We start from the raw sequence: 128193 nt of genomic DNA on the forward strand, positions 1-128193 counted from the left end.
GAGATTATCTAGTAGGTAGACGACAACGTGTCAGTATCAACAGAACCGTGTCAGACTGGGCATCAGTGCGCGGTGGCGTGCCACAAGAAAGCGTTCTTGGGCCCATTTTGTTCGTTGCTTTTTTAAACGATCTGCCAAAAGTAGTGTCAAGCGTGTGCTCCATGTATGCCGACGACACAAAAGTTTACAATATAGTGAAGGATGCGTCAAGTAAAGCGAAATTGCACGATGATCTTGACAGTTTAATAAGTGGCAGTTGCGTTTTAATGCTGACAAGTGTGAAATACTTCACCTGGGAAGAACAATGAACAGCAGGGTTTTAGTACGAGAAGACATGGTTGCAACGAGAGAGTAAGGATTGAAAAGTCTAGTGTGGAAAAAGATTTGGGAGTTTATGTCGACAAGTAACTTAAATTTTCTAAGCCTGTTGCAACGCAAGCTAATGAATCCAACAAACGTCTTTGACTGAACAGACGCTCTTACGAGTTCCTAGATAGCAGTTTGGTGCTGTCGTGCGCCCGAACCTAGAGTTTGGAAACGCCGTGTGGTCACCGAGACTCTAAAAGGACAGAAATACAACAGAGTATTCAAAGATGTGCAACAAGGATAATTCCAGGCTTGAAAGGTAAGTTCTATGAAGAAAGATTAATGATTATGAAGCTTTCAAGCCTCCGTTATCGACGTCTGCGTGGGGACCTCAGTGATGTACACAAGTATACTCATGGTTTATACAAGGTCCCAGAAAGATTACTAGAATTTGAAACAAGAACCAACACCAGGGGCCACGACTACAAAAAAAAAAAAAAAAAAATGCGGTGCAACTTATCCACGCGACAACATTTCTTCGCGCTTCGAATCACCGACATGTGGAACAGCCTCCCATATTACAACGTTGACGTTGCGAGTATAAACGCGTTCAAGAACAGACTAGATGAAGCTATGGAAAAATATATGTTCAGACTTGAAATGCCTAGCACCATATCGAACCCGGTGGAAGTCTTGTAGCTATTTCAAACTATCGTCAGTCTTGAAAAATTCCGGTCAAAGGACATTGTAAAACGCTGTTCGTTTTGTTGGGTTTTGGTTTGACGTAAGTCCGCGTTTTTTAGGATAACCACGGTTTCAACAACAATTTTCTTTTTTATTGGATTAAAAAGTTGTATCTGTAAGAACAAACAAATATATTAGCCCTATAAAATTCATTGTATGCTTATAATATTCAAATATAACAAATAATAATCAGAACAATAAACAACTTATATGAAGACATAAATCAACGCACCGAAATATTGTGGGCAGTTTTGACGCGTGCTACGAACTGAGCTAGCATGAAACTATTGATACGTTGTCGGCTATCTACACACTCTAAAGGTCGGATAAACAAGTAAATCATAGGAGCGCATAAAAAATAGACTATTAAAACTAGGCTAACAAAAGGTTCGCTAAAAATATTTACAGACATGCTTTTGGATCTTCTGTGAACAAATCACGACAAGTACAAGAATCGGCGACAGGCCACATCAGGCCTACTCTTCAGCGCCGACATCGCTATGCTATACTGACAACTTCGCTACCGATGTCGCAAAAAAAGACGACTACAGACGTTCTGTAACCGGCAGTAATTCAAGGCAGACTGTCCAGACAATGATTATAAAATAATAAATAACTGTTGAATACCATTCAACTAACTGACAAAGCCCTAGTAATTCTCCGTAAAATTCAACCAGGTCAAAGACTAAGTTATGAATGGAAGAAATCAAGAAACTGCAGCGACCGTCTCGTGGCTTCACTTCGGTTCCATGCACTGATGGAGAGGAAGACAGACAGGCCAAAGCAAGGCCTCAAACGCCTTGGAGAAAACTCCCCGGACTATTACAGTGCGTCTCATGACGTACAATTCTCGTATTCTATTCCAGTAACTTTCGGGTAAATATGGAATTTTGGACTATAAATTAAAAGTTTCATCAGGGGATTGGCTTCAAGGGAGTTGTTTCCCAATGCGTTACTATAGTAGTTGCCGAGTGCGACGCCTAGGTGGTCGAGGATGTTGCTTTCGTAATTCTTGATAACACTCATATGCCCTATTTTTCCATTTAGTTTCATTCATGACATGAAACTGTTAATGTGGAGATAAAGCTTGGGATGACCTGATCGTGCAATTTGTTAGGTGCAGCGAGAGGCAGTTACGCTAATCACCAATTCACCATGCATCTCGATTTTCGAATTATGAACATAACATTGGAGTTGAATGCTCCTACAGCATGCAGGATTTGACCTGTATGACGCTCGAGTATCTGTGATCGTAAATCATATTGATCATAAAATCGGCCGGAAAAGCAGCAGGGTAGCCCGGTGGTTACACTTCAGTCATTCCGTGTCAAGTGTACCAGGAGTCCCCACTCAATCAATTCCTGAAATTTGTTACAAAGTTTGATTCATATTTCAAACAAACTTCTCCAAAATTTTAGCTTTAATTTTTGAAGAACTCGTTAAATTAGGGACAGTCATAGGATTGGTGAAAACGTTCCTGATGGCATGGCGCCAAACATTGAAATTCAGGTCACTATAGAGGCGTGTCATGGTAAATATCACTCATGTTGAGCGGGAAGCTACTACGTTTATACTTTTCAAGGTCTCTTCCAGCGGACCCTACGGTTCGAGGACAATTGAAACGATTAAAGATGAAGTTTAGGCCTATGATTTATTGATTTATTACGAGACTTTCGCAAATTTCCAGAAAACTTGCAAATTACTAGTACCCATGGGAGGTCAATATGACTTAGAACATATACAAAGCACTTTGTTCGGTACAGAAATGGTGAAGATGACATCGCTTCCGACTAGAGTCAGACCACTTTCGAAGACAGTTTGGCTTGTATATTTTTTTCTTCAGTCATCTTTTGAGGAGTGTGGGGCTTGAAACTCAAAACGAGGCCAATATCCGGCCCGTTACAATGTTACGTATATCGTGGTACATATCACACATGTTACATACATCATGATACATATTACAGATGTTGCATACATCATCGGACAGTCCATCATCCACATAGGTTACATTCTTATTACAAAATATTGGCCGACAATTCGTTTTTATTTATAAGTGAAAATTACCATAGAAGCGTCGGAGCAACTCAACAACAATGATAAAGAATGTATTTGCTGCATTTATTGCATTTAATTATTATTCTTAGACAGTTAATTTCACGAAGAGGCTAAAAACAATAACCTACTGCCTGTTAAAAACAGAATTTGCTTTGAAAAATGTCTTGTTATTCCAATATAGGGAATATTTTTCAAACCAAGCTTTATTTCTTCTGACACGAAAACCCATAAAAAAATTGATATGTGTTATAGTACAACATTTCTTTATTCTAATGAATACCGTTTCAACAAAATTGATTTTGGTATAATTTTTATTTTGGTGTTCGAACAATGTTTAAAAATTGGTCGTGAGTTTAAATAGTTTTCACTGAGAAAAAAATTATTGGACAATATTTCGTGTATACAATATAATTTTTGCGGGTGATGAACTGTACCTTAATTAAAATGATCTGTTCCGTACATGACATGTTCCACGATATGCCACAGCAGCGATCTGAAGTTGGAGATCTTGCGCCGCTGAATCGCGGACATTTTTACCACCAACCTCTCTGAGGGTCCACAATTTCAACAGTTCCGTAATTTTAGATGGAATTTTGGTAAAATTGGTTTAAAATATGAACTAAACTATACGAAATATTTCATCAAACTGGTGATGGTCAAGAGGAGTGAATTTCAATATTGGTCCACTCGACATGGAACGGCCCACTAGCATGACACACGTCGGCACTAGCGTGGCACACGTCGGCACTAGCGTTATACACGTCGGCACTAGCGTGGCACACGTCGGCACTAGTGTGGCACACGTCGGCACTAGCGTGGCACACGTCGGCACTAGCGTGGCACACGTCGGCACTAGCGTGGCACACGTCGGCACTAGCGTGGCACACGTTGGCACTAGCGTGACGCACGTCAGCACTAGCATGACACACGTCGGTACTAGCGTGGCACACGTCAGCACTAGCGTGGCACACGTCGGCACTAGCGTGACACACGTTGGTACTAGCATGACACACGTTGGCACTAGCGTGACGCACGTCAGCACTAGCATGACACACGACGGTACTAGCGTGGCACACGTCGGCACTAGCGTGGCACCTGTCGGCACTAGCGTGACACACGTTGGTACTAGCATGACACACGTTTGCACTAGCGTGACGCACGTCAGCACTAGCATGATACACGTTGGCACTAGCGTGACGCACGTCAGCATTAGCGTGACACACGTCACACTAGCGTGACACACGTCACACTAGCGTGACACACGTCACACTAGCCTGACACACGTCACACTAGCGTGACACACGTCACACTAGCGTGACACACGTCACACTAGCCTGACACACGTCACACTAGCGTGACACACGTCACATAGCGGTGTTTGCATTTCACTCGCCTCGCATAATTTCGGCTACTCTGGAGGTCAGACACTGGGGCTAACGGTTGACTTTCAATGTCAGCAAGCTTACGTAAGGCGGGCGGTTATGTGTCCATTGTTCTCCGGTCGGTGAAAAAACCGGGCTGTTGGCCGGGCTTCCGGCTCGAGGGGCTGCACGGCGACTGCAGGTGTTGGGAGCGAATAAGTGCCTTAGACTTAGAGGAAGAACCTTAAAGGAATACCGTTATAGGAGTGGGTTTGGGAGTTCGTTTGGGGAAGGGCTGTAGGGTAAGTGCACTAGGGGAAGTGCACTAGGGGAAGTGCAGTAGGGGAAGTGCACTAGGGGGAGTGCACTAGGAGGAGTGCAGTAGGGGAAATGCACTAGTAGAAGTGCGCTAGGGGAAGTGTAGGGGAAGTGCACGATTCCAAATAGTGACGGGCTCTTATGCTTGACAGAAATTTACACAGGCAAAAATGCATCAATATTAGTGTAACCTGTTACCTGGTGAATCCACAATTTCCTCACAAATAGAGTACAAGTTGTTGCAATAGGAAAGTCAAAATCGGATGAAGCGAGGGTGAGAGGCGGAGTGGAGCAGGGCTAGGTGCTTGGACCGATCCTCTTCCTCATTCACATTGCCGCCATCGATTGCTGCAGCACTTACGACCACCGCAGCACTTACGACCACCGCAGCACTTACGACCACCGCACCACTTACGACCACCGCAGCACTTACGACCACCGGTGGTGAATGCTGGTGGCGTGGTGAATGCTGGTGGCGTCCACTTACGACCACCACAGCACTTACGACCACCGCAGCACTTACGACCACCGCAGCACGAGCGGCGGTGAAAGCGCTAGCGTCACGCGGTGTCGTGTTGGGAAAATTGAAATAAACAAAAAAGTTTCACTGCGCGTGATGAAGCGCAGCGCTGTGCTATGAACTGTACAGTGTACATGCGTAACTTCTGTGCTGTATGCCTTACTGTGCTGTGAAATGTACAATGTACAGTGTATTGCCTTTAAACTGTACGCTGTACTGTACGTACGGTCGACCCCTGAACTGTGCACAGCACCTGAACAGTCACAGCGCATGGCCATATATCACAGTCACGCCAATGAAATATTTGAGGCAAATTAAACTCTTCATCTTATTTATAAATAAAGATAAATAATGATAGAGTCTTATAACCTGATCACATAATGGAATTTTGCGATAAAACTTAGTCGTTGAACTCCCACGAAGTTTTTACGACGATTGAATATGTATAGAGTGACTGCATGTCTTAAGCCATGCGTGGCTAACAGGCTTAAGCCATAACTCTGATTTGAGAACAGAACAAGCTTTCCTTCTTTATATAAGACGGCCATGTTTTTCGTTCTTCTGTAAATTTCAACGCTAAAAATCAATGAGGCAAGATATTACAAATGCATTACGCTCCACATGTGATCTTGAACCCATGCGTAGGTCTAGGATTTTACAGGCTAAATTAATCATATAAATAATGAGCAAAATTCCTCAGTTGACTTCATCTACGTGCATCGCAATGCGAGCACAAAAATTTCAAGTCCTGTTGAGCATAAGGCTCAAAATATTGCTATACTACATAGAAAATAAGCTTTATTGACACATGTATGTGTCTGTGTGACGCGCAAGAGTTTGTCTGATGAAGGGACTAGGAAGGACACACGAGGCGCATGTCAATAAAGATCAAAATCTGGTTATTTTAAACTGAAAATGAACCTTATTGCAGGTAAGCCGCCGATGATGTTACCTACTTTCACTTTCTAGCATCGCGGCTCCCGAACACCTGCACGCGACTTTGACTTCGACTTCGATTTATTTATTCATTGAAATGTATTAGTTCATTATGTAATTTATAAAACATGTTAATAATTGAAATTAATCACCAAGTAACTTTTAAAATATATATGATTCGAAGAAGCAGTTAGTGATTGCTTCAACTGAATCAGAAGTTAGAACGAAGTCGAGGAAAAGAAACAACGTTCGTACACATAACTTCACAGAAATTCTTGCCTTGTACCATAGCAAAAAAATTTTAATGCCTAATTAGAATACTTTGCATAATTAATGAGGACTGAAATATGAAGCACAAAAAAACTGAAATGAAAAACTGAATGAGGAAGAAGTGTGGGAAGTGAAAGTAGATCGTCTTGAAGTGAAGGGTGTATTCAAAGTTTACATAATTTGCGCAAAAATCAACCATTTGCAAAAGTCGTGTTGGTCTAAATTATGAATAGAATATTAATTTGAGTAACTATTCGTATTTATACTAGTCACTTCACATAGTCTAAGTTGTAGTCGCCTGTCACCTTTGTTCTTAATGAATAAGTCGAACCTTTAATTAAAAAAAACGCGTAAGTTCTCCGATTTTGAAAATTTTGTTATTTATTTTATCAAGAATACGTACGGGAAACGACATAACAACACAGATAATTTAAACGAAAATTGATGAATGAGACGACGCGCGGGGACCACAGCGCCTCGTGCGGCTGTACGTGGCCCACACGCTCTGTGTACACGTACACTTACACGTACACGCACACTTATACGCTCACGTACACCTGCACGTACACGCACACTTGTACGCTCACGTACACTTACACGCACACATGAGGGCGCATGGAACTGACGACGTAGCAGCAGCTGATGATGATGATGATGAGTGTAGCAGCAGCTGATGATGATGATGATGAGTGTAGCAGCAGCTGATGATGATGATGAGTGTAGCAGCTGTCTCTTATACACATCTAGATGTGGATGATGATGATGATGAGTGTAGCAGATCCATGATTATCATTCCTCCAATTATGATTGATTATCCAATATATTTCAAAACTGACTCAGATATAATTTTTGTTCAGCAGTTGTCCTGGCTAAATTTCAAACGGCCACCTCATCAAGCCAGGCAGGAACAATGATAAGGAAAATAGTAGTCATTCTGTGTTTCCTTATTCTTCTTTGTAAAACTGCGGGACAAATACCGCACATCAGAACAAATGAAAATGCAAACGAAAGATTTAGATCAAGTACATATATACATGGGTATCGCACAACTCCTGGCTAAACAGATTATCGCACAACTCCTGGCTAAACAGATTATCGCACAACTCCAGGCTAAACAGATTATAGCACAACTCCTGGCTAAACAAATGAGAACGTAGCAACGAATGTGAATTACTAGGAACTTACGTGGATGGCATGTGCCCTAGTCTTCAAATTCAAGAATTGTCAACGGGAATTCAAATTTACTTTACTCTGTCCAAAAGGAAGAAAACGAATTTAGTTCACACTGGAGAAATATACACTAACTACTATAACATGAACAAGGCAATATGACTATTATAGCAAATTGACCTGAAGATTAATTAAGCGGAAGCTTTCAGCTGAAGCTTAACTCCTAGGAACATCAAAACTGTAATGAACGGTAGGTGGCTGCGACCCAGAATACAGCTACGCGCTACGCCGTAAGGCTTACAAACTAAAAGTATATGTCGCACGCGTACTGGACGCGACAATTCACATACATACTTCTCACGAGCCTCACACATTTTTCACTCATTCCAATTTTTCCCAATGTTTGACACAGAATCTCTATCCACATCGTCATACGCTTTTTCTATGTCTAGAAAAGTCAGGTACACTTTCTTTCCATCTCTTTTCATTCTCCCGATCTGTTAATTTCCTTGCACATGATTTCCTTGCCTTGCATGCGGCCCTTGCAGCCTCGTCCGTATATTTCTCAAGTTGATCATTCATTCCTTGGAAGGCAAAACCTCAAAATATTCCTCAAAACCTCAAAAACTAACCTGTGGGAATATTTTGTTAAATATAAAATTGAGATTATCTCAATGCCAGAGCTATCAAAGATAAATTCAGTTGGGAATGCTAGCACATATAAACATATCTTGCCAGCATATCTCGGTGAAATATGAATTTACACAAGGTTCTTAATATAACTACCTAGCGCACGCAAAAGTTAAAATGGGATTATCAAAGTTTATATTTGGTTGCGTCGATTGGCTTGCTAACGACAATCACGTTTCTGTCGCTTTTACGCCAATCAACAAGGGAAACTGTAGATGTCGGACATTCTAGTCGCAGTTGATGCAGCATCGTTGCATCACTCTTGATGCAGGGCGCAGTTGCAGTTGAGCTTGATGCATTGCACAGTTCGTAGTGATGCAGTGCGCAGTGTGCTTACATCATTACCTGACAGTATTAGGTTCATGTACAGCCTAATGCTGTCCGGTAAGATGTGGTCAACACTCGCCGGGTACTTCGAGTAACTCTTGCTTTTGTTAGGATCTTATTTGAGCTCTTATCTTGAGTAGTCGTTCTTACATCATGAGTACTTCATTGCGAGTACATCATAACTACTTTTCATCGTGAGTAACAATTCAGAGATTAAGAGTCCGCGCATGACAGACACGAGAATCATTCTTGTTCTGTACTTTTTAAAGTAAAATGGAAAATAGTTAAACTCAGTATTGTTCTTCCCCAGGCTCGGTCCACAGCCATCTTGATGCTGTTGCTCAGGCGTTGGACATGAAACACCTGCCGAAAGAAATACGTTTAAATTACGTTCAAACCAGATAATACAAAAAAAAAAGATCAATTTGATTTTATTTTATGCTGATTATCCCAATTCATACACATAAAATATTTGTCACATAAAATTACTGTGAGCTGGAATAAGGTGCGGTACAACAGTTTTGTTATTGTCACTTGAGAAAAGAAGTTTGCTGTCGTATAATTTGACTTATTCGCAAAACTTTACGCTCTAATTCAATTGCGGGCAGCAAAACTAATTCGATTTCCAACCCTATCTTTTCACCCTTCACTCTCTGTAATCCTACGCACAAGGTCCATAAATAATGCTTAAAGGATCGATTGTATTTGAATGCTTAACGAGGAGTACCTCGCCATGATTCTCTGAAATCATTAAGTAGGCTTCAATCGTACTCAATAAATCAAAAATAATGTTTTATCATAGCGAACGTTAGTTGAATGTCGATATACTTTTCCGAAAAGATATTATTACAAGAAAACTAAACTTCTAGAGCTCATCAACCAGCCGATTTATTGACAAGTTTCTTGGCCTGCTCTTGTAAAAGATTTGCAAAGATACTTTTCAAATGAAAATTTTCATGAAAAACAAAGAAAACTTAACCTAAAAAAAAACTTAACACCAAAACTCAACGTTTTGGTGGGCCTAACAAGTAGTCCTGCTGCTCAGCCCAGGCTTGGCGGTCTGCGCTGCAGGTTCGTCCTCTGATCGATTGTGAGGAACATCGCGTGCAGGACGAGCGTTGACATCTCATGCCTAGGCTACTGTCCGACTCAGCACACTGTCCGACTCAGCACACAGTCCGACTCAGCACACAGTCCGACTCAGCACACAATCCGACTCAGCACACAGTCCGACTCAGCACACAGTCCGACTCAGCACACAGTCCGACTCAGCACACAGTCCGACTCAGCTCGCGGTGACCCACTCGACCCAATGTCTACCGCACTCAGCCTGCAATCATTCTACTCAGAATTATTTCTATTCAATCATTTCACTCAGTTCTACTCAGACCACAATTAAATTATACTGTGAGCCCGCTTACTTTTTCCTACACTTACTCAATGCTCCAAGCCCACTTAGCTTTCTCAATACTTTACCCACTTTGACACGCTTTTGAAAAGGATACAAATCCTGGTTGAAGTTTCTAGGGTTGTTGATTCTAAGAGTCGTATAATGGAACAGTTATGACAATTTTCTATCAGAAAACATCGACAGCGATTTCGTTGAACTAGTGAATCGTGACTGCATGCATTCAGAAAAATGAATGGGTCATGTTGCCCAAATAGTGATGACACACTTCCTGCACGTATCACTGATACGTCATATTGCCAGGCAAAACTGGATCTGGATGATACAGTGCATCGCATTGCCGGGCAAAACTAATAGACTTGTCCTAACAGCGATGCATTTCTTAGCCCTTGTGTGGGCCATCCCGACCCGTTTCTCCCTGTAAACGTACGTATCAGTGCCACATGCAATAAGTGCGTCACTATTTGGATAATATGATCCTGCTATTTTTCTAGGTACTCTATTTGTGACTGCACACTTGAGGCGGGGCCGTGGAGGGGAAACTCGTCCAAAAGCAGGTCTGTAGGTGCGGCGACCGGAGCGGTCACGTCATGAGATCCATTCTTGACGATGACGTACAGATGAGAGAGGCCCGACGTACAGATGAGTGAGGCCCGATGTACAGATGAGTGAGGCCCGATGTACAGATGAGTGACCGGGCTACATGTCTACTCACTCCGGGCTACATGTCTTGAGTGAGGCCCGATGTATAGATGAGTGAGGCCCGATGTACAGATGAGTGAGGCCCGAACCTTGAAATAAGGCAGGTATAAATCGGTAGGACTAAATGAATAGCAAAGTTACCGTCGCCATTAAACCATTCAAAGAAAAATAAGACAGTATGAATTAACGATGCGAAATGTTTAATTATCTATATACATTAAACTGTAAAGTTAAAAATAAAAATTTTATGTATCTCAAAGACCGCATGAATAACGAAGTTATGAATTATTGGCGCGTGAATTGTGAAGTTAACGTGAAAAAGCGGTTTATTGTTGAAATAAATTGAAGCTGTTAACCGTGGCGAAGAATTTCATGCAGTGGCCAATATTAAAACTCACGATACGAGAGAGTTTTTGAGAAGGCGGTACATGGCTCGCAAAGGTGGGTCATAGGTGGGTCAAAGGTGGGTCAGAGGTGGGTCAGAGCCTGACTCAACCACTCGGCCCTCCCCAAGCTCCTGAAACACAGATTTAATATAAGAACACTTAACTTTATTAATAAAATCAATATTTATATTATACACTTAATACTTACTATTATGTTGGGCGATTGGTCGTAAAATAGAATAATTTAAACGTTTATAATAAGTTAAATAACAATGAAGAGGTAAAGCGAATAAAGCGTTAATTGTACGTTTCGCATCTCATGAGACGTAAAAAATATAACAGAATTAAAGAGAAATAATAATATAATAAAAAATAATTACATAATTTGTATTAACTAATGAAAAATTAAATAATTAGTTTATCAAAAAAAGTTATTCTTAATATCCGGGCGTGAAGAAATAGCCTTAATAAACTATTAAATAAACAGCATTGCTGAACGCTGTTAAAAATGACGTCATTCGTGCAAATTTTACATAAGGAAAGAAAGCGGAAATTATTTCTTCGTAATCACCGGTCTATCATCCCATAAAAAACTTAAAGGGCATTGAACATTAATTATGCTGTATATTATCAAAATAAAATATTGTTAAAATGTACAATAAGGAAGCCCCCCCCCCGGCCACATGTAGTTCGCCTCGTCACCGAGCACTCAGAGAAATAATAGAGACATTGTCCTAAAAGCGATGCTATTTTAGCTCTGAGTGGGTCATCTTGTCCCTGTTCGGTCACGCAAAAAGGCGTATCAGTGATACGCGAAAAAAGTGTTTCAGTATTTGGAATAATTAATTTAACCTCGTTAATTTTTCTGGGTGCGCAAAGGTAAACCAACATTCAGAAAATTGAATGTGTCACATTGCCAATGTGACACATGTGAAAGTGTGTCAATGACACACTTTCTTACCCACAACACGACCAGGGAACAGACCCGGCCACTGGGTCCTGATGACTCAAACCAGGGCAAAAAGTGCATCGCTATTTGGACATTGCTTCACTCATTTGTCTGAGCGATGTTACCTGCTCTACATATAAGAATAACACTGACGACATGTTAATCATCCGTAGATTAACGGTTAAACTTTAGTCAAATTGAGGTAACTCAAGTTACCGCTAGGGTAGAGGTAACTAGATATTACCACTAGAGTAGTGGCAATCAACTTTAAGCAAACTAGAAGTAACTCTAATTACCACTAGGGTAGAGGTAACTAGATATTACCACTAGAGTAGAGGCAATTAACTTTAAGTAAAATAGAAGTAACGTGAACGATAATTACCACTAGGGTAGAGGTAACTATAGATATTACCACTAGAGTAAAGGCCACTAACTAGAAGTAAACTAGAGATGACTAGTTACCAAGCATATAGTACTTCTATCCGACCAAGGCATGATTCATTACATATCTGACTAAATCGTTTGTTAAAAGGAGTGAACGAACAAATTCAAAGCATCTACGTTATCATCAAGACTCCATCTAAGACGCTGACATAAATGATATTGAAGAATGATAGGAATGAATGACTTCAAAGCATCTACGTTATCATCAAGACTCCATTTAAGACCCTGACATAAATGATATTGAAGAATGGTAGGAATGAATGACTGCTAAGCACCTACGTTATCTTCAAGACAGCATGCAGTCCACCACACAAATGATATCACTCTGAGGCAGGTGACTGAGTATCATCTCAAGAGGTTAATTGGGGAGGCGGGGTAGGGGGCAGGAGGAGGGGGCAGGAGGAGAGGAAGCGAAAGCATTGGAGCTACAATGTCTTCATTCAGATCACACCTTGTGACCGGTTTGTCCCTTGCATGGCGATTAGCAACCCCAAGTCTAAAAAAAACTCTAACTTCGGACTTGTTATACACGGTTAAGTCCCCGGTTAAATGCACGGTTAAGTCTACGACAAAGTTCATGCTTAAGTATACGGCTAAATTCACGCTTAAGTATACGGCTAAGTTCAGGATTAAATCCAGGGCTAAATCCGCGGATAAGTGCACGGTTACTCTCGCCAACACGACTACTAAACGTACGTATTTACACGGTTGGAGACGCGGGACAACCTTTCAAAAAAATATGGAATATTTTAATTGCTTGACGGGTAATTTAGCCATTCAGAAAGGGTTCAAATAACCCGTTATTATTTTTATGTGTGTGTGCTTATATATACAAGTTTTGCACAATATAAGGGCATAAAGTTTAAAAAGTTATTGATTGATAAAATGTTCAATATTGTTCAAAGTAGCTGAAGTCCTCGAGCGATATTAGCAGATACCAGACAACCGCCAGATACCGAGACGTAATATGTATATATTTATGTATACATATTTGATGTGTGATCGAAGAGCAGTTATCAGGGCTCATATTTCTTTGGACCTCGAGTCGCTTTGCAAGGTTCTTCTTTGGTAAGATAATCTTTAGTAAGATAATCCAGACGCAGGCGAGAGAGGTGGCACTGTGGGCACCAACACAGAGGCCCTCTCATGGTGGCACAGTGCCGTGGCACCAGCTTGGCGTGTCGCTAGGGAGCCAACATTTTAAACGCACACACACAGTTTACACAATGATAACATGAATCGTGTGCGTTGAAATTGAATCATGAGCGTTGAAACTACTCGTATGAATCGTGTTATGCGACAAGGACAGATATACTCAATAATTTATTGTGAACAAAGTTTGTGGCTGCACGAATGGTTTCCTCAAGACATCAACTCACTTTGACTAAATAAACTATTATGTTCTCAGGTTCAAATTTTAAGAGATCAAGCCAAGGCTAAGAATATAAATAGAATATAAGTAATGGAGAAGACTAATGAATGTATTCAGGATGAAATGGTTTGAGTTTGCAAGTCATTCGGACACACGCTACACACGACGATACGAAACTGCTTCAGAAAACTTGATTATTTTCAAAGAATCGATTAGGTTTAAATAGATGTATTCGGTTGAATTCTAAAACTTATAATACAAGAACAGTGACACGTGTCAAAACGTAACAGCTCTGGGGAAGTACTATCAAATAATGTTACTAGTTCGCAATTCTTTCAGCCAGTCACTGACGGCGTCTTCAAGCTAATACAAGTCGCAGACGAAAAATTGGCCGTTACGCGTACCTGGGCCGCTACGTGTACCTAGACAGCTACGCGTACTTGGGCTGCTACGTGTACTTGGACCGCTACGTGTACTTGGGCCGCTACGTGTACTTAGGCCGCTACGCGTACTTGGGCCGCTACGTGTACCTAGACAGCTACGCGTACTTGGGCCGCTACGTGTACAGCTGCGCGTACTTGGGCCGCTACGTGTACTTAGACAGCTACGCGTACTTGGGCCGCTACATGTACTTGGACCGCTGCGCGTACTTGGGCCGCTACATGTACTTGGACCGCTGCGCGTACTTGGGCCGCTACATGTACTTGGACCGCTGCGCGTACTTGGGCCGCTACATGTGCTTGGACCGCTGCGCGTACTTGGGCCGTTACGTATACTTACACCGCTACGCGTACTTGGTCCGCTACGTATACTTAGACCGCTTCGTGTTGTTAGGCGGCTGTGCAGTGTACTCAGGCCGCTACGCAAACTTAAGCGAATTTAGAAAGTATTGTCCCAATTATTATAAACGCTAAAAACCATGGGCACGACTCGATGAAAACGGCAAGGATAAGAGAACCTTGATTGCCATTCAGGCGGCACACGCGCGTCGTTACAGAAGCTGAATGCTTAACAAGCGTTCACCTCAGCCCGGTCGCCTGTCCCATGGCTATAAGATGGATTCTAGTATAGAGTCTGTCGTTTCTTAGTTCATGTAATTTACAAATGATGAATATGAGTGTTCTAAGACGATGCAGGTTATAAATGATAACTGCAAGCATGTGATATCTCGAGTCTGTCGTGTTTTGAAATCAAGCAAGTTCTCACTGCCAATTACAAGCATATTCTATGATTGTGCCGGTTCGAAATAATTTCACGCATGTTCAAAGATCATGCAGGTTATCACTAATTATTACAAGCAAGTACAGGGTGCGCCACAGAAACTTACTTATTTGAAAAAATTCCTGTGCGGTTAGTTGGTCGGGTAGAGGGGCGAGAGGGGGTGCATCTGAAGGGGAAAGTTCCCAAGTTTGTTTCTCAAAGTTTCTCAAATAAATTTGCTGTAGTGCAAGAATTAACTGAACGCGATTTTGTTGCCCCTCAAAATGCATGTAAAATGCTGGTTGACAACCTGCCTGAAGACGCGGTCGTTTTTTTTCAGTGGCGAGGCTCACTTCCACATTTCCGGCTGCGCCAACAGGCTAAACATGCGTTATTGGTGTGGTGTAAATCCACGTGAGTTTCACCAGAAGCCACTTAACTGTGAGCGAGTTACTGTCTGGTGTGCGACGTCGGTAATGGGAATAATTGGTCCTTATTTTTTTAAGAAAACGAACGCGCAGTTACCGTTAATGGAGCTCGTTACAGGAACATGATCGAGGAACTTTTTCTTCCAAGACTCGAAGAAATGAACTTTAGGAACGTGTGGTTTCAGCAAGATGGAGCCACAGCACACACAGCACGAGACTCGATGAATTTGTTGCGACATCATTTCCCCGACCACCTCATCTCTCTCAGAGGCGATCTCCAATGGCCGCCACGCTCTTCAGGTTTGACTCCATGCGATTTCTTTTTATGGGGTTATTTGAAATTTCTGGTTTATGTCGATCGACCACGGACCATAGCACACCTCAAGAACAACAGTCGCGACGTCATTGCCAAAATACCGATTGATATGCTGCATAGAGTGGAAACCATTATTAAAAAAGTGACTTCATTAGTTTATGCGCAATGGAGGCCGTCATTTATGAGATTTAATTTTCAAAACTGTATGAAAAAAAATTTGGGATACTGTTTTCTCGAATAAAAAAATTTAAAACAATAACTGAAGTACTTTTGTTTTTATTTACCTTTCAAATAAGTAAGTTTCTGTGGCGCACCCTGTATGAACTGACAGCGACTTTATACAACGCGATGGTGAACAAAGCATCGATGATTTATACAGCGAAACGACTTCCAATTAATCAAACTCGAAAGAAATAGCACTACTTCCGTTTCTGAAGTCAATTTAATTAAGCGAAAAGTATAGAAAATGTTTTTTCTAATCGAAATTTAATTCCTTGAAGTATTACTGACATGATTATAGTTACAGCTCTTGTCCTGATCAGCAATTGGGCTCAATTAAAAGGTTCACTTTGAGAAAGGCATCGTATCGAGAATAGCATTTCCAGAAAATATAACTTCTCAATTTTTTTCTCTTACGTTCCTCCGAGATTCTTAGCCAGACATGTAAACATGTGAATTTAGTATCAGAAATCAATGTGAAGTTTTCCGAATGGTTAAGAAGGTGTAGGACATTCGAGGTTATATTGACTAAAATATCATTTTCGTTATTAGACTGAACACTGTACTGGAGTCTAAAACACAGTTATTGAAGGAAAGGACTCAAAGTCACCTCAGGACTGTCGCACTAGACTCGAGTCTGACGATCTGAAGTATTTAAGAAACACTCAAAGTAAGACTGTAACACTAAACTCAAGTCGGCCACGAAAAGTAGTAATCTTGATACTGCAGCACAACATCAGCCGGCAGAAGAGTTCACGACATGGCAAGTAATGAGTAAAGTTGTGAATAGTTAAGTTGTACTGTAAAACTGTAAAATAGGAAATAAAGTTGTAAAATAATAAATAAGATGAAGAATATAGAGTGAAGTTGTTACGTAAAGAGTAAAGTTGTAAGAAAACGTGCCTAAGGTAAAGCTTAACATTATACAAGAACTACTTCACAAAGAAGAGCAACAGAAGAAGAGTTATGGTTGACTCGGTTGACAGAGGCTAAAGTTAGCCGGACACTTCGTCTGACATCATGTGAAGCCCCCACTTCTGCGTAGAAAATAAACTCTTTCAACCTAGGTAATTGATATTATATTTTAGAGAACTTAGGCTAATTGCTCTCTGCCGCTATAGTTTACGAGCTCTTTTACTCAAGGTAACTGATTCAATATTTTAGAGAGTTGGGCTTAACTTTCGTTTCTGCAAAATATAAGATAATGGACAAGGTATTTTTTGTTAGATAATTGTGATATCTTAGGAACTTAGGCTAATTTCTTGCTTATGTATATAAAATAGGCAAGCTATTTAACACTAGATAACTGCCACAATTTTTCAGAGGACTTAGGCTAATTTCATTACGTTAATTACAATCGAGCACGACAGCAGATACCGTACAATGGACACAAGAAATTGAACTACTTAACTTGATGCTTTGAAGAAATAAGGTATGTTTTAGCTCCCCGAATTATTCAGAACGCTACAGTACAAGCGAAAGTTTTCTTAACACGATTTACAAGTGAGTAACAACAATCTAATGTATTATGTAATTACAACAGTAACTGACATTAGGATACTAATAGTGATAACAATAACTTCAGAGCCTGTCAAGGCAATGAGTAAACCTGAGTAACTTTGCGACTCGGACCTGAGACCGAAGAGAAAATCTCAGTCCAATCATTATAGTATCCATCTAAAATCAATATAGTATTAATTTCCAATCATTATTATATCGATATCCAACCATTGAATGATATTATCGGTCCCATCATTATGTTATCGATGTCCAATTATTGACTTTTTTTAATCTCCGCCCAATCAGCCAAGCGAGTCTGTCAACCGAGGAACTCAGAGAATTTGTAATGCCAATCGAAGAGAGTGACTTGGTCTTCCTTGGTTCATCGATGACGATATAAACGATGAATTGTAGCTTAGGTATATGTAACGAATGGTATAAAATATGGATGATAGTTGAGTATATGTATGCGCATGTAAAGTATAGGTTATATGACGGTTGATAGTAGATTGTAACGTATGTTTTAAATGATGGATTTAGTAACGCACAATAAATATATTTATATATAACGCACGATAAAGAACAGGGATGATGGTGGATGAATACGTCACCAATGATGATATAGATGAGGATAACAACCAATAAATACTAGCCTGCACCAATACAGTAAAAAAATATAAACGTAATATATAAGTAACCTGTTATATGTTCTACAATATATAGCAATATTGTATATTGCTATATACAATATACTCAATACTCCAAAATGGTAACGACACTCAATCAAGCCGAATAAATGAATCAATTTGCTATATAATGATTAAATTTGCAATATAAATCATAAATTTGCTATATAATAAGTAAATTTAAAATATAATGCATAAATTTACTGTATAATAAATCAATTTACAGTATAACCAATGTATTTGAAAAATAATTAATAAATTTGAACGATAATAAATCACTTTGCACTATAATGTGTAGACGAACAAGTGATCGCATTCGAGCGGCGGACGAGTCGCGCCACGCGATCAATATGTCGATCCGCCGAACTGTTCCTGAGAATGAGGTGTATGGCACGCGATCCTACATAATTGACGAGACGTTACAGGGACTGGCAGGATACTCCTTATCTTCAGTCAGGATACTCCTTATTTTCGTTCAGGAGACTCCTTAGTTCCGTTCAGGATACTCCTTATCTTCAGTCAGGAGACTCCTTAGTTTCGTTCAGGATACTCCTTATTTTCGTTCAGGATACTCCTTATTTTCAGTCAGGATACTCCTTATTTTCGTTCAGGAGACTCCTTATCTTCAGTCAGGAGACTCCTTAGTTTCGTTCAGGATACTCCTTTTCGTTCAGGATACTCCTTATTTTCAGTCAGGATACTCCTTATTTTCGTTCAGGAGACTCCTTAGTTTCGTTCAGGATACTCCTTATTTTCAGTCAGGATACTCCTTATTTTCGCTCAGGATACTCATTTTCTTTCAGGGTACTCCTTATTTTCGTTCAGGATACTCCTTATTTTCGTTCAGGATACCCCTTATATAGATCCTAGTGAGGCAAATCTTAACGGAAACAAAATCTTTCATTCTACATGGCATTAAGGTGCACTTAGAAATTTCCACCTCGCACATGTGAGTTACATGGAAATTTTCCCTGTAACTCATGAAAAGAAAGATCAATAACTAGATTCAATAACTGGATTGAGACATTCCTGGCCCAACAACAAAAATAAACTCCAATGAAGTAAGGACAACATATATATTGATCAAAATGCAAAATAGATATAGCTCTGAGAATGCTATGGAAAACATCATTGAGAGAAGGGAACTTTCATAGTTACCTAAAATTAGAGCTAGTAAGTCCAATCTACAAAGGAGATGCGAGAGACAAACCACAAAATACAGACCGTTTACAATTTACATTAACATCACAGGTTATCAAAGTATTTGAGAAGGTTGTTACCAGAAGGTTGGTGTAGTACATGGAAAAGGCTGACCTTTTCAACAGAAGACAACACGGTTTTAGACGAAATCGCTCCTGTTTGTCTCAGCTACTGGAGCATCACCACCAAATCCTGGACATGCTGGAGGAGGGGGCCGGGGTGGACGTGTTGTATTTGGACTTCGCAAAAGCGTTTGACAAAGTCGACCATGGAGTGCTCTTCAGAAAATTAAGACTGCTGGCGGTCGGAGGTGATTTGTTGGCATGGATCCACAACTGAAAGACTACAAGCTGTCGTTATTGGAGGCTCGAGATCGAGCAACGCCGGGTAATGAGTGGATTACCACTGGGAAAGGTACTCGGGCCTATATCCTATTCCTCATCCACATCGCCGACATAGAAGTGGCAGTGAACCAAGCCTTTGCATCGTCATTCGCGGACGACACCAAAATACTAATAACTATTATGGACAGGACAGACTGCGAGAGACTGCAAGAAGACCTCTCTGCAATACATATGACTGGGCCCAAGTGAACAACATGCAGTTCAACGGGACCAAGTTTGAGGTTCTGAGCTACAGAGGTAGCGGAAGAGCTGGTATGGAGCACGGCTACCTGGCGAATGACGGCTCGGAAATTGGATAGAATGACTCGTTCGTGATCTAAGAGTGTTGATGAATACTCAAGTCAAGTTTGATGATCACATAGCGGCAATAACCGCAGGAGGCAGGCGACAGATAAGGTGAATCTGGCGGACGTTCAGAACAAGAGAAGCGGAATCAATTATCACACTCTTTAGAGCCCTTTTGATACCTCTGATTGAATACTACTGCCAGCTCTGGACACCGTTCACACTTGGCGCAGAGCTTCAATTGGGTGGGGCCCCGCAATCCCTTACTCCCAGGATCAGAGGAATGGAGGAGTTGAACTACTGAGGGAGGTTGGAGCACCTGGGTCTGTACCCACTGCAGAGGAGACGGGAGAGGTATGTCATTCTGTACACATGGAAAATAATAACCGGAATGACACCAAAATTTGAAAACGGGACCTTCAGGATTGAGACATAACATAACGAGAGAAGAGGGAGACTGCCCAGGATTCCCCCACTACGTAACATATCTGCGGTAAGATTTCAATACCTGCAGGATGGATCTCTTTGCGTGGCAGGGCCGAGGCTGTGGATCGTCCTACCAAAGGATCTAAGACGTAATATACACGTAACCTTCACCCTGGAGACCTGCAAGAGACAACTAGACGTGTTCCTGAGCACAATCCCAGATCGACGTCCCCTGCAACACTACCAGCGTCGAGAAGCAAGCAACAGCATCGTGCATCAGGTGGCCCAAATGAGGGCAGATACGCAATTATTATTATTATTCTACGAAGCTTTTATCGTGGCGTCTGGTTCAAACGAACTTCGAGGGCACGTCACACATAAGAATAATAGCAAGCGAAAAATAAATAGACACCAGAAAGGATGGGAACGGATAAAATAACTGAGCACTATAGATTCATAGGCTCTACGAAATAGTTCCGTCTTTAGGCGTCGACGAAACACCGGCATAATAGTCAGAGGAGGCGATCTATCGTGGGACTGCTACGTCCGAAAAATATACCAAGGATTCAACAAATACAGTAATCCATCACTATATTGCGCTTCACCTACCGCAACATTACTTCATCGCGAGGTTTCGAGAAACATTAATGATTTGAATCATGAACTAATGAAAGCAATTAATTTATGAAATATTACTGATAAGAATCATTAGCTAACACAAGCAATTAACTTATAAAACATTAACAAGGATCATTCTCGGATCTTCGCCGGTTTGCGGGTTCCTGGCTAGTTTAAGCAGTAGGTGCACGGAACTCGATCGGCAGTATTTGAGTGTGGGAAGGTATTGTCAACACTTTAAATACCGTATTGAAAACTAACCAAACAAACATAATATAAATACATACCGGTAAATGAGTACTATCAGTCGATCTATTCCCCATCGCGGATTTCACCTATTAATTTAACCTATTTTAATACTTTAAACAGTTTATAAAACAATAATTTTAACCGGACTTCAGTATAAATAGTAATTAAATCCATGTATATCAATAATAAGCATTTGGTTTCTCATTTCCACTATTTCAAGTTAAACAATTTACAAAGAACCTTATTGAAAATCAACCCGAAATAAAATATAAAAGCTGGCATGAAAATAGATGTGGCATGTCAGGGACATTAAATGAAAGAAACATATAAAAAAAACGTTAACTGCCCTCCACGTTAATGACGTTGAAACAACGTTTAATCATCACCGTTATTTCAACGTCAGATAGTGGACATGAGTTAGGCAAACAAAAACTCGCAAAGGCCGATAACAATGGACAATTGTAGACGCCTGTCGCCTGCAGGTCTCAAGATAAGAAAGATAACAGCGAATATACGACGGGCATTAATTCATCGAAGATACTTGAAGGCAAGATATGCCATATTACTCGAGATAACACGTCTTTTGAAGCAGCCGTCGAGGATTCCTATATGTTACTAGTTCTCGATGACAGGTAAAGGTATTCTCAGAAAAATTAGTCAGTCATCGTGTCCAAATAGAGAATTTTACCTTCAGCACGAACAGGTAGTGGACGTAGCAGTGGCCCGCCTTCTTGCCGGGCCAAATATAAGTCAGGATGACCCATGCGGAGGCGAACAGTTCATCGCTATTTGAACAACTCACTCATTTCTTCGAGTGTATGCACGAAATAATATAATAAATATTGTGAAAACGCATCTAATAAGCACGGGCCATATGTTTTTCGTTACTGAAAAGCACGGTCAACATGTTTTCTGTTATTGAAAAGCATGGGCAATATGTATTTTCTTAACAGAATAGCACGGGCAATGTTTTTCGTTATTAATCAGCATGGGCAATATGTTTTTCGTTATTAATCAGCATGGCAATAAGTTTTTCGTTATTGAAAAGCACTGGCAATATGTTTTTCGTTATTGAAAGTTCCTTAACAAATCCAAAGCGAAGAAAACTCTCAATAATTCACCGGGTCTCCTAGCTGTTCACCATATGAAGATATGGTGGATTTGCTTGGCGTATTGTTCTCTTATTTTTAGTGAAGGTGCGATATAAGTAAACTACCTATTATACCAGTCTTAATCCCAGGACATATTTACAGGTATAAATTTATGTACTAATGATATTCATATATACTGGTATTGATTTATATATTAATGAAAGACATATGTACTGGTAGGTATTACATTGTATAATAATGATATACATATATACAGGTATTAATTTATATATTATATTTATTGTTAGTAAAGGATGGCTGAATGTGCTCCTTTAAAGAGGTTCGATTCAATGCCACAGAACTTGTTTTATTGGTAATTTACTTATTAGTGTTTTATAATATATCGATAAAATTGCTTATATGTATTATCAAAAAACGAATAATATACTCATCAATAAAACTATTTCTCTAGACTTCAATCAAGTCTGTTTCAATTGACTGCATGTACAGCTGAGGATAACTCAGTTCATCAACGCTCACGTTGCCAAGATATCGCGCATTCTTCACTCAACATAAAGGGTCATAGAGTCCTAGTAGCGACACTATCTGTACTTATGTATCACTGATACGCTATTTTTGTAGGGCCGAACTGACTCAGAATGACCCGCACAAAATTGCATCGCTTTTTGGCTCAGTTTCACTCATTTTTCTGAGTGTATTGTCAGTAGAGTGTGTGGCTATGACTTGAAACTTACATGCAACAATACATATTTAGCGCCTCAAATAAATCAATTGACATAGTTGACTGTTCGAATTGATAACTTCTATAAATAAATGTTGTTTAAAATTAGTTTATTAAAATTTTTTTTATATCATTACTTAGTAAATAACTATTTTGAATCGATCTTATGACAAAGTAAACGTTTTAAATTAATCTATTGACAAAGTTAACGTTTTTACTGAATTACTTATTAAATTAAACATTTTACCTTAAGAAATATATTGAACAAAGATAAGATGAAGACAATGCGCGTGCGGGGCAGCAGACGTGTCGTGTGCTGCCCCGCCTGTGCTGAGTAATGCGGTGGGCAGAGACAGGGCACACCCACCCCGCTGTGTGAGCCCACTCCCACACACACACCCCGCTGTGTGAGCCCACTCCCACACACACCCCGCTGTGTGAGCCCACACACCCCCCGCTGTGTGAGCCCACACACACCCCGCTGTATGAGCCCACTCCCACACACACACCCCGCTGTGTGAGCCCACTCCCACACACACCCCGCTGTGTGAGCCCACACACCCCCCGCTGTGTGAGCCCACACACACCCCGCTGTATGAGCCCACTCCCACACACACACCCCGCTGTGTGAGCCCACTCCCACACACACCCCGCTGTGTGAGCCCACACACCCCCCGCTGTGTGAGCCCACACACACCCCGCTGTGTNAGCCATAGGCACAAGCCTAAATGCTTCAGCCATAGGCACAAGCCTAAATGCTTCAGCCATAGGCACAAGCCTAAATGCTTCAGCCATAGGCACAAGCCTAAATGCTTCAGCCATAGGCACAAGCCTAAATGCTTCAGCCATAGGCACAAGCCTAAATGCTTCAGCCATAGGCACAAGCCTAAATGCTTCAGCCATAGGCACAAGCCTAAATGCTTCAGCCATAGGCACAAGCCTAAATGCTTCAGCCATAGGCACAAGCCTAAATGCTTCAGCCATAGGCACAAGCCTAAATGCTTCAGCCATAGGCACAAGCCTAAATGCTTCAGCCATAGGCACAAGCCTAAATGCTTCAGCCATAGGCACAAGCCTAAATGCTTCAGCCATAGGCACAAGCCTAAATGCTTCAGCCATAGGCACAAGCCTAAATGCTTCAGCCATAGGCACAAGCCTAAATGCTTCAGCCATAGGCACAAGCCTAAATGCTTCAGCCATAGGCACAAGCCTAAATGCTTCAGCCATAGGCACAAGCCTAAATGCTTCAGCCATAGGCACAAGCCTAAATGCTTCAGCCATAGGCACAAGCCTAAATGCTTCAGCCATAGGCACAAGCCTAAATGCTTCAGCCATAGGCACAAGCCTAAATGCTTCAGCCATAGGCACAAGCCTAAATGCTTCAGCCATAGGCACAAGCCTAAATGCTTCAGCCATAGGCACAAGCCTAAATGCTTCAGCCATAGGCACAAGCCTAAATGCTTCAGCCATAGGCACAAGCCTAAATGCTTCAGCCATAGACACAAGCCTAAATGGTTCAGCCATAGACACAAGCTATGATACTTATACTGCCACTCAGATAAATTGATCGCTCATTTTGTCCAAATAGCGACGCGCTTTCTTATAGGTACTCTCAAGACGAGCAGAAAGCAGGCGCATGTCTGTTACGCCCGTTTGGCCGGTCCAAACACGGTCCACACACGGTCCAAACACGGTCCACACACGGTCCAAACACGGTATACACCCCCTAATGATGAGAAGTGCATCGCTATTGGGACAAAGTCTCACTCATTTCTCCGAGTGCAGACTATGAGTAACAGTAACGGCGCTGAGTAGCGCGCCGTGAGTTCGCATAGCGCATTACTCATGAATTCATTAGGCGTCTGGGACGGCAATGAGGAGAGAATGAATTAAGGGTGGATGAATAAATTAATTAGTGAAGGAATAAATCAATCAGTGGATGAATAAATTAATTAGCGGATGAATAATTTAATTAGTGGATGAATTAATTAATTAGTGAAATAAATTAATTTGCACATGAAATCATTAATTATTTGATGATTAATTCAATTAGCGGTTGAATAAATTAATTAGTGGAGGAATAAAGCTTTGAATGGACGAAAAAAGAAGTGAATGTGAGATTAAAGTAATTATTGTACGAGTGAAGTAGAGATTGGATGAATATAGTAATGAGTGGGGAGGATGAAAATAAAATTAAAAAAAAGAACGATGAATGGATTAAGTTAAAGACGTATTTTCCGTAGTACTTCCATTTAAAAAAATACAAAACAGTAGCCGAAGATCTTCCAGCGTTTCCTGCTATAAGGAAAATTTAATTGAATCATTTGATTTCACTGAACTGTAATTAAAGTGATGTGAATAGAAAAATGTTACTCGTATTCCTAATTCTGTTCTTAACTATTTTGCATAGTTATTTATTTTTTTGGCTGCCAATTGGTGAGCGCAAGTTATAATATAATAACACCTGCGAGTCTCTATTTTTTTCAATTTGTACAGTTTAATTTCGAAAAATTTATAATATTATTTATTTATTTCTTTTTTCTTATTTTATTACAATTACTATTTTCTTTTTTTTTAATGAACATATTTTCCAAATAATGACGCACTGGATAAACAGGGTCAGGCTGACCCACCCTAGGCATAAAGTGTACCTATCATTAATCTCTTTCAGGACAATGTCTCACTTATTTCTCTGCGTGTGCACAGCACTACTGGAGCTGTGACACGAGCACTACTAGAGCTTCAGGACTTATGTTATAGAGACGGCTTCTGGTGTACGACGTAACATTTTACTATATATTATATATATATATTATTATACCATGTATAATATATTTAGTTCTAATGTATTTTTACTCAGAAGACTCATTTCCAGTTTACTTCATGAAAATATATATCAATAATCCCGAGTGTTCTTCGTTGATGCATGTGCGAACTTTCCCGTTCATTATCAGCCTAATAATAATTATCATTATAATGTTATTAACTATTTAAGTGTGGTTCAAATTGTGTCAGGCAAAACTAAAGCACTAAATCCTTCAACTCTTAGGCAGATCATGGAAATCCTACATTTTATAATCAATAATTTTCCTTGTGTCTGTGGTATGAAATTAGTTGTCTGTGGTATGAAATTAGTTGTCTGTGGTATGAAATTAATTGTCTGTGGTATGAAATTGTCTGTGGTATGAAATTGTCAGTGGTATGAAATTAATTGTCTGTGGTATGAAATTAATTGTCTGTGGTATGAAATTAATTGATAATCGAACAGAAACGTGGTGCTCCATGACCACCGATCACGCTCAGTTTAATTATTATTATCAGTCTTCGTGACAATAGGATCTTTTAAAATATTCAGCCACGGAAAAGGCAAAAGTTACCCGCCTTTTAAACTATTAACCTACGGAAAAGGCCACAGACTAAAGTCTTTCAAATAATCCAGCTCTGGAAAGGCCACAGACTAAAGTCTTTTAAATAATCCAGCTCTGGAAAGGCCAAAGACTAAAGTCTTTCAAATAATCCAGCTCTGGAAAGGCCAAAGACTAAAGTCTTTTAAATAATCCAGCTCTATAAAGGCCACAGACTAAAGTCTTCTTAAAGGCCGCAGACTATATAAATTCTTTTATATAATCCAGTTCTGTAAAATGTCACTGACTAGAGGCAAATAATCCAGCACAGTAAAGGCCACCAACACGAGTCTTTTAAATAATCCAGCAAGTAAAAGGCCACAAACAGACTGAGTCAGGACTGAGGTCAACGAGATCTTTAGATCTTCAACGGCTGACGACTTCCAGTTTCTGGTCACGACATGCAGCTCGGGATCAGAAGATCAGAAAAACTTATCACTTAACAACATGAATACTAAATTGTAACATGCAACTAAAAAGTGAATCGCTAGGTTAGAAGACAATTTAAGTAGGAGACTTTGAGTAAACTCTAAGAATATTCATTGGGTCGTGTTGTTCCAATAGATGTAATTCATATATCATTACTTCGCTCAAATCGCGAATAATTTTTTTTAAAGCCATGAATTTTAAAGAAGCCAAAAAAATTAATACATCATAATTCATTTTAAAAAGTTTCGTAGACGAGCTCCATCATGAGATAAAAATGAATGATGTACGACCATCAATAACAGAGCGACTGCTAAACGTTTCAAAATAAGTTTTGTTATATGCCGGGAAATATATTTATGATTTTTATGATTAGTAATTAAATCGATCTAATAGGAGAGACACAGATTTCCAGACTATTTCTACCTAAGTTAATATGACATTACCTTAGCACCATTAGTATATATTAGTTAAAATAATAATTTACCTTAGTATTATTGGTATATGTTTCGGTCCACGATCGGGCAATCGCAGGCCACGATGGACTAATGTCACTAATGTCACCTACCTCTGCAACTAATGCGACAACATCGATGCATAGGGCTAAAAAAAATCACCACCCAAAAAAAATCTCCACTAAAAATCTGACAAACTAACCCCAGGTATAATATTTTACCCCAAGGGACAATAAATTTACCCCAGGCGATAATTTAAAAATATTGTTCAATTCCTAATTATTTAGAAAGGTAAAAATGCAAACGAATAAATTCTTCGACGAAATCGAATGGAAGAAAATATATAAATGACATGAAAAGTGTCACAACAAAACACTCAGAAAAACAAAAGGGTCATATTGCTTCAAACTTGACACCCTTTTTAACCCACAGCACAAGCAAAGACCAGTGGTAGCACTGATACGCTCTTTTGCCGCGCCAAACCATGGTCAGGACGACGCACACAAAGGCAAAGTGCATCGCTATTTTGACAAAATCTCGCTCATTTCTCTGAGCGATCAAGTGTAGGCAGAATATACGCGAAGTTCGTTACCGAGTTGACCCAAACGCGGGGCACAAGCACGGGTCATGGGGGCCAACCTGGGTCATGGGGGCCAACCTGGGTAACGGGGGTCAATACGGTAAATAAACGTTGGAGATACGGTAAATAAACGTTGGAGATACGGTAAATAAACGTTGGAGATACGGTAAATAAACGTTGGAGATACGGTAATAAACGTTGGAGATACGGTAATAAACGTTGGAGATACGGTAAATAAACGTTGGAGATACGGTAAATAAACGTTGGAGATACGGTAAATAAACGTTGGAGATAAGGTAAGTAAACGTGAAATAGACGTTATATAAAATCAAGATGAGGACGTATCTACATTGTACTCAAGCCAGTATGAATTAGCGGACATAAGTGAGCAGAGATGAGCAGTATTATGGAGACGAGCAGTACACAGGCTACACAGTGTGTGGGTGTTAACTATTCAGCCTGCGAGCGCACTTTCAGCTCTGTATGTTCTTGGCGTCTCGTGTGGCAGCCTCAGCCAGATGTGCACTCAGCTCCGTTCAAACTAAAATAATAGAAATATATCCTCACATATTTATTCCTGCTAAATTTGGCAATAGATCAATTCATTTAAATACATTAAATATAAAGGAAAACACATGAACATGTGTAGGGGCATTTCGATGTGAACAACATTAATAACGGTCAGTGTATATAGAGGAAGGGAGGCGAGAAATGACTTACATACAACACATTACACAAAATACGACACACCATACAGAAAAACACAAATAGCATACATGAAACCACACACAGCACAGTACACGCCCACACAACTCCCACACACACAACACGCCCACACACAACTCCCACACACACAACACACGCCCACACGCTGTATAGTCTCATGGCAATAAAGATGCTGCGAGCGACCGCCGCCATGTCTCCCTAGTATGGCTGACCTCATCTCTGCCCATGCCAATAAATGCCATATATGGCGTGCGCCGTGGCTTGCCATAACCCAACTGTCATGACATAATGTGGCGTGCGCCGTGGCATGCCATGCCATAAGTTAGTTAGTTAGTTTAGTGGCCAAATGTTTACTAGCGCTTCAGCGATTTAGATAGCCATGGCCATAAATGGCGTGCGCCGTGGCATGCCATGCCATATGTGGCGTGTGCCTAGGTATACCATGCCATATGTGGCGTGTGCCGTGGCATGTCATGGCCAGAGTATCGCAGCCGTCATGCCACAGGCAAGCACGTATTAATGTTCAAATGACTTACAAGAGCAACAAATGCCAGAATATTTCATCAACTGCAAAGCCAACCGCAGTTCAGATGTCAAACTGCGACAGTAACACTTGCATAAATGCTTCAGCCATAGACACTAGCATAAATGCTTCAGCCATAGACCTGTCTCTTATACACATCTAGATGTGTATAAGAGACAGGTTCTACGATGGTCGCCAGTTCTACGATGGTCGCCAGTTCTACGATGGTCGCCAGTTCTACGATGGTCGCCGGTTCTACGATGGTCGCCGGTTCTACGATGGTCGTAAGTTCTACAGTAGTTGCAAATGTTCACATTATATGCAAAATTCACAACATCTTCACTGCAATTTATGACCGTCATTCATCAGATAAACGGCCACAGGTTTTTCCATATCCATGTCTAAGATACCAGTGTCACTCAGTTATATTATTATTTTTAAGGACAAAAAAATATGGCGGATTAGACAGTTAGACAGTTTTTGTCGCCGTTTCTTGGAATATTCTCAACATTACTTCGCTTGAATATGAATATACAAATTACAAGGTGTCTAGCGTGACTGAAATTAATAAAGCCTTTCGCAACTCGTAACATTTTGTCACATGTGACGAAATGGACTATACATCTGACTCAACCATACCACCTTTCTCAGTCTTAAATACGACAAAATGTTTACATTAGCACATTTTAAATTACTTCAGCACATTCTAATTAACTTGAATTATGCCAAAGATTCGAATAATTAATTGCCTGAACTTCAAATCAAGTAATCCAGTAATAAATAGACCATCGACGTGTCGATCATCATCCTGTTTATTGTCAATATAATTTACTTTAGCAAAGCCTTTAAAGGTACATATCAATGTATATAACGTACATAATAAAAATAAAATAAAGGAAAATAACAGAATTTGCTAAAATTTCCATAAAAAAATACAAAAAAGTGTGAATTTTATGGAATTTTGCGGTACGAGTAAAAATTTTGTTTATGCACAATGAACGTGACCATGGGACTGAGAATATTTATTAGCGGGAAATCCTCCAACTCTTGAGCAAACGGCACTCATTTAAATTAGGTGGTAAGTACACCAAAACCTGGCATTTGCCTTAACCTAACCCGAAGTTTGTGAATAAAGCGTGTTAATACTTCAACACAAATCAAAATATGTATATCACTCGTACGTATCAACATACCTAGGGTTAGGTTCCTAGGACAAGTTTACTAATTTGCCTAGCTTGTCAATTCTGTTTAGCAGAAGTTCCTCAGCGTTGCATGCCGAGCTGCTGCCATTCTTTTAAATTCACAATGAATTGCAGGAGAAATACTAACACATTACACAACACCGGCTTCATGGATAATGAAAGATGATTGTGACATTTTTGGATAATGGATTGTGACATTATTTTTGTTCTAATTTGTAAATTGCTCTCATTTGCCCCTATTTTTCGCGTAATAAAATATAATCGCAGTCTGACACGTAAAACTGCACCGAAGAAACCTCTGTTCGAGAAATTTTACAATAAATATGGACCGTAGCTACTTACAATTCCTGTCCGTGAGAAGTATGCAATTTTTACAACAAGCTTTAACCTTCCATCAGGAAAAAAGGTCGAGAATAATCTCAATGCTAGCACAGATTAACATTAAACGTACATTCAATAGAAAGGGGGGTATTTAAACTAGATGACAAGGTGGGAAGAAAGATTAGGGCGGTGAAGACGAAGTTCGAAGCTGCCCAACTAGTGCTATATTTGGCAGGCTTACTTACGTTCATGATGGGCTGGTGAGAAGCTTTACCTCATTTTGATGTCTTCACGGAAGCGAAGCTGCAACTTTTCACTTAAATTATCAGTCGCTGGGAATGCAAAGGGAGTGTCTGCTCGCACCAACCAAAAAGAATCGCTTAGCAAGTTAGTTACAAGCGACAGCTCGGCACTCAAGATCGTACCTCGAGAACCGTGCTTACACATCCAACCTCCGCAAGAGCTGGCGCTCGAATGAAACCGTGTAGGGTGCCGAGACTGAGCCGGCCCGTCCAAGTGGCTGACATGGCTGAACGGCAGAAATGGCTGATGGCTTAGAGAAGGCACCTGTACAGATATCTAATTTGCTTCCTTCTACATTCATGGAGTGTTCCTTGAGTCTGATCAGACTACTTGATGTTCAACTCGAGTACCTCGATGCCTACGAGATATCCCATACCTGATAAACCACCCTCACGACAGTAGCGCACTCAAAATAATACGTGTTACTTCAAGAGCCTCTTGTAGAAAAAGATTTCGGGAGTTACGGGACCTACTTCTGAATACTACGCCGATTTATTAATTAATAATCGATAATATTTGCGATATATGTACTTATATTATCAGTCTGCTTATATCGCACGTCCACAAGGAATTTATAGCGAAGAAAACGCCAATCAATTTCACCATTTCGATATTGAAAACGTTTCTGAGTCCAGCTCCATCATCAATTCGACAATCTAAAAATGAATAAAATCATTTTATAAGTCAAAATTCTATGACAAATATATAACCTATACAAGACCTAACATTATATCGAAAAACAGGACTCGATCGGAACAACTTAGTCCTAGGGGTCACGAAAAGAATAAAACTTATGAAAAAAAACCCTAAAACATAAAATCCTAGCGATTCACTATTTCCAGATTGTATGAACTAAACGCATTATTGAGACACTGTTTTCGTTTGAAGATATGTAGAGACTCCAATATTCTCAGATCTGACCAGCCAGAAGTGGAACCGAGTATCCTGAAATCACTCTCAGGATTACATTAATATTAAATAATAAGCCGTGAGATTAATCGTGAATATAATAGTTATACTGGACGGAAACCTCAAATATAATTAAGTTTAATCATGCCATAGCTCAGGGTGGACTACAGCTAAAAAGCTCATGAAATAAAACTTGCTGTAGAAAAGTGATATTGATACTGTATAGCTCAATGCATTTTAAACATTTATTTAAACATTTCTCTTTTTTATCTTTTAGCTGCTAGCATTGCCATTCATCGACCGAGTTTTAGACTATGCTTGATAATCTTCATGTTTCTCCAGGAATTTCAAAATTAAGAAATCAGGATCCTTGGCTCATCAAATCAGGATCCTTGGCTCATCAAATCAGGATCCTTGACTCATCAAATCAGGATCCTTGACTCATCAAATCAGTATCCTTGACTCATCAAATCAGGATCCTTGACCTGTCTCTTATACACATCTAGATGTGTATAAGAGACAGGATTTGATGAGTCAAGGATCCAGAATCCTGATTTGATGAGCAAAGGATCTGTCTCTTATACACATCTAGATGTGTATAAGAGACAGACTGCATGGCAATCTTTTGCCAATCAAACTGCATGCCAAACTTATGCCAATCAAACTGCATGCCAATCTTTTGCCAATCAAACTGCATGCCAATCTTTTGCCAATCAAACTGCATGCCAATCTTTGGCCAATCAAACTGCATGCCAAACTTATGCCAATCAAACTGCATGCCAATCTTTTGCCAATCAAACTGCATGCCATTCTTTGGCCAATCATCCACCAGACTGTAACTCCCGCCAATCTTCCGGGCGTCATGAGCTTACTTCTACCAACAGCTCACTTGACTGTAACCACAGCCAATCAAATTTACAAATAAAATCTGAAAAATACATACTAACCGGAAATTCATTTAAATATGCAACTAAAAATATATTGAAATATTTTATTCTCACCTAGAATATTTTGCGTCTCCAGCCACGAGTGGAGTTCAGTGCCCTCATCAAGACGCAGCACTCAAAGAAATGAAAAAGACTTTGTCTAAATAACGCTGCTCTCTTTGCTCTTGTTTGGGTCATACTGATACATTTTGACCAGACATAATTAATGGCGTATCTGAGCTACTTGCATTAAAATTAAAATGTGTCACATTTTATACAACATCACCCTGTTCATTTTCCTAACCGCATGCATGCACTTCTGGGACTCAATTAACTTCTTATAGAAGGGTAACTGATTTACCGCAGTGAATTGGCTTCATCGTAATTTAAACGACGCAATCCATGAAACGACGTAACTTAAACGACGTAAACTTTCCTAAACGACGCAATCCATGAAATGAAATAATTTAAATGATGTAAACTTTCTTAAACGACGCAATCCATAAAACGACGTAAACTTTCTTAAACGACGTAATCCATGAAACGACGTAACTTAAACGACGTAATCCATGACGAGGAAGAATAAGAGCTTGACGGCGAATATATATTGTATGGAGGCTCTGGAACATCACCGGTCATTGCTCTGTATTGTGGGGACTGTGAAGACGATGGTTAAAACTAACTGTTAGATAATTGTTATTTCTCCAAGGTTTTGTCACTAATATTACGGTTGATATGAGAAGTAACAAGTATAACATAACAACTTTTTTATAGTTGTTTTGCGGTTATAGTTGCAGGATCAGTAATATCTCTTTTTACTTGTTACATGTAGAAATCATACATTTGTGCTATTACGATTTCAATTGGCAAACTTAATTCTCACACAATTTGCATATACTGGCATACACTGTTTTTCCGATATTATAATTTGATATATAACGCATTCACACAATGGCTTAACCATCTTCGATAACAATTTTATTCGAACCTGCTGATCAAAGCAAAACTCAGAGAAATAAGTGAGTCAGCATGACTCTTTTGAGCTGGTCCAAAGCAAATCAACATGACCCGCTTTCAGTCTGCTGCTCATATTGGACAATAACTTCCCCTGAAGTGCTTTGAGTGCGCATTAAAATAACTGAGATTGTATCTCTCTGGACACGCCCAAGTGAGTCAACTTGTCCGAAAGTGAGTAAGCAAAGTGAGTGCTGCCCACTCCCTCACTCCTGTGAGTGTTGCCCACTCTCCCACTCCTGTGAGTGTTGCCCACTCCCTCACTCCTGTGAGTGTTGCCCACTCTCCCACTCCCTGTCTCTTATACACATCTAGATGTGTATAAGAGACAGGTACTTCTCTGTTGTTCTTCTCTGTTGGTACTTCTCTGTTGGTACTTCTCTGTTGGTACTTCTCTGTTGGTACTTCTCTGTTGGTACCTGTCTCTTATACACATCTAGATGTGTATAAGAGACAGGCGATACTATCATCCACCAGGACGATGTGGCGATACTATCATCCACCAGGACGATGTGGCGATACTATCATCCACCAGGACGATGATGTGGCGATGCTATCATCCACCAGGACGATGTGGCGATACTATCATCCACCAGGACGATGATGTGGCGATACTATCATCCACCAGGACGATGATGTGGCGATACTATCATCCACCCTGTCTCTTATACACATCTAGATGTGTATAAGAGACAGATCATCCACCAGGACGATGATGTGGCGATACTATCATCCACCAGGACGATGATGTGGCGATACTATCATCCACCAGGATGATATATCGATGATAGCCACAAATGTCAGTCCGGCGGCAGGTCGCCGAATGTCAGCTCGGCCGCGGCTGAATGATTGAACAGCGGAGAATGTCAGCGATGATTGCCAGGCGCCGGTCCTTGCCTCAATCATTCCTCAATAATTCCTGCTTATTCCCCTATAATTCCTATTTTATCCCTTCTTCTTTCCTCCGTCATTCCTCTTTCGTTCCTACATCATTCATCCATCATTCTTCCATCTTTACTCCTTCATTCCTCCTTTAGCCCCCATTAATTCATTCATTCTTTGAAGGAATGAAGGAATCCCCTCTTTTTCTTCCATTCTTCTTTTATCCATACCTCGTTCAATTTTCATTCATCCGTCATTCGTCCTCCAGCCACCCATCCATCATTCCTCCTCTACTCCTCAGCCATCCGTCATCCTCACTCCTTTCATGATCTCATACATTCATCTTGAACCCCTCATACCGGCTTCATTCCTGCTGCATTCTGTGCCCATCCCTTCTTTTCTCGTCAATCATTACTCCCGCTTTCAAGCAATATTATTCCTCCTGCATCCTGTATTCCTCACGCATGTTCTATTCCTTTCCCACCCCTTCTCATCTTCCTTTTATACATCGCCATTATGCTTTAAACTTTCATCCTTCTTGCAAATGCTTCACATAACAACGTCATTACCTACACATTAACATACTCTATCATTCCTCAGACATCGTTCATTCCTTCATTCCTCCGTGATCTAGCAGAGGCGAAGGTTATTCCAATAATTCGTATCTACTTAATGTGAATGTCACGCTACTGGATCACATGAAATGTCACGATTATTCTTGCAGGGATGACAGAACTCCTCCATTCCTTCACAATTCTTCACAATTCCTCTGTAAAACTTCCACTATTCCTCATCCATCTCTTGCGCTACTCTTCAATTCCTATCCAATTCCTCTCTGCGTCCTGAGTCAGGGGACCGAAAGTTCCGGGATAATTTGGGACTGAAAGTCACGGGGTAATTGGGGACTGAAAGCCACGGGATAATTGGGGACTGAAAGTCCCGGGATAATTGGGACTGAAAGATTAGGGATAATTGGGACTGAAAGATTAGGGATAATTGGGACTGAAAGCCCAGGGATAATTGGGGACTGAAATTCCCGGGATGATTGGAGACTGAAAGTCTCAGGTTAATTGGGGACCGAAAGTCCCTGGGATAATTGGGGACCGAAAGCCTGGTGATGATTGGGGACTGAAAGTCCCGGGATAATTGGAGACTGAAAGTGTGGGTAATTGGGTAACAAAAGTCCCGGACAATCGAGGACGGAATGTTCCGGCCCGAGGCCTGATTCAAACCGACATTATAGTGTTGCATCAAAAGGACCTTCATCCTCTTATAAGGCTACAATCATTCACTAGATGCCGGGGTAATTTGTTAGTCGTTGATTTGTCTTGCCAGGTGAACGAACCATATAAGTGAGCAGTCAATTACTGTCAAAATCTTGCCAGATCAGTTAAAATTAAGAAAGAAAAAAATTTTTTCTCACACAGACAAATCCATAATCGATAATAAAAAAATAAAATTTTCTTCTGACGTTATTACATGAAAGATTACTCAAACATTTGTTCGGGATATAGTTTGCAATTTCATTTTGGCGCATTTTTAACATTCGAACCCAGGGACGAAATAAAATTGAGGTCTAGAAACTAGTGAGATGTGTTTTAAAAATATACTGCCATTAGTGAATTGAACTCGATCGTGTTTCCAATGACTGAAGGAATACTGAATTTTTACGGTTTAACCAAACCAGTTACTTTCTCAATACATTTTTTGCGTAGTTTCTTGTGGTGTGTGTTTCAATTATTGTTTTGATGATTATATTGTTATAGATTAATTAGTGTTCGAGGGTGTGTTGTGATATTTTTTTAGTGCGACTGTAATTGATGTTTTTGTGTTTATAATATTTTTCTGACCTGTCACAAGTGTCTGACTATCGCTTTTAAGTAGCGCGTAATCTTCAGAAGATCTGCTCCTTGTAATCTGATCTCAGGGGGCAGATCTCGAGTTCTAGAAGATCAAAGAAAGATCGAGATTTTACCCAGCAGACGACACTTGAGATAACTTAGAAGAGACAAGCTATAGAGATCCTTGATGTTCATGAATGTCTTGATATTAATGCATTCATTGCTTTCACATGTGGCCAATATAAGATCGTTTAAATATGTAGTACTATTGGTGAATAAATATAAGTACTGTTGATGAATACTACAGACGACGAACTGTAAGAAGATACACTCAAACCATGAACCATTAATGCAGAAGTTGATACAAGGCTTCATGAACATGTGCGTAGACTGATACCATGAAATACATAAGTTATAAAAATGATTGACGCGAATGTGCTCAAACATGCGCGGCATTGGGAATATAAAGGCTGAATATTCAAGCGTCACCAACTGAATAACAAACGTAACATAACATGTTGAATTCAGATGAAAGATGCTAAACAACAACCACTGATGACATATTTTATTAGAGAATATTAAAAACACATTCATTATCACGTTACACGCACAAATAAGAGGTTGAAAATCATCCATGAGAGAAATAAGTGAGGCGTTGTCCAAATAAAGTTGTAATTTATGCCCTAATGTGGGTCATCCTGACCCAGTTTGGCTCAGTAAGAGGGCGAATTAGTGCTGCGTGTAGAAAATGTGTGACCATTTGGACAATCTGACCCATTCATTTGCCTGAGTTAATGTTTGATATTGTCATTAATATATTCCTTATTTAGTCTCAAATCGATTTTGGAATGAAGATAGACGACAAATTAAAGACTAAGCGAGTCAACTATTTTTTCTTTGACTTCTTTTGAAAAATCCATACGCGAGAAACAGCGAAAAATAATTTTCTAATATTTTAAAATATATGATTATATTTTAAAATATAATTATAATTATATTTTAAAATAATTATATGATGAATATTTTAAAATATATTGAATTTTAATTAGTAACCTATATATTTGATACATATGATACATATGATTCATAGGATACATATGATTCATAGGATACATTTGAAATAGGGTACTAAGATGCATTCAGGTATGACATTTATACGTTGGGTATAAGTAGAGTGTGGCTACGCAGGACAAGCTGTACATGCATGCTTCTTCTCACGATGATAAGGATGAGAAGATAAATGATAATTACGTAAGATAAACGACTAACTGAGAGCCTCGAGATAGCCCGAGTGTTATCGAGGTAGTCGCTTAACGACAGCTAATGTCATGTTAACCTCTCGAGACATCGATGTATACTGAGAAAACTGAGTGTGGTCATGTATCCTATATAGTGACACACTTAATGTTTACATCGGGCCAAATTAGGTCAAAACGACCCACGAGTGGCGAGAAGTGCATAGATATTTGGAAAAAATTCTCACGCACTTTTTTTGAGTGTATAATGCTTCTCTGTTGGTACTTCTCTGTTGGTACTTCTCTGTTGGTACTTCTCTGTTGGTACTTCTCTGTTGGTACTTCTCTGTTGGTACTTCTCTGTTGGTACTTCTCTGTTGGTACTTCTCTGTTGGTACTTCTCTATTGGTACTTCTCTGTTGGTACTTCTCTGTTGGTACTTCTCTGTTGGTACTTCTCTGTTGGTACTTTTCGACCGCCGAAATGTCGACCCAATAAGCTGTTTATTTCGACTAGCGTTCAAACCAATTTTCTCTAATCATTTCACGTATAACGTAATTACTTTTCATCTTATAACATAAATATCGTTACCGCTGCTAGCAAGCTTCTTCGTATCTAATAGTAATTTTCAACAACAACTTTAATAAATACTGATGTGTATAATTTTATTTAATGCGTTCGGCTGATGAACACATTAATTCATTAAGAACATTAAGAATTTCAAAATTAATCTTTGCGAACACTGATTTGTCGGTTGATAGTCTGAGATTATTGCCGGAACTTAAATAGTTATCCATGACTGGCTAGTGTAACCTTCCCCTATTGAAAGTCAAATTTGTATGCATATATTAATGCATATGTTAGTTGTTATTACCAGTTGATCAAAGTAGCTACTATAGATCTACAAATATAAAAGAATTTCGGAGCAATTTTTTATTGAGAATTCAGGGCTCAGCTTTAAATTCAAGATTTCATTAGTTGCAAAACAGAACATTACAAAGTTATTTATAATGAGAAATAATTTTGTTGATATTACATGCAGGAATACCAAAAAATAGATAAATGGTGCAGGATTTAACCAAACTGCGCGCACTGAAAAAGAAAACTTTTAGTGCATTTTTGTGGGCATGTATAGAAAATATGAAACTATTCAAATTTCTAGAACCAGTCGAAAAATTTATTAATTTTAAAGTAATATATACACGTATGAAATTAAAAATAATTTTGCATATTGCAGGAGAAAATTGCAATTTAAAAATCTGTTAAATACGGTTACTATGATAAAAAATGTTATATAATATAAATTCTAACATACACATGTGGAGTAAATATTTCGCTTAAATTTAATTCAATTTCATCAACATTCAAACTGACATCCAATAAAATCATACAGACACAGCTACACCTGCAAACATACACTACCTGCAACACACATACATACTCGCAATCCTCCCACATTTACACTCGTACACAGACGCCATGCCAATCTTTTGCCAATCAAACTGCATGCCAATCTTTTGCCAATCAAACTGCATGCCAATCTTTTGCCAATCAAACTGCATGCCAATCTTTTGCCAATAAAACTGCATGCCAATCTTTTGCCAATCAAACTGCATGCCAATCTTTTGCCAATCAAACTGCATGCCAATCTTTTGCCAATACCCACTCACCCCACTCACTCAGAGCGATGAACTCTGCCCAGGGGAGTGGGCTGCACTCACACGAGTGAATGGGTCAGGTTGACTCACTTGGACAATGGACATGTTCAAAAGGATGAAATTCCAGTTATCTTTGCTATCTAACATACATTCGAAGTACTCTAGGGATACTTTTTTTTAATGAGCAGCGGATTTAAAGTGAGTCAAACAGACTTATTTCGTACAAGCTCAGGTGAGTCAACCTGACTAATTTATTTCTATGAGTATGATGAGTCACCAATGAGTGTGATCCAGAACGTATTAAAAAAATAAGATTAGTTGGATTGGTAAGCTTCAACAAAAGTTTTCTTCATAATGAAGACATTTCAAAATATGTTGAATGTCCCCTTATCTTGAATTTGCTTGCAATTCTCGAGAACGAGGTTGTGATTATCCACCTCAATAATCGCTTATTGTGAAGTCATTTTGTGAATTCGTGTAATTTCAATAATTATATCGTATCGTCACACACAGGAAATTCATTCATTCATCATATTATAATTATAACTAATATAAATAACATATCATACCATAACATTAATGATAAAACAGAGTGTAGAAATAACAATTGTCTCACTGACTATGTTACCATCAGCGGTGCCACCTCCGCAGTGCCGAGCAATGACCTCTTAAGATCCAGAGCCCCAGTCACATATAAGTCAACAAAATCTTATTCTTCAGTGCCATGGATTACGCAATTTAAGAAATACGTTCGTAAGTTACGATGGATTAAAGTCACTGCGCTGAGTAGAACTTACTAGAATCTCAGGAGTGCATGCACTTTGGAGCTGAATGGACTGAAACTGAATGGAGCAATTTGTCCAAAATGCGACACAATCTTTCGCGATGCATTGAAGCGGCAAACCTTGTGGTCCTGGCTAAATTGGGCCAGAATGACCCATAAATGAGCGAAATGTGCATCGCCATTTGGACAAAGTCTCCCACGTTTTTCTGATTGCAGAATCTATCAGCAGGTCACTGAACTCGTCGCAAGACTGGCGACTCGTAGGGTCAAAGGCCTGTGATGCGTGGCCCCGTACTATCGAAAATAGTTACTAGTTCATATCTCCGTCAGCCAATCACTGACGGATGTTTCTATCTAAGCCCACCAATCACATACGAGAAATTTAGGGCTACGTGTACTTAGGCCGCTACCCGTACTTAATTTGGCCGCAACGTGTACTTAGGCCGCTAGCTGTACTTTGGCCGCCACGTGTACCTTGTCAGCAACGCGTACTTTGGTCGCTACGTGTACTTTGGTCGCTACGTGTACTTTGGTCGCTACGTGTTCTATTTATCTTATATGATAATTAATTACATCACTACTTATCTTATTAAAAATTAGTTATTTACTGACTTGTCTTATTTGTGAATTAATTAGATGACTACTTATCTGGCGTTGAGGTCTCCAGTTGTCGCAGCTCACACCTTCTGTTTGCACCAACACTTTGCATTCAAATGATCGATCTAAAAATATTAAACAAACTTCGTAATCGTTATATATAAAATTTTGTTATTTAATTTAACTTTATGCCTGCCATTTGTTTAATTACACTAGTATTTTTTGATGCACATCTGCACTCTGCACCAGAAAAAGACGTAAAATATGTACATCTATTATTATAGTTTAAATTTCGAAATTCCTTTCAAACAATACAAGCGTAATAAGCTCTATTTTAGTTAGTCACAAATTTATAACAACGTATGAACTGTGATATTTATTGATAGGAATTGGACGTATAACGTAAATGATATAACATAATACCAGCACTCGAAACTTCTCTTTCGCGGTTCCCATAGAAAATAAAATTCAAAATACGAACATTCATTTCAAAATTTTTTATTCCTTGTATGATTGTGTGGAGGCAATTTTTTTCAAGCCCTACAACGTAAGTCTCAAGTATCAAAATAAACCAACTACAAGAATGATAATTTGCAATTTTTGACGTCTATTGAAATATTTTGAAAACTTTTCTTCTTACGATACATGAATGTAATTCAATCCACGAATAAAACCCCCCAAAAATATAATTAATTTGCAAAAAATATAATTAATTTACAAACGATTACGTTATGGTATATGTTTCTGTCATGAAACATGCCCAGAATCTATATCTCAAGCACTGCCGGGTTGAAAACATTGAAAAATTCAGCGAAATTGTTGCTGCGAACCTCGCATTCGAAGCGAGAATGAAAGCAGAAACAACTAATTTACAAGTGTAATATTAGATAGTATACCGTATTCATATGTGCACAATATTTATCCAAGAACAAGCAAATATCTCGTGAAACTCCAACCCAAACTTTCTCTAAGAACCCCGTAGTACACTCAAAAAAATGAGTGAGACTTTACAGAAATATCTATCTACTTTTTGTCTCGTTATCCTGGTTATCCTGACTCAGTTTGTCCCGACATGAGGATATATCAATGCTACAGTCTCTCGTGTTGCGGGTGAGAAAGGGTGTCACTATTTGTACAATATTGTGAAAATGTTTCACTACTGGACAAAATATTATTTTTCTGAGTGTAGTTGAGGAGGTTGTTGACACTCAGAAGTTACCAGGTCCACATCGTCGTCCACTTCTTGCAGGTCCACATGATGGACATGCCCAAGGAATGCCTGCTTATAAATCCCTCTGCCCCCCTAAGACGTTGCGTAACACAGGGACAATAGAAGAAGCTGTCATCTTCTGTATTGTTTTTATCAAACTGAAGAATGCCTTCACTCATGCAGTGACACACAAGCCTTCACTTAGACCTAAGCATGAAGTTTTATCTCATATAAATAGCTGCTGGTGAAAATGAGAGTTGTTACACGTATGAATATGATTAATCATTGTGGTTCACCAAGACCATTAAAATCCACACGGTTAAAAGGTGAGATTTTTTGGAAAATTATCACCAATTGATTATGAGTAATACAAAAGTTTTCAAACATTTATCCTAAAACAATATGACGAAAATTAAGTAATTTAGATGGGCGCCAGCAGATTTTAAGGGCATGAAGGGCAAGTCCGTTAATACTCGTATTTATGATAATATTTAAGTTATCTATGAGTGTTTATACAATTGTTCATTTAATATTATATTCGGTCCGCATTACATTGAATTTGCCTCGATTTTCTGTAAAAAAAATGCTAGAAATTCTATTACGTTGACATATTTTAGACTATTTTAATGTAGCTGAAGCATAACATCAAACTAGCATTGAATCAAATGGTGTAATAAGATAGCACATTATTGATTCTGATGATTAATTTTAAAATAATCGTGAGCGTATAACCGCTTATCCACCCATGTTTACACAGCATGTTTACATGTCAAATTTATGCACTCAACGCTCCCTGTTTCATGCACACAACACTCCCTGTTTCAAGCACTCAACGCTCCCTGTTTCATGCACTCAACGCTCCCTGTTTCATGCACTCAACGCTCCCTGTTTCATGCACTCAACGCTCCCTCTGTCTCTTATACACATCTAAAATAATTACAAGTAACTTGATGTGTTGTTGCTTAGATCAGCAGTTGAAAAACTGGGGTAAAATACCACTAGGACAAATAATTACAAGTAACTTAACACTCGCCATTAGTCGTCTTGTTACTCAGATCAGCAGTTGTAAAAATAAACAATTCTCCGTCGCTCCTCCACAAGAAGTTTGGCCATTGCGTACAAGAGTCTAGTTGTTACGGAAGTGTCAAGCCATCTAGCTAACTTGAATCAAGTTTTATATATACGTGCATACTATACAAACCAAAACTGTAAACGTACATGTTTAGAGCAAACAAATAACGAATTTAATTGAAAACAACCGTACTATATCTAAAATACCCAAAATGCAGTCAAGTGCCGACCAAGTTAGTCATGACTTCCTGAGAAATACAATCAAGATAAAGTTATAAATACTGTAATAATAGTATTTATTATTAAAAATACTATGTCTTGCTAATAAATAGTATGCATTATAGATAAATGTAATTTTTATTATTAAGTACCTAGTATTTATGATTGCTAAATATTATTTATATTAAATTTCAACGATGGTCGCCAGTTCTACGATGGTCGCCAGTTCTACGATGGTCGCTGGTTCTGCGATGGTCGCCAGTTCTACGATGGTCGCCAGTTCTACGATTGCACTCAACGCTCCCTGTTTCATGCACTCAACGCTCCCTGTTTCATCACGTCTCGGCCAGGTAGAGTGCAGGAGAAGCAAGCCTCTGTTGCTGTTGAGTAGGTCAGGGCATCACGTGCAGGCTACCCGCATTACAATTCCTTATGACATCAAAAATATACAAAATAATTATTTATCCTCATTTCTGGAGAATAAAACAAATTATTTTTTGGCATCACTCGCAGTTTTGTGTAGGTGAATGCCCTATATGACGACCATGCCATAGCAACAAGTTGGCAGCCACAGCGGCGTCAGCCTAACGCATCGAGTGCTGACACATCGGCAGCCATTGTTTAGCGGCCGTATACTATCAAAACTCGTTTGCGTACATGCAGCGGTCAAAGTACGCGTAGCGGCCAAAGTACGCGCTGTGTCCTAACTACACGCAGCGGTCTAAGCATTCGTAGCGGCCTGGGTACAAATAGCGACACAGGTATTCTTAGCGGCCTAGCAACACGTAGCGTCCTAACTACACATAGCTGTCTAGGTACACGTAGCGGCCTACCTAGCGGCCTAACTGCACGCAGCGACCTAAGTACACGTAGAGACTGATTTCTCGTCTGTGATTGGTGGGTTTAGCAAGAAACGCCGTCAGTAATTGGCTGATGAAGTTACGTACTTCTAATTAGTTTTGATAGTACGGGGCCGGGCATCACAGGCCGTTGGCACTATGAGTCGCCAGTCTTCCGGCGAGTTCAGTGACCTATGCATCTTAAGTTTAGATTAATGTTATTTCACTGTGCTACTTAAATGCAGCAAATTTATATATTGACACATAAATAATATTCGATTATACCATACGAGTACATTTTTTAATAAATATTGTGCGAGAGTTTACCATGCAAGTTCTATTTTTTTAAATTATAGTGTTTGATTGTACCATACAAATTCTTTTGGCCTGACAGTAGTCATTGTGAAGCTCCTCCGTAAATTGAATAATATTATTCACGTGACGCGGCGGTGCACAAATTTAGCCCAAGCCTCACACAGATCCTGGAAAAGCCTTGAGACTTCTTAGAAATTTCTTCTGGAAATAGAACACAAATAGACACGTGGCCAGAGTTTGTTTGTATGAGATATAGTATAGTGTAGTATAGTATAGTATAGTATAGTATAGCATAGCATAGTATAATAGTATAGTATAGTATAGTATAGTATAGTATAGTATAGTATAGTATAGTATAGTATAGTATAGTGTAGTACGGTATAGTATAGTATAGTATAGTATAGTATAGTATAGTATAGTATAGTATAGTATAGTATAGTATAGTATAGTATAGTATAGTATAGTATAGTATAGGCCACATATATTATATGGTCTATTGCTGAATCTTACAATTTTTGTCTCATGCTCGCAGGAGGGTTTAATAATTTTATTTGAACATACAGACCGGATCTGTCTTTGATACTATATATGCATACTTGTGGCTACTTTTATTATACTTGTATATTACCAGACGGGCGGAACATCTCGTCCAAACATAAACCGAAGCCTGAATAGCATAGTTTATAGCGCATTTTCTCATTTATGGAAAAAAGGCGCTATTGTGCTCGTCATGACCGTCCGTCTGTCTGTCCGTCCGTCCGACAGTGACCACATTTTCGTCGAAGAGAAAATGCGCTCTCTGTCACTCACTGCAGTGAGTACCGAGTTATATTTTTTCAGTCTCTAGTCCTTAGTACTTCGGGCCTCAGCAGCTGCAGGGAGTCTTATTGCGCATGTCGGTGACATCAAGCGAGAAGTGTTGTCTCATGGGTGCGTTGCACCTACATATGTTTTTCTCGTAACAAAAATGTCTTTTTAGCGCATTTTCTCATTTATGAAAAAAATGCACTATTGTGCTCGCCATGTCCGTCTGTCTGTCCGTCTGTCTGTCCATCCGTGACTTCAAGTTTTCGTCGACGAGAAAATGTGCTCTCTGTCACTCACTGCAGTGAGTACTGAGTTACATTTTTTTATATTCTAGTGGTCATTCGGGAATCTTTTATATACCACGACTACACATGTATAATTTTATTGTGTTTTGTGCCCTGCTAATTCAATTGTTTGTTCTACCTTGCATCATTTAAAACGCTCTCGACTAAATTTTTATCCTCTAAAAGTTTCGGTGACCTCACGATCTTTCAGAACTCCATACAGGATACTATCATTAACATTATCATGATTTTAAACGAGTTCAGATTAAAAAATTTTCAGCTTCGGTTCTTGTCAGCCACATTGGGTCAATTTTAGTTTTTAAAATATATCTTATCTTAATGTAGAATTGAAATCTCCACGCCGTATTCCCACAACCTAACAATAAACTCTCTAAAGTCCGTACTAAAAGATTCATATTGAAAACATAATTACAGTACATGATGTATAGTTTAGGTAAGTATTCGGTAGGGCTTCATAAAACATAGGCCTGACTTTGAAGCATCTGTATCGCTTGCCTAAAGTAAAATCATCGAGTTAAGAATAAATAAATAGTAAGATGACCACGTTGACGTCTAAATATTATGCAAGAAAATATCAACTATAATGGGTTTATTTTTTGTATATTAGATTCTAAAACCTAAAAAGGAAACGTATAACATTTTGATATTATTGTGTGCCGTCATTCCGTTGCTCTTTACGCTCTCAGCCGCGATGTGATTGGCCATGTTTAATTCTAAATGACAAGGCCTGTGAAGATGCCACCAAAAACTGACACGGTATTCTTGCATTTTTAAAGCATGGGATTAGAGACCCAAAGTTCACGAATGCAAGATTGAATCCAACCTTTCGTGACGTCTTCATTTGTCGCATTAATTATTTCTTGTTCAGCTAATGCCATAACCTTTAACAATCCGCTCCGACTTCATGATCTTTGTCTGACATTTAGAAGCCAAGAAAGCGATCACTGTTTATGCACCAATATTAATTCAGTAAATCAAACTAATTAGCGTTGATACTCATTTGCATTATCATTAATAATAATTTAAATGAATTCATTTAAATTGGAATAAACTTAATAAACAGTTAGCCATAACTTTATTCCAAGCGCACCGCTAAACCACGGCATGGATGTTCTTCCTAAAAGCATAGTTGTATAATAGAAACTTGCACAAAAAATAGCTTCCAGTGCTTGAATTATATATAATAAATTTATTTACAGCATAAACTATATTATTTAAATTTAAACTAACTGTATGCCAGTTGTACTGCGGTAAGCGACCAACGGCAGGTGGTACTGAAGGGCCTTTGAAGTGGAATGTACCTAATTGGTTAGGTATTGAAAAAATTATTTGACTACCATTTAGTATTCATAATAATTTTCACTGCCTAGCACAAGATTCGCAACTTGAGCTGCACGCGATTCACCAGGTATAAGTGGGTTGTCGCTTAAATATAATCGAACATTTTCACATTTGTGCAAGATAAAAAGCAGAAATGCCAGATATTAGCGGGTGATTAACAGTATTTGTGGAATGCGGTGGACCATCCTTTTGTACTAATAATAATAATAGCGGATTCATCGTTTAGTAGGCCGTAGGCCTGTCGCCGATTCTTAACATCACAGAATATTCACAGCTTGTTGCGGTCTCGAACTCGCAACTCACTGCTGCAATTCTGCTGTGCTTAACCGCCCGGCCTCCTTGCCGATTCTGACCAGAAACAGGCGTACTGAGCTGGGATCGAACCCGCACCTCTCTGCTCTATCTAATCTTGGTACTCTGAACTGTAACCACTAGGCCACCCTGTCCAAACATAGAACGATTGAAATCACTGATATGTCTTCGTCTGCGATTAAACAGGTAGTTTAACACTTATGCAAAATGTCATTATTTCATTGAAACTTATTCTGACGGCATTTGATATATACAGATATTTCTAAAAAAATTGTTAAAACTAACCGGTGTGTAATGAGCGATCAAATTGTTTCAAATGACCCTTAATTTCTATGACAAACTTTCTAAAAATCGATTAAAATATGTTGAGTACTCTAATATCTTTCTTAAGTGGTCATTCTGCATTTTTTTGTAAGAAAAAATGTTTCTCATCTATTTAACCATGGTTGAACTACCTACTACGTAGCTCAACCATGTATTTAATATTTTCCAAAGAGTTGCCATTTACGGACAAGGAAGACTAAAGAACTCCTGGCCAATCACCGACCAGCACCATATTCAAACGGATGTTTGTTGCGTGAGTGCCGGTATGAAGTATTACAACTGTATGTAGTGTTGTTATTCTCTTTCGGAGAATAATAAGGTTATGAGATATGGACGAAAGTTTGAATAAAATACCCGTCATTTCGGGACCGTATAGGGCAACAAAACTAGTGAGTGACCATAACCGCATAGTGTAATGCTTTTTAGTAACGTTGTTTTGTTTATGGAGTTGCCACCGCCACCGGTAGTTTTCTTTTAAGTCGATGCCCCAGTCGTCAGTTGACAACTTCAACAGTTCAACTTGACATTAAACATATCCAGTCTATGTAACATTTCTAATTCATATTATTCATTTCATATTCTTATTACCTTCTATTCTACTGACTAAATCTAAATTTATGTGTCACACCATTCTATTTATAAGGAAATATTTGTGTTTGTGTAGGCTTTAATGAAAGAATACTTTTTTTTTCATCCACAAATCACAATATTATTAATATTGTATTGAAACTTAGACAAATTTTTTTGGCCAGTGTGAAATTCTAATATTTGAATGGTTGATACATGAACATGTTCATGTACATGCCTAATGCAATACTGATTCTAGAAATTAACAATTCAAAATTTACCATTTACCTAATTTAGGCCTAGCCTAAGTGGCAATTTTTTTCAGTTGCAAGAAAAAAAAAACACTGACTTAGCTAGTCAGTGTTTTTTATAGTCAGTCTGACTATAAGTAAAAGAGGATTGGAGAAATCTGATTTTTTTTAATAGGCCTACTGTTGTTCAAACCCTCAGTTTTTTATTGAATAGAAATTAAAATCTTGTGCTTTCCAAATTCAATGTCATGTATTTATTTTGGTTTGATGAAAATTGCATGACTTGCAAATACATTAGGTCTATGTCTATTGTCTAATAATTATTTAAGTAAAAAGGGTAAACGCGGTATATTCCGACACTTTAAGGACGCATCGAGAAATGAAAAACTATAAAAAAAAACAGTATGCGTTACGTAAGTTCTGTTGCCTTCACATGACTCTCAAAACACTTCACTACGCGTCAGCAACAATGAAACGTCACAAAATGTTGCCATATTTATTAAAAAGCCTTTAGAATGGAAACCTACTAAATCCCTATATTCCGTCACTTTGTGTGGCAACATCCGACACGTGGTGAGTCGTATTGCGTCAGCGCTTCAAATTTAACTGATCCGTATTGCCGACATCCACGTGTTCGAATTCTGTTTGCTGTGTGAGCTGTATTGGGATACAACACGGCTTTGAATTAGAACACTAACGAATATTGAACACTACTTAATTACGTTTTAATTAACAGCTATTAGGCTTTTAATTAGGCAAATTTAAATTTTTGTACAAAGCTTTGAACGATCTGTGTGTGTCCAATTCAAGTTGTGTCGGAATTAGTTTTCATGTGTCTGCATGGAACTAAAACAAAGCTTAATATAAAGGAAAAACTAGAGAAGTGACGGAATTACCTACGATGTCGGAATATACCGCGTTTACCCTAATTAATTGGTGATACTTTAGATCAAGTGCAAAAAAGGGGTGTTTTTTTTAATTATATGTTTTTTTGTGGTGTAGATTAAGAATCTGAAATCCGTTTTTGGCGGTTGGCAGCGGAAATTTTTAATGGACCCTGTTCCTAACTGGACCTAACCTGCGAGGTTTTTGTTGATTGGCTAGGTTTTTCTGGCCACCGGAGGGACTCCAAACATAGAAAAAACCTAGCCGATCAACAAAAACCTTGCAAGTTAGGTCCAGTTGGGAACAGGTTCTGTTAAAAATTTCCAATGCCGACCGCCAAAAACAGATTTCAGATTCTTAATCTACACCCCAAAAAACGTATAATTAAAAAAACGCCCTTTTTTTTTGATGCACTTATTCTAAAGTAATACTAATTAATTATATTAATAACAAAATTTGAGGTTCTTTAGTGGTATAGCTATCACTTGTGTTATAAAAAATCCTTTGTGTTTGTGATTTCTTATTAAATCTTTAAGTTTGCTATTACCTAAAGTTAAAAAAAAATTCATTTGTTTTTAGATCATTTATAACATAACTTCTGTCAATGACACATTAGTTGCCAAACAGCAGCTACTGCACAGTCTGCACTTAATTTGCTGTTTATCAATAACAACCTTATAAGAAACTGTGGTCATAACAATTTTGAAGGTTCTGTTGCCACAAAACTAGAAAGTTTTTTTATTGCAACATCAGTGCTGGGGCAAAGTTAATGATATTGACTGTATTTTTTACTTTTATTCAAGATGCTGTCATTACAATGTAGTTTCATTGCTTTGATTCTGGACCAGGCAATGTTTCTTTCACTCACCAAACTTGGTTTTCCTTGTTCAATGCACCAAACTTGGTTGCTCTTGTTCAGTCTACCAAACTTGGTTGTTCTTGTTCACTCTACCAAACTTGGTTGTTCTTGTTCACTCTACCAAACTTGGTTGTTCTTGTTCACTCTACCAAACTTGGTTGCTCTTGTTCACTCTACAAGACTTGTTTGCCCCATGTTCATTCCATCTTATTTTGTTGCCCTGCTTTCCAAAACTGATTCACCATCTATTTGCTTATTTTCCCTCAGCTTGACTTGGTTGTGAGTCATTTGTTGTAGACTAAAGGCAGCCTAGCAGCCCCTCATTGTAACTATCCTAACTGCAGATTCTTGGCTGTATCCTTGCTATACTCGGGAATAAATGTTTCCATTCTATATATTTCAAAGCCATATTTGCCTTAGATTTTTCTATTATAGTGCTGTGATTTAATGAAAATATCCATAAATTTTATTTATAAACTCACTGATGTAGTGTTGGTATAATAATACTGTACAGTTCCTTTAACTTGGTCTATAGTCAATCATGAAAATCAAATTGATATGAAATAAGGAAACTACTACCTAACTTTTTAATACCAGTTTAAATACTTCACTATAATTTATCTTCTTTTGTAGTGGAATGCAGCAGTCCGGGCATTTCACTCGGGCATGCCGCTGTCACGGCACCGCAGAGGTTTGCGTATCTATGATGATTGCTTCTCTGGGTCTGAGGCTGTTGCCTGGCTTCAAAATCACCTCCGCCACAACCCCAACTTCTCCAACTCAGTCTCCCGTGAACAAACTACTGCACTGCTCAAGTAAGTTTTGCCTGAATGTTTATGAACCTGTTATGCACTGTGAATCTATGAAAGTTGATATTATTGATATTATCTCAGACTTGATTTGAATTTATTCATATATTCTAATATTTGAATTTTGAAATTGGTTTATTGATACAATTTGAAGTGCTATAACAAAGATATGCTTGAAATGAAAGGCTACTCTCTGTTTTGGCATGAATGCTAGAAATATTCCTGAAAATATTGGAATATTGAAATATTAAACTTGGATCTGCTAGGAGGGTTGAAACAATAGAGTTACTTGGACCATCTTGCAAGTTGCAGCCACAAGGCAACTGATGATTCCCAAAATTTTTTTTATAACATTGAGTGTCCCATTACTGCAAGAATAATTTCAGAATGTTAATCAAGTGTGGTTTTCAAACTACTACTCTAAATTGTACACTAATTCATGATCAAATCATTTCAGAAAGTTCATAAAGTGTGGCTGTCAAAGTAGACATGAAATTGTGTGCTCATTCATGCCTGTTTCATTTCAGAAAGTTCATCAAGTGTGGGCTGCTGGAAGATGCTGTTAGTGGAGACAGAGGATACTCTTTACAGTTCAGAGACAGAGGTCTTTATAGGTAACAAATTGGCTGAATTATTTTTATTTTATTATTTTATTGCCATGTATAAATTTATAACTATGATGTTTCCATTTTGATTTCCCTACTAGTGAGGTTGGGCATAAAAAGTTTGAAGTTGAATTGGTTTTCATGATTATTAAAGTTTTTTTTTTAGTTTTTCATGATTATTCAAAATTTAAGATGATTTGTACCATGTATAGAATTTTCCATGATGTGCTGGTTCATTTTTATTTCCTTTATAACTATATTATTTAATATGAAATGAACATTATATGCTATTTCTCACACCAATATTTTGTGTGCAGATTCAGTGGCATGTCTCCACTGAAGGCCTTGAGAACTCCTGGACGCTCAAGCTCCTCGGAGCTGAGAGCCTCCACCAGGCGTCTCCGTGCTGAACAGAACACCTTTGCATCTCCCCCTCTTGCTGATAATAAGGTAATGGACTTTCTATCTTACAAATACAAATTATTATTTAAATTTAAATAATTTAAATTTAGAATTCAATTTAAAATCCTTATCTACTCTAAGGTTTTTTCTGTATCTTTTTTATGCTTTTGGTATCCACGATACTTTAATGGTCAACTAATTGGACTGAAAATAAAGGTCAACTATATATTTTATTGTTTGCCGCCATCTTTAAATGCTTATAAATATATATTTTAATTTACTTCCATGTAGCCTGGAGTTAATTCAAAAGGAAGTTTTAAATTGCGATATGAATTTAATTTTTTTATTTGCTCAAATTTTATTGTTCAATTGCAGGTCTGCAAGACTGAAAAGAGTCTGTCAAAATGTGACAACCCTCAGGGTGTTGACGGTGAGGATTTGGAAAGACCTGCATCATTTCAGCCATCAAAATTCAACGAAAGTGACCATGTGGACAAAGCACTGAACATTCTTGGGGTCAGCAAGAAAACTTACGATCAGTACAAGATGATAGATAAAGAGAATTGCATTGATCATGGACCAAAGCTGAAGGAAAACAAGTCCAGGTTAATGTCATTCAAGTCTTCAAAGCGGCATGCGCTGCAGCCCATTGAAAATACAACTAATAATTACATAACTCAGAGAAATGAACTAGTGTTGAACACAGCCATTATTGGTAATCATAAAACCCCAGCTAATGTGTATGTCCCTCTGTCTGAAGTGCGCAAGAATTTCTGCAATGAAGACAAAATGCTGCCGGTAAAACTTTCTGCAGATATTTGTCCAAGAGATGAACGAACTAGTTCAAAAGAAAATGTGCCATCTATCTCTAGTTCTGAGTCCATTAACAACGCAGTTAATACACTTACTGAAGTGTCTCGTAATGATAAGGATGAGAAAGATAAGTATTCACGTTTGATTTCGGGCTTTTCTACGATGGATCCATCGTCTAGGACTCGAGCTAAATCATTTCTGCATAAACAATCTCGTGGCTCGAAGTATTCAAGTCTCATCCCTAAATTTGGTGAATCGGGCAAGACGGGGAATTCTCTGTATTCTTCATCCAAGACAATATCTCCCAAGTTACTGCACTCAGTCTTGTCATCTAACACACAAACTGCTAATCTGCCTAATTTCTCTTCAAAAAACACATTCAAAGCTGCTAACTTGAATGAGAAATCTGTCAGAAATGCTTTTGTAGCACATTCTGATATCAAAAACATTCAGGAAAATCAAACCATCAGCAAAAGCTCAACCCAGAAGTTCACCACTGCAGTTCGTGAGGAGGAACAAAGCAGTCACAAGTTCAGCAATGCAGTTGGTGATAGTGACACGTTACAGCCTGGATCGCAGCTGGCAAGCAAGGCATCTGTTAGCCCTGAAACGGAGCAACGAATTTACGTCGAGGCGTGGCTCGAAATGTGAGTTTTTTTTTTATATGTGTGCAATGTGCATCTGAGGATCATACTATACATCTCGCATGTCTGTTTGTTTGAAGTTACTTTTTCCTGTTTTGAACTTCCTGCTTATGTATTCATAACCTAAAAAAGTACAATTTTAATTCTTTTCACCTCTAAATCCTTGATACTGAGACCCTCAACTAATTGTGGCCACATTTTGTAGGCATGTTTTTATAAAGTTCTATTTATTACAAAATGATGTTCTAAATTGCTTCTTTCAGTAGTAATATATTTACATTAAACCATTGGCAAATCGCTGTAAGTCCAAAGCAACTTTTGCCTTTGTATGCTTACCTCAAATATCTGTTATTAAATTCTCTTTTGTTTTAGTGGCGTTCATATTTGCGGTTGTATTTTTGGCTTTATACTACTAAAACTGTTGGTTAATAATTTTTTTATTATGCGCTGGTTATTGTAGCCTTATGAACAAAATGTCTAACACTATGAACTTAGATTACCTACACTATGATTTTTTTCTCATGATCAGGCATTAATGGTAAATAAAATGATGAAAATTAAATACGTACTTTGATTCTTCTAAAATTTTTTAAAGAGGAACAAGATTTAGAAAATCTGAACTGGCTATAACTATAATGTATAAATCTAATTGTATCTAAAACTGAAATTTAACTGAAGCAATGGTTGAGCTTGACATGTATTGTATTCATCCGTATAAAGTAAAAGTATATAGGTACTGTTGTGAAATAAGTAATACATGGCAATTCAAGCTTTATTCAAACAAATGTCCGGTTACCTGAAATAAGAGTAACTGACAATAAATACTAATCAACATAACAAATATAACAACAAACAATTAAACGGCAGATTTTAAAGTCAGCATGTACGTGGTAGAAAACTTACATTACATTACGGCGGTAGTTAGAACGTGTCAGCTCGACGGGTACATTGAGACTGATACGGTATTGAAGCCAGACCATCTAACATCAGATAGTCATTTTACTATGAACTTATTCATATAGAAATCAGGACTATATTACAACAGGTAGGTACTAATACATATACGGTATGCCTATGGCAGAATTACTTTTAACAAATAATTGGAATAACGTACATTACCCGGGTATCACATATGTCCTGTAACTACTGCAATTAAACTAGATTGAGATCCATGCTTTTATTGAATAATAGCCAGTATTTTCAATTTACTCTCAAGATGCCTAGCCTTAACCTTGGCAAAGAATTGGGTGCAGTCTCGCTGCGTCTAGCCCATTATATGCCTTTAATGAACGAAATTTGTTTATGTTAAAATTTTTAGATTAGATCTTGGACAACAAGCAACTTTGTAATATATACACTTTCGCCCTCGTACTGTTTTCAATCAATTACATCCTCGACCTTTACTTTGAAAACTATATAATTATAGGTGTGTTAGCTACAAGATCTCACTTGCTGAATTAAGCATAGTAAAAGAAGTTGCTTTTTTCTATGGGACCATTTTTTGATTATGAATGTATTTTCAGCAGATAATGCAAGTTTAGCAAACACTCGAGAGAGTGTGAGTAGGACGAGAAATAATTTCAATGTTACTTGAATATTTCTTGACAATATTATGATAGGGAATCATTCCGTGCTATTTCCTCTAATTTATCAGGTGTTTTACATATAATTAATGTTATTATTTTGCAGCATGGAGAAGCTGATGTATGGATGTCCCTTGTCGCTGCCCCGCCTGCTGGTGCACGGCATGACGCTGCGCCACAACCAGCAGCAGGTCTCTCGTAGGGGCGTGGTGCTCGTCCCTGCTGAGCACCCTGACGACCTCCCCACCTGGGTGCTGGCTGCTATGAGGTTCCTTGCTCACTGTGAGTCTTGATTATTGTCTTGTATTCGTCGGTTCCTTGCTAACTGTGAGTCTTGATTATTGTCTTGTATTCGTCGGTTCCTTGCTCACTGTGAGTCTTCATTATTGTCTTGTATTCATCGGTTCCTTGCTAACTGTGAGTCTTGATTATTGTCTTGTATTCGTCGGTTCCTTGCTAACTGTGAGTCTTCATTATTGTCTTGTATTCATCGGTTCCTTGCTAACTGTGAGTCTTCATTATTGTCTTGTATTCATCGGTTCCTTGCTAACTGTGAGTCTTCATTATTGTCTTGTATTCATCGGTTCCTTGCTAACTGTGAGTCTTCATTATTGTCTTGTATTCATCGGTTCCTTGCTAACTGTGAGTCTTCATTATTGTGTTGTATTCGTTGCATCCTTGCTCACTGTGAGTTGCATCCTTGCTCACTGTGATTTACGTCCTTGCTCACTGTGAGCTAAATCCTTGTTCACAGCAGGTTCTCACCATCATATTATAATAGTCAAATTCTAGTTCACAGCAAGTCTTACATTTTAGGATCTAGGTAATTTTTTAATTAAAACTCTTTGACTTACTTGAGGCTGATTGTTATGATGTTGTTTTGCTCGCTCAAATATGTTGATTTCAGGTTGAATAATGACAACCATGCAAATTTCAGGTTAATTAATTAATTGAATTATAAGCACTTCTGGGTTAACATTTTTTCACCAAATTTCTGCATAATACTGAGTTTAATGTTTTCTGATTGATTGCTGATGCTTGATGATTCGTAGGTTGCTACCAATCTACGAATTCAAGCACAAACATATCTAGCTTAACACAGACATCAGCTGAACCCAAACCTCCCAGCCGATACATGACCTTTATCAATTTGTTCAGGACCGTCGTTAATTTGACGCTTTGCAGAGCCTTCATGTATTTAGTTGTTTGCAGGGCCGTCGTCGTGCTCGGAGCAGTCAATGGAGGGGTGCAGTGTGCCCAACTACCCCGGGGTGGAGGTCGATGTCTACAGGATGATCAAGGATTACTTCACTCATCAGGTGCGTACTGGTCTCTTCATCTGGACTCACACGCACTTCAGTGCAAATAATGGCGTACGTTTGATTAAAGACCAGAGCATGCTTTTTATCAATAATCTTCTTCTTCGTTTTTTCAATAAGTCAAACAAAATTTCTTGCTGACGCAAGAAGATCAAAAAGCAGGTTACCAAATAACATTTTTAATGGAATGCGACGTTTCGAAGATGCAATTTTCATTATCAAGAAGGTGAAGGTTTTTCAACACTTGAAATTTAACTTCGTAAATAACAGTAGTACAAATCTAGGGTATTGTGATACAACTTGAAATCTAACAACAACTAATCTAACAAATTACTCTGAAAATAATTTATAAAATATAAGTTCGGCTTTATATACTCATCTGGACTGCTTCAATAACTAACTATGTTGTTAATAAAATCCTCACGTAATATTAAAGAAGGTTGTAGACTTCTTCAAAATATAAACTACATTGGTCTAACTAGCACGACCTTAAGCCACCAACTCACATGCCACCTACAATCTGGAGGACCCAAGAACCACATGCGGGAGGCTCACAATGAGACCATCACCCGAGCGACATTGGAAGCCTGCACCAGCATAGTTATGCGGTGCCCTGACCCATCGAGACTGGCGATGGCTGAGGCCCTCATTATCAAGAGCGAGTCTCCAGTTATCAAGAGCTGAGGCTCTCATTATCAAGAGCGAGTCTCCAGCCATCTACCTCCAAAATACGGGATTCGTCCGGACGCCAAAATTATTTTCAGAGTAATTTTAACACGTTGACTACGAAGTGGTACATATGCCTACCACGAAATGTATTTCTCCAGGAAGTAGTGGTACATAATTCAGGTTGCCTAAAATCGGCCAAATCCGAGAACAAAAAAGGCCGATAACTCAAAATATACTAGTTTATTTGTAGGTTCCGCTATAAAAATTCCATTTATTTTATTTTTGCAGTATTTAAAATTTAATTAGGAAGTACCCCCATCATAAATTTTAGCCGGCTAACGCAATTGAGAAAAACTAAATCACGGAATTTGTCCGGGAAAAATGGCCGTCTGGCAACCCTGTTTAAAAACAGTACAAAAAATGTAATAATAGTACAAGATGAAGCAATCGTAGGCAACGTGTTAAGCATTTATTTAAATTGTATCCACAATACCCTTGATTTGTACTACTGTCATTTCCAAAAGTTTAATTTCAAGTGTTGTAAAACCTTCACCCGCTTGATAATGAAAATTGTTTTTTTAAACGTCGCAATCAATTAAAATGTTATTTGGTAACCTTTTTAATCTCCCTGGGCCAGCAAAAAATTTTGTTCTACTCGTTGAAAAAACGGATATGAAGATTATTGATAAAAAGCATGCTCTGGGCCTATACTTTCCAAACAAGTTAAAGAGATCGTAAGTTCATCCTCCAATCATTGACGGACTTTCAAGCCAAATCCACCAATCATAGACAAGAAAATAGAGCGTAAGTACTTACGTTCACCTTGCGAGTTTTGAAAGTATGGCCCGTCTTTGCCTATCCGTCTTCAATCACACATGCACAAAAGAAAAGCTTTTGCTGAATTACACCAATACTGGCGTAAGTACACCTAGTGACAGAAATACGCGTAGTGGCCTAAGTACCTATATATGAGGCGCAAGTACACGAAGCGGTTCAAGTACGCGCATAGCAGTCCAAGTACATGTAGCTGCCTAAGTACGCAATTTGTAGCCAATTTCTCGTCTGTGATTGGTGGGATTACCTTGAAAAACCGTTAGCAATTGGCCAAAGTAGTTACTATTTATGATAGTGTGGTTCCTGCTGTTAGTTACCATTCTTGAGGTGAATTGCACTTGTTCTGAATATGAAAGTCATTCATTATTTCCTACGATATGATGCTTCTAGAGAAGTGGTTTTCAATCTGGAGTAAAGTACCCTTTGTTGCGCAACGGCTTATAGAATTGCTTTTATAAAATTTACAAGTTTAATTTTTTCTCCTAGCATTTGATCTTTACTATTTGCATAATATTTAAGTGTTCATGTTTTGTAGGTATATATAAAAGCATTGCTTCCTCATTAACACCAGACGCATTAATGATACATCATTTTCTTGTGGAAAGTTGTAGAAATAAAATTTACACAAGAAAAATACAAATAAAAAGTGTAATGCGGATACTTTGCAGTAGTTTTATTCCAGTTCTCTTTTTTCAGCCGTTACCTGTGATCCCTACTCCCTTGGCGACGGCCCTACTGGAGATCATCACCGCCATGGAGTTTCTGGACATTAGCTTCAGGGATCCTCGTGAGAGATTCTCCCTTCGCCGACAGCACCAACTGGCTGTTGGTAGCACCGAGGATCAAATCTCCTACACTGACGATCTCCTAGCATCTGATGAAAGTCTAAGACCAAAAAGAGTGTCTGGCACCTCTAATGCAGGTCAAGTTAATCGTTTAGGAGACGGCGCAGTGAGTGTCTTTGCTACTCTTCCGCGGTCCACTGGGAAGACATTTACAAAAGAAAGAGAAATCGCTGACAAACTTGAAAAGCGAGACTCAGTGGAGGACCTCATGTTGAACATGAGCATTGGCGGGATTAATCAATACCAGGACTGTGAGTACACGGATTTCGAAACGGATGCTCTACTCAGCTGTGGCGATACAGAAACCAAACCTGAAATAGGGCCAAGGTTCTTGAATGCCAGCTATGATAAGGCTTGCAACCACTCCCCCACATCACGCTCAAAACTCCCTGCTGCTCTTGATCCTGTGTGGTGCACTGAACGAGAGTCGGAAGCACCATCTACCAATTTGGTGCATGAAAGCAATATTCTCAGCCAACAAGATACTCGAACTGAAAGTCGCAAGTTTGAGGCTAATCATATTGTTGATTCTGAAGGTCCGTTACATGTTCCCAGTCATTCATCTCGTTCACCTTCTGATGTGAATTACAACCTGAAAGAGCTTTCATCAACCAATATAAGTCACATTGAACGCTTCACTTACAAGAACAGCAATGATGAATATGTGAGTGGTGACGACGTGAGAAGACGCAAGAACAAAAGGCGCTTTTTCTCTAAGCTCTCAAAGAAGAAAGATTTTCCTGACAGGTGTGGAGAGCCTGATTTGCGTCGTTTCTCTATTTACGAGTCTTTACATTCACTCCCAGGAGATGAGAATGTACATAAAGAAATAGATTCCCCCGTATTTGAAGCGGGACCAGGTTCTGGAAACAGTGGCAACTGCGAATCGCGCAAACGTTCATACTCTGCACGATTTTCTGTACAGCAAGCAGGAAAGATGAATAGCAATGGAAATAGGGCCATATATTTGCCTTCTCAAGACAATAACGCTGCAAGAGTAAATTATAGCAGTTTTCAAAGTGCAGGTGATCTACAGGCTTGTAAACATTTGTCAGTGTCGCAGCAAGAGTTGGTTGTGCATCCAGAGCGAATTGATAGTGTTGAGTTGCCTCCAAACTCTTGTTTTGAGACAGCATTTACTTCTGACAGTCCTAAAACGCGCATCATTCCACAAAAGTCTGTGGATACTCTGCACCTGGCACAACTGAAAAGTAGATGGCGTGGAGGTTTTAGTACTTCAGCAACTAGACCCAAGAGCATAGCTGTCATTCCCAATGACGAGTTTGTCCTTAATTCTCTACATCTCGGACAGTCTGCCTTCGGTAGTGTTTCTTGCAACAATAGTCCATTGTATCTGTTGTCCCATAGAACCTCTTTTGACATTCCATCCAAAGCAAGATCACCTGATGATCACCAGCAGGACTTGCCTAAACAACGTGACCATTGCTTCAAGGCCCCGCCTCCTCCCCCTCGCCGCAAGTATCAGTTGATGATGATGCATGATGCGTCATTCGGGAAGTCTCACTCGACTGGCGATTTGAATTCTGCTCAGGAATGGCTAGCTGAACGGAGACTGCAGCGCTATGACAGTCGCGGTGAAAGCTGCTTCAGTGTTGACTCGGAAAAAAGTGACTTTAGTGTTTCCACCCTTACAGATGGCCGCTGTAGCAGCAGCTCTGGTCTCCCCAAGAGCAGAAGTCTTGTGCATAAAGTGCGAGACTCACTTCGACGAAAGAAAGCCAAAATCAAGGAAGGTGCTCGTTTGAAAAAGAATGCAAAGGATTTTGTTACATTGCCATCGAGTCAAATGAATCTGAGCCCCAAACAAACGCCCTTGGACGCCTCGTCACCAAACTACTCAACTAATGCTTTGTGCAAAGGCATGATCCATGATAACTCTTCATCAGAGGTCCACGTTGCTCGAGTTGTCTCGTCTGACCGAGGCTACTTAGTGCATCAACAGAATGTTGATACGTTGCGTCGCCTGAGAGCTTCGTCTGGAGGATTTAACAATCCTGCTCTTGTCGAAACTCCCGGTGCTCGACTTGTGCAGCGTACGAAATCTGGCGGTTTTGTGAATTTAGGTCTCGCGTCTCCGTCAGTCGAGGAAATCTTGAGCCTGTCTTCTGGTCGAGACTCGGCACTCCCTCCTTCAGCTGAATCTCCGTTCAGTCCATCTGACTGGAGCGACTCTTTCTCCATTGGGTCAGCATGTGCATCTTCTTCCACTGAAGGTCCTGGTCCTTCTAAATTAATTCCAACTGATGAAGCACAGGAAGGTCGATTGCAAAGAGTCATAATGCCTCGACCATATCTTTCTCCTTTCACTGGATGGTCATCAGAATCAACTGTGAATTACTGCACCAACCTCTCGACACATTATGCATCTAATCACCAGCTCACGCAGCAAACTACAAATAATAAGAAAAATAACTCAGCAAGTGACTCTATTTCTCCTCACGATGGTAGAAGTAGTCACAGAAGTGCCTATCTCCAAACTTCTCTAGCGTCCACCCCATTACCGCCCACACAGCGGCTGGAGTCCCGGTCCAATTCCCTATCAAGTTTGTACACTACAGCCCTGACATGTTACGATGAGTCAGATCCTCACCCACTGACTGCAACTCATCTTATTGATGGCACGCTTACTCAATATTCTTCCCTCAAAGGTGTGTGAATTGTAAAGGCACAAGGTGTTTTTTTTCAACTGCAACTTATGAAGACTTCTTTTCATTTACATCTAGATTAAATCTTCATCATTCATTGCTAAACTTGGGCTTTATTTTGCAAGTACGTTCAGGATTTTTTTTATGTATTTCGTTGTTTATTAAATGCTTTCTTTGTATTTTCGTGTTACATTCAACTATTTTCTGACCTCACTTCTTTCGTTCATTAGGTGCTGATGCGGGTGGGTCTGACTGCAATCAAGAATGCCCTCTGCCATCAAAAACATCCGCTCACAAAATGCATTCCTCGGTTGGAAGCGAAGAAATTACACAGCAAGAAATATGCAACACAGCTTTTGTTCATCACTCCTCTGAAACTTCAAGTGACAGTTTGGATGATCATTGCAAGACCTCAAATATCGAAACATCCCTGGAACCTGATCCTTCTCCATCAATCACTGATGTCCCCTCCAATAATCGTGAGCCATTTTTATCAATCGCTTATGTCCTTTCTGTTGATGATGAACATGTGAACCAGAAAATATGGTATATTGGTATAAATGACCTATGTGCATGTTCACGTCTTCTTTAATTTTTGGGACTTGAGGATAGCGTAGACATGATTTATTCAGGCCACCTACTTGTGCTAGAATGTTCAAGCAATTTGGCGTACATTTTTCCTGTTAATAAACATGGTTTGAATGTAAAATTCCGGGGCCGTACTACCGAAAATAGTTACGAGTTTGGTTGCTCCATCAGCCAGTCTATCACGCATTTCAAGCTAAACCCACGAATTACAGATGAGAAATCGTCCGTTACCTGTATGAAGGCCGCTATGTGCACTTCGCTTGCGGCATGTGCTTATTCCGCTACATTTATTTCAGCGAATTTGATGGTATACCGCCGCTCTACATCAATCGTACTATATTTTCACCAACCACTGACATTACAGGTGCAGGTACCGACACAACAGCAGTCGATGTACCCGCGAGGGGCCGCGACCCCGACTGGCTGGAGGCCCCTCGCGTGTACACGCCTGAGGGCCGCGACCGTCTGCTGGTGTGCGTGCAGCTGCTGTTGTTGCTCCTGCAGCCTGTAGCGCGCCGGCGCCTGCACCTGCTGCTGCGCCTCCTGTACAAGATGAGCAACAACAAGCAGCTGCAGCTGAGCCAAGCACCTGCTCTCGTTGCGCCAGGTGTATATTTATCCCGTGTCAAATGATTCATGTGTTGATGTATTGCCAGTGTTATACCCACGAATAAGGCTGTATAACGTTTATGATGAAATCAATTTTTTGGAATAGCATGAATGCAAAAAATTACAATATTTAATGCTACACAGAGTATAATTTGACTGTGTTTGTATCGCCAAAATGTTATCACTAAAGGTTACCACGTTACTCTGTTCATGAGAAGTATGCTTCAAAAATTTGATGAAGACCGACCCAATACGTACAAAAAAGACCATGCAGTCTAATATGCCATATGCACCTGTTCATATACTCAGCTTTCCTATCCCAATTGAACAATACTAACTCCTAATGAATACAAGCTGTTAGTTGGCCCAGGATCAACAATACAATGTTCAAGATTCTCACTATTATCTGTTAAATGGTGCGTACATTTTTCTATGAACTATAAATGGGTACCTACGGTTGGGTATAGGTACCGTCAATTGAACAAGTAAAATAGGCGCTTATCATATAACTTGAAAGATGATTTGAACATTTCAAGAAAGTTGTGCTGTGGTCGAAGGATCAAAACTGGTGCAGATTTTTTTTTCTAATTAAATTTGCTTACATTCCAATATTTACTAGATGCTGTTTCTACTGTAGCAACACTGTTAGAAAAATTACCGTTCACGGTATTACCGACGTTACAGTGGCCGGTCGGCACGTGAAAAGAAACACCGTGTCGCCATTTTTATTCTAATTTAACACTAGAAATCCGTAAAACATCTGATAAAAACGGCGAAACAGTTTATTTTCGCGGGGCAACCGGCCCCCAGAACGCCAGTGGGACCGTTTTTGCACCGTTTTTTCCAACTGTGAACTTACAACTGGTTATTGAATTAAATTTGTCTATGGAGATCCAAATTTTAACTGATAATTTGATACTCGTTAGATAGTGTTCCCTGTGTGACAATTTGTTATTGTGTTTTGATGTGTGTAAAGTTCTGATATTCTAAAACTCTTTAAATAAAAGTTTCTTTCGAGGAAATTTTCAATTGGCTATTGGATATCTCCAAGTATATCCGGATTCAACATTTTTCTTCTTTGGGAGGTGTTCTGTGGCTATTGGATTTAATGTTCTTGAAGAGATCCTAGTTCTTATTGGGCTTGTTTACAGGTGGTGCGTTGATGAGCACACGGCAGGTGGTGATGAACGACTTCAGCTGGTGCGTGTTGCGTGGTGGTGACGCCAGATGGCGCCGCCTCATCACTCTCCTTGTAGACCAGCACCACACTCTGCTGTCGCCCTCACCACACCTCGCTAGGGCTGTCACTGACAACCTTGCTCAGGTACATCATCTGTGGTAGTGCCCGGCAGAGTGGCATTCGAGAGGGGTAATATTGGAACAACTGCGCATATTAAATGGGAGCTAATAATCAAAAACTACATTTTCCTTGCGGTATTACCTGATGGTTTGGAAATAATCAAATTACCAGGCTGGATCAATCTTGAATATATCAACCGCCATTCCTAGAATTCCAGCATTAAATGGTGGAAAGAAGTCGTATCCATCATCATGGTCTTCAGTAGTAGCCGGGGACGTGCGCCGTGTGACCAGAACTTTTTGCCGCAACGAATTAATAGGTTAAAATCGATTTAATTTGTACCAAAGTGTTTGAAATGCGCGATAAAGTTTGCTTAAATCGTAGATTTTTCTGAGTATGGATGAGAGACTCGTTTATCTATTCCTAAACGGGTCAACTCCCCATAAGTTTGAATAGGACAGTTTTGGGCGTCCAAACTTGAGGAGCAGCAGTCAGCTTTTGTAGTGTTAATTCTTAAGTGTTTTACTTTTTGAAATTTATATTAAAATTGCATAGACAACATAAAAATTCATTTACTTTTCTCGTTATCGTGTTTTAGTCTACTCTACTTAATATCATCATTTATTTAACATCTAATAATATGTACATATCTTGCCTGGCTCAGCAATTGATGGAACTTTTAATAACATTTTTTGACTCGTCTGATCATCATTTATCAGCGTCAATCGCTCTAATTTCTTAAACTAAACAATAAAGCTTGTCATCCACTAACATGCTCCGCTAAATCTAAATAACCGCCAGCAGTGACAGTTCATTCACTCATTTGTGTTCTTCATTCATGAGTAAGGCTTTCATGGCATTCATACTCTCGTTATGAATACATATTTCTGAGTGGAATTTCTTGCGCCATTTGATCTTTTTAGGCTCTGGGCTGTACTATCAAAAATAGCTACAAGTTTGTGACTCTGTCAGCCAATCACTGACGTCTTTGCAAGATAAACCCACCATTCGCAGATGAGAAATCGCTCGCTGCGTGTTATTAAGGGAGAGTGATTTCTGAAAGTATGGCCCCTGATCAAAGTGTGGTTAGGTTTGTGAAAACATTCATCTACACAAAGATTATGCTCCCTAGTGCGACTGCAACTTATTTACCGAACTGAATTTGGAGTTGGTTCAGCTACACGTCTCCGAGGATCATCTTCCAAGGAGCAGTGTTGCATTTTGTAGTATTCTGGTAACGTGTGACATGATCTATGAATACCACGTATAGTTTTGCTGTGAAAACACGACACGTTCACTGCAACTTACAAGATTCTTCAAATTGATTTCACTGAATATTATACCGTCTAAGCGAAACATTTTGCCAGCTCTCAACAAGAAATTGTTCACGACGTCGACGCAAAATTGTAAGAAAAATAATTGAAACAAGAACGTCGAGGACAATTGGAGAAATGAAGCTGAGACAATTGAAGTCAGAAGGTCAATGACAAGCAACAACAAGAGGATAACAATCGCGCCTGCTGAACTGAAACACAATTTCATCATTACTGAAACTTCTGGACTGTGACAGTCTGGACTCTCATCTCGTTCTGCCGGTATCATGGCACCGCATTCATTATTCCATTAAATTCATTCCTTATTAAGGCTTGACTTTTTCTCGTGCTTGGTTGCTTATGCTCGTCTTATATATAAATTCACTTTCTGCCTATATTTCCTTGGCACTAATTTGCATGCAAATACGCTATAGAGAAACATTTCACGTCACTTAATATTTCTTTATAATTCATGTTTCCAATAAATAATATTGAATTTCAACTGTTATTGATTGAAACTACTGTTCGCTTTTGTTTATTACTATAAGGAATTTTAAATTAGGGCTCTTGCTTATAATATTTATGTAGGATAGATTGCAGCTAATGACAATTGATCCCTATCTCATGCTAGCGTTGTGATCCTAACAGTTTATGCTGAAGAATCATGAGTTTTGTTTCTGATGCTTGTGGTTGGAAACTGGTAAAATATTTGTTTAGCAATACTCTGAAGCGTAATGATCATGTTCCATATTTCATCAGCTACACTTGCGACTTCACTCATTTAATGCACCAGATTTATTTAAATAGTGAATTTCATCCCAAAGAATTTGTTTGATTTCGTAATACTTGTTGGGATCATCATAACTATCAACTTTTTATTTTATCAAATTTCTTTGTTGGCGCATATTGTCTTCATTACTTATCGTCTATTCATATTACCTTTATTGCGCATTGCCTTCATTTCATATTTTCCTTAAATGGACACTTGTTTACTGCATATTGCCTCTAATGCACATTGCCTTTATTTCACATTTCATCACGCATGCCTATTCACCGCTGATATAAGCTGTGGTCTCCACGAACCAGCCTGCTGGACAATGGAAGCTTCTTGCCAAAGACGCACTAACGACAGCATGAATTTTAACGCTTCTCATTAATGATTAATTGAATGCAAAATAGATTTTATTAATAATGTAAATAATTTTAAGCCTTGCTGTGTAGGTGACGGCTGTATTGAATTGATTTTTTTTTTCAATTTTCATTATTTTTTATCTACTAGAAAATCGTGTCTAAACTTCATATCCTGCACATATCATTATCTGTTCAATCATTGCGTTTGTGAAACGATTGCTTGAAAGTTCACTTTTTTGCTTCACTATTCCTTGCTCATTTCTATCATTCTGAAATTCTGGGCCTCGTCTTCTATTTAGCTTCTGCACATCAGCTTCTTTGTTGTTCACTTTTTATTTGAACTATCAGCCTCTGACTCTGGGTGTAGCTCTATGTCTGCTGCCACTGCCGTTCTAGAACGCTAGAACGTGCAGATGCGAAACTACGTTCTAACTTCAACCTTCTATGTTCATTTTTTGCTCTTTTAGAATCAGTGCCTCGTTTGTCACCTTTTGTAATCAATCTTCCATGTTCACTCGTTGCACCTTCCTACTGAGCGCCTCACTCGTCACCTTTTGTAGTCAATCTTCCATGTTCGGTTGTTCACTCTTAGCACCTTCTTACTGAGCGCCTCACTTGTCAACTTTCGTGTCAATCTTCCATGTTCACTCGTTGCATTTTGACCCAGGACGCCCAGCCTCCCAGTGACGACGGCGCGACCGTTGCCTGTTCTCCTCACCGCGCCAGCGTCTCCGCAAGGTCCTGGTCGACAACGGCCAAGAATCTTGATCAACAATCTTGCGTTTATGTTGCTGAAACGTCTATTGCTGTGAATGATAGCAAAGGTTCATTGGTGAACCAAAGGAGACCCAACTATGATTCGGCAAAAAACTTGATAAAAGATTGCCATGCTTTTACGCAGTGTAAAAATCCCAAGACCAATAACACGGAAACCAATGTGAAGAAGGTTGATATAAAAGAAATCAGTGTTGCTTCTAATGCTGTTACTCCTGCATGTGAAGTTTGCCCTACGGATGTTGAGCAAAGAGAACACAATAATTCTAAAGATGAGCTTGTTAACCGTGATTGTTCAATCGCGATGAAAAGAGTTGATGAACCTACCATTAGCAAAAAAAGATTGGGTAGTTACAGTCGTTTGCAAGCTGAACTACCTGCCCGCGAAAATATCGAGTCCGCTGCCAATGAACAACAAACGATTCATCATCAACTTAACATGCCCTACAATCGGCAATCGAAAGAGTGTGTCCCCATTAGTTGTCAGGCAAGCTTAACGGCGGTCGATGTAAATTCTGCTAAACGACCTGGCGGTACTGGAACTGGTATAACAAAGCCAGAAATTGCTGAAGGTGAATGTTTAATCACCTTTGAAGCGATAGATAATAATCATGCTGAATTAGATACGGGTGTTGATGCTTCACAGTGTTTCTACTATGATGCACTTGATGAAAGTCCTGAAGCTTCTGATAGCTCTTGCCACAAAGTTCACGGTCGTGAGAAGTGCACGGTTTCTAAAAACTTTCATTGCAACACTTCAGTTGGGTGTCATCGCAATTCTGCTAGTTGCAATAATCTAAATGCTTCAAACATGTGTCATCGCAATCGCTGCAATCACAATGATACCTCCTGTTGCATTCATCGCAATACTCAATGTTACAGTAATTGCAGTAGTTCAAGTTGTAAGCACGGCCGAAGTTTTACTTGCCGTAAGACTAACTGCAACAGGAGCTATAATAGCCACTGCCATTACGCTGACCAATATGAACGCAGTGTTTCTCCAGCTTCATTCCACGACTATGATGCTAATAACGTGAATAATATCAACACATTTCAAGCCACGAGAAAAAGAGATCAAGTAACTGATACTCGAACTAAATATGACTCTCTACACCATTTGGTCTCTCCTGTGAATTCGGGCAGAAGAACTACTGCAAATAAATTCATCACTTCTTTGAACCACGTTAGTGGCGAAAGACTCTCTCTTCACTCTGGTGTACCTCGACGATGCTCGTGCCAAGAAATTTACCGTTCTGACTATGAAGATGAAGGGCTTTGTGAGCGCAGGGAAATGGAAAAGACTCTGAATAGTCTCTGTAAAGGGACGTCTCTCCTATCTATACCGAAGCACATGGCAGGTGCTGCACACAGTAATCGGAGCAAGACAGTTCTCCCTCGGCTTGACTGCGAATCTCAAACCGAAAGTGAGGAACGATCTATCCGATGTCTCCAGACAGGCACACGGAGATCAGCTTTCTTGGACGATCACTTGACAATCGATGGCGCGTGCCACTCGCCACGTGCGAGAAGAAACGTCGAGAGTCTGGCCACTTTGCCTCGCCGTAAAGAAATGACGAAATATTGTGACAGGGCAAGTAAGGGTTACATGTATGCTGGAGTTCCTAGTTATTGTGTGCAGGTGGACGCAGCTGAGTGGCAACGACAGAGATCAATGCAGGAACAGGGACATCATCTCCTACAGTTGCTGCTGCAAATCATCAATGACCGTAAACTATCGCTGGCTGACAAGAGGGAAAAGATTTCTCAGGTTTGTCATATCTCTAGGGTATCGTAAATACCAAAGTTGTAATAATATTGATATTGTTAATTATACCTGCAAACTTTTATGGCAATTCATTTTGTTCATTGTTCCATTTACCAATCTTGGCCGCTGTCCAATAGCTTGAACAAATAAATACAGTTGAATGAATTTATTTGAAAAAATATTCTAGAACCAAACAAGCTATCTTTGATTGTTGCGTTGAATTTTACCCATATTGACAACACTAACGATACATAAATACATGCACTTAAAGTAAGAATAAAGATACCTTCTTTAAGTAATAGTATGCATTTAAAGAAGCTATCTAACATATGTTTTTCTTTATTCACAGTTTGCCGGACTGTACCCAACAATATACGTTGAAAACGTTTCTGTAGTGCCGGAAGAACTGCGCTGTGCCACTGCCTCGCCCACGGCAAACAAGAAAAAAAGCGGGCGAGCTCTACGAAGCCTGCTGCGCCTTTCGTCTTGGTCGCATCTCACGAAGCAGAAGACCAACTCCAGGCTCTAAACTTGTTAATTCCGACTCCTCAAAATTGATGTGATTCCGATTTTTGATGTCTAATTTTCGTTGATCGGAAGCACTGCTTTCAGTACTGTGTAGTTTTTGCTCGTTTTTTAATATGACTATAGTTCTTTGTTTGGTTTGACTGTACTTAACGAAGTTGAAAGAGCTTGTTGATGAGGTATCATGTATTTTGGTTACATACAAACGAGTTGTTTTAATTATCAATAAGCATGTTGCAAGCAGTGTTATTTAACAACGCATAAGGCACTATGACTTGAATTTTAGCCCTTAATCTATAATTCTATTTTATCCCATCTCTTCTGTGTCTGTCAGTTCATATTTTGATGACGTCAATTAATGGATTTAATTGATGACAAAATTATGATTATTAATCATTGGAAAGTAAGTTTAGTATATAAATTTTAAGGGTTTGTATTTCACTCCATTTTTTTAAATTAAAATGTGGGAAATTAAGTTGTACCCAATCATCGCGGAGACATTATCAAACTGATGACTCTATGGTGCCTCTTATGTATCGGCCCTTAGTCGATTTTCAGCATGAAATTTGGAGGCTGATCCTGGATTTCCATTTGAGAATATTTGATTAGCGTACCCTCGAACAATCGCACTCTTAATTTTCTTTCTTATACGGCTTCTCATACTCGCTACTTATATTCTTCTCGAATAATTATTTACTTCGCCATTCTCGATCATTATTTGAAGCACCTATTTTATTGCCCTTTTAATTACGATTGACGATACTTAAAATTATCTGAATGTATTGACCTTGAATTGTCTAGTTTTTATATATTTTCTGTCTTCGGGAACTTCTCATACTTACACTCGTCTGAATTCAGCAGTTTGTAACAGCTATGTATCGCTTAGAATTAATTTCTGTACAATTAATTACTGCGACATTTCGAACATAATTTAAAGCACTTATTTAGTAACTTCTTAGGATTTTTCTCCAATTCACTGTGCCAATAACTAATGATAGGATTATGATTTATTTTGGTTCTCTATACAGACGTACGGAGAGATAGAAATAAGTATTTTTAATAACCTTGATCCAATTTGTGAACACATTCCATTGCTTGTGCAATGAAAGAGTAGAGTTGTTATTTCAGCACAATTTAGTTAGAATGTAATCTAAATGAAACGTTCAATTCAATGAAGACTGCGTAGCTAATCCTTTCACAGAAACTGGAACTGCCATTTCAACGGCGACTTTTAGTTATAAATTTTTCAGGATGGCGATAAGCTAATTATAGTCTTTATAATCAAGTGATCTTATCTTTCAATCCATTTACAACCTTACGTCCTCGACGGCTAGCGCTGCACACAAGCGACAGTACAGAATGTTCACAGTTTGCGTGGATTTGAACCCGCAGCCTGTAACTATAAAGTCGCCGCGCTTTACCACTGAATCAAACCAACGCTGACTTTGGTTCAATTTCGTTTACATCTTTCTCTCAATCTGCAGATGTTTGTGTTTTTTTTTTTCTTTTCCAGGACTAGCGCATTCTTTAATCTGTCTTCGTAACGAGTGAGATTTTCCCCATCTTATCATGGGTTTATACGCCTGTCTCATATTGTCGATCCTAGTTAAATTTTAAACATGATTGACTATTTTACCAATATTTTTAATTGTGCTTGAAAATGGCAACATACTTCATTTCTAAGATAAACCTCATGTTTTGATGTGTATTTTATTAGCTCCCTAATATGGACCATGTGAAACTAATGAACACGCTCTTTATTATGTGAATCTTCGTTGCTGATTTATTATTTAAACTTCCACGCAGTGTACGGTTAAACTGACATCTGGATATTATTTCACACGATTATTTAAGAGGATTTCCCTTCTATGGTTCACATGCGTACAAGTGTACGTTATTGGTATAGTTAGGCAGAAATCCTTTATGCAAGTTTGATTGAAAACTAGAGAAGGCTTTTTACAAACAATTTTTTGTTTGTTTTATGTTTCAATAGGTCAAACGAAATATCTTGCTAGCGTTGGGAGATCAAACTTTGCTTACCTGCAAGCAATAAAATTGTTAATAATGACCATCTCTGGTCCGAACACAAATTTGCATAAATATGCCTTATTAAATGAAGTCTTTCGATCCTTGACTTGATTAGATGCGCAATAATTTCTGAATTCATGGTTCCTGCTGCTTTACATAGCGGATTAATTGGCATGTTTATCAACATTGAAGTATCAGTGTATTTTATTTTGCAAGTAAATAATGGAAGAACGTAGTACTTTTTCCTTCCTCCTCATTTGCCCAATTAGCTCACACCCATGGTTCTTGATACGTAGACAATAGTTTCAGGTTTCGCCATTAATCCTATTTTAACCGCATTTCGAGCATTGCTTCGTGTGTATGGTTTGCACTTGCAACGAGGATTTCGTATTTTATAATCGGTGGCAATCAGTTGCACCGTGATAAATAATTCCTGCGAGAACCACAAAAATACCTCCTGGACAAAAACGCGGCCTGTCTCACGGCCGTGATTCAAGAAATTCATCGTACATGGAATATCTTCCAAAGTATTGGACCGATTTCAATGAAACTTGGTATATAGATTCCTGACCACCTAAAGGTGATGTCGAGCCCGTGTGAATTTTCGCGATTTCGCCCGAGGTCACAAAAATGCCTTTGTGCTTCTCTTGATATGCATCATTCCGACTTTTATCTTTCATTCTGAATTGTAATGTCGATATTATAAATTTTATGACAATCGGCAAAAACTAAGGACATTCGTTCATATTTTCCATCTCTCTACATAGTACATAAATTATACCATGCGATTCGGGGCCTATTTCATGACAGTCTATGTTATAATCGTGAAAAAGTATTGAATAAGAAAATTAATTCAAAGTAACTCATAGTTTATTATAATTATGGTAATTTAAGATATATTATGAAATGTTCTATCAAAATGAGCAATGATTATTTGTCGGCGTGGGGATTCTCCCGCATTCCGTTTGTTTTCACTTGTTAGTATTCAGTTATTTCTGTAAATTAATGTCTCAGTGTAGAAATGTCATTGATGGTAGAAGGTCATGGAAGCATCTCTAAGTTAGCATTGTACACCTCGCATAGAAACCTTAAACTGAAGTTTAAAGTTACCTTATATTATAGAATAATAAGAATGAAAACATTTTGGTCGATATTTATTTTATTTAGAACTTGTATCTTGATTCCTAATTTTTAGTGCGGAAATAGTGAATTAGGCTGTTACCTAGGCCCTATATTATTTTTTTGACTGCTTTCTTCAGTTTCTTGATCTACGAATTCTATTAGCCAATAAAGATTAGTAGTAATTTGCTTCATTTTTGTTTTTGAATAAAATTATAGGTAGCTCTAGAGTCTAATTTACTATTTAGTAATTACACAACCAAAATATTTTATATAGGTAATATAGGCCTATCAGTCCTGACTCCTGAGACCCCTGACAGTACAATGGTATCATTGGTATGGTAATATTGGTGTGCTTTAACTTTAATCCCTAGTTTTTGAATTGTGCTACTTGTTGTTGTTCAATTTAGGGCCTAGCTACAATTTTTTTTATTTGAAATGGATGCCATCCACAATCCATAATCACAATACCCTAAAATGGGGTAACTTAGACCACTTTCTTTTTTATAAATGATGCCATTTTTTTACTAGCTAAATTAAACTTGAATTGAAACATGCTAAATACAGGTCTATACTCTAGCTTCACTCACCATAAATTGCTGGCTCCTGCCTCTCATAGTTTTGTGTTATGTAGCCTCAGTATTAGGCCTTTGATGCCCATTGACAAAATTTTTCTATGTCAAATAGTTTTTGAGTTGTGGGGGTTTTTGTTAAAAAAACGAAAAGTGGTCTTTGTTACCCCGCCGGTCTAAGTTACCCCATTTTACGGTACTGACAATAGGTACAAAAAATAGCTAGGCTATACATAGGCGGGCCTGCCTAATTATGCAAGATAATTGAAAAGAATTGCCATAGATTTTTCCATATCTACTCAGTGTACCTATTAACTAACTGATGCTGACATCACTTTTCATTTTCAATCTGGAATAACAAAAGGAATCTTAAGCAAATTTTTAAAAAATTCTGGATAAAGACTAACTATTTTATGGCAATTTCAAAAAATTGTTAGTAAGATATATTATTTTTTTATTTTTACTGAAGAAATTTGGAAATTTCCATAAGAATTTATTTTGAAATATAGGGCAGAAGTTTCTGAAAATTGCGGACAAAAGTTATTCTTTCACTGGTGATTTTCAAAAGTCAAGCTCAAGGGTAAAAATAGGCATAGTGGCTACTGGCTAAGGAGAACATTTTTATCGCCCTTCTTCAGATTCATTTATAAAAAATAGGCAATTTTTATTAATTTTCACTGAAAAAGACATAAAGCCATAGGAAAGGGTGAAATTGGCCAGAGCCAGATTCATAGCTGTTTTGACCAATTCATGGGCGGCAGGCAGCTTTCAAAGTATCCAATTTGGTTGGAACAATTGGAGCATAGTCAGCATACACTGATACACACATTACTCAGCAGTTGGCATAGTTGCCAGCGATATTTTTTTGTTGACTTTCCGCAAGTTCCACTCCTTTTGTATCCAAATTGGAAAATTGGTGAGAGGCCACCAATAAATTGATGAAAATGCCTGTAAATCTGGCCAAATTCACCCATTCCTATGACCTTTTCCAAATTTTTTCAGTAAAAAATGAGAAAAAAACTATTTTTACCTGCAATTTCTAAAAATCAACTGTGAAACAATAGTTTTTGTCTGCAATTTTAGGAAAATTCTACATGATATTCCAAATTGTTTTCCTAAGATGATCAAAACTTCCAGCAGTTATTTTCATACGAATTTGTAATGTCAGGCACAAGTTTCTTAGAATTGCAGGTAAAAACAATAGTTTCACAAATGATTTGTAAAAATGGCCATTATAAGTAGACAGTTTTCCTTACTTTTTCACCTAAGTTATTGGGAAAAGACTACCGTCAACCAGGGCAACTCGGGACTGGCGGGGCAACTTGGGACGCACCTCTGACACGTCGTAAAACAGTCATAGTAGCGAAACTAATTGGAATATTGCTAAACTAAATATAGTGGCCTAAACAACAACATTTTTCCTATCTATTTAGTATAAAGGAAGTCGAAAAATACGACATTTACTAGCTTTGAAAAATTCCTGAAAAAAATGGTGAAAAACGCTATTTTGAAAAGTTACTTCTGCTAAGGTCTGTAGCAAAAAAAATATTTGCCGTATTAAAAAATTTTACTTACATAAAAGTTGCACCCAGGTGTCGGCTTGAAAACGTAATTGACAGATTTTGCCATTACAAAAAAAAAATGGCGGCCATTTCCGCACGGCGGGGCTACTCGGGACACCCCCCCGGGGCTATTCGGGACACCCCGGAAAGCAGATTTACAGTAGAACCTCAGTTAGCAAAGGCTCCAGTTAAGAAAAAAATTGATTAAAAACAAAGAATATTGATTACATTTACCTCGCTGAGTGAAAAAAGAAGTTCACTAATTGTCTCACAAATTACAAGCTGTCCTGTAAGCTTACAGATACAGAAAAAATGCTATGATGCTGCTGATATGAAGCTTGCAGTGGACAAGGTTGTTGTAAATGCTCAATGGCATGTTCATGGATACCATAATATGGCATCAATAATACAGTAATATCCCATCAATAATATGGTACTGTCAACTGGGTGATTCAGCCCTGTTCATAATGATGGCCATAGTGGGGTAATAAACGGTCATAAACAGTGGCCAAAGTCACTCAGGCGTTTATGACCTGGTTTACAACCCTGGCGTTTATGACCCCGGCGTTTATGACTCCGACGTTTACGACCCCGACGTTTACAACCCCGACGTTTACGACCCCGACGTTTACGACCCCGACGTTTACGACCCCAGCATGAATCAAAAACACAGCCAAAGTCACCCCAGTTGAGGGTAATTAATGTTTATGGTAATATCATATCAATTATCAATGAAGGAAAAACTAGTAAAAGTCACAGAAAATGTCATTTATTCTACCTCTACATTGTCTACAATGAAAGAGGAGGACTTCAGAGTACTGTTAGTAATGGATGAGTATGCTCTGCATGCTTCAAATATTTTAAAATGAAGTTTTATTCCCAGTGTACTCTTTTTTTTGCGTCTGGCACCTTACGAATAGCATATGGAATTTTTTTGAAGATGCCATTCGATAGCCCTCGCAAAGAGCTATAAAATGAGCCTAAACTTGTTTATGAAATGTTTCATCTTAAGAAGTTATAACACAATTTTATCTTAACAGATAAAATTGTGCCAGATTCACAGGCAATTCCAATCAGGGGTGGCTTCTGCCCAAGAATGAAAATTAGGCTGTGCCTAATTTGGCTTGGCAGTGTTATCAAAACTCTCAATATTAACAATAATTTTCATTTAGAATTTTTGAATAAGAAATTTTCCTTAGTGATTTGTTAGATATTCCAGTTTACCCTATTAATGACTAATTCCAAACATAGATTTTCTTTCATTTCAAATTATATATATATACCCATTATACCACATCCATGAACTAGGAAAAATTATAGATCTGATTGTTTGTATATATGGGTTACATTTTGTGTATGTGTACCATTTTATCTATGTTTTTATTTTTCAGATTATATATTTGGATGCATATTATAAAAATGTGGCATGACCTAATATGCATTTAACTAGTCTTCCTGCTAAACTCAAAAGAAAGAGTTTCATGTCTATGAAATAATTAATATTTTGATCCAGCATTTGCTTGCAATGTTTCACTGTGGCCAGTACATTTTTGCTGCTAATTTTGAGTGTGCCAACCTTGCTAGTGTTGCAGAGGTTCCTGTTACAGGTAAATATATTCATTTATATGCACTTAGAGTTAATCTAGGAATTTAATTATTTATAAAATATATTTCATAATGTTTCAGTAGTTTTATTACATGCTGATATAAATTGAAAATTTTTATTCTAAGTACCTGTATCAATAGAGTTTGACAAACTTTTCAACTTGCAATAAAAATTTGAAGTTCACATATAACAGCAACATCATCATTTGCACTCTAATAAGGTCCACATATTTTTTTATTCCAAGATGGGTGTCAACCAAACAGCCTGTGTTCCTCCTGCCATTTACGCAACACCAGGCCTGAGACTCGCACCAGCTTTAATACAAGCTTCTCTCACCATTCACCTTCTTCATCATCTCCTTCATCACAACTGCAGTCAAGCAGAGGATGTTTGACTAGAGGATCATCGCCCACACCAAGAAGTTTGAGAAAAGGATTAAAACAGTTGACTAGTCAAGATTCTTGTCCTGTGGGAAACAAAAATTTATCTTCAAAAGCGCAGTCAGTTGCTGTGGTTGGCCGAGGACATGGAAATGCTGCCATCCCTCCTCTCCAGATACATCAGAATGGCAAGCCTGATCATGAGTTCCAGCTTTACACAGCTCCTGACTGCGCCAATACTGCCTATGAGAACACAAACAGAACTTGGTTCTTCTTCTCCATCTCAGGTCAGATCTGTGACTAAAATTAAAGCTATGGTTTAAGTTTAACCATTATCTTCTGCATTACCCTTTCCTTGTATTAGCTTATTTCCTTTATTCTCTATTTGACTAGTTTTCTCTGTCATGATTCAAGCCAATGTTTCCTATGAGATTGTCCTGTACATTCATGTATCAGTACCAGCCTCTTCTCATAATATATTAGATGTATGGCATGAAGTTCTGCATGTTTTATGGCACCTGATTTTTTACTATGCTTGCCAGGAGGAGTGGCTGGGGCACGAGCCAGGCTGCGTATCATGAACATGAACAAACAAGTGAAGCTTTACTCCCAGGGCATGAAGCCTGTCAAGATGCAGGTAAAGCCTGGTGTGCCTGTTCATGCCTTGCATCAATGGACTCTCTGCTCCTCGTCTGTTCATTGCTGGGTAAGCTATTATTATTATTCCTGTTTGTTAAATTTAGGATAGATGTTTTGTTAAATTTAGGACCTTTCATTTAAGTTGGTGTTAATCAGTATTGAATAATTTAGAGAAATGCAAATTTGATTTTTAAGTTTATCAGGTATTATTTTATTCTGAATTGATTTAATGCAGTTGTTATATAGGTAATAAATATGATATAATTTAATTCAACATATCATTTTTTTCCCAGAGTGCTGATGGAAATGCTATTTTGAGCTGGATTCACACAACTCCCGCAGACACAGAATTGGTCACATACTATGCCTTCACCTTCCCTTATTCATACACTCAGTTGCAACAGCGCCTTGAAGCCATCGATGAAGTGTTTTCTAGGGTTCGTCATCCATCTGATATTGAATCAAAAAAAGTTAATTTTGCACAGGAAGAATTATTCATACAAGGAACAGTTCAAAATGACAATCCAGATGAAGTACTGGTTTCAAGTGATCTCAAATCTAAAGATTCAACCCCAAATCCTGGATCAAAAACGGCATTGCTCAGTTCACCAAGCACAAATACTCAAGTCATAATTAAAGTTGATAGTGTTTATTATGTAAGAGAGCTCGTTGTGAAGTCATTGGACTCTAAAAGACTCGATCTCATTACAGTGTCATCATACTCAGGTATAACAAATGCCAGGGAAGACAGACTACCGCATCTTTTCCCAGATGGCTCTCAATCGCGTCCGTTCAAGTTCAAAAATAAGAAATATATTTTCATCTCAGCACGTGTTCATCCGGGAGAGACCCCATCTAGTTTTGTTTTCAACGGTTTCTTAGATTTTATTTTGTCAGACGATGCTCGGGCGAGCAAATTACGGGACTTGTACGTCTTTAAACTCGTCCCGATGCTGAACCCTGATGGCGTTGTTCGAGGCCACTATCGCACCGACCAATATGGTGTCAATTTGAATCGCGTATACTGTAACCCCAGCGTCAAACTTCATCCTACCATCGAAGCCGCTCGTTCCCTCTTGCTATACTATCACTCTGGCTCTTGTCACTCTTGTCCCTCTGTAGTATCTCAGCCACCTGTAATGGATGAAGACACTTGCCATAGCTTCAGTGACGCGAATGCTCAGCATGAGAGTAAGAGTAACATCATAAGAGCTAATGTGTCCATGGATCTAGATGAGCCATCAGCGTCCGGATGGGACATTAGCAGCAATCAAAGCGTGGACAGCACCTTACAGAGCAGTTCAATGTTTTTTAGAGGTCTTGACTTACCGGACTTGCATGACGACTGTTCCAACATTTCTGGTTTGAGTGAAGCAGAAACTGGCGTAACAAGCATGTTTGGGGCGCTCGCAGCGTCGGCGTCTGACCCCGACTCTTACTCCTCCTTTGCTAAACGTGACTCTGAATTCGACCGCCCGACGAGAATAGCACGTCCGGCTCATTTTGTTGGCCCAACGACAAGGTCCAGAAGCACAGCTCATTCCCTACCTCCTCTTACTGAACATAATCTTAAATTGCACTCCTCGACGTGCTCTCCAGAAGAAAAACTGAGAAATTTGTCATCGTCACCTCAACACCAGTCCCATATTCCAGTCGTTGACTCAAGTCAAGAGTCTTCCTCGCCCCACCCTCCATTTGTACCTGCAAACCTACCCCACACGCTACCCGCGGGATCCTTTTCTACTCCCATAAGTAAGCCTGACTTTTCATCCAATTCGTCAAACGCTTCACTCAGCGCTACCGATTTCACTCCGCCATCGCGCCCAGCTTGTTTGAATGAATCCAAGATCGGGTTTCGCTTCTCCCCGTCTTCGAACTTTTTCCGTGTACCTGCCACTGATGCAGCTGCTGTAATTAGCCCTGCAGCTGTACCGAGCCCTGCAGCTGTAAATAGCAGCAGTGAAAGTGAAGCAGAAGTTGGTGAGCCTGGTAGAGAAGGCGCGTCTTTGCAGCCTCCATCTCTAGACCGACGAGCCGCGTGTGCTCCTCGCTCGTATGCTGTCGATTCCACCAAGAGCAGTGAGAGTGGATTGCATATGTACGTTGACATGCACGGTCATGCTTCAAAAAGAGGTAATTTTGCGGTCAAAATGTTTAAAATGAGGATAACATGCTATTTTACTGAAATTTTTTAGCCGAGAAGAGTGTTTGATTTTGTTCGAAATATAAATGTTTAAATACAATGCAAGATATTCTTTGAATGATACTGTTGTAGCTGCAGATATGATTGCGCATTTTTCTTCAAAATATAAATATTTAAATGCAGTAGGTACAAAATTGTCTTTTAATTTTGCTATTTAATTGGCAGAAATGCTAGCATTTTTCTAAATGAATATGTTTAAAGTGCAACTCAAGTGTTTCAATGATAAACTATGCTAATTAAAAAATGCTTTTATTTAATATTAGTACATGATTACGGAACGATTAATTTACTTTTCCTTGCAATGGTTTTCAAAAGAATTTCATGCTTCTTTTGAATGCTTTTAATCTACCAATTGCTCTCGCACTCTAACTTTCTTTACGCGCGAGAATTCAGGCTTATAATAATGCTATCTTTACGCTCGATAATTCAACTCTTTTCTATTTCGCAGGCATTTTCCTGTACGGCAATTGGTTCCCTGACGTACGAGCGATGGTGGACAACCTGCTACTCGCTAAGCTCCTGGCCATCAACTGCGGCAATTTCGATTTCAATGCCTGCAATTTCACCGAGAAAAATATGAGCGTCAAGTGAGCGCCTTGATTCTGTTTCCTGTGTGGAAAATTTATGTAATGACTCTCGAGGATATCTTCAAAGGGCCGCATAGGATCAGGCGTAATGCCTTCATTTAAATAAATAATAATTATTATTGAAGCTATTTTTTCGTCAGGGCAAATGAGCGCATTTAAATTCAGTAAACAAAGGCGGCCATTTTCTTTCATTAAATCTCATTACGAATATGCCATTAACCTTGCTAATAATTTGTTTAATGTTTGTCTGTCTGCTGTTTATTTCTGCATTGCTTTGTGCATTATTACTTAATCCTGTTTTCCACCGTAGATACCGACAACAAATGATAAATGATATAAATCAGTGCAACAGTATTGATTTAATATTTCTGTTTATTAGTTCAACCCTTCTCACAACCCTGATTGCTGCTCTGATTTTTTAATACTCACCCCTACATAATTATTCATGTATATTAATTATATGATTATACCATATTTTCTTGTTACTCTAATATTTACCATAAATTAAATCCTAGTTTATACCTGAAATTATTCCCTTCTTTGTACTGCAGTTTATACCATAGTTTATACCGGAAACTATGTGTACCTTACTTTTTACTGCAGTTTATACCCTAGTTTATACCTTAAATAATACCTTACTTTTTACTGCAGTTTATACCATTGTTTATACCTGAAACTATATGTACCTTACTTTTTACTGCATATTATACCCTAGTTTATACCTTAAACTATACCTTACTTTGTACTTCAGTTTAAACCCTAGTTTATACCTTGAACTATATGGTACCTTACATTTAACTGCAGTTTATACCCTAGTTTTTACGTTAAACTATACCCTAGTTTATACCTCTCTACAGGGACCGGCGCAACGGTCTAAGCAAAGAAGGCTCTGGCCGCGTGGCGGTGATGCGGCTCACAGGGCTGCTCCGCTCCTACACACTTGAATGTAACTATAACACAGGCCGCTGTTATGCTCCACCTCCACCTCTGAACAACTCCACCTCCACTGCCTCCTCAGCCTCCACTTCTTCTTCATCGTCAGCCTCATCATCGGCCGTCAGTAGGGACAAGAAAAGTCCCAAACACGGCCTCGTCGCTCAGTCCCATGTCTCGACGCCCCCCAAGTATACGCCTGCCATCTTTGAAGAGGTGGGTTTGTCGTTCATATCAAGATAAATTTCATGGATAGTCGCGCACATCAAAATATTTTTCATAAGGTATTTAAAAGCAAAGAAAACGCCAAGCAAATTCACCATATCGGTATTGAAAACGTTTGTTTTAGTTTTTATGTCTGTCTTAGAATTTGACTTATAAAATGATTGTATTCATTTTTAGTTTGTAGAACTGATGATGGAGCTGGACTCCGATATGTTTTCAATATCGATATGGTGAATTTGCTTGGCGTTTTCTTTGCTTTTAAATTCCTTGTGAACTTGCAATATAAGCAGACTGATAACATAAGTACTTATATTTTTCATGGATTATCGCGCATAACAATATATTTTTCCTGATCAGAATGAATTACTGTCAAATTGTCGTAATGTGTGTACAAAAATTTGATGTGTTACTGTAAATCAACAATACAAATTAGAAGTTTCCAGTTTATTAAATAACTTCAAACGTTAGGATGTGCGTAATTATTCACAAATGATCATGAATTTAAATTTAACACAATCTCTCGGGTAGATTGTATTTTCAAAATTTTTGTGAATGAAGCTTGCATGCGACAAGCTTTATCATGAACTATTTACTAACGTTGTTATGTGTGGAAGCATTCAAAAGATAATCGAATCAAAATTAGCAAAAGTTAGATTCAATCAGTAGGATTAATTGTAAAAATTTGTATGAATACCCATGATGACACATTACATGAAACTCACTGATAATTCGATCAGTTGCCAACCACCGATATTGGGTTGATTCTTTTGGTCAATTAGGACGCAACCATAGTTTAGATTACGTTTCTTAGTAAGCTGAAGCTAAAAATAGAAAAATAAGTCATTTAGGATTCATTAGTTCTGTTAACTTTAGAATTTATGTAAATGACGTACTGTAGAACTATTGCCTAATTTAGAATTCTACCTACTTTTTGGGTTTTTATTGACATTATTACATGATTGTCTCGAAATATTTTGTTTTTGAACAACGGGTTGTTAAATAAAAATGTATTGTTTGCAGTGCGGTCGGGAATTAGCAGTGAGCATTTTGGACAGCGCTGCGACCACGCCATCCGCTTCATGTTTCAAGGGCTTTGATGCGCCTCTTGCGAGCATCAAAACATCAAGCCCTGCGAAACAAGTTCTTACTGCATCGCCTCAAGTTGGAGGTCAAACTAGTAACAACTCTTCAGACAAAATTACCAACTGCTCCAATGAGACCACTTCTACTATTGAATTCACACCCATGGATAATTCACGACCATCTAAGATTAAGACGCCGTCTGTTATAAGTTCGAATGAGTTTAGCTCTGTTGTCAATCCCCTCTCACGTCTGCCTGCGTCTCAGTATGGCAGCTTGGATGGAGTCAAAATGTGGCTCCGCAACTTTCTTACTTCACCGTCATCGTCAATGCACACAACAGCTGTTGCATCGGTGGTACAGTCTCCGTTATCGTCACGAAAGGCCCTTTGTCGGGTCGCCAAGTCTCCAGGACGAAGCACCAACATCACGCCTCAGTCTTCTGCCCCCCGCAGCCGCCCTCTCAAGGGACGAGCAGCGAGCAAGGTCGGGGACGGCTTGTCCCCCTCGTCGTCGCCTAAGCTGTCGCCAAAAGTTCTTCGCAGCAAAAGTCAGAATCGTATGCGTCACCTTTCATGGACTGCTGTGGATGCTGAGAATAGGGAACCGGTTGCTGGTTGTTCCTCAGTGCGTTCAGCTCCCAAGTATGGTTTAGTAAGCTCGCCTAAAATCAAAACACACAAATTAAAGGCCGTTTCCCCTAAGAAAGTGGTTTCCAAAGCTCTAATGTTTACGGACATAGACGAGGCCTGTTCTAGCTCCAAGAGTGGCAAAAAACAATTGCCAGTTCGAGCAAAGCACAGCCTTACCTCCAGTGTCTGCCTCACCCCTAATTTGGACGTTCATCTTTCCATTACTGATGTCCCCGGCAGTCCTAAATTAATAAAAAAAGTCGAGAAAATTCGCAGGGAACGCAGCAGGGTTGTTGGTGGAAGCTTCAAGAAGCTCAAGACAGGTTGTGGTCAGTCCCTTCTTTCTTCTCCAGAGAATAAAGAAGTCGAGGAGTTGTGTCATCATGAAGAAGTTAACAGCCCGAATGTCAGCCCTTGTTTGTCACCGAGATCGCCATTATCATGCGTGTTCCAAGGGAGCACAGGTGACGACTCGCGAGCTGGAACCACTGCCAAAACTCTTAAACTTCCTAGCAAGATTAGAACCAAAGTAACTCGATCTTTATCTCAGGGTATTGCTGCTAAAAGTCTGGATGTTCTACCGTCCGCAATTTCTGTGGCAAGCTGTAGCAAAGCCGGCAGTAGCAACAACACCGGAGGCACTGGAGGACAAACTAAAGGTAGCTTAGGTTTTTGCACTCAAAGCTCACCAGATCTCAATTCAGGTATCAAACTAGTTCGCAAGAAATTGAGACTGAAGAGTGGCGGTAATAGCGGCAGCGAAAACGACGTGAGCGCTTACCATGAAACTGAGGCTGCTTCTGAAGTTACATCTCTTCCATGGCTTGGAATTGCAAGATCTGATCCTTTACCAACTCCTATGCCAGCTCTGGTGCCAACTTCATCTGAGACACCGCCTCCTTCTTCCCCTAGTGACACCGCTGCCGTCACAGTTTCTCTCACAAGCGCAGCTCCACGAGTGACTCAAAATAAAAAGAAGAGAAAGGCTCCCATTCGTAAATCTCTTTGAACGAAGAATATTTCATAGGTTCATTATATATATTTTTTTCGTTATAAATAATTTTTATAAATTAAGTCATACGATGAAAATTATAATGGCCACTGACGGTGGAAGAAATACTTTACTAATTCTATGCAAATGAGTTATTTTTTTCTTTGAACAATATTACAACGCATTTCTTCTTATTTTTAAACTCGTGTAAGAATTTAGTATTTGAATCACACACCAGTGATTGCGTAGTTGGCGATACATGAACCTGGGTATGAAATTCAACGTTTGCATCTCCATTCTAAAAATAAAATACTTAAAAAAAACTTTTTTAAAAAACCACGTTTTTCGTGTGGACTAAAAAGTAGAAAATAAATTATGGTTCGCCCCAAAAAAACGTGTGTCGGGCAGATTTATGATTAAAGCGAAAAGCACACAACACTTAAATTTTGGAAATTTGATGGTGAACGTACAGCCCGACTCACGTTTTTTTGGGGCGAACCATAATTTATTTTCTACTTTTTAGTCCACACGAAAAACGTGGTTTTTTAAAAAAGTTTTTTTTAAGTATTTTATTTTCTACTTTTTAGTCCACAAGAACGATTAAGACTTGATTAAGTATGACTTGACGTACGTATCCACGATGCGCAGCGTCAGCGCCTGCTCGTCTATAACGTGAGTGCCCGCACGTCATACTATATATATACTATATATATACTATACTCAATTAAACTAATTTCGGTCTCTAATTACTAGTTTTTATGATTGTATCTGAAATTGTTAGGCGAAAATAGCCTGCATGCCGAATTTCAGATCTCTAGAACAATCAGAAGTGGACTAATTTTCGTTGTCAATGTTAACAACAAACAAACAAACAAACAAACAAACAAACAAACAAACAAACAAACGCGAAGCTAAGCTAAGAAAAACGTGTTAATAAAATGTTGACGATGTTTGAATATTAGGTCGTTAGCCACATTCTCAATTAATTCTTTCATGCTATATGATTTTTCCAAAACGTAAGGCATGTTAATGCAGATCAGCTGTTTCAGAGTTATTTATCAGAACTTAAGTTTTGGTGAGCTCATCAAAACTTGGAAGACCTTTACCTGCTCAGACTTATTTCCACAAACCTATTTTAATAACTTCTTGTTTTCATCTGCATTTAGAATTGACACTCACAACTGACTGACTTCTATAGAACTCTCGAGTCTCGAATTTAATGTAATGTTTCCTTGAGTCATCGGTGTATTATCTAATGTTCATGTTCCTAATTCCTTAATTTGTAATCTTGTAGCATGTCCTTTCTGATATGTTAACTCTTTCGTGAAAGCAAAATTATTCGCTAGCATCCCGTGCAAATATATGCCGCTGCTGTGGATGATGAGTGGATATTTAATTTTAGTTGGCGAGGCGGGTTCATCAACGGAATATGTTGACTAACTCAATGATTGGTGTTGTATAGGGTAAGACTTTACCATGGGTAGTACGAAGATACAAGGTGTAAACAAACCCGATGATTGGTGGTGCGGTTCGAAGAGGTAGAAGCATGCCATTATGTGAGGAACAATGGCGTGCATCTGTTGTTCTGGACTCTTAATTAATTTTGTTGCATGCTGGCTTTGGGTAAATTTGATGTATGTAAGCTTTACGCAGATGGAAGAAAATGCTCTTGTTTTTGCCCTGACGTTCCTCGCAGTTAGCTCCCATGTTATAGTTGATGCTAGTATCATCTTGTTAGTATTATTTTAAAGCGTTTTTGAGTTACATGTGCCTACCCGTGTTCTGTACTAACGTATTTTTAATTATTTATTTGAGATATAATTCTTCTGGTCTATGTTTCTCAACTCGAAGTTAATTTCTGTAGGTATCTTTTTTTCCATGTGTATTACTGACCTCTATGAAATGTATATTATTTGTGCATTTAATGCTCATTTGATTGACTCATTTCAATGCGTTCCTCCACTAAAGCAAAATTGATTCCATTTTAGAAATAAAAATTGAATATTAGTCGATGGCATATTTTTCTTCGTTTATTTAATTGTTGTTTTTTGATTTGAATGCATTGATTAATAACTAAGCCTCAACTTTAAATCACTGCGTTAGTTATAAACTTTGACGTCGTGTCGTTGTTCGAGTTCAGGAATGATCTGATTATTGTACAAGAACGTTATTTCTGTTGTAATTATATAATAGGAAATCGTTATTTGAAATGAAAATTACTATGCAAGACAAGTTCGTTGTTTATGTGTATGTACTAACGGGCGAATTTTCAAAAATTTTATAGTTGATTAAGATTTATGTAAAAATTGTAAACATTAAATGTGTTCATTGAGAAAAATTAGATGAATATTTTTAATGCTTGCCTTTTAATGACAGTAAAATGGCATTTTTCTAGTGTAAATAATCCTGCACAAATTAACCTGACTGTAATATTCGTTGCTAAACTAGAGGTTCTATGATTCATCACGCAAATTTTGTAGTTTGTTCCTCGTGAATTGTTGAATTTGTTGCGCGAAGTTGGTTTTCTGTGAATATTTCTGACAATAACTTGAAGCCTGACGTGGTAAAATGTTCAGTAAAAGTAAGGGTTAACATCATTGCTTGGGTATTTGCGATACTTTTCAGGTCACTGTATTCGTTTTCTTTCATTCATTATGTTGAGGATGATGGGTGACTTGTATTTTGCTCTCAATTTTTGCTAATCTTCTCGGCATTTCCTTGATATTTTACAACGCTTCAGTTGACTCCCTCCCATTTACTGAAATTTGTTTCCCGCGTCAAACTCCTGCCACAGTCGAATGCGAATTTGGAAGCTTCTAATTCTGTTGCAAAAAACATTTAGTTTTCGAGAGGATGCATTTTACTGTGGAGTATATACCTATGCTAATTATATAAATCTTTTTCCATGTAGGAGCGAAGAGTTCTCAAAATCTGGCCAACCATTAACTAATTGTTCTCCAATTCTTTTGATGTATGACCAATGAGTGTAACGTGTAGTTATGTTCTTGACGGTCTAATAGAACTGATAGAATAATGTGATTTTATTCTGGTATTGAACCATTAGGCGTCTATAGCCTAATTAATATCATTACCTTGTATTATACTTACAGGAGCCGCAGTATCTGTAACTCTTATCGGCCAATCACTGACGGCTTTTGAAGCTTAACCTACCAATAACCGATGAGAAATTTGCCTCTACGCGTACCTAGGCCGCAATTTGCATTGCAGCAAATTTAGATATTTAGGACCCTGCCAATAATATCTTGCTACATGGATCGAAGATATTATAATGCTACCGCAAAACACATAACGTGCGAGTAATGTTATCAAAAAATATTGAAACGTGGTGTCCAGTGTACCATTTATTAAATGTTTGTTAAGAGTAATGCCTGTCCATCGACAATGCTGAAATATTATTTGCGTGCCGAATATAACGAGCTCTCACATCGCAACTTCAGCGAGTTGTACTGAAGGGATCACACCAGAGTTGCAATCATCCGCAGAAATCCCCATAAACAAACAGCTGAGATTTTAACCGGAAATTCACCAAAATTAATTCATTTTAATTGTATGGGCCGGATTGAATAATTTTGTTAAGAAATAATTACGGCATTAGTAATTGAATCAATAATGGATGCACTAAGAGGAATATAGAGGATGTGAAAAACATGAGCTAATTGAACTCGACTAATTGCGCTTAAGCATCGGCTTGACCTGAATAATGATCATAAATGATGATATTGTAAATCTCATACTAAAGAACATAGCCGTCAGGACAAACAGACATAGCCTTTACAATAGACTTGAACGCAGATCGCAATTGTCGCATGACATAAAAACTGATCAAAAAATATCAAACGAGTAAATAAATTTGCATCATAAATATCACGGTTGTTATTATCGAAAGGAAGTTCATGCATAAATCAATCTTAGAGTGTTACAAATAAGCTCAAATAAAAACCATCTTGCTAGAAATTCTGAATAAATTTACGTGGAAATCTTGCACCACAATTTAGGGTTAACAATTTCTCCCGCTGTCCAGGAACTCAGCCGAGTGCTCTGCATTGTACATGATTATCACCATAAACTTTAGAAGAAACTATCTAAGTAAACTGAAGATTTTCTGTACGCTTCACACTGAGCAAGGAATTTTCACACGTGAAATTCACTCGCTGCGAAGTATGAAAGTAGATACGTCCATGGTTGAATTAATACATGTATTAATTCAATCATGGTTACGTCAGTCAGCACGTGGCGTGAAAGAGAGTAGACACACAAACACTTTGCAGTGACACAAAACTAATGCACTAACACTGCAGTGCACATCACTAATGATATTAATCGTAATAATTATATGTACAGAAAACAAGTTGCGGAGTCCAATCAAACTGGTGGGAAATAGAAGGGTAAAATTCGACGAGTTGCTGAAACGATATCACAGGCATCACGTCATAGGGTATTATTAACCAGATATTGACCCTAGTTCAGACTAAATGTTCAATTCGTCTTGATGAATCATCCATTCGCTCATGTTTAGAAAGAATGTTCAAATTGCAGATGACGAGCCAATAACAATGAAAGTATTGGTTCATGTTTTTAAATAATATTAATATTGCAGATGGCGATAATTTTAGCGTCTACTGTCGCTTGTCAAAGACGGCCCATATTGCGGATTTCTTCACAAATTATATCAGGAAAAAATAGAGGAGAAAGTGAAGGAATTTGAGAGACGATTTAGCTCTGAGAGATTTAGTAAATTTTGAGATGTGATTGCTAAAATTACACTTAGAAAAATGAGTGGGTCATATTGTTCTAATGACACACTTTCTAACCCACAACAAGAGCAGAGAGCGATCGCAGCACTGATGCACTCTCTTGGCGAGCCTAACCAGGCCAGGATGACCTACACAGGGAAGAAAAAGTGCATTGCTATTTGTACAAGTATCGCTCATTTTTCTCAGTGTAACGCATGGCAATTCAAGGTGACGCGCGGTAAACGCCTTGCCTTCGAGCAGAAACGTATTGTGGTCCTAAAAAATTGCGATAGAAAAAAAGTTTGTTCAAGAGCTGCTTGAAAACTGGGAGAAGAATTCTCGTTTTGAAAAAAAGTACCAAATAATGTCCTTCTTATGACGATCCATAGAGATACAAAAAAATTGTTAGTTTCAAGGGACAGCGAAATATGCGGCAGAGATCATGGACTTTCCGTGCAAAAACACTAATTCTAAAGTAGTTATCTTTTTTGTATTTTGTCCGTTTTTGTACCACCTAAATCTAAGAAAACATTAACACAGTACAACGCTTTTAATCTTATAGCAATATTTTTGTATTTTTTTCGTGATGTAAGGTTATGATGTCTAAAGCTAGCATTAAAATGTATAATACATCGATTGAACTACCATCTACCAGAACGAAGGAACAAATCTGACATCGCCGACAAGTGTCAATGTTCAACTCGATTTTTACAGGAATCCCCAAGATGAACCTGCAGCGAAAACGTCAATTGCTTTGAGGTAATCTATAAAAAATTGTGATCGGAACAGTATAAGAGCAACGTGCACAACACGTGGGCAAACTTCTAGCAATAAATTATTATTGGGCATTATAAATGACGTAAAGACTGATGAACCGAAGCATGGTAACAAGTTTGAAATAAATAGGCTTGAAAGCATTCAAGCGTTGCGTCAAATTCACACAGTAAACAGTAGTTGGTATTATTCGCGTCAAATCAAAGCAATGGATATGCTTAACCAGGAAGGTTACAGCGAGAGGCAGTCAAAGTTACACTAAATAAAGTAGATTTAGTTAACTATAGAAAGACTTCCATAAACTTCCATAGATGGCTCTAAATTGCAACTATTATCACCCTGCCGTTAAAAAAAAACGCAATGAACGTTTCGACTCAACGTCAAGAGAACCAGACAGCCTCGGACAAGTCTTCATGCAGCATAACAGAAATGGAAAGATACGCGTATTGCTGGAAACGAATGCTCTAGAGAAACTACCGACGATCAGTTACGTAAATAGCTTCCAACATTGAAACGGTAATAGCAGACGACTTAGGACGACAAAGGATGTCTTTTTCCGGAAACTATGCAAGGAATATTGATCACGAACAAGACATTATGATACAATCAAGAGTTTCAAGTGCCGATAAACAATTCAGACGTGCCAGAAAAACTTAGGAAAGTTGGAAGAAATGCATTCAGAACATTTTTTATTTATTATCTAAGAGAAATTTTTGATCAATAAGAACTAGGGAGCTTCAATATAAAAAAAAATGTGAGGGAAAGGATGAAATTCGTACTTCCGACATTTTGTCAAAGAAAGTTAAGTATACGACAGAAATGAGTCCAAATAACGAAAGTTCCATTGTATTTTTAAAATATGAAGCATCGAAAAATTACGATGAATACACGAGAATAAAGAGCAAAGCCACGTTAAGGAATAATATAGCCATAATATTATTAGTGTATTGATAAAGAATTTTTAGGTGACATCGAGATTTTAAAGCCCTGATAGAAAAAAATGCAATCAATTTTTTGTATGGGAAGCAACCAAATAGATACCAGCAACGTCACGAAAAAGATGTAACCGCGACGACGTGATATCTAAGCAACCGTATCGGATAACAGATGTTAAACGAACAAACGAGATCGAAAATTTAACATGTCTCGCCATCAAATCTATCAAGTTCACCCACAGTAAAAATAGCAGGTTTGTCCATTGAATAAAATTCGTGCGGTGCGAATTGAAAGTGCACAGTTCCGCGTGAGCTCCAAAGAAGCATTCACGTAAAATACATACCAAGGACCACAATTTTATTTGGTACAGCATCGTATTTTTCGCACAACTCATAAAAACTAGCCTTCAAAAAAGAAGGTTGCAAAAGAAGAATGACTGAGATACGTAATTGAGTGATGCAGATAAGTTAGGTCTAGTACAAGAATCAAGCTGAAGAAAAGAACGGAATGATAAGTCAAATGTTAGTGAGTGCTGAACCGCATAAAATTTGTGGAAATAATAATTGTAATTCAGAAACACAAGCAACGATTCCTGTTCCACACAAAGATTATTTTCTACTTCGGAAATTGATTTTAGGACTAGCAAAAACTCTCAAAATATTTCACGCAAAATTGCGATTGATAAATTCAATCATTAGACGTGAGAAAGGATTAATTTATTGACAACGCTTACAACACGTTCTTTCATCATATGAAACCTAAATATAACACTAAACAGGACAAAATACTGTAGTAGGTTACACCTCACTAGAAAAAGCAAAATTTTTTCTCTATCCATCACTCATTAGGATAGAACAAATATGAGCGGCTAGCGGAACAACGTATTAAACCCCAGCCACTTGAGATGACGTCTGATAAAAGCATTGCGTGTTATGGAACACAGGTTCGTGTTAAATACATCGTTGTATGATGACGACTCTTAGCTTGTGTTTGAGGTCCTGTCGTTCGCCTGCTGTTGCAGAGCTAACCTTAAGACACCCGCATAAGTTTTCTCGTCGGTCGAGGTGTTGGCGGGAGTAGTTACGTCAGCTCTAGAAGGCGTTGCTCCTGCGTAACCGCCGAACATGACGCCCAAGTGACTCAGAGAATTGAGGCTGCTAAGTGGGTCAGCAGGTCTCGGCAGGTCGGCGGAAGAAGTTGCTGAAGGACCAGTTACGTTGCTGCCTTTGCTCCAGCCGTCGCTTGTGCTGCTCAAAGACGACCGAACCAAGCCGCTGGCGCTGCTACCAAAGAGTCCGCTGTCACCTCCGAGGCTGCCAACTCCACTGCTGAACAGGCTGCGACTATCGCTAACGCCTGAATGATTTCCGAATAGAGAGTTGCTTGTATTAGAACTGTTAATTACTGACGAGTTCATGCGTAAGTTGCTGCCGCTGGAAATGTCGCCCAGTTGTCCAAAACTTTGACTGAAGCCAGAAGAGTTACCTAAATTAGATCGTGAGTTGGCCAGGAGTGAAGCCGAAATGGACGAATTCGGTAACGGGCTTGACTGTTGAGAAGAGAGGGGAAGGAACGAACTCTTTGTATTCAGCAAGTAATTGCTTCCACTGCTGCCAGATAAATCTGGGATCATCGAGTGCCTGTTGTCTTCTCTCTGCGTCTGTACTCCAGACAAAGACGCGGAATTGATCAGATCTTCATGAGACCGATCTTTGGTGCCGCGTCTCAAGTAAAGCGGCAGATTAGTGGCCACCCCACGAGAGCCTGATTCTTGTTGTTGCCATGCTTGAATTCCATCAGAAACCCGAAGTTGGTTCAAGGAATTTTGAATAGAGAGACCGCTGAAGCCAGGAGGTGGAGACGCACTTCGATCGGTCATGGTTGTATTGACTAAAGAAAACGCGCTTCCACCGAGGCGACTGCTGCTTGACAATGATGAGTTATTCATGTGATGTTGCGATAACAACTCGCCCCCACCAAGGCTAGCACTGATATTTGATGTCATACTCAAGGGACGAGATGAAGGTAACCTAGAACTGTTGATACCATCGCTGCTGGGGAGCACAGACGTGTCCGACAGGCCCAGGTTCTGCTGCTGGAGTTGCTGCTGTTGCAACAGGAAGCGTGGCTGAAGGAATTTCTGGTTCATCTCAACTTCCTGAACAGTGAGCATCTTACCAGCACTAGCTATGTTGGGGATGGCGTCATTTTTACCAGGCGTCATTTGACTGGAGAAAGCAGAATTAAGACCGTTCCTCGACATCAGGCTGGCGTCACTGCCAGCGTTCGCAGTAATAGAGTTTACAGAGCGCCAAGCGTCAGCTTTGTTGTCAGCTATGGATATTCTTGACGTTTCTGTGCCGGTGAAGGGAGTGTCTGAAAGCCCATCTGACAATCTGCACAGTGAATTTGTGATCAGAAAAATGATTGAATATCATGTTTGATAACATTAGAAAAAAAGGGGAAAAACATCAAATTTTATATCGGTACTAGTAATAGTAGCACGTTCAAGTGTCAATGGAATGAACCAAATAAAATATTATGCGAAGTATAATGCGCAAATTCCAAAATATCATCTAATTATTTTAAGACCAACCCTAATCTGCTGAACGACAATTGTTGTTGTTGTTGTTGTTGCAGCTGCAGCTGGCGTTGCTGCAGTTGCTGTTGCAAAAGCAGTTGCTGTTGAATCTGCTGCTGATCTTTAGAAGCCCAGGAGTTATGAACGGAAGTCACGCTCTGATCTCCAACAGTAATGCCTGCGCCAGAAGTAACGCTAGCGTCCAAGATGTTTGATCCATCAACACTGTCGTTTTCTGGGAAATGGATGTTGTTCAAGAACTGTAAACCGTTGCTTGAATTAAGTGAGCTCAATGCGTTGGACTTATCAATGGAATTTTGTTGCTTTTGTAAGCTCAGGACAGCAGCAGAAGTACAGGCTACTGCCATCTGCTGTTGCTGCTGCAGCTGCTGCTGCTGGCGCTGCAAGTCTAGCACTGTCGATTGTTGCTGTTGCTGCTGTGACAATAAGTTAGATTGCCGCAACAGTTGTTGCTGCTGCTGTTGGAGCTGCAACTGCTGTAGCTGCAACAACTGTTGCTGCTGCGATGCCCCCATGCCAAGGTTGGCAGCAGCGTTGGCAGTGATTATCTGCGCGGTTGGTGGAGGAGGTAAGAACGGCGGTGCTTTCGCCGACGCAGCGACCACTACTGAAGGAAGGGCAACCGCCAAGGCTCGAGGTGGGGGGACTGTGGAGCTGGAGGTAACGGCCGATGCCTGCCAGGAGGGGGGCAGTGGCGGGGCCGTCATGAGGTTGTACGACGGCAGGGGAGGCGGCGGCGTGTACATAGGAGGCAGCTGGTCGGACGGATAAGGGGGCTTGTACAAACGCAGGAGATGTGGAGGCAGAGGCGTGGCAGTGGGAGGAGGAGGACGAGGAGGAGCTCGTTGTTGCTGGGGAGGAGGCGCGTTAACGAAGAAAGGCGGGGTGACAGTGGCGGCTGCGATGGAAGAGGGGAGAGCAGTAGCAGTCGTGGGCGCAAAGTAAGATGGTGAGACGACAGTATTGTAACCTCCAAAGTTGGGAAAGACAGCGCCACCTTTTGCAGTAGTGGCAGCTGTTCCCAGGATCACCGTTGATGCTTGAAGGGGCATCATCTGTAGCTGTTGTTGTTGCTGCTGTGGTAGGTGGATGGATGATTGCTGTTGTTGCGTCTGTTGCTGTGGCTGAAACTGCACATTTTCCGTCACCTGCATCGGTCGCTGAGAAGATGAATTAGCAGCAGCGGCAGCAGCAGCAACGGCAGCAGCCACAGCATGAGCAGCAGCTTCTACGCCTTCAGTAGCAGCCACGCGCAAGAAGCGAGGCACGAATTCGGGAGCTAGTGGGTTAAGTTCGAAAGTTTTTTTGAGCTCAACGCCATCCAACTGAGCCCGAAGAGCTGCCCAGGTTGTGCCGTACAGGGACCCACTTTCGTAGCACGCGTAAACAAATGTCTCCCATAATTTCCTGCAAAAAAAAAATAGAAATTAAACTACAATTTCCAGTAAAATAATAATTATTTTGTTGCTTTTGGGGATGGAGGTACGATCATCCCGCTGTCACAAACAGCAGGATGATCGTATGGTTATCACTTTCACAGGTACACATGCACATCTCAACTTGTTCATTGGTTCCTTGTTCATGTCAAACGCACCAAAACAAAGGCACATTAAAGTTCTTGAAAAAATAAGCATGGAGCAGAGTAAAATAACATGAATCTCGGTGAAATAAGCTTAAGCTTAATAAAAACCAACCTGCATTTGCCAACGGACACCAAAGACATAGGGTCCCCCACGACGGCCACTAGACTCTGGGCGCGCGTGATGGCTGTGGTCAGGAGCTTCGCGTTCGACAGAAAGCCGAAGTCGAGGCCAGCGTCACCGTTCGAACACGTGTGCCGCGTGCGCACGGTTGACAACACAACCACTCGGAACTGCTTGCCTGATATGCAAAATTTTAGTTAAATAAGTTCACAACCACAAGGAATTTAGGTCAAGTAAGTTTACATCTCTTACGCAATTTTGGTCAAGTAAGTTCACAGCCACAAGGAAGTGCCTACTTGAAATGGATTTGAATTACATTCGAATGTATAAAGATCATATCTGAAATGCATCGAAAGCACGTATTATCAATTGGCATCAGCTTTCTTGTAAGCTTCATTACAGGAGCACAACAGAAGTAATTCAGACTTGAAACGGGATGGTTACAAGATTCAAAGTAAAGGGAAGGTGTCTTAGTAAAGCAGTTAGTGCTACGAAAATTTGTTTGTGCAATTATAACTTATAATAAAGTCCTGATGAAGAATATAGCTTTCAACGAGGTAAATTTTAGTCGCATCAAAACGGTAGCACACTTAGATATCACGTCACATATTAAAACTTTCTACAAACAGTTGTCAATGCTATTTGTACCTTAAGACCTGGTAACCGGAGTAACTGTCAGTACACGACGGTAACTAAGATTAAACACCACGTACAGAACGCCGTCTTCGCAGGCCTTGCGCCTAAGTCCACTCACCCTGCACGTTCAGGACACGTTCCACGCAGACTTTATGCAGCCTCCTGCGCCGCAGTTCAGTTCGGATGCGCACGACCTGGTCGATGTAGGGCGTCACTACGCCGATGCTGGTGTCGTTCACGGGACCCCAGTCCTTGGGCCAGCTCTTGATGATCTCACTGATGCGCTCACACACTTCGTACACCTGCCAACCACAGTAATTAAGACACTTTGCACTCACAGAGGACGTGGATTATGGTCTGGGGCACTAAGCAATCCATACAATAAGGTGCAGGCGTGCGTTCCATGAGATGGCCATGGGTGATTCTAGTGTGTCCAATGCGGAGGCGGGTGAGGCATACCTCCACCCGGCGCACGCGGTGCGACGAGGAAGGCCAAGGCCTTATGTTCTCTTTAATTTTGCGGAGTTTGTTATTTTCAAGGTGTGTCCACTCTTCTTGCCACTCGTCCAGCAGTTTCTTGCGAAATATTGGGTAATGGTCTCGATGGGGAACACTTTCATTCCAGTGCGGTGTCTCTCTAGCCGCCGCATTGCGTGAGAGCTCGTCCGCGGCTTCGTTGCCTGCCACCCGAACATGACCGGGGACCCAACAGAATGTAACTGTCTTCTGGCGTGCAGAGAGTCGGATCAGCCATCTGTGTATGGTGGTTACCAACGGATGCGGCGAGTTGTAATGTAGGATCGCTTGGATTGCACTCATGGAGTCGCTGAAAATACATATCTCTGTGTCTGTGCTCTCCTTGGCAATAGCGATGGCGCACAGGATGCCGTACAGCTCTGCCGTAAATATTGACGAATAGCCATGCAGCTTCAGCGAGCTCCTCGCAGCATCGCTTACCGCGGCGCATCCCACTCTGCCATCGTCTTTAGAGCCATCGGTGTATATGTGCATGCACTGTCTATGGCATGTATTTACGTGGTCGAGTACCATAGTAATTAAATGAGAACCTCAACAACGAGTAGACTAAGTGAACTACAGTAATTTAATGATAAATGCTTAGAACCATAGAATATAATATAATAGAGATTCGCGGGTGAATAATACTATGGAAGGTGTTGGACGACACTTAATAACATGATTGGATGCACCTCGCCGTTGTTTTGGAAGGCGGTAAATGATACTATGGAAAGTGTGTTGGATGACACTTAATAACATAATTGAGACGCACCTCGCTGTTGTTATGAAAGGCCGTAGATGATGTGTCCTGGACATCCTCGCCCTTGGCCGTGAAGAAAGTGAGGGGCTTGAACTTGGGATGTGGGGTGAGGTTTCCGCTCGCCTGTAGACGCCCCTCGTAGAACAGGTCCGAGGTGTACTGTACATTTGGGTACATCATTAACAAATTGATGCCAATGTAGTGTACACTTCATTAAACCATTAACCAATCGGTAGTTTATGTACAAAACAAATGAGTACCTACATCATCAACAAATTGACATACAAATCATTTTTAGCGCATTTTCTCTGTATAGAAAAAATGCACTATTGTGCTCGCCATGTCCGTCTGTTTGTCTGTCCGTCCGTGACTTCACGTTTTAGTCGATTTTAAGAAGTGGGCATGCCTCATGATGCCTGTATTAAAGATACGACATCTCTAGCTCTAATGCACTGTACTAATCGCAATGAAAACTGATTTATGCACGAGAAAATGCGCTCTCTGTCACTCACTGCCGTGAATAATGAGTTATATTTTTTATATTAATGGAAGGATGATAAACCAGCACAGATATACCTAAATCAATGTTTTAGCTTCAAAGGTCTTAGTTTTAATTATATTGAGCTTTCATTGGCTCTCTCAGCACAAAGACTTGCAGCTGTTCTAATCGAAACAAATTTGTTTTTTCAATTTCAAGTTTATAGTGGGACTTACGCTTTTCCTGTGAATCATTTGATGAATGTTTTGCAATATTTTCATAGGAGAATATTCACAAAAACTCTTTTGCAGTTAACAATTATGATAATTAAGCAAAAATAGCAAGATGAATTACCTTAATGATAGCAGGATGAGATCGATAGTTCTCCAGAAGGAGTATCTTGCAGGGGTGGTCGGCAGGGTAGTGGTCGTAGAGCCGTTCAAGAAGAGACAAGCCGAGGCCCTTCTCCTCACAGAACGGGGAGAACACCTCAGGGCTGAGCTGCATGTAGTCCCCGGCGAGCACCACGCGGGTGTTGGGGCCCGCCAGCACCAGGGGCGTGATCGCCTCGCACTCCATCGCTTGTGCTGCCTCGTCCACCAGAATGTGGGTGAAAGAGCCTGGGGGACATCAATAAATTATTTCATTAGTTAAATACATTGAACAATTAATTTCTGAGATAAATAAATCGTGAATTAAAAGTTAAAGTTAATAATAATCATGCCTCAAAAAAGTTTACAAATGCCTATTTCAAGTCTGTGCAATACACAAAAAAGTCTCTTCACAATCAATTAAGGGTTCTAACAGCAATTAAAATATATTTCAAGTCCACACTTAACACAGAAAAGACTACTGTCACAATTAATTAAGGGCTCTAACAGCAACTAAAACGTGTTTCAAGTCCACACTTAACACGGAAAAGATTATTGTCACAAGCAATTAAGGACTCCAACAGCAACTAAAACATATTTCAAATCCACACTCAACACGGAAAAGACTGCTGTCACAATCAACTAAGGACTCCAACAGCAACTAAAACACAGGGTCCAGGCACCTCTGTCTAGCCCGAGATCGAAGAGACATCGCGAGGTGTTGAGGGTAGTGACGACCACGCGGTGTTGCAGCACCTGCTCCTGCGTAGGCATCACAAACCGCCGCATGCCGTTCTCCATCTCAATCAGGCAGTACTGCAAACAAATGTCAATGTTCAATACTGTCTTCAAGTAAGTAACATCATACCTAAAAATTAAAATAATCACCACAGGTGATTATTTTAATCGTAAAAACTCTCAGGCTGTATAATTCGTTTTTCAGGCCAGTTAGGCAGTACTGAAAACAACAAAGTTAACAACAAACCTAAATTGACTAACATCCAATCTAAAAAGTAAATGATCGAAGAACTTGTACACAAAAATTTAAATGTGAATATTAATTAAGAATTCAAGCAGGCAGTGCTGATGTATAACCGCAAAGTTGTAACAGTATTTAATTTGGCAACGTCTAATATAAAAATTAAAAAAATTCCCAGAACTCATCAAAATTCTCAGGCTGCATAACTTGACCTTCATGTCAATCAGGCAGAACTGGAAACGGATAACAAAAATGCTTAAATTCCACCTTTAAGTTAGTTGGGCAAAATAAAATTGAAATAATCACAGAACTCTTATATATATTCTCTTAGTCATATTTATTCTCCATCTCCAACGGGAAGAACTGCTATCTCCATCGGGATAACTGCCAAAAGCGATGAAGTTACAAGCAATTTTTCTTGAGTAAGATTGGCAGCTTTCGAAACAAAAACTTAAAAAAATTAACTATGTGTGTAAAATTTATTGCTACACAATGGAAGCTAATTTATTGATAGACAATGTGAGCATATTTATTGTTAAAACATGTATGTTTAATAGGAAATTAAATATGAACCTTTTGAACATCACTGTGTACAGTTGCAACCCATCTGTGGCGGTAGTATATGCGAAGAGGCTTAGCTTCAGTCAGGCCACTTTTGACGAACGGGTGAAGATATTCTCGTATGTACAGATCAGAGGCACTGAAAAATAAAAGAGAATTTAATTCATTGTAAAGATTTATGAAATGTTATGTTATGATTCTTCAAATTTTATTTTTGAACAAAATTCACTGAATCACTGATGAAACAAGAAATAAAATTGTAAGGATCTCAGAAACCACCAATTATTGTGCTAATGAAGTAACATGGTATTAGGGTAAATAAAATGCACCAAGCGCTGTTTGAGAGAAGTAAAGCTTTGAAGCGCGAATCAAAAATATTCTTAACAAATTGAACTGGGCCGTTTAGAGCTTGATTAAAAAAATTCATTCATGAATACAATATTATGTAGGTAATTAACAAATTAAATGTATGATATGTATCAACCAGATTTTATGGTATATATTCCCTATGTACATTGACATTTATTAATATATTTTACATAAAATCAATTCCAATAATGATATGAGGGCTACAAAGCGCAGGTTTATTGAAGTAACTCATAACAGACCTATTAGAATGCGTACAGATGAGGACTCTAGTTCCCTGTTGCTGCACAATTTGCTTCAATGCCTGCGCCAGGGTGTACGTCTTGCCAGTGCCAAATGGGCCTGAAAATTGCAAAATTTTAGCAATTATATAAAACACTAAGATATGTATAAGTTATAAAATAGAAGATAAAGAGTAAATAAGATGTAGTCAATCATATGTAAGCAGCTCAGGGAATTTCTGCCACTTTAGCACTCGCTGACATGATAATCTAGGTGAGATACAGTATGTTTAGACGAGTAATATAAGAAAAGTATGTACAAGATTAAACATGCAGCATAAGACAGACTAAAATGGATATAGACCAGTAACTAGTTACAATACTATTAAAATTGTACACTCAGCGTCTTAACTACATGTTGCACCCAATTTCTCTTTAGTGATTGGTGGGTTTAGCTTTTAAAAATCGTCAGTGATTGGCTGAAGGATTTACGAACTCTTGAATATTTTTTGTTAGTACGACCCCAGAATACTGGAGCAGCTCAGGGGCCACACTTTCAAAACACGCTAAGTTAACGTAAGTACTTACGCTCTATTTTCTTGTCTATGATTGGTGGATACTTTCAAAGCTCGCTATGTGAACGTAAGTACTTACGCTCTATTTTCTTGTCTATGATTGGTGGATTTTGCTCGAAAGGCCGTCAATGATTGGCTGATGAACTTACGATCTCCTAATTTTTTTAAAGTATGGGCCCTGGGCTTATACTTTCAAAAAAAAGTTAAGAGATCGTAAGTTAATCAGCCAATCACAGATGGCTTTCCAAGCAAAATCCACCAATCATAGACAAGAAAATAGAGCGTACTACGCCATTATGCTATGCTATTTGGGCAACCCACCAATAAGCAAGATGGGAGGTAGGGGTACGAGCACAGGAGCGGTCATGGCGATGACAGCCTCCCGCTGCTTAGGGTTGAGTCGAGTGTCGGCAAACTGAGCCTCCAAGTCTGCCCTATATACAATAAACAAACCAGTCAGAACTGGTATATGTTTATTAAAAAATATTATCTTTAAATTATACCATTAGCAATAATGTTATGAATAACAACATAATGAAAACGAGATAACTCTATAGGCTAGAAACTAACTTGGATGGCTGAGGAATAACAGTTTGCACATCAGGATCGAGGAAGAGCAGCCCAAGCTGATGTATTCTGTCTACAGCAAAGTGCATCTCAGCAAGGGGCAGCCTGTTGAGCTGAAACTGAACTTCCAGTGTCACTTCTTCCTCTGGTACGAGTTGCAATTCCTCCACAACGCGCTGGTTCAGCTTCACGTAGATCTCCTTCTTGGTTTTGTCTTCAATGATGGCCTCAAAGACAACCCGCTTTGGTTTAGTGCCATCTAAATAAAAGATAATTAAGGTATTTTGAGTTAATTAGAATATTCAACCTTTCAAAAATGCTAAAAATAATTGATAAAATGGCTATAATACAAAAAATGTTGAATCATTTCAATTCAATTCTATTCTTCAAGTCCAACCAAAAGCACATGGCTAAAATTTGAACCTGAAATTTTGACTCATGCCACTAGCTTGAATATCAATTATGTAACAGATGTGAAATCAACAATGATCAATACTCTGCCAATGTTTTGTTGAATAATAAGAAAAATAATAATAAGAAGAAAATAAGAAAAAATTCAATGCATAGTTACCAGCAGAGTTATTTTGTTCATCTTGAACTGCAGCTATGAGAATAGAGTTGCAGTTTGTCAGGATGAGGCGGCCATGAGGGGAATCTTCTGAGATGTCAGATGACAACTCAAGACGCGCAAACAGCTCTCCAGGAGGGGCATACTGAAATACAAGTATAAAGTAAAGCAAAATGCACTAGGACACATTAAATAATAATACATAGCATTTCAGAGCAAATACAACAGCACACGATAATTTGCTCAAAAATCCCTTTAATGACGTTTTGTATTACAGAGCAAGACCACGTGAAATTTGACTACAATATAAATTGAATGATTTATAGTATTGCAGGAGAACAAACCATGAAATTCAAATACAAAATATGTGTAATGATGCACAGTATTACTGAGCAACAATGTATGGTGTTAAACTTCTAAATTACTCTTAAATATTCATAGTATTATAGGACAATGACACAAGATGTTCAAATACTTTCAAGCATTGAAGGGCAATGTCAGGCATGCAATTGTGAAATGCATTTAGAAATAAGCTGGTGGCTTTTGTGACTGAATGTTGACAGTAAATGATTGCAGCTTACTTTAGCCATTGAAGAAGTTGAAGGCATGAGGATGTAGCTGCGGGTGGCCAAGATACTCATTTTGATGTTGAAGCGGCGCATGAGTTCAAACTGTGCAATTTCTTCCATGTAGAGTAGGTCATGAAACCTTGAGCGATAATTTTCTTTTGTTACAGCTTTATCTAAAGTAGATTGTGAGATGACAAAGTTCATGTTTGTAGGAGGAGGGTAGAGAGCAAGAACTTCATTATCAAGGTCATTGTAGGCAGGATCCTTGTCAGCAACAGCCGAGGGGTCATCAAAAGATCGTATTATGGTGGCATTTTCTTTACACCACCTCTGAGCTTGACTGATGACAACATTCTTTGTCTTCTCAAGCTTTTGCATTTCATTCACGGGAATAACGTCAGCACAAAGTCGTTGCAATAGAACAGGTTCTTTTCCTAAATCAAGGATAACTGTTTGTCTAAAGGTTCCATAGATGTCAGTCTGAAACTTGACACACACTTGGTACACAAGCTTTGATTCATTTGATGATTCAAGTTGCTCTTCTTGAAGGTTAGGATTGCACCATTCTTGATAACCAATTTCTCCATCAGTTGTTACTTCAACAAAACCAGTGTTTGAATTGCTTCGTTTACTGATCACTTTACCATTGTTGTCGAGAGTCACTCTAGCAACAGACGCTAATGAGAAATGGCTTCTATTAGTGTCATGGAGTAGTGCAACTACTGAGAGAGGGCATCCATTTGAAACCATAAGTTCCCAAATGTGAGAAGATGTCTTCTCAGACACACAAAGTGTGGCAGTCGGATGAACAGCAACAATTCCCTGGGTCTGAGAAAACATAAAATTAGAGAAATGAAATCATTATGTCGCATACTAAAATGTTGACCAAGAATTATCTACCAAGCTAAATACAAGCATACTTGAATGCAATACAAAGCACAAGGGAATTAAGTCAAAGAATATTTTCTTCAATATCTATAAATAGTCTCACTATCTTTTTAATTATTTAAATGTTCTGTGAAACTTGACAATTGCCAAAAACTTGAATAAGAATGAAATAAAGTCATATGCCAGGGATGTAGGAAGTTACCTAGTATAGATATGCTGATGTTCAAGTAATTCTATGATACATACAAACATGAAATTTGTCAATAAATATTTCTTATTTAGAAAACCCTAACTAAACTATTGTTAGAATACAAATGAACAAAGGAAATTCAAAATAATAAATATTAAAGAACTTTGGCATGGTCTTACCTCATCAGTGACAATGGTGTGTTGGTGCTGGGCATTGCTGAGCCTATCTAGGAGTTGGTCTGAATAAGAAGCTCCATGTAGATGCTTTTCTCTTGCCTCCTGCAGTTTCAGTGCTCGATACTCAAACCTCTGCTGCCACTCCGCCAGCTCTGCCTCACTATGCGCCCCAATGCACTGTTCTCCCAGCCTGCAGCGTACTGGCCAACCTTGGCCAACGCTTGAACAAAGCTTGAATTCAGCATTTGTGAGGCCTCGAGGAGGTGGTCGGTGCTGCCAGTCATGTCCATCATCAGACATGATGGTGGCCTGATGTTCTTGAGTTCGGCAATGAAGAAGCAATTCACTCTGAGTAGGAAAACTGATGCAGCAATATGAGCATGAAAACGAATGCTTAGCATCAATGCTGACTGCAGATTTCTCTTTACTGCCATTTTCACTAGCATTGATCACCTTAGATGACACTTTTTCAACATCATTCTTCAATTTACCATCTGGAATATTGTGCTGGGATGATGTAATTTGGTTGCCTCCTGTTGGTCCAATAACACCATTGGGCAGTCCTTTTGATAGGATTTTAAGCGCAGAAGGCAATGCCTTACTGCCACCATGAGAGTTTTTTGCAGGGTGGCGCAGAGCTTCCTCTGTGACGCCATTACTATCAACTTCACAGCCATCTCGCTTTTTCTTAGCTTTAGGTTTACTTTTTGATGTTGAATTTTTGCTGGCTTTATTCATCATAAATACTTTGTGTAAATGATTTTTCACAGTAGTTCAGTACAAAAAACTTACAAAATTTACACCTATATACATTGGTAAACACTATGCTTGCTTTTACACTAGGCTTTCATCATTCTGTAAAAAAAAGTGATTTGTGTCAATTAGACAAAGGATTATCATGGTACTTAAATAATTACCAATACCTTAGAACACACATCAATAAAAACAAACTCACAATCACATAAGTATCATCAACCAGGGCTTCTCGGGACGGATGGGGTAACTCGGGACAGTCCTCCGACACGGCGTAAAACTGTTTTAGTAGCAAAACTAATTGGAATATTGCAAAACGAAATATAGTGGCGTAAATGTCAACATTTTTCCTATCTATTTAGTATAAAGGAAGTTCAAAAATATTACATTTACTAGCTTTGAAAAATTCCTGAAAAAAAAAAATGGTGAAAACCATATTTTGAAAAGTTACTTCTGCTAAGGTCTGTAGTAAAAAAAATATTTGCCATATTAAAAAATTTCACTTAGAAAAAAATGGTAGACAAGTGTCAGCATGAAAACTTTATTTGCGGAATTTACCTCAGTTAGCAAAGGCTCCAGTTAAGAAAAAAATTCAAAGGCTATTATTATTGGTAGCAAAGGCTACCAATAGTTTTACACAAGTAAAATTTACTGACAGAAAAGTATTCCAAATTAGCTATGAGCTTACGATCCTTGCCTAATTTCTTCTGTGAAAATTAAGGAAAATAACACATTTTAGCCTCTAATTTTCAAGAATCACACAATCGTTTTTGCCAACGCTTTTATAAAAACTGTATGCAATATTCAAGATTGGATTTACAAAATGACTATTATCTTGGGACACTTAAAAAATTGACAATACCATACAAACAATGTAAAACGAAAAGTGCAACTACTATAGTTATTTAGCAAATAGTTGTAAAATATAATCTATCTTTCAAGCTGTGACCAGAGCTTTTTGATTGTGAATTACAATTGATATGGCCGATGAGCGGTGTTTGGCACAGAGGAATGCGCATTACAATCATTGCAGTTTACAGGAAAGCTTGTAATTTTGCACCATTTTAATTGAGTCAAATGAATTCACTATAACAAAAAAAGATTGTAAAAAACATACTTGAAACAGAAAGGAATATTTTAATGACAACCATCATATTTTTTGGAGAGATAAATCATAGTTAAGGTTATTACCTACTTTTCATTCTAAGTAGCCTGGTGCACAATTCTATCTTTGACATTCTATGCACAATTTTGTGATGACCAATGATGCATTAATTTTTCGTTAAGTGCACTTTTTTTGGGCGAGTGATGTAAATGTAATCAAAATTGTTGTTGTTGATTTTTTCATTAACTGGAGCTTTTTCTAACCAAGGTTCTACTGTAAACATGCTTTTAGGGGTGTCCCTTATTACCCCAGAGAGCTGTCCCCTATTGCCCCATCATTCGGAAATGGCAGTATTTTTTTAATGAGCTATGCAAATTCCATCAATCACATTTTTAAGGCCACACCTGTGTGCAACTTTTATGCAAGTGAAATTTTTTAATGTGGCAAATATTTTTTTTTTGCTACAGACATTAGCAGAGGTTCAAAAATCTCACTTTTCACATTTTTTCAGGGAATTTTTTAGAGGCAGTAAATGTATGATTTTATAATGTGCTTTCTGCTACATAGATAGGAAAAATATTGAACTTTATGCCACTATTTCTAGTTTTGCAATATTTCAAATAGTTTAGCAGCTACAACATTTCAAATGACTTGCTTTAGAGCTGGGGAGAGGGCAACAGAAACAAGTGAAGTTGGCTAGATTCAAGGGTATTTTTGGCTGATTCAGTGCTTCTGCCAATTTTCCAGTTAGAAATAAGATTAACAATAAGTTTAGATTACTTCTTATCATTTCTGTTGAAGTTGAAGGCTGGCACACCACGTGCTGCTGGCAATGTTACTGGCATTGGTGGTCGATTATCACCTTCCATTCAATTTAATTATTATTTTATTAATTACTATTTATTTGATTAATATTTTTTAATTTAATTTAGCCTTAAGGCCCTGATTGAGACCCGAGAGGCTTTGAACAGGCTGGGCTCTTCCCTATGCGTTTCTTCACTAATTAGGATAGACTTTACTCCACTCGCAAATGAGATGGCGATATGGATTTTTCCGTACTTACCCAGCTATTTATTTATAAGCGTCGACCAGTAATAAAAAATATGTATACTTTGTATTAAAAGAGTTTTAATGAGGGGAAATTTCAAGAAACTTTGAATATTATTGTTCATCATGTCTGCGACTTCTACACTTTTTTCGAGATATAAACGGGTTGTAATTTTTATTGTCAATTGAATGGTATATTCGGCATTCCTTGATCAGCTTCCTTGTTATAGATATTTTCTACCAACAAATATTTATGATCGAGTCTGCTGATACGCGGAGGGAAAATCCCGCATACTAGCTGCTCAAATGGAGACGTTGTGCAATGTTTGAGGGGAAAGAGACGTCGTAAATTACTCGACTGTCAGTTCACAACGGGTGGCATGGTAAAGGCGAAGTCAATGAGGGGCGAAGAATAATATGTGGCCAGTGGTCGGCCTATCCAATTAGTTGTAGCCGACCTTTGCCATTCCTCGGCCACCTGAAAGCGACCAGTTACCGCGAAGAAGGGTTTGGCTAGGATATCATATTACAAAGAGTACAAGCTCAAGGGTAGCGACTAGCCAAGCTTTGGGCAGATCAAAGATTTTACACGATGGTTGCAAAAACCTCCCTCTCAGACTTCGCTGCATTTTGACTACAAGCCTTAAGTATTACGGTAGTTTCACAAGTGTATTCAAGAACAGATTCTGAAATAGAAGAGACATTTCCATTTTTACAAATAAACAAGATTAATAAAATACCTACCAAATCCATTCATTGTCATTCAATTTGGGATGTAAGGATGAGCATTTTACCTTCGTTCCTATGATGCTCATTTTTACCGGCTAAAGCTGTAGAATTACTGTCAAACGGGGTAATAAGGGACGGGCAGGGTAATAATGGACAGTCCTCCAACATTTTGTAGAAATGTTGTAGCAGCTAAACTAATCAAAATATTGCAAAACTAAAAATGGTAGCCTAAAGTTTAACATTTTTACTATCTATATAGCATAAAGCAAGTCAAGATGTCATACATTTACTAACTCTAAAAATTCCTGAAAAAAGTGTGAAAAGTGAGATTTTGGAAAAGCACCTCTGCCTAGATCTGTAGCAAAAAAAAAAATATATTCATCATATTGAAAAATTTTACTTACATAAAAGTTATCCATTGATGTTGGCTTAAAAACATTATTAGACAGAATTTGCGTATCTCATCGAAAAAAAGGGGCCATTTCTGCGAGACGGGGGTAATAAGGGAAACCCCTCCTTGTGGTAATAAAGGACACCCCTAAAAACCCACTTGCAGTAGAATCTTGGTTAGCAAAGGCTCCAGTTAAAGGAAAAACTCCATTAACAACAAAGAATTTTGATTACATTTACCTCGCTCAGTGAAAAAAATTTCACTTGGCAAAAGATTAAAGATTAATGCATCAGTCATCACAAAATCATGCATAGAATTTCATGGATAGAATCAAGCACTGGGCAGCAAAGAATGAAAGGTAATTAACCTAAAATATGATTTATTCTCCAAAGTTTGATGGTTGTCACTAAAATATTCCTTCCTGTTTCAGGTATATTTTTACGATCTTTTTTGTTATAGTGAAATCACTTGACTGGATTATTTAAAATTGTGCTAAATTATAAGCCATCCTGTAAGCTTATAGATACAGAAGAAATGCTATATGGCTACTGATATGAAGCTTGCAGTGGACAAGGTCATTGTAAATGCTCAATGTCATGTTCATGGATATGGTAATATCACATCAATAAAGAAGAAACGAGTAAAAATCACAGAAAATGTCATTTATTCTACATTTTCATCATTTACAAAAGAAGAGGACTTTAGAGTACCTACTGTAAATATTTGATGAGTACACTCTCCAATGCATGTACGGTATTAAAGTATTGTATTCCTAATATTCCTTATAAGTGTCCACTTATTCTAAATATCATATTCCTAATGTTCTTAATACTATAGGTGTCCACGTATAATATAAGTCGTATTCCTGATATTCTTAACAATATAGTGTCCACATATTTTAAATAGAATAGAATAAAAGTGACGGCACTGAAGAAATAGGCCCATGGCCTATGAATATCGTATTTCTAATGTTCTTAAAAATATAAGTGTCCACATATTCAAAATATTTTATTCCTAATATTCCTATTGATATAAGTCTCCACGTATTCCAAATATTCTTAATAATATCTCTCACGTATTCCCAATATTCTTAATAATATAAGTGTCCATGTATTCCAAATATTGTATCTCTAATATTCAATATTCTTAATAATATAAGTGTCCATGAATCCTTAATATTGAATTCCCGATATTCCTAATAATATAAGTGTCCACACATTCTTAATATCGTATTCATAATATTCTTAATAATATAAGTGTCCATGTATTCCATATATAGGTATCTCTAATATTCTTAATAATATGCGTCCACGTTTTATAAATATCGTATTCCTTATGTTCTTAATAATTTAAGTGTCCACGTATTCTTAATATTGTATTCCTAATATTCTTAATAATATAAGTGTCCACACATTCTTAATGTCGTATTCCCAATATTCTTAATAATATAAGTATCAATGCATTCTTGAAATCGCATTCCTAATATTCTTAATAATATAAGTGTCAATGCATTCTTAATATCGTATTCCTATTGTTCTTAATATTCTAGCACTGGTCGTTGGATCATTGCTATGAAATTCTTAAGAAATTAATGTTTTAGCCAAATAAAATATAAATACAATACAAAAGTCACTCGTTTTAATCGTATAACATAAAGAATCTTTAGTCTACTTCAGGCCGGGTGGCCCAGTTGTTAAAGCTCAAAGTACCAAAATTGGAGCAGACATGTGCGTGTTCAATACAGCTCTGCATGTGCGCCAGTTTCTGGTCAGAATCAACAAGGAGCAGTCAAGCAAAATTGGAGCAGTGAGTTGCGTGTTTGAGACGGCAACAAGCTGCAAATGTTCTGTGATGTTAAGAATTGGCGACAGGCCTACAGCCTACTAAACGCTGGCACTGCTATTATTATTATCTATTATATAATTGTAAATTCATAGGCATAGAAATTGCACAACGGAGCTAGGTAATATTACTATGCGTTGAAGATGCTAGATAAATTAATTAACCCCATGTCATGTTCCAATGCTCATCTTTGTCCCCAGGCCTATGTTTTGTACATGGAGAAATAATAAAACCATCTAATCCTTGAACTTGTACACCTCCCTATTATCCTACAATTACGGAAGCTATCTACCAACCAATTCAATAGACTACTGAATTTGTCAGTAATTGTGTAAAAAATATAATAATTGAAATTGACGCGAATACGTATGGTAATACGTAAAGCGAATACGTACCGTAATTAAAGTAATGAATTAGAACCATTTGGAACTTGATTGTTCAAATTTATTGCCGAACATTTCCTTTCTTTACCTTATTACCTTAATGAACAATTTTGATGATGATTTTTTTTCAGCTGTGGAACCCAGCATGAAGAAGGTGGTCCCACGATGATCAATGAAAGGTCCTGCATCATCAAGTCGTGATACGTTGCCGTCTGATGAAATCATCTGCCTACTTGGGTCATGGGTCAAATCTTAAACTTACTTCAGTAGAAAATTTCTTCTTATTAATAAATGAAATTAAGATTGTCTCAACAAATACAATATACACAATGGAGTAATCAATATTAATTATACGTTTTTCAAAGGTTTTCTGAATTAATTTTCATATTCAAACAAATGTACTAAATCAGTTTTGACATGTATTGCTCCACTCATGAGCACTGAGACAAATGGGTGGGTCTGGATGACCCACTTTGATGAGTCAACCATGTCTGAATGTCGATCCCCCATTAAATTTCAGGCATGACTCTCTTGTGGCATTGCCTTTGAAGCCACCCATAGCACGGATACGAAGGGAGCATCTGGGCGTCAGAGCAACCTATCGCCACATGTGAGTCATACCGTAAAATGGGGTAACTTAGACCACTTTTCGTTTTTTTAACAAAAACCCCTACAACTCAAAAACTATTTGACATAGAAAAATTTTGTCAATGGGCATTAAAGGCCTAATACTGAGGCTACATAACACAATAGAAAAATTTGAAAAGTTTGCATACTAATAGGTTAAAAAATTAAAAATGTGACCCATGAAAAAAAGCTATTATTTAAAGCCTGTCAGAGTACCCCCTCCAATTTTTTTATTTTTTGGTTAAATAACTCCAGGTTTTGATGCATTGTAGTAGAACTCTTCTAGTTACATATGCAAATGACAAATTTTAGGAAAGTGTCATAGTTTAAGTTCTACTACAATGCATCAAAACCTGGAGTTATTTTACCAAAAAATAAAAAAATTGGAGGGGGTACTCCGACAGGCTTTAAATAATTGCTCTTTTTTGTGGGTCACATTTATAATTTTTTAACCTATTAGATATGCAAACTTTTTAAATCTTTCTATTGTGTTACGTAGCCTCAGTATTAGGCCTTTGATGGCCATTGACAAAATTTTTCCATGTCAAATCGTTTTTGAGTTTTGGAGGTTTTTGTTAAAAAAACGAAAAGTGGTCAAAATTACCCCGCCGGTCAAAGTAACCCCAGTTTACGGTACTCTAAAAGAAGGGCCGAATAATATCCATTGATTTTCACTCACGTATGAATTACTGCATAGGAAATTGTTATAGACCACGACTTTTATAGATTATTATATGAATAGCAAAAATTGCCAATCTCGTGGGAGATAAATGAGAATAATGAACAGTAACCCAGAGGCTATACAGTTCAGAGTACCTGGACTTGGCCAGAGAAGTGCGGGTTTGATCCCAGCTCTGTGCGCCATATGTAATTAACATGATAATAATTTAAATAAGCATTAGTCGTTATGCATTAATTTTGTTAACCGTATTATTTTTATCAATTAAAACATAAATTGTTTACGTATTAATTTATAAAATTATGTAAGGAGTGACATTCGGATCTAATATGAACATGGATTGTCCAATGTGTTTAATCAAAATTTGTATGATAATTCGCTCAGTATGACGCGTTTTTACTAATTATAGAAATTTCTAATCGAATAAATTGGTTTATGTATTGTATTGGCTCATAAAACTGAAAGTGAATATTGTTCTCTTAGGTTTTCTGACACGACCACTAGCTGAACATGATCGATGTCTAAACAAACGTGCAAAAAAACAAAGTTGAATGTTCGCATGTTTGTCATGAGGTTAATTTCAAAAACATAATTTTTAGCATGGATTTTTAATGTTCTGATTGACGCTTTCTTGAAATTCGTAACTCTACTAAAATGCATCATAGATTATTTGAACCTATAAAGTATTTTTCGTATGAGCTAGAGCGAACCGTCATCAAACGCTCAAAAAAAATTCTCTACTGAAGGGTTTGATGTAGCTGCTCCCGTGTCCGTAATCCGCATTATGAGAGACGCCGCCAAAACGGTTGAGTGTAGTGAGTGACTTTATCTGTGAAAGAAGGTACAACGAATTCAGTACAGCCTTACATGTAATGAATTTTTTCTGGTGATGTGCTGTTCAAGGGCTTTTGGCCATTACTGTTGAAATTGTAGCTCTACGGGCGCGGTTAAATTTATCCATGGCCATTGGCTACGGGTGAAATTATCCATGGCCACGGGTGAAATTGTCCCTCGTTGACGGGTGATTTTTGCTCTTGTACGGGTGACTCCTGCCCATTATTCCAGTCTGGTCACAAGTGTTGTGTGTAAGGTGATGGAATCTGTTATGAGGGATAGGATTATAGATCACTTGACTGTTAACATCTTCTATCAGACTGTCAGCATAGCTTTATTGCTGGCAGATCATGCACCACTAATCTCCTGTCTACCTTGAATAATTGGACTCGCCTGCTGGATGAAAGGGTGCAAGTGGATGCACTGTACCTTGATTTTGCCAAGGCATTTGATAGTGTTCCGCATGAGCGACTGTTACGTAAAGTGAATTCTTTGGGAATAGAGGGAAATGTACTCCAATGGATCAGTAATTTCCTAGTAGGCAGAAGACAACGTGTCAGCATTAACGGAACCGTATCAGACTGGGTAACTGTGCGAAGTGGTGTACCGCAAGGAAGCGTTCTTGGACCTGTTTTATTCGTCGCTTTTATAAACGATCTACCAGAAGTAGTGTCAAGCGTGTGTTCCATGTATGCCGATGACACAAAAGTTTATAATACAGTTAAGGATGCGTCAAATAAAATGCAACTGCAAAATGATCTTGATAATTTAGTTGACTGGGCTGATGCGTGGCAGCTGCGTTTTAATGCTGACAAGTGTAAGGTACTTCACCTCGGCAAGAACAATGAACAGCAAGCTTACAGCATGAGAAGACACGGTTGCAACGAGAGGGTTATGATTGAGAAGTCTTGCGTGGAAAAAGATCTCGGAGTTTGTGTCGACAGGGAGCTAAAATTTTATAGGCATATCGAAACGCAAGTTAATACATCCAATAAACTGCTTGGGCTGATCAGACGCTCCTACGAGTACCTAGATATAGAAATGATGAAGCTGTTGTTCACCTGTGTCGTGCACTTAAACCTAGAGTTTGGAAATGTTGTGTGGTCACAGAGACTTGAAAAGGACAAAAATTTAGTTGAGAGTGTTCAAAGACGTGCAACAAGGATAATTAATACCAGGATTAAAGGGCAAGTCTTATGAAGAAAGATTGAAGATTATGAAGCTTCCCAGTCTCCGTTATCGTCGCCTGCGTGGTGACCTCATTGAAGTATACAAGTATACTCATGGTTTGTACAACAGTACAAGGTCCCAGAAGGATTAGCCTACTAGAATTTGAAACAAGAACCAACACCAGGGGCCACAGCTATAAACTAAAAAAACTGCGGTTCAACTTATCCACGCGACAACATTTCTTCTCGCTTCGAGTCACTGACATGTGGAACAGCCTCCCTGAAGATATTGTTGACGCTCCGAGTATGAATGCGTTCAAGAACAGACTAGACAAGGCCATAGTGGCAAAGCAGAGAGCTTTTTAGGCTCTGTCTCAAGTTCATTTTTGAGTCCTATAAGTAGACCAGTAAAGTATCATGGATACCAGCATTATCATACTTGAGAAATTGATTAAAATCTTGAGTAAATGAGGCAATTAAAAATGAACTGATTCTAAAAAATCTCTGGTTTGTCACTATGGACAAGGCCATGCATGAGCATATGTTCAGTCTTAAAATGCCTCGTACCCTACGGAACATCTGATATCTAGAAGCGATTTTAAATCTACCGTCCGTAAGGCCAGTCTAGTCAAGAAAAGTACAAGAATCGGCGACAGGCCTATTTATTTAATGCCGAAGATACCATACTATACTATACTAAGACAATTGGCAGCGTTTGTGGTAGCTCCTCAGAGTTTCGAAGTAAGAACCATCCAGGGGCTAGAGCAGGAGCAGCCCTGTTTCAGCCAGCTGACTGCTTGCACTTGCCAGCAGCCAGCAACACTGTTTCTGCGCCGACGGTCGGCGGTCGCGATATCGTCTTCAAGTTGTCATTTTTAACTTAGAGCACGTATCATTTACAAAGTGACGAAATTATTTAGAATCGGATAAAGCACCAATGCACCATGCTGTAACATTACCTGCTCCAGGATGCTGGGTATAATATAAAGTAGGCACAGTGAGTATCGAGTAGTACCTAAGTAGGTAGATGGTCATTCGTCACCAGCATGATTAGCCATGAACTACCGAAGTAGCTAACCGAACCGTCAAGTGTCAACTTCAACTCACTCAGTGAGTGCAATCTGGAGCCTGGACACAAGTCGCCACTTCCTAAGAAATTCACTTAACTCACAGCTCGTCAATTAAACAAAAAAATACTAGAAAGAAGTGCAATTTGTAGGGTTTGATTATTATGATTAACCCTTAATAACTTCACTGCTGTTATAATCGCGCTAGAGAGCTAAATGGCTCAGACCGCTCAGTTTTGTTTGCAAAATAGATCGTTTCTTTTGATGACCGGCCACCGGCGTCATAAGTGCTGTGGGCTGGGCCTGTGCAGTGTGCCCTGTGGCACAGTGGCCGTGTGGCGAATGGCGATGTTAGTCATTCTGTCATTGACTTGGTAGCATTGACGTTGGCAAGTCATATGATGCGTTATGCGTAAGCTGTATTATGTGTTTTAGTGTATAATGTGTATTCAACTGTATTGTAACCAAGAGCACTCTGATCCACCTGCTGCAGGCTGCAGCTTAGGCCTATGATGCATTAATTTTTTGTTGAATGAAATTTTTTTGCTGAGCAAGGTAAATGTGATCATAATTTTTTGTTGTTAATTGATTTTTTAGTTAACTGGAACCTTTGCTAGCTGAGGTTCTATAGTAAATGCATTTTTAACTGTGTCCCTTATTCCTACCCTAGCCCTAGGCATAGTGGCAAACCAGAGCTTTTTTAGAATCAGTTCATTTTTAATTTCCTCATTTACTCAAGATTTAAACCAATTTCTTATGTATGATAATGCTGGTATCCAGTATACTTTATTGGTCTACTTATAGGACTCAAAAATGAACTTGAGGGAGAGTCTAAAAAACTCTCTGCTTTGCCACTATGGCCCTAGGGCCATAGTGTAAAGTATCATGGATACCAGCATTATCATACATAAGAAATTGGTTTAAATCTTGAGTAAATGAGGAAATTGAAAATGAACTGATTCTAAAAAATCTCTGGTTTGTCACTATGCCTAGGGCTAGGGGTGTCCTTTATTACCCCGTCATGCGGAAATGGCTGCCATTTTTTTTTTTTTTTGGAATGAGATATGCAAATTCTGTCGATCACATTTTTAAGCTAACACCTGTGTGCAACTTTTCTGTAAGAAAAATTTTTTAATATGGGGAAGATTTTTTTTTTGCTACAGACCTTAGCAGAGGTACAGTAGTCAGTAGGTACTTTGTCCCGCTACTAATGGAATGAGCATTCTGCTATTTTTGGCTACTGTGCTCCTAAATTACAAAGGAACATGGTCATTAAAATACCACTATGATTCGGAATCTCAAAAGTTGCCACTGAACTCTGTATCGCCAGTATCGGCATTGCTTACTTCATGAAATTTCTAGTCAGCACTCGGCAAAGCAGTGATTTTTAGACTTGTCCTTTATCATAACTTGATCAGTTTGAGTTTAACAAGTAGACTGCAGTAATGACTAATGATAAGGTGTAGTATTCACTGCCCAGTGCCCACTGGTTCTGGTAATGATATAAAGTTGAACTCTCAAAACAACCTGCCCACTGCCACAGGCAATTGTGGCTGTGGCAGTGTGACCTGTACGCAGTACGCTGTACCATCTAACCTTGCAAACACCTTCTAGTTCTAGCAGGTGTTTCTGCCAAACACCTGCTAGTTCTGCCAGTCTGCCCCCCCTTGGCCAAAACTGCCTCCTTTGTATGTAGGGATTACTCAGGAGTCAGGAATGTTTCAAGCCTTCAATTTCTCTCACGTACTCAAAACTTCATAAATCACAAGATCCCTTCCCTCCATTTTTCTGCATTTACTGATTTAGGAGTTATTGTTCTACATCTCTTTATTCTCTTACATCACTACATGTATTTCCAGGTTGCTAAATTAAGTCAGTATTTTATTACTGTTTTGGCATTGATGATTGAAGAAGCTCATGTTGCAACCAGCCTACTGGTAGCAGGCAGCCCCTTCAAAAGTTAACCAATTTTTGAAACATTTGGAACCTTTGGCCTGAATATAGTTTTATTGATAGGAGATAATTGATCTAGCAAAATCTTGCAGCTCTAAAAATGGCAGGAAAGTTTAAGTCCCTAGTAAAAGTAGAATGGTAGATATATTTCATGGTCCACGCCATCCCCCATGTATGTAATATATACATGTTAAACTTTCAAGCAGGGTGGAATTCTAGAAATGGAGGTTCACTTATAAAAAAGCTTTCCACCCAAGGTGGAATGCTTTCCTTAGATACAGTGCTCTGCCAGGTGACTGACTGTAAATGAAAAGGAGGATCAAAAGGGGATGAACTGTTTCAGTTGTACCTATAGTAACTCAGATTTGTTATAAAATTGTTTGAATGTCTCTTGTTTGATAGATATTCTCTATTTTTCTTTTATTTAATGGATTTTTTGAAATTTTTCCAGGCTTTTTGTTTGTAATGATCAAGTTTAAGTTGAGTATTTAGTTAACCAGTATTGTAGTACATATACCATATTTGGGGGCGGGGCTTATGGGCACAACCAATCATAGCTGGAAAGCATCCCCATCAACCAATCACAGCTAGAAAGCAGATAACATTACAACTTCATTAACCAATCACAGCTGGAAAGCTGGAAGGGGCTAAAATCACAATCCCATAAACCAATCACAGTTGAAAAGTGATAGGATATGTATAATGTATATAATAAAATGGACTGGAAGTGGAAAGTTCCTGGACTTTCCAACCTTCCAGGTCCTGCTTTCCAATATGCTATGTGTACTGGTTAATTTAATATCCCTCTAGAATTCCACACTGCTTTCAAGGAATCAATTAGGTGGATAATGATAGTGATATTTGATTCTGTATAGTGTGTAACATCATTTTTTGGGTTAATGTCTGTCATCTTCCAGTAATAGTCTGGATATTAATACCTCTTCAGCCTAGATCTGTCAAAGATCTGCCTGGGTAACTCCCAATATCTCCAAAAAAATAGAGATTATCAGAAAAAGTTGAAATTTTCAAATGAAAAGAGCTCTAAAGTGGAAATATATTGAAAATATATTGTCATAGTTGTAAAAAATTTCTTGATAGAGAATATTAATATTTACATTGATGAATTTTTCAGAGTGTGTTGAACTTAACTATTAAATTTTATGTACAGCATTTATGTTTATAGAACTCCTATACAATTATTGTAAGTCAGCCATGAATATTTTCAAATTTTATGGGTCTTTAGTGAGGAGATATCCAACACTGGTGCAATCACTGCAAGCAGGTTAGTCTATTGAACATCTGTTATGATCTGTAATTGGCTGATGATGACAGAAGGGTATGTTAATTCATCTTGATTTACTATGGTATATATATACATGAAAATTTATTGAGTTTTTAATATGCCAGCTTAGCCTCTTGTTAGTGCCTAATTGCCCCTATGAGTTTAAACATAATATGGTATAATCTTTTCTTTATAAATATCTGCCTCAATATCTTATTATTTGTTGAGTAAATGAATGCTTCCAACATAGTTTGATGGTGAGGCACATGTTTAGCAGAAGCTCAGTTTGTTGGTTTATGCTTTATAACTAAGTTAAAAATTTTTAAATGCCTTTGAGGCATTGATGAAAGAGCAACCTTAGTGTTAGAGGACTAAAGATTAAAATTCAACATTTAGCTAATTGATCAAATTTGCAAAAATTTGTATTCAACTTCCTTTGATGCCATACCTAATAGTCTGACACACGCACCCATAACCATATTGGAAACTGTATAAAATATGTTCCTCATTGTATGTGTGCCAATGTAGGACTTCAACCAACCATATCCCTGTTACTGCTGTACCAATGTCTGCATGGTATAACCAAACTCACAGGAACTTGATTATACAGCCTCTTTTGTATTTTTTATAATGTATATTTTTGGCACAGGGAGTCTAATGGCAGTGGGTGACATCACTTCACAAGTTTGCATTGAGAGACGCTCAGGACACCAGTTTGAATGGGCTCGTCCAGCACGTTTTTTTGTCCTTGGCACCTGTATTGTGGTGGGTCATATTCTTTGCTAATATTGCCCACCCCTTTACTGATTTTTACTGAAATTCTTGTTTTGAATGTTATTCTATTCATGGTTGTCAGTTTCTGTTGAATTTTTTGTTTGCTAGCACAGAATCCAATTCTATGTTTTTGAGTTGAAGTATTTACAATTCTGAGTTTCCAGCCTATATAGAGTAAGGTTACTTTTTGAGGGTTTAGTGTCTGTACTATGTTTCCATTGAGCTACGGTCTAGCCTAATATCAAACTTGAGTTCTGAAGCACGTTGTATTGGAGTGCATTCAGTGCAGTTGTATCATATTTATACATGTTACATTTAACAACTTGTTACCAGACCATTGGCAATACTTTTTAGTGCCCTTGTTTAGAATTTTTAATACATTGCGAAATACCATAAACATTATCGTGCCCATGAAGAAAGTTTTGTTTGCTACCTATACTAATTCTGTTTGCAGTGCACTGCCTAAGGCCTTGAGAATAAAATATTATATGTTTTCAAGTTAGCTATTATATTTAGTAGTAGGTTGCTGCTCCTTGTTTAAGTGCTTGACACTTATTGTACATAAAATTGATCTGTATAAATTTAAATTGAAAATCACATAATAGTTTTATCATATTTTGACACTAAAGTCTAATGGGAGATCTATGTAAAATGTGGGTTTGAATAGGTCTCTCTAGTTGGCTGACTCATGTGTTGACAACTTTAAGCATTTCTGGTACCATTAATAAGAAGTATATTTTTACTAATTTGTTATTGTATGCTAATAGTAATGGAATTCAGGATAGGCAGATTCTATTGTTGTACAGATTATTGATCACAGACAAGGCATTAATCTGCTAGTTTTTTTATATTAATGGCAGCTTGCACCACAGGGCCCCACACTGAAGGTGTGGTATGGATATCTGGACCGGTGGTTTGGTGCTCAAGGCAGAAGAGGAGCGTTCAAGAAAGTATTGGTGGACCAAGCATTGTTTGCTCCGACCTTCACTGTTGTGTTCCTCACATCTCTGGGTGTTCTTCAAAGAAAGAGCTTTGGGCAGATCAAAGAACAGATCAAGAGAGATTATGTTGACATCGTCCTAGCTGGTTACATGGTCAGATTTTCTATCCTATTTAAATTTTTTATTGTGAACTTCTCTGCATAAGAACTGTGCTGATGCTCTCAAACGTATAGCGCTGCTGTTACAGCTCTTTGGCACGGAACATTTGGCAATTTTTTGATTAGAATTATTGTCTTCTTAACCCTGATTTTGTTCCTTGCGGTAATAGGTAACTAGTATGTGATACGGTATGTATGTATGTATCACTTTAGTGTTATAGGAATCAGAGTGACCCAAATATGAAAGAAAGAAAATATATGTAGGTTTCTTTTTATAATATCCGAATGGAAGAATGATTTTAGTTAGTGATAAAAATTTTTAAAAATTCTTATTATAACAGTATTGTCTCATTTCATTTTGAATTCTTGATATGGGAAACTTTGCCGTCATGATCAGAGGCCTCCTTGGAAATATTTGAGCCTTCAGTCTTTACTTCTAATTGTTCAATGGAATTTATTGAAAATGCTATCTAACATTGTTTTAGTTAATATGAATCAAGTATGAATTTCATAAAACATTGAAGTTTTGGGCTTACGAAAATCTTGGCTAAATTTATTTTAGTTAGGAGCTTGTCATTAGGACAACACTATCGTACCATTTTGTTCTGTTGGTTATTATTTATTTTGTCTCTCTGATTTGCAGGTTTGGCCAGCTGTGCAAGTGGTGAACTTCTCGTACGTGCCTCTTCATTTGCAAGTGCTGGTAGTTCAAACGTTTGCCCTCTTCTGGAATACATATCTTGCTTGGAAGACCAATAGAGAACTCGAAGCATCTCCTGACCTCGATAAAAGATGATTCATAGTATTCTTTAGTTTTGCTGTTTGAATTTTGAATGAGACTGTGTATGGGTTGTTGTTGTCTCTCTAAATGCGGATGCAGATTCTTTTCACGATGGCAATTACTGGCACAGGTATATGTCCACAAACTGGCGTGTAGTTTGTCATAAACTGCATTTGTCACAATTCTGCACAGAATGGGCAGAGACCAGCCAAAGGAGCTGGACCATGAATGTCAAGACCACTTAACACTAGTTAACTAAATATTCAATGGCAAGGATTTAGCTAAAAAATGTAATATTTGCTGATCAAAGAATTCTTGGGCTCACCTTCATAATCAGTTCTGCTAAAAGTTTACCAACCATTGCAACCTATTGGCTATTTGCAAGATTAAACTCTTAAGTTAAAAACTTCAGGTGGACATATTGAATGATTTTAAGTAGGTAACGAACTGTTTTTTTTCTTTTCGTGGCCGAATCTATAATTCTATCTGAAATTTTCGAAAGGCCCGAACACCGCAAGTGGACGCTTAAACTGTAAAATTATAACCCAAGCTTCCATTTTCGTGGCCCGTTATTTACTGGACTTGAAATTTCACGGGGTGTGAGACAACCTTTTGATAATAAAAGCTCTGGCACATACCATCTACTAGTCATTGATAGATACGATTGTTTGCAGCTTTTCTCTTCTCAATTACTCCTACTTATTTTTATTCATTTTCTAATGAACTTCCTATGATCAGACCTGGTCTTTGGAGGTCTTTGGAGCTGCTCTTAGCCTCGTTGCTTTGTAGTTTTTTCATTGATTTAGTGATTGGAGTCTCGTCCACGTATTTCTTGTCACATATATTGTCAATAATCACGCTTTCAAAAACCGCCTCAGATTCATTTGTTTGGTCGCCATGTCGACGTTGTTTGTGATGTTTAATGTTACGTTCGATGTGGAGCTAATCGAGCATATAAAATTAGCCTAGGTGTCAATTGGCTTGTCATTAGCTTCCTTTTCTGAAACATTGTGCCACCAATTTTTATAATTTCTTAAAACTAAGTGGAATGCCTTTGTAAACGGTAGAATGTTTACATTATGAGGATTGCCACTGTTTTACAAAGGCATTCCACTTAGTTTTGAGAAATCATGGAAATTGGTTTCATAATAAAAAAAACATATATTTATATATATATTGAAAACGTACGAATAATGATAGAGAATGCATAACATTCCAATTTGCAATGAATCAAAACTCTTCAAATGACGTTAACAGATCAAAAAGCAGGTCTCAGCAAGGTATCGAAATTCATTTTCAAGTTAATAAAAGCATTGAAGAATTAAATTAATTTTCCATTAATAGAAGCAATGAAATTAATTTGTCTTTATGCAGTGGCGCCCAATATTAACCGACCGACGATGACTGGCCAATCCCAGCTATCTGTTTCCAAACTACCGAAATTGTCTGAACTTTGAGATAGTTTTCAGAGTCATTTTCCGTTTAAAATTTCCTTGTAGTATCTTACTTACATGTATTATGTATTAAGGTCCACCAAAATTTCATTCTTCAATGCTTTTATTGACTTGAAAATGAATGTTGATACATTCGAAACGTCGTTAAATATATTATAAATCCTTGCTGAGACCTGTTTCTCGATCTGTTAACGTAATTTGAAGAGTTTTGATTCCTTGCAAATTGGAATATGATAGCATTCTCTGGTCATTATTCGTACGTGTTTCAATAAGAAAATTCTGCCATCTAATGCTAATTTATATTTATATATTCTGTGTTATTTGTTTGTATTCTTATTAAATTGCAACTAAGGGCAAAACCTTTCAATTTTTTAATCGTCCGACGGATAATGATTCTTGCTGCTATTAACAGTCTTTCATTATAACGACTGCTAAAGTAAGCATTTTTGTCACAGTTTTAATATGTTAGAAAGTAAATGGAAATAAACTTTTGTATTCCTTGAGACGCGTGAGCCAATACCCGCTCAAGCGATCGCAGACAGAGGCTCAAGTTTTTCTGTGGGAACGGTCTTAACGAGTTCAGAATCCAGTTTTCGATCATCAAACTAATGCGTTTCACCTTGATAAACGGCATCTTGCTGAATTCGAGAGCCGTATGTTATGAAATTGAATCGCCTACGGAAAATCTTGCAATTAAATTCAATTAGAGCAGTCCTGGGAAGAATTTTTGAATGAATCTTTTAACATTAAAAACAGGCTGGGGCAATATGTTTTTCCTCGAATGTTACCAAAAATCGCATGATCATCTTATTGCCTAATGAAACTGTTAGTTTTTTTTCAATTTCTGTGCAATTAAAGAGTTTCTATACAATTACGTATATTTTATAGAAACTTGTGAAAACTTCAAACAGCTGTATTGTAGTTTGCTCTGAAATTCAGACTTGAATATCCTTACTTGTGTCTTAATAATCTGTTTGAAAGTGTTTTAAATTAAATGAAAGTGTGCCTCCCTGATAGCATCGTTGACGCTCCGAGTATGAACGCATACAAAAACAGACTAGATGAGAAAGGTGCAGACGGCTACGGTAGTAGATCTGATCCGGCAAGTAAGCCTGCCTGTACACGAGGAGAGTATAAGGTGCCGCGATCTTCTCGTTCGTGCCCGCCAGTGCGTCGTTAGAAGCCGTCAAGTTAAGTCCGTGAAGATGGATAGTGGGATCACCTTCAACAACTCGTGTCTATACGTCGTTTTTATTTGCTTTATTCTAGCCCTTGAAAATGCAACGTCGGGAAAAACCAAACCCTGACTAATAAGGTCTTATTTCAGTTTCATAATACTCGTTTCTCTCTTCATTTTGTTGGAGTAACCGTCATGGCAAACATTTCACTTTAATTTATATTTTTTGAATATTTCAAAGAATAATTGAATATCTTCTGGAATCCACTTTGTTGGGTTCTTCTTAGAACAATTATTGTTCAAACAAGCCATGATTCACTTGACCCAAGATACCTCACATTGCTCACAAGAGCGGCACAGTTGCTTTCACCATGGCTGAATCAGTGCTACTAGCCACTTCTCCAGCGAGGAAATCAACACATCGTTCTCCGTCTCGGGCACATGCCGGCGCATGCCTCTGAAGCGGCTGAACCTCTATACACGAGACTACTAGCGTGGACAGTTCAAGCGCCGGATGAACTAGCGGCTAGTACTATCCCTGTGTACAGGCACCTGAAGCTATGCAGGAGCATATGTTCAGTCTTAAAATGCCTAGCAAATTACGGCCCAGGCAATAAGTCCAGACGAAGCTATGCAGGAGCATATGTTCAGTCTTAAAATGCCTAGCAAATTACGGACCAGGCAATAAGTCTAGCAGCTATCTCAATCAATCGTCAGTTATGGAAAGACCGGGTTCCAAAGGCCGGATCCCTTGTGAATCAAGTCACGAAAAGTTCAAGAATCGGCAACAGGCCATGAGCCTATTTCTTCAAAGCCGACACTTCTATTCTATCATAAATTTCAAAAATTTCGTTTATAATATTTGTAACTCCTATGCTCCCGCGAAGGTTACAATATAGTCTGTATATAAATGATTCTGTCGATTACTTGCTCTTCACTGCAACACGGTCTAAAATATTTTTCTGTTGCCAAGATGATTAAAAAAATATATCCAAGAGATACTTGATCTATTAGCTTTTGGTTAGAGGAACAGTTGATTTGAAGTCGAACTACTCGTCATGTTGAGGTCAACTCTAGGAACGAAGTGCATGAACTAAATTGATTTCGAGCTAAGCAGCTAACCGCTGGTCAGCTGGTGCTGCAGTGCTGCTGATGGGCCAGCCGCCAGCCTAGCTAATCTTATCATTTGTCAATACTCGATACTGATCAAAATACTATGATCTGTTTGCAAACTTAATGGCCTTTGGAAGTCTGTAGAAGATCCCTGTGCACTTTATAGTATTAGTATCAGTCTCTTAGCTTAGCATTTGTCATTTGATTCCAGAATCCAGATTTCCAGTATCAGTTAGCCTATGTCAGTTAACTTAAGCCTACAGTCAGTATGTGTCATAGTCTTTGTACTTCACAATTAGGTGATCTCTTGAATTCATAGACAGACTAAATTCATAGTGGAAAAGCAGTGAGTTTCTTTTTATAAAATTAGACTCTATCTTCAGTATCTTGAGTTCAATTTTGAGTCTTCTAAGTAGACCACTAAGACCAGTCACCTAGTCTGGAAAAGTCCTATTTTTGTCTGAAATATCGCTTCTCTAATATCATATAATTTCAGTAGGTATGAAATCTCGTGGCTCGAATGTCATAAATTTTTGTTTGATTAAAAAATCGCGGTTTGCACTTCGCAAACATGTTATTTCATAAAATTTTCAACTTCCGCAATCTCGCGCATAGTTGCGGTCATGTCAAAGCGGTCAGACTGTATATTAACACGTGCTGAACTTACAGTAGAGACAAATTTTATTGTTGCCGTTTGACTGTTTAAGGGTAAAATTAGAGATTTGGGATAACACGTGCATAAACTTTGTAAATAAATTCGCATTCGCACCTCGTAAATGGCTTTTCATGGCCAAGATATAGAATTCACGGCTCGGTGAAATAGAATCACGGCTCGTAGAAATGGAATCACGGCTGGCAAATCCATAAAACCACGGCTCGAAAAATTCAGTCGCGGCTCGCCAAGTAGATATATTCCATACTAGCCAGTCACAGTCACCAATATTCCATTTCCAGCATTGGACCAGCAAAGCATCATGGATATCAGCATTATTATGTATAAGATATTGGTCAAAACAGAAGACTATAAGATATTGTGCACACAATAAAAAAAAATTTATTTGATTGTAGGGTAAACGTGGTATATTCCGACATTGTGGGTAATTCTGTCACCTCTAGTTTTTCCTTTATATTAAGCTTTGTTTTAGTTCCATGCGTTCGTTGATGGTTAAAATGGTGACATTATACATTTGCGCGTCGAACTACTGCCAAAACACTAGGTCTCGGCGGCTCGGCCATCTTGCGGGAAAATATTGAGATCCAAAGAGAGACAATGCACGCTACCAGTTCCCAGTGAGATCATCGAAAAATGTGTCAAATTTGACAGTTGACCGTGCTCTACCAAATAGTGAATAACTGTTTGTATAGGAAGAATATTATGGTTTGAGACTTTTAAATACGTCTGTGAATATATTAGGAATCCTTTAAGTATACTTGTATTTGCTGATTTCAAGTGGTAAATAAATTAATAGATGAGTGAGTTGAGAAATGGATTTAGACACATGAAAACTAATTCCGTCACCACTTGAATTGAACACACACAGATCGTTCCAAGCTATGAAAAAATTAAAATTTGCTTAATTAAAAGCTTAATAGTTGTTAATTTAAAGCGTAATTAAGTAGTGTTTAATATTTATTAGTGTTCTAATTCAAAGCCGTGTTCACGTGTTGTATTCCAATACAGCTCACACAGCAAACAGAATTTGAACATGTGGATGACGGCATTACATATCAGTAGAATTTGAAGCGCGGGCGTAATATGCCTTGCCACGTGCCGAATATTGCCACACACAGTGTCGGAATATAGGGATTTGGAAGGGTTGCATTCTAAAGGCTTTTAAATAAATATGGTAACAATTTGTGACGTTTCATTGTTGCTGGCGCATAGTACGGTGTTTTGCGAGGCACATAAAGCAAACAGAACTTGAGTAACGCACACGGTTATTTTTTTATAGTTCTTCATTTCTTGATGCATCCTTAATGTGTCGGAATATACCGCGTTTACCCTAACTTGTAAAGTTGTAAGTAATAAAAATTCTGCATCTGAAAAGTAAAAAATCTAGAAAAATATTTTGAAAATTCAAGTGAGTACATACAAATGGAAGTGAAAAAGCTATGAATTTTTTACTTTTTGACAGTTTGCTGGAAAAAGAATCATTTATAGCATAATAGCAGTGGTTCCCAAACTTTTTCAGCCTGGTGCTCCCCTTGGCACCCCAGTGAATCTCTAGCCCCCCCCCCCTCTTACAGACATATAAAAACAAATGCCTCTTTCTTGATATTGACTATTTAGTATGCTGCAATTTTGAAAGAGAAAGGATAAACACAGATCTTTGCAGAGTCCTCCCACTCCCACAGATCTATCCACCGCCCCCAGGTGGCGATAGGGTAAATGCACTATATTCAACACCTTAAGGACGTAGCAAGAAATAAATTGCTATAAATAGATCACTGTATGCGCAACTCGTGTTCTGATTGGTTTATGTCACTCTCAAAACACCAATAATTTTTAAGCGCATATTATTATTACAACACTTCTCATTAACTTCACTTCTTGATGTTTGTTTGTCTGCTATAAATCTTATAATCACTATTTAACATACTTCTACCTGTCCAATTGATCTGAATTTTAGCACACTTATTTGGAGACAATGCTTGAATCGATTGACAGAATAAATACTGTAATTTTGAAAATTTAAGAAAAAATTCATATATTAAAAAAATGTACTTTTGAAATTTTTTTTAATATTGACCCTTTCCCGGGTGGACATAGAAATACGATGAAATTGCAATATTTGATGATTGTACTTAAAAGTATGACCAATTCTAAGATATATTTACTCGTAAACATTTTTCGAAAAATTTTGTATGTAAGTAGTAAATCACAATTATTGAAGTGATCATATATGGGGCCTTGCTGGCTTAAGGTATAAAAAATTTTTGGATTTTGACATTGAAAGTTTTCTATTTAGATGGTGGAAAACATCTTGATTGCTCTTTTATGCATGTATTATAACACATACAAAGGAAGCAATCAAGTTTAAAAATTATACATACATTTAGTATTTTATGGCAAGATATTTCCAGACCATCCATATAATGAGACATCCATGCCATATGTAAAGAATCACATTCATATACAACATATACCTATAACTTGTGAATTAATTGTCAGTAATAATTAGTATTGGTGAAGGACATGTTATCGTCTGGTTCAGTACAGAGACCATCTTGCTTGCAACCGCGTTGGCTCTATGTTCTGTAAGGAAGGGAATGCCATTAGCTTGGAATGCAGTCAAAGTCAGCCTGTCAGGGAAAGCATAAAGTGCTGAACTATTGGTACGTTAGACTGAAAAACATGGCTTAAGTCATAATACCGCTAACCACTAAATGCTAACAAACATATTTACCAAGCGCTGTAGAAATTTACCATTGGCGGGCATATGACCCAACATAGTCACTTCCATCCCTAAGCATTGGTGGGCGTATGCTCATATATGATCACACTAATTTTCGCCATTATATTTCACCATCTTGCATTTGCTTCAAGTAAATGGCATCATAATCAGTCTATAAAACAAGTTTTTAACTATAATACTAGCAACTATCATGGCCTTTCCTACAGTTCTTCATGGGCTAGAGCTGCTAAAGTGAATATGATGAGGGCCCAAAATGCCATTTTGCCATTTCTTCAGAGTACTTAGTTTTTAATTTAGCTCACACAGACAAAAGAGCGTGTCAGAGCACTATGTCATACATGACGTAACTTGTACACGATCTGTGATTGGTTGGAGCTTGTTGGCAGGCTGCCCCAAGCAATGTGGGTGATGTGGGGGGCTTTTTTTTACTCTCATTTTAATTACCATATATGGTAACTTACCCGCGAAAGGGTTAATACAAGTTTAAAAATAATTTTTTAATATTTGATAATAAAATTATAAATTTATCGTACATGTGCAGGTAGCATTGGAGACACTGGATTTTTTAGAAGTGTTGTCTTTAAAACAGGGTTGGTGTTTTTTTGATTTAAAAAAAATCAAAAAATCAAAAATCAATTATTTTTTGTATTTTTTTTTATTTTTTCAGCTTTTTTGTCTTTTTGAAGTATTATTTTCTATGTTGCAATTAGCCTACTAACAATAACAGTATATGGATCATAATGGATGGCTAAAAAGGGCACTTATTGCCTTCAATAATGGCCAACAGGCCACTTAAGGATTTTCAATAATGGCCACTTAAGGATTTTTGGGTAAATAATTATTGATAAGTCTATTCATTAGCATTGTAAAGTTCGGATGGAGCAAGGTAATGAGCTAAATATTGACTATTTAAGGGGACCGACCTGGCTAAAATTTTCAATTTTGGCATTTTCCACTTTTTGGGCTCATCTTAAAGCTTACTTTTTGACGCATCCAACGGTGCCAGAATCATCCCTCTACGTCGAAAAATGATTTCGTGACAGCTTCCCAAAGAAGGGCAGTTTTTAGGCCCTTTAACAAATGTCTATGGGATTTAATTACAGGGCTGGACAAACTAAAAGAAACGCCTGACGTAAAGCGGCCAATCATGGCATTATCCGGTGC

General features: G+C 38.5%; 4 protein-coding genes across 5 annotated transcripts; 3 read left to right on the plus strand and 1 right to left on the minus strand.

Annotated features, from left to right (window-relative positions):
• The first annotated feature begins 48089 nt into the window (after positions 1-48089).
• On the plus strand, positions 48090-71309 carry LOC108676705. Of its 2 annotated transcripts, none has more exons than XM_018164833.2 (13): positions 48090-48240; positions 51047-51228; positions 51750-51836; positions 52145-52277; positions 52605-53689; positions 55376-55551; positions 56482-56588; positions 58788-61605; positions 61833-62081; positions 62555-62797; positions 63951-64123; positions 67211-69085; positions 69432-71309. In XM_018164833.2, the coding sequence occupies exons 1-13, from the start codon at positions 48181-48183 to the stop codon at positions 69609-69611; spliced, it is 7368 nt and encodes a 2455-aa protein (XP_018020322.2). In that variant the 5' UTR covers positions 48090-48180; the 3' UTR covers positions 69612-71309. The 2 variants fall into 2 exon arrangements, with proteins under 2 accessions (XP_018020322.2, XP_018020324.2); XM_018164835.2 differs by having other exon boundaries at positions 68957-69085.
• A 4968-nt stretch (positions 71310-76277) lies between these two features.
• Positions 76278-84469, plus strand: LOC108676682 (pneumococcal serine-rich repeat protein-like). Its single transcript, XM_018164801.1, has 7 exons — positions 76278-76495; positions 76739-77161; positions 77417-77580; positions 77807-79646; positions 80165-80303; positions 81161-81452; positions 82482-84469. The coding sequence occupies exons 1-7, from the start codon at positions 76414-76416 to the stop codon at positions 84180-84182; spliced, it is 4641 nt and encodes a 1546-aa protein (XP_018020290.1). The 5' UTR covers positions 76278-76413; the 3' UTR covers positions 84183-84469.
• A 3044-nt stretch (positions 84470-87513) lies between these two features.
• On the minus strand, positions 87514-104211 carry LOC108676681. Its single transcript, XM_018164800.2, has 14 exons — positions 103358-104211; positions 102113-102928; positions 101535-101676; positions 100967-101222; positions 100718-100830; positions 99843-99942; positions 99247-99373; positions 98378-98510; positions 97678-97943; positions 96858-97004; positions 95688-95871; positions 94925-95111; positions 93225-94637; positions 87514-93024 (listed from the first exon to the last, which is right to left on the minus strand). The coding sequence occupies exons 1-14, from the start codon at positions 104093-104095 to the stop codon at positions 91608-91610; spliced, it is 6039 nt and encodes a 2012-aa protein (XP_018020289.1). The 5' UTR covers positions 104096-104211; the 3' UTR covers positions 87514-91607.
• Positions 104212-117063: 12852 nt separating this feature from the next.
• Positions 117064-120845, plus strand: LOC108676671 (protein Mpv17). Its single transcript, XM_018164788.2, has 4 exons — positions 117064-117215; positions 117865-117980; positions 118862-119083; positions 119732-120845. Exons 1-4 carry the CDS (start codon positions 117107-117109, stop codon positions 119882-119884), a joined length of 600 nt encoding a protein of 199 aa, XP_018020277.1. The 5' UTR covers positions 117064-117106; the 3' UTR covers positions 119885-120845.
• Positions 120846-128193: the final 7348 nt, after the last annotated feature.

This window comes from Hyalella azteca, unplaced genomic scaffold (genome assembly GCF_000764305.2).
Source record: "Hyalella azteca isolate HAZT.00-mixed unplaced genomic scaffold, Hazt_2.0.2 contig8774, whole genome shotgun sequence".
Taxonomy (NCBI): domain Eukaryota; kingdom Metazoa; phylum Arthropoda; class Malacostraca; order Amphipoda; family Hyalellidae; genus Hyalella; species Hyalella azteca.

Excerpts from the sequence above, each read along its gene's own strand:
- LOC108676705 (XM_018164833.2), top strand. The coding sequence starts at position 48,181 with ATGGACGAAAGTTTGAATAAAATACCCGTCATTTCGGGACCGTATAGG. Across the intron at positions 48,241-51,046 it reads CGTATAGGGCAACAAAACTA|TGGAATGCAGCAGTCCGGGC; the intron begins GTGAGTGACCAT and ends CTTCTTTTGTAG. Across the intron at positions 64,124-67,210 it reads TCACTGACAACCTTGCTCAG|GACGCCCAGCCTCCCAGTGA; the intron begins GTACATCATCTG and ends ATTTTGACCCAG.
- LOC108676682 (XM_018164801.1), top strand. The coding sequence starts at position 76,414 with ATGTTTCACTGTGGCCAGTACATTTTTGCTGCTAATTTTGAGTGTGCC. Across the intron at positions 77,162-77,416 it reads GTTCTTCTTCTCCATCTCAG|GAGGAGTGGCTGGGGCACGA; the intron begins GTCAGATCTGTG and ends TATGCTTGCCAG. Across the intron at positions 79,647-80,164 it reads CGGTCATGCTTCAAAAAGAG|GCATTTTCCTGTACGGCAAT; the intron begins GTAATTTTGCGG and ends TCTATTTCGCAG.
- LOC108676681 (XM_018164800.2), bottom strand. The coding sequence starts at position 104,095 with ATGATGAATAAAGCCAGCAAAAATTCAACATCAAAAAGTAAACCTAAA. Across the intron at positions 99,374-99,842 it reads ATCTGTACGCATTCTAATAG|TGCCTCTGATCTGTACATAC; the intron begins GTCTGTTATGAG and ends TTTATTTTTCAG. Across the intron at positions 93,025-93,224 it reads TTGTCGTTCAGCAGATTAGG|ATTGTCAGATGGGCTTTCAG; the intron begins GTTGGTCTTAAA and ends TTCACTGTGCAG.
- LOC108676671 (XM_018164788.2), top strand. The coding sequence starts at position 117,107 with ATGTTTATAGAACTCCTATACAATTATTGTAAGTCAGCCATGAATATT. Across the intron at positions 117,981-118,861 it reads TCCTTGGCACCTGTATTGTG|GGCCCCACACTGAAGGTGTG; the intron begins GTGGGTCATATT and ends CTTGCACCACAG. Across the intron at positions 119,084-119,731 it reads TCGTCCTAGCTGGTTACATG|GTTTGGCCAGCTGTGCAAGT; the intron begins GTCAGATTTTCT and ends TCTGATTTGCAG.